This window comes from Sciurus carolinensis, chromosome 7, assembly GCF_902686445.1.
Source record: "Sciurus carolinensis chromosome 7, mSciCar1.2, whole genome shotgun sequence".
NCBI classification, from domain to species: Eukaryota; Metazoa; Chordata; class Mammalia; order Rodentia; family Sciuridae; genus Sciurus; species Sciurus carolinensis.
This window is the reverse complement of record NC_062219.1, coordinates 130,607,690-130,737,338: the sequence shown is the minus strand read 5'-3', so window position 1 is coordinate 130,737,338 and position 129,649 is coordinate 130,607,690. Positions and strand designations below refer to the sequence as shown.

The 129,649-nt window shown below is 47.1% G+C and overlaps 17 protein-coding genes, 1 long non-coding RNA gene and 5 other non-coding genes across 25 annotated transcripts; 8 read left to right on the top strand and 15 right to left on the bottom strand.

Annotated features, from left to right (window-relative positions):
- The first annotated feature begins 23,224 nt into the window (after positions 1-23,224).
- On the top strand, positions 23,225-23,296 carry Trnam-cau (transfer RNA methionine (anticodon CAU)). Its single transcript has one exon. It is a non-coding gene; the product is annotated as a tRNA-Met (tRNA).
- A 3,430-nt stretch (positions 23,297-26,726) lies between these two features.
- Positions 26,727-26,798, bottom strand: Trnaq-cug (transfer RNA glutamine (anticodon CUG)). The gene has a single exon. It is a non-coding gene; the product is annotated as a tRNA-Gln (tRNA).
- A 3,381-nt stretch (positions 26,799-30,179) lies between these two features.
- On the bottom strand, positions 30,180-30,251 carry Trnaq-uug (transfer RNA glutamine (anticodon UUG)). The gene has a single exon. It is a non-coding gene; the product is annotated as a tRNA-Gln (tRNA).
- A 5,409-nt stretch (positions 30,252-35,660) lies between these two features.
- Positions 35,661-38,608, bottom strand: LOC124988217 (histone H2B type 1-C/E/F/G/I). Its single transcript, XM_047557492.1, has one exon. It carries the CDS (start codon positions 38,606-38,608, stop codon positions 38,228-38,230), a length of 381 nt encoding a protein of 126 aa, XP_047413448.1. The 3' UTR covers positions 35,661-38,227.
- A 286-nt stretch (positions 38,609-38,894) lies between these two features.
- Positions 38,895-39,297, top strand: LOC124988214 (histone H2A type 1-J). The gene has a single exon (XM_047557489.1). It carries the CDS (start codon positions 38,910-38,912, stop codon positions 39,294-39,296), a length of 387 nt encoding a protein of 128 aa, XP_047413445.1. The 5' UTR covers positions 38,895-38,909; the 3' UTR covers position 39,297.
- A 2,865-nt stretch (positions 39,298-42,162) lies between these two features.
- Positions 42,163-43,552, bottom strand: LOC124988206 (histone H3.1). Its single transcript, XM_047557481.1, has one exon. It carries the CDS (start codon positions 43,525-43,527, stop codon positions 43,117-43,119), a length of 411 nt encoding a protein of 136 aa, XP_047413437.1. The 5' UTR covers positions 43,528-43,552; the 3' UTR covers positions 42,163-43,116.
- On the bottom strand, positions 43,548-45,046 carry LOC124988209 (histone H2A type 1-E). Its single transcript, XM_047557483.1, has one exon. The coding sequence runs from the start codon at positions 45,044-45,046 to the stop codon at positions 44,654-44,656; it is 393 nt and encodes a 130-aa protein (XP_047413439.1). The 3' UTR covers positions 43,548-44,653.
- A 301-nt stretch (positions 45,047-45,347) lies between these two features.
- On the top strand, positions 45,348-46,307 carry LOC124988216 (histone H2B type 1-C/E/F/G/I). The gene has a single exon (XM_047557491.1). It carries the CDS (start codon positions 45,348-45,350, stop codon positions 45,726-45,728), a length of 381 nt encoding a protein of 126 aa, XP_047413447.1. The 3' UTR covers positions 45,729-46,307.
- Positions 46,192-46,708, top strand: LOC124989435 (late histone H2B.L4-like). The gene is made up of 2 exons (XM_047559277.1): positions 46,192-46,269; positions 46,400-46,708. Exons 1-2 carry the CDS (start codon positions 46,192-46,194, stop codon positions 46,706-46,708), a joined length of 387 nt encoding a protein of 128 aa, XP_047415233.1.
- Positions 46,709-52,874: 6,166 nt separating this feature from the next.
- Positions 52,875-53,916, top strand: LOC124988225 (histone H4). Its single transcript, XM_047557500.1, has one exon. The coding sequence runs from the start codon at positions 52,884-52,886 to the stop codon at positions 53,193-53,195; it is 312 nt and encodes a 103-aa protein (XP_047413456.1). The 5' UTR covers positions 52,875-52,883; the 3' UTR covers positions 53,196-53,916.
- Positions 53,917-58,943: 5,027 nt separating this feature from the next.
- Positions 58,944-59,345, bottom strand: LOC124988213 (histone H2A type 1). Its single transcript, XM_047557488.1, has one exon. The coding sequence runs from the start codon at positions 59,343-59,345 to the stop codon at positions 58,953-58,955; it is 393 nt and encodes a 130-aa protein (XP_047413444.1). The 3' UTR covers positions 58,944-58,952.
- Positions 59,346-59,589: 244 nt separating this feature from the next.
- On the top strand, positions 59,590-60,203 carry LOC124988222 (histone H2B type 1-K-like). The gene has a single exon (XM_047557497.1). It carries the CDS (start codon positions 59,643-59,645, stop codon positions 60,021-60,023), a length of 381 nt encoding a protein of 126 aa, XP_047413453.1. The 5' UTR covers positions 59,590-59,642; the 3' UTR covers positions 60,024-60,203.
- Positions 60,204-60,600: 397 nt separating this feature from the next.
- Positions 60,601-71,658, top strand: LOC124988226 (uncharacterized). 2 transcript variants are annotated; one of them, XR_007109386.1, is made up of 4 exons: positions 60,601-61,037; positions 61,724-61,778; positions 67,285-67,341; positions 70,975-71,658. It is a non-coding gene; the product is annotated as an uncharacterized LOC124988226 (long non-coding RNA). The 2 variants fall into 2 exon arrangements; XR_007109385.1 differs by lacking the exon at positions 70,975-71,658 and adding an exon at positions 68,294-68,672.
- Positions 71,659-75,759: 4,101 nt separating this feature from the next.
- LOC124988221 (histone H2B type 1-K) lies at positions 75,760-76,280 on the bottom strand. The gene has a single exon (XM_047557495.1). It carries the CDS (start codon positions 76,185-76,187, stop codon positions 75,807-75,809), a length of 381 nt encoding a protein of 126 aa, XP_047413451.1. The 5' UTR covers positions 76,188-76,280; the 3' UTR covers positions 75,760-75,806.
- A 193-nt stretch (positions 76,281-76,473) lies between these two features.
- On the top strand, positions 76,474-77,051 carry LOC124988211 (histone H2A type 1-E-like). Its single transcript, XM_047557486.1, has one exon. The coding sequence runs from the start codon at positions 76,489-76,491 to the stop codon at positions 76,879-76,881; it is 393 nt and encodes a 130-aa protein (XP_047413442.1). The 5' UTR covers positions 76,474-76,488; the 3' UTR covers positions 76,882-77,051.
- A 142-nt stretch (positions 77,052-77,193) lies between these two features.
- On the bottom strand, positions 77,194-77,981 carry H1-5 (H1.5 linker histone, cluster member). The gene has a single exon (XM_047557479.1). The coding sequence runs from the start codon at positions 77,936-77,938 to the stop codon at positions 77,258-77,260; it is 681 nt and encodes a 226-aa protein (XP_047413435.1). The 5' UTR covers positions 77,939-77,981; the 3' UTR covers positions 77,194-77,257.
- A 2,305-nt stretch (positions 77,982-80,286) lies between these two features.
- On the bottom strand, positions 80,287-81,338 carry LOC124988205 (histone H3.1-like). Its single transcript, XM_047557480.1, has one exon. It carries the CDS (start codon positions 81,156-81,158, stop codon positions 80,643-80,645), a length of 516 nt encoding a protein of 171 aa, XP_047413436.1. The 5' UTR covers positions 81,159-81,338; the 3' UTR covers positions 80,287-80,642.
- Positions 81,339-81,585: 247 nt separating this feature from the next.
- On the bottom strand, positions 81,586-82,223 carry LOC124988224 (histone H4). Its single transcript, XM_047557499.1, has one exon. It carries the CDS (start codon positions 82,062-82,064, stop codon positions 81,753-81,755), a length of 312 nt encoding a protein of 103 aa, XP_047413455.1. The 5' UTR covers positions 82,065-82,223; the 3' UTR covers positions 81,586-81,752.
- Positions 82,224-95,013: 12,790 nt separating this feature from the next.
- Positions 95,014-95,434, bottom strand: LOC124988208 (histone H3.1). Its single transcript, XM_047557482.1, has one exon. The coding sequence runs from the start codon at positions 95,429-95,431 to the stop codon at positions 95,021-95,023; it is 411 nt and encodes a 136-aa protein (XP_047413438.1). The 5' UTR covers positions 95,432-95,434; the 3' UTR covers positions 95,014-95,020.
- Positions 95,435-96,363: 929 nt separating this feature from the next.
- Positions 96,364-96,763, bottom strand: LOC124988210 (histone H2A type 1-E). Its single transcript, XM_047557484.1, has one exon. The coding sequence runs from the start codon at positions 96,754-96,756 to the stop codon at positions 96,364-96,366; it is 393 nt and encodes a 130-aa protein (XP_047413440.1). The 5' UTR covers positions 96,757-96,763.
- A 7,297-nt stretch (positions 96,764-104,060) lies between these two features.
- Positions 104,061-104,132, bottom strand: Trnam-cau (transfer RNA methionine (anticodon CAU)). Its single transcript has one exon. It is a non-coding gene; the product is annotated as a tRNA-Met (tRNA).
- A 322-nt stretch (positions 104,133-104,454) lies between these two features.
- On the bottom strand, positions 104,455-104,525 carry Trnag-gcc (transfer RNA glycine (anticodon GCC)). The gene has a single exon. It is a non-coding gene; the product is annotated as a tRNA-Gly (tRNA).
- An 8,088-nt stretch (positions 104,526-112,613) lies between these two features.
- Positions 112,614-118,837, bottom strand: LOC124988203 (olfactory receptor 2B2). 2 transcript variants are annotated; one of them, XM_047557477.1, is made up of 4 exons: positions 118,523-118,837; positions 117,882-117,996; positions 116,345-116,876; positions 112,614-114,786 (listed from the first exon to the last, which is right to left on the bottom strand). In XM_047557477.1, exon 4 carries the CDS (start codon positions 114,759-114,761, stop codon positions 113,820-113,822), a length of 942 nt encoding a protein of 313 aa, XP_047413433.1. In that variant the 5' UTR covers positions 114,762-114,786; positions 116,345-116,876; positions 117,882-117,996; positions 118,523-118,837; the 3' UTR covers positions 112,614-113,819. The 2 variants fall into 2 exon arrangements, with proteins under 2 accessions (XP_047413433.1, XP_047413434.1); XM_047557478.1 differs by lacking the exons at positions 117,882-117,996; positions 118,523-118,837 and having other exon boundaries at positions 116,345-117,124.
- Positions 118,838-129,649: the final 10,812 nt, after the last annotated feature.

The following is a 129,649-nucleotide window of genomic DNA, read 5'->3' as shown; positions in this document are numbered from 1 at the left end:
TCTCGGTCCCTAACTAGAAGCGGAGCTCCAGTTCCTTCTAGAAATCCTTGCGGACCTGTGGGTCAGGGGGTGCGCCCCTCCATCTCGCTATCTGCATTATGATTCTTATCCTTCAGGGCAGGGGAGACAAGGGGCTGCTTTCTTCTGTGGACGACAGCTGAGGTCCTCCCGGAACCTTCAAGACAGAAAAGGGGGGGGCGGGGGACTGGTCATGCACCAGGGCAGGGGAAGGCATGGGACTGTCCACTCTGCAGGTGGCAGAGAGGACAGGAGGGTCCATTTTTCCTTTAAAAAGAATGGGGCTTTCCTCCCTGCTGGCTGTCAAGCCAAGGGTCCTTCCTGGGTTGGCAAGTGTGGCAACCACAAACCACAGGAACTTGCCCTTGGTCCCACACCCCTTCCGCAGCCAGAAGTAGACTTTTCCTAGGACCCCAGCCCCAAGTCTATGCCCTTGAAATTCTCCTTTTGTTTTCCTTCTTGTTGGTTTTTAAAAAAATAATAAATAGAAAGCGTATATATTTAGGGGTACCAGGGGAAGTTTCAATGCATCCGTCCCTTGTGTAATGTCTAAATCAGGGCCTGGAAACTGTCCTTTCTTCCAGGAAATTGTCACAGGGATGACGTTTCTAGCCCTCACACTTCAGTGTACTGACATTGGCCAAACTCTATTTGTACAGGTTGAAGTGTTCACCCAGGAACCCACTTTCTTTGCGTATACCAAGCAAGAAAACCTCAGATCGAAAAATAGGAAGAGGACGATTTGATTTTAAAGAAGACTCTTCCATAGCTTCCAAATCCTGTCTGTACAATTGCTCTGATCCTTACATCACTGCTGCCAGGAAATGGTCCTTCAGGAGCCAGGACCTGTAGGACTGAGCTCTCCAGATGGTTTGTGCTTCTCACAGAGCAAGGGCAGGATGTCGGGCTCCAGGGTGAGATACCTCAGGGACCAGGACGGTGCTAAGAGATTATTCTGTGTCACATAGAGTTCCATCTCCGGGACGTGCCTGTCCAGTGCTGTTTGGTTTAGAAGAGGGAGGTGAAGGGTGTGTGCACTGTTCTTTGTTCTGTCCCCACTCACCATCTCCCTTCCCTGCGCTGTCCCAGCATAGCAAGAGGCAAGGTGCTGCTCAGGTTCTGCCTCTGACCCACTCTGGAGATGCACCGCCATGGCTGTGCTGGGCAGGATGGTGCTTGACTCACGGCCAGAGCAGAGGGCATCTGTGCTCATGTCCCCACTTGAGTATCCTGTCTTGCATGGGTGCTGGGGATGGAGCCTGGTTTCTTGTCCTGAACTAATGTGACTGGTAGGATTTGGGTCATGGGCAACTGGGACCTCGTGAGTCTAAGTCAAATGACTGTTCCTCCAAATTGGCCAGCTAAGACTAGACTGGTGGCAACAACTGTCCTCAGAAATATTGTTGTGAACACATCTATTCCACATTCACTAAAGCAGATAGTTGAGCAGCACACCTCCCGCCAGACCATGTGTGGGCACTGGCGAGTGTAGAGGAGCAAAGGACAAGGTCACACGGTCCTCACTCTCTAGGAGAGAAGAAAGAGGGACACAAGCAGTAAATTATGCTAATATCCCAAAGTGGAGCAGCAGAGGTATGCATGGAGGGCACGGAGATTGTGGCTGTGCGTTCATTAATGACAAAGCTCCCTCTCCTTGAGGAAGAAAAGTTTCACTCTATAAGTGCAGAGAAGGACATTTTATCAGTTGAGGCTTGGTGTCCATGTTGTGGCTGGCTGCTGACTTTCTTTAATAAATTTAAATTTAATGTTCAGGGCTACTCTTAGACATTGCCTTTTTCTCTTTTGCTTTAGGGATTGGAAGTACCAGGTGAGAGGGTTAACACAGAACAAAAACAGGAGAACAGAAGTGTTTGAATCATGTTTAACTGACAAAATGCCTCCTTGCAGGAGCCACTGATGTGAAAACGCTGTTGTCTGGGGTTGTACTTAGTTGTCACCGTGGCAACAGGTTACAGTGAACTTGGAATATATGTCTAGGTCTCACACCATTGGGAGGGATTCTGTTTAAGCACAATAAATATAGAGAAGTGTTTGCCCTGCAGCCTTTCAAATGCATTAACTACCTGAGACATTTTAACATATTTTTCATACCCTTGTTTCCCCCCTGCCAATAATAGAAGAGGAGTTTTCTCTCCTATTATGATTTCCTTGGGCACTGATAGATTCAGGCTGATTCTAGGGAGGGACTGAAGTTAGTCTGTATGTTTTCACAAATTCCCCGTGTTCTCATTTCTCTATTTCAAAAGACAAGCATATGAGCATATTGGATACAGGATGGCTGATGTGTCTTCCCTTGGGTTCTTGAAAGGCTGGTTCTTTTGCCTCATTCACGAGCCTCTGTGAGATGCCAGGAATCCTTTAGCCTGGACTAAGCTGGGCCAGCAGACCATGCTCACAGAACCAGCACTGCGGGCAGCACTAGGATATGTTGTGGCCAATACAGATCCTTCCAGGGAGGAAAACATACCTTTTGTCTTGCCCTATGATTAGGAAAAGCTGATTTCTCGATGTTTTAACACTTAGTTTCTAACAGATATGACTCAGTTTTCTCCTGACCATCCCTTCCCCCCATCGGCCTCTCTCCAAACCCTGCTCCTCCACCTCCCCTCTCAGTGGCTCCCCCAGGCTCACCTCTAAGCACCTGAGGTGATGCTGTCCTCGTCATCTCCCACAGGTCTCTGAGCCCCTTGTCCTCTGTTGGTTCCTCTTTTGAGTGGCAGGCAGAGGAATCTGAAGCTCAGCACACACTCATCTCTTGGCTGCTGGAGGGCTGTGCATGTTCCCAATGTCCAGACTCTGCACTGGTTCCCAAGCTCGTTCATGGCCAGCCCCTCCAGTCTTTCCCCGAGAGTCCCGCACCCCCATCCTCCTCCCCAGCCTGTGCCCACTTCAGCCTTAGCTTGCATTTCCCTTCTCCTCTTGGTGCCTAGATGTTCACTTTCAGAGGACTTTGGGTTTCACTCTCAGTTGTTTCTCTGACCAGTTCCTAAGATGAAGGAGACAGTGGAGGAGAGCATTTGTCAGATTAGGCCTGGTGTGGAGTTGTGTGTGCAGGTGTGTGTGTGTGTGTGTGTGTGTGTACTGATTTTCTTTCTCAAAATTGTAAAATACATTCAGCATAAAATTTGTGTTAGCTATTTTTAGGGATACAGTTCAGTAGCATTAACATATTCAGATCATCATGCAACTAAGCCACTAGCCACCTCTGGAACTTTTTATTACCTGAAACTAAAACTCTGCAGTCATGAACAACAGATCCTCAGCCCTGGTTCTGGAAACTCATTCGCTCCATCCTCTTGTAGGGACTGAGTGCAGTTTGTGATTGTATTAAGCACAATAGAACAGGATCCTGCCTGCACTCAGTGTCAGGATCCTACAGTCTGCAGCACATCTCCTGCTGCTAACAGTGAAGACCATACGATAAGCAGGTTCTCATGATGAGGAACCCTGGGTTTCACCACCAGGCTGTCACCTGCAGACAGTTTGTCACCAGAACCTCACTGCCCAGGAAGTTGATGTAAAGACCACACTACACATCCAGGCAGCTCTTTCCCAGGACAGCCCAGGCCGCTATGGGCCCAAGTCACCATTCCTGACAGTGACAGCAACCCTGGTCTCCCAGGAGACAGGGGTATGTGAAACCTCTGACTCCAGGAAGCAGGGGTGATAAGCCACGATTGGGGTCCTGGGCTTTTTCTAGTGACTGAATTATTAGAAAATTTCCTGATTTCCCAATGTGTTGAATAATTTGTCATAAAATTCTGTGAAACAGATTTTCCTCTATTACTTCAAAATGCTCAAATGAATAGCCTTACAAAATATTATGACATTGGTGAAAATATTTCCAGGTCTTTGAAGGCACAGGAATGCTCATTATCAAGCCCCAGACTGCAGGGTGTGTGGTCTACTGCTGGAGCCTGCTGTGCTCCTTCGTTCCAAGCTCTCACGCTAGCGCCACCCTGTTCAGGTTCTGCAGCTGGGAGGCCTGAGTGAGGTCAGGAGCTCCAGCACTCCTCCTGAAGCTCGACCTGACTCCACAGTCCTTCGCAGTTCCTCGGGAGCTGGCCCTGCCAGGTTTGGGGCTTGCTCGGGACCAGGGCACCTTTCGTCCCTCTCACTTCTCCCTTTTGGAATGGGGAGGCACATCCTCTGTCTGTTCCACTGTTGTGTTTTGGAAGTACTAGTTTCCACAGTTTTACAGGCAGAGGAATTTTGTCTCCAGATGAACCGTGCTTTGAATCTGACTAGTACCACGTTTAGATGACATATGGAGGAGACTTGGGACTTTGCAGCTGATGCTGGATCAGGTTAGGAATGTGGGGACTGTTGAGATGGAATGAATGTGTTTCCCATGGAGAAGGACAAGAAGTGAGGGCAGTGGTTGGAGGCCGTGGCCTCAATGTTCATGTTTCCCCAAAATTCTGTGTTGAAACCAGGATCTAAACTGGGCACCTGTAGTCCCAGAGACTCGGCGGGAAGGCAGGAGGGTGGCAAGGTGAAGTCTAAGCCCAGCCACTGGAGAGACTTTGGTTTTGTTTTGTTTTGTTTTGTTTTGTTTTTCAAGAACAAAACAAAACAATTTTAAAAAGGACTGGGGGTGGACTCAGCAGTAAAGTGCCAGGGGTTCAATCTCCAGTACAAAAACAAAACAACACAAAAGAAACAAAACCCTAACCTGATGGGGTGGTGTTTGAGGTGGAGCTTGGGGAGGTTCCAGGTCATGATAGTGTGGTCCTCTTGAATGGGATCAGTGGCCTTGCAAGACCGAGTCACAGCTCCGGGTAGCTCCTTTTGGTCACTGCCTGTAAGGGGACAGGCAGTGCTCCCTGGAACTCCCCCGTTGGCACCTGACCTTGAACCTCGGTCTGCAGAACTCTGGAACTCCTGTCCTGAGGCTGGGAGGCTGTTAAGTACTGGTACCAGCAACCTGCTAGTTGGGTCACGGCTTCACACCTGAGGCCCAAACTGCTTTGAGAGAACTGAGTCCTGTTTCTATGCCACTTCAGATTGAAATCAAGGCCTGAGGAAAGAAATGCAAATAAAGGAGTCTGTCTTGGAGGAGGGGGTACTTCCAGGTGCGTTCTTGCACAAGAACCAAGCTTTCAAGTTAGCATACCATCATTTTGAGCCTCCTCATAAAATAAAACTGTGCTCCTTCTAAACCTTTACATAAATAAATGATTGCTGTTTAAGCCACACAGTCTAGACTTTGTTTTAGCAGCCTGAATTAGTTTATATGTCAGCTAAATAAATGACCATTTTTTTTTCCTGTTACATTTCTGGAGGTCAAGTCTGAAATCAGTTTCTGTCGACCACATCATGGTATCAAATATCAGGCCCAGAAGCTCTGTGTGAGCATCGGCCCCTTCCCTTTCGGCTTCTGTGGAGCCTCCCTCCCGTGTCAAAGCCACGGGTGCCCAACCAGATTCAGGTCATCTCGTCTTCCTGTGACCAGACCTCCTACTCAGTTCTCTGAAGACCCCGGTGGTAGGGTCTTGGCTTGCCAAGGGGACTGGAGTGGACAGTTTGCATTTGCTTTCTGCGACTCCTGGGGCCTGGGCACCAGAAGAGTGAGGTTGGGGATTGGCGCGTGGTCCTCACCGCGCCCAGGCCCTGCATGTATCAAGCCGGCGCCTTCTGCAGAGGCTCCCAGGGCCTCCTGAACCCCAGTTCCTTTGATGCGTGGGGTCAGAGCTGCTCTCGTTGTAGCCTTGACGGGGATCCTTGGGAGGCCCGGGTTCCGCAGCCGTGCGGACGTGCGGAGCGCGCAGGTCCAGGCGGAGGGCCCAGGAGGCAGGTGCGGGTGCATCTTGACTGAACGCGAGCTTCCTGCTCCAGAGGAGGAGGGGCCGTGGGACTGCGACCCTGGGACTGCGACTGGTGAGCCCGCAGAGGAGCAGCCGATGCGGTTGCTGGGCTGCGGCAACAGGACCCCAGTCGTTTACTTCTTGTGGTGTCACCTGTCGCAGCCGTCAGGCCCCTTGCCAAGAGAGGACAGGGCTGGACTCCAGGCGGAGCTGGAGGAGTTGAAGGACTTGCTCACAGACGACGTCGAATGGGCTTATTCACAAACATTCATCCGGCACCGATTCGTTTTGGTAAGTACCCGTTTCAGGACATGGTAAAAGCTATTCCTGTCTCATTTGCCGGAGAATGAGGCCCGGGGTTCGCTCTAGGCCAGGCTGACTCACCCCGCTACATTCCCAAGGCCCCGCCCCACCCCGCTTTTTCTTGGAGACTCCGTCTAAGTTGCTCAGGGCCTCCCTAGGTTGCTAAGGCTAGTCTCCAGCCTTGCATCCTGCTGCCTCCGCCTCCCGCCTCAGCCTTCTAGGTCCCTGGATCTCAGGTGTGGTACACCAGGCCCGGCCCCAGTTTACTCTTTTTGGTATTGATCTTTCCACAAATTAGATTAAACTTTAAAATACTTTTATAAATCAGTTATTTGCATTAAAATATTTGTATCTAGGTAAGAAGTCTCCTTCATCTGCATTTTTTTTGAATTCTAGAGCATTTCTGGAATAAAATTAATATTATTTCTAATTGATCATAAATAATTCTATCTTTTTGAGAATATTATTTTGAGTACTCATTGGTATAAAAAATTACATTATGTATTTGTCATTCCTTTAGGTTTTTTTTGTAATTTATTGGTATTTATTTGCAGTGTTGTTAAGCCTTTTAGTTACTTTTTAAAGAAAAATTACTCATGACACCTGCTAATCACAATCAGGCAGATTTTTTTGCACCCCGGGGGGAATCCTATGATGGAGTTTTGCCGTGTAGGAGAGAGGACTTCAACTCCTACACAGCATCGACAAGTGAGAGGATTGATCAGGGGCCAGGTGGGGATAAGCGTGGAACTTTGCCAAAGTGAAGTATCAGGAGTTTTGCAGAAGATGGGCCAGGGTGACAGGAAACTGAGAGTGAGACTGGAGGAATTAGATCAAATATCCAGGTTGACCAGACCAAGAGTCTCACCAAAGGACTGAGCAGGAATCTTGCTAAAGCTGGAACATGGGGTAAAGGTGAGATCCAAGATGAGGCGGTGAGAGCTCAGAGGAGCCTGCAAGGAAAGGGAAGGGCCTGTGGCTTGCATTTCTTTGTTCTGGTCCTGGGGATTGAACCAGGGGTGCTTTACCTTTTTTTCTATTTTGTGACAGGGTCTCCTTAAGTTGTTGAGACTGGCCTCCAACTTGGAATACTCCTGTCTGAGCCTCCCAAGTGGCTGGGATTACAGGTGGGCAGCAGTGCTCCCAGCTTGTCCCTTTTCACAAAGCAAATAATTAAATGGACTTTATTTCACATTGGCAACCCCAACATTCCCTGGGAAGATGAATCCATTTCAGAATTGTGAGTGGATTTGTGTAAATCAGATTTGGACCATAATCCCAAAAGACAATCCTGAATACCATAAAACTGTTACGATTCTGAAAGGTCAAAATCACTAAAGTTTAAAATCCTGAAAATATAATTTTGGGAAAACAGCTTAAAAATTCTTTAAAGACATTTTTATCTTTAAATAGTAATTTATTTGAGAAATATGAAAACACTAGTAAATGCCCTACATGTTAAAATAAGCAATAATTGTATATTTGCAAGCATAAATACTCAGGTATACTAAGGTCAATCACCTGAGTATAACAATTATGAGCTGATGACCCATATTCATAAAGAAATAGGTCAAAAATGTATAAAGACATCAGCATGGTTAGTGTGTGCAGGGATGGTGGTGGGGGCACACTAACTAATGAATGTTTAATACTCCAACACTTCAGTATTATATATTTTATTTAATGTATATTAAGAAACACTTGGAGATAGTTTTAAATATTCTATTTGTTCCAAGTGAGTTTTGTTTTGTTTTTTTTGGTACCAGGGTTTGAACCCAGGGGTGCTTAACCACTGAGCCACGTCCCCAGTCCTTTTATATTTTATATAAATAAACAGGGTCTCACTATTTTGTTGAGGCTGACTTTAAGCTCACCATCCTCCTGCCTCAGCTTCCTGAGACACTGGGATTACAGGAATGTGCCACTGTGCCTGGCTTCCAAATAAGTTTGAGGAAAAGGGAGTCACACATTTTTACAGTATGTTTAGTGTACAAGGCCCATAATAGAACCTCACATGCTTGCTGACCAGATGAAGAGCTCTATTTGCACTTTATGCCCCCAATAACGCAATTTTCAGTAAGCCAAACACATTGTGTGTATCTTGAATTCACATACATTTTTAAATGTTTCTTTGCATCGGCAAACATTTTTTTTTAATTCCCTTCTATGTAACAGAATATTTCATCTCCTTCCTGGATTCTGCTGGATGGTCCTTGGAGAGTTCTGGCTGACAGTTTCTTCTCCATCTTCTCCATCTCTTCTCACCTGCAGTTCTCAGCTGCTGGGAAGGCAGCATCCTGAGGCAGGGAGGACCTTCCTCACAGCCCAGGCTGGGGCCCTTCCGAGCTCTTGCAGTGGCTCCTGCTGCTCCTGAGGTGTGTAACCCAAGGCAGGCTGCCTTCTGCGGCCCTCCACTGTGGTGTATGGGGCTGGGGCCTGGCTCTTTCTTGAGCCTTCTAGATGAATTGTGGGCTCCTGTGGTCCCTCATTGCCTGTCTGTTAAGAAACAAGTTGAGAGAGTTTTAAATACTCTATTTGTTCCAAGTAAGGTTAAAGGAAGGAACTGCACATGTCAATGAACCAGCTTCACTTGGTGTGAGCTGCTGGCTCAGGTCACGCTGCAGTTAGGATGCAGGGGGGAGAGTCCTGGCCCGACTCCTGGAAGTGGGCCTGTGGGTGCTTTTGGCCCTCTTCCTCCATGTCGGAGTCCTTCCTTGGGATTTGTGATTACTGAACACAAAGTTGGTGCAGTACGCTGGGTTGGGTCTCACAAAACCACAGGTTACTTGTGAAGAGGGAGGAGCGGTGTCCTGCTGTCTGGTCCAGTTGCCATGTCAACCGGTGGTTCAGAGGATATTTATTGGGTCAGAGGCTGACCTGTGGGACACCTGCTGGCAGATGTGGATGTGTTGGCTGCCTAGACTGAGGCAGGGGAAGGGATGTGCTACAGAGGATCCCCTTTTGTTGGGTGCTTATGGGATCGCTCATTCTTGGAGGAGCCTGAAAACTGAGCAGATTAGTACTCAGACAGACCCTGAGGCAGCAGAGCGGGAATGGGCAAGGGATACTCTGCAGGTCTTGGAGGGCCTTGGCATGAGTGACCCCTGGGACCACCATGGGTACAAGCCAGGAGAGGAGCTGTCATCCTGCATTCTTGAGTAGCTGAGGAGGAGGCACAGACGTGTTGCTGCCTGAAAGGAACAGTCTGCTGGGCAGGTGGGCTCAGAGCCCAGTGCTGCAGCACAGACTGCAGGGCCAAGCTGCTGGGGTCTACCTTACTCTGCTAGCTTCTAGCGCTCCAGCCTCCTACCTGACCAGGTGACTTGCCTACACTTCCTATGTGCCCTCGGCCAACCGAGGATGAGGCTGCTGCAGCCTTGTGCAGTGCAGTGGGATCCTGGGGAACTGGTTGATACTTGGTTGTCTAGTCGCAATGTTGATGATTTCACAGAGCAGGGCACACGTCCACGGTGTGACCAATTGCTTCTGCTCTTCCCTCCTGGAATCGCCCCTAGAGAAACACTGAAAAGCTTTACTGAAGTCTGGCAGCAGACGGAGGATGGGATTCCACAGAAACTATGCCAGGGCTGGTACCAAGGGCTGCCTCCTGGGGCCCCCACCCGGCAGACATGTGGATCTGGCTGATGAAGCTGAGGGCCCCTAAGGACACAGTTGATGACCTTTCAGAGTCTGGTAGATACCATCAGTACTGGTGAGAGGGAAGCGCTTGCGGGCCAGGAATCAGCAGGTGCTGAGGGCAGTGGAGGAGGACGGGGAGACAAGCAGAGGTGGGGCAGCCCTTGATCTCTCTGGCAGCCATCTTCCTGGGGAGGGCATCAAGCACTCTGTGCCTAGGCCTCTTTAAACAGGCCTCTTTATAAGACCCCTGGAGACATGGCTAGAGTGGACATGGGCCCTGGACTTTAACGTACAGTGCCTGCTTGACACTGAGGCTCAGATCTCTCCTGCAGTTCCTGGACCTGTAGAAGGGCAAGGATGTATGTTGGTCTTTGGAGGTTTGGGGCAATTAAGGCGACACAAGGTGGGGAGAGACTTGCTGGCTTATGGGTGGGGCCATTTGGCTCTCTGGACAGGTGGGTGGTGGGGTTTCCTTTCCCTGAGTGTATTATAGGGATTTACTCGTAATATGGTGCACAGTGCTGAGGTGCTTACTGGGCTATGTCCCAACTAAAAAAATATTTTAGCCATCACAGTGGGATGAGCCTCTGGCTGAGCCACCATGGCTCCCCAAACTTCATAATTAGTACCACCAGGAATACCAGCAATACAGTATTCCTGAGGGAGAGGACGCCTCAACCCTTGTCCAGGATCTGGTTACAGCAAGAGTGTTGTGAGGAACTGTCTCCACTTTCAGCAGTCCACTTTGGTTATCTAAGAAAGCCTATGCGCCTCGCGTGTGACAGGAGAGAAAGGCACTGGTGTCCCGGGTGTCATCTTGGTGATCAGATGCACCAGGAAGGCCCCTGGACATGGACGCAGTTGTTAATCTCATCCCTTTGAGGAGTGAAGATGCAGGTCAATTTGCATTCACGCGTCAAGGTACACAGCGCACCTTGCAGTTACAGTGCTGCCGCACAGGGGCATCCGACCCCTCTGCCGTGTGGCACCGGAGGAGTTCTATCTACTACCCAGATCATGGCCCTTGAGGGGCAGACACACAAAAGGCCTTGGACTTGGCCATTTCAGAGATGCTATGAGCAAGCCGGGAAGTGAACCCAGACAAAACACAGGGACCAGATTATCAGGTGACCTTTTTAGGGGACACTTGGGTTGGAGATCAGTGCCAGATCTAGATCCTGTCTGTCAAAAACCGTAGGCATCACACTGGCCAACTGTGAAGGAGGAGGCCCCACGTTGACTGGACTTTTTGGGCATTGGAGGCAACACATACCCCAGAATAGCCTGCTCTCTTTGGAAAAGCAGCTTTGGGCCTACGATTGGGCCCTGGTGGGAACTGAAAGACTGATCCAGCATGCCGGAGTTGTGCTCCACCAGAAACACACCTGGTCCTGGGATAAGGGAAGCCTAGATGCTCGGGCCAGGTCGGCGCAGCAGAGTAGCACCATCAGGTGGTGCATAAGAAACCTGGCCAGATGAGAAGAGGGTGACACAGGCTACAGGAAAGGTGGCCAGCTACCCTGCAGCAGGGCCACGCCCACCCCACCAGGGCCACTGCCAACCCCATGGCCAAGGGGGGCCATGATTACAGGGTGCGCTCTCTGCGCCTCTGCTGGCCCACCCAGCTAGGCACGGCCGAACCTGCAGGGGTAGGGGTGAGACGGCAGCAGCAGCCACCAACCTGAGAGCAGGGTGACATCCTCCTAGTGGAACAGCCGAGGTGCCTGGGGTGGGGGCTTGGCTGCAGGGCCCACGCGCCCAGACGGAGCCATGCTGCATCTTTACCGACTCTCAGCAGCAGCAATGGCCTGGCGAGTGCTCCCCGGCTTGGCAGAGGGAGGACCGGCAACGCAAGGCGGCTCTGCCTGGGGTGCCGCAGCCTGGGGACCGGCACCTGCCGCCATCCATCGCTGCTCAGGAGGCCTGCACATCCCAGGACGTCTGTGGAGTGAGGCCACTGGCTGGCCACACTTGCTCGGAGGAACTAGCCGTGCCGGCATCAGGGAGTGTCGGGCTTCGCCTCTGTTGCTGCCGATGTGAGTCGGGCGTGTTAATGAGGCCACCATGGTCCAGTGGGCCTGGGCGTCAGGAACCGAGAACTGCGAGTTTCGTCAGCTGCAGGTTTGTGCACAAGCGAGCAGGGACACGACCCCCAGAAGCGGCCCCAACAAACTTGGCAACTGGCCATGGGGGACCTTTGCCCAGTTCCCAGGGGCCCGGTGTGTCCTCACTGCTCTGGACACATGCTGCAGACAGCCTGGCTTTCCCAGCCCCATGTCCTCCCTTGGCAAACTCGGTGGCCACACTGGAAGACAGATTGTCCGTGTCTTCCCGTACCTGATGTCATCTGAACAGGTCAAGGCCCAGCTTTGTCACTGAAGCCACCTGGTGATGGGCTCACTCAGATGGCATCTGTGTGCCCTGCCGATCACCGACAGCAAGCTCAGGGAAAGGCTTGCGTGAGCGGTTGAAGGTGGCCTTGCAGAAGGGGCACCAGGAAAGAGCTTTGCAGGATGGACTGTGCGGCTGCCCAGAACCCTCTGGACTCTGAGTACCTCCACGCAGAGCAGAGAACTGGGCTCTGGGCTGCTCCACAGAGCAGCATGCAGACAGGCGGATGGGAGACCTGAGGTTGCGGGTTCAGGCGGAAGACAGGAGGGTGCAAAAGGGAGCCCGTGCAGGTTGGGATCTGGGCATCCAGTGCTGCTGGCAGTGCCGCTTCCTGGTCTTTTCCCCCACAGAACCTTCCATGTGCTTCCCAGGATGGTGGGAGAGCCGTCTGACCCCACAGGGCTCTGTGGCCCAGTGAACCGGGCCTGCTGGTCCCATGGGCTCAGTTGTTCACCTGACTGGGTGACACGTGGCCCTGGAGTGTCCCCTTCAGCACACCCTGGCTTATCTGTGAGGAGTAGCAGTGATTTCACCCGGAAGACCCTCTGACGATGCTGGGAGAAGGCATGGGTCAGGGGGACCTCAGGGTGGAGCGGTCACACGCAGACCAGGCTCGACACTAACTTGACCCACTCCTGTCTGACAGGAAGGGAGCACCTGAGACCCGGGAGAGGCAGGAGGGGGACACTGACCTGCCAGTCTCTTCTTCCTGCAGGGGCATGGCTTCAAAGGTCTTGAAGCACAAGACCTTCCTTAGGCTTCCAAGTTGGCCACAATGGAAAACCCAATGTATGGAACATTGCTGAAGTGAACCAAACAACTTCCATTTTGCTTTCTGACCCCATTTTGTGAAACTTATAAAAAACATGTTGTTTGCTGTGATAGATCAAAACAAAATGTGTGTGTAGTGTTAAGATAAGTAAAGTGACGAGCGGTGACGCACATAGTGACTATGCAGTCACTGAGGAAAAACATTTGGCAGTTTGTTTACACCAAATTTGCATTAGTTTTAATGGTAAAACTGGTAAAAATATTTACTAGATGAATTTGCAGAATCCAGGACTTGAAAAATAAATGAGGTAATGTGTGAACTTGTTTTGATGTGACTATATAAACTGCAGACTGATCAGGAGCGAGCGGGCACTACTCCACCGACAGAGTCTGTCACTATGTCCCGCTGACAAGTGACAAGATAGTGCTCCCCAGCTCGAGGCCCCTGGTCGCTGCATGCTGTTACTCCGATGACTGATTGCTGTTTGCTGTGAACCGAGCATCAATAAAACCTCATCTGAGGACCAACAACCGGCTACGTGAGTGTTATCTTATTCCTACCCGGTTCCCGATTCAGTACAGGCCGCAAGTGTTGCGACGTGCTCGTGACAGTTGGCGTAGTCGGCAGTCGGACGCCTTCCACCCTGGCTCCCCTACATATCACTGTGCTCCTGGACTGTCTTGAATTGATTATTGACCTCCTCGACATTCTCATCGACAGCAAAACCCAGGAACTTCGTGACCTGTTGGACTCCAACTTGTAAACCTGGTAGGCTTTATATTTCTCTTTTATGCCTCGGTGCTGGTTAAAATCTAGACTCTGTACTCACCTCCTTACCAAATACAATTGCCTTTTGCATACACTTGTTTGTTCTATCAACAGTGCTAGCACTCTAAAGTGGAATTGGATTTTATTTAAATTTTATTGTACAAGCCGCTTGATAAAATGGCTCCAGGACTAGGGATAGATAAGCTCTTTAATAAGCTTACATTTGGCAAGTCTGATAAACATGAACTCAAACCACAATCTCCATGGAGGCAATGCGAACACATTGTACAAAATAAATTCCCTAAATATGATAAGGGAAACTCTGTCCAGGTCTGCCTTAGCAGTCCGGACATTGTCGAGCCTATTTTAGCCCGGGCAGGTAAACAAGAGATCCCTAGTATTTTGTGCAAAGTAATAGATGATGTTGATTCTGATAGACTTAAGGGCAAACGCTTGGTAAGGGAAGCGCTTCAGAAATCTAAAAATCCTTTCCTGCAGGACATATATGACTCCCAAGATCGATCCATCTCTGAGGCCTTAAAAGTCACCTATAGCTCTGACCCCGTCTCCACAATTAAGACCTCTACACCTTCTCGTGGTCTTTCTCTTGCCGGCACTGACCACGTAGTGGAGACTAGAGAATTATCTAGAAGTGAACTTATGCAGCTTAGACAGGACTTTTCCCAGCGTAACCTGTCTGATGCAGACTTCCTCCTCATGCTATGGCAGAAAGGTGCCCATAACATCCGCCTTTCAGCATCTGAGATGAGGACTGCGGGAATAACCATTGAGCACCCAGCAGTCTGTGAAGCCCTTATGGCTTTACTGGAATCTATGCCCACAGATGTGCATTCTTTGTTTGACTGGATAGCTATGGCTTGGAAATTGGCTTTTCCTCATTTGGATCTCAGTCAATTTGATAGCCATACTCGCTGGCATACACCAGCCGATGGCATTAATTTGCTACGGAAGCTTGGAGTCCTCTGCAAAATATATAATTCGGACCCCGAAATTATCCCACTGCGGGTCCCACTTACTCCTTCCATTCGGCGTCTTATCTTGAAAGGAGCACCAGACAACCTCAAATATATGCTCTCTAGCGCTCTCGCAGGAATGCACACCCTGTTCGAGGTTTTTGAACATTTCAAACAGTGCAGAGACCTTCAGATGGACCATAAAATGTCCTTCCCAGTACGTGCTTCCTTTCAGCAGATGCCCCCATTCACCTTAGCTGTCCAGCGAACTCCCCCGCGTCCCTTCATCCCACGCCTTGTCCCTCGCGGCAGTTTCGGAACATTGTTCCAAAAACGGTGCTCGGGCGCCCCCGTCTGGCCAACGTGGAGCAGCCCCTCCGGGGCCACTATTCCCCCGCCACCAAGGGCAACCCTTCCCCCCTCAGCAAAGGTTTCGCCCACCTTTGGGCTTCCAAGTAAGGAATCCTTTCCGGAGAAACCCCGGGATACAACAATCTTTCGGGAGAAGTACCCAGGGTCGGAATCGCGGTCGCAACCCACCTGGGGCCCCCAATACCCCCAACGGTTGGAACTGCCCTTTTCGGCACTTCCCACGTGCATTTTCCTAGATGAAAACCGTCCCTTTGTTCTTATATCTGGTGTCTGTGACAACATTCCCTTCTCTTCCCGCTTTCTTATTGACACCGGTAGCCAGATTACAATAATAGATCCTACTATCATCCCTCAGGCTCACATGGGCAAGGGAACCCCTGCACAGGTGCAGGGCATCTCTGGCACTATACTTACTGCTTTTCATTATAATGTTACCTTGTTTATTTATGACAGGCAACCCTTACGTTGCACTGTGCTTGTCCTCCCTAGCCCCCATTGTATCCTTGGTATGGACTATATCCCGTCCTTTTTTGGAAAATGGCTGCCCCTTAAAAGACTTAAATGCTGCAGTGTTACCCTTTTACCCACTGTGGCTATACAACCTATTCATTTTCCCCGGATCCCGCCATCCTTCACGAAGCAATATCCACTTAAAGGTGGCCATGAGGATATTTCTAAAACCTTGTCAGATCTCCTCGCTAAAGGCATAGTAGAATGCACCCAATCCTTTAATTATAATAGCCCCATATGGCCCGTCCGCAAGCCTAATGGGTCATGGCGGTTTACAGTGGATTATAGGAATATTAATAAGCTGTCCCCTCAAATGCCCGGCTCCTTGCCAGACATAGAAGGTATTTTTCAGGAAATTAGGGATTATGCACCTAAGTGGTTTGTAGCTATTGACCTCTCTGACATGTTTTTTGCTATTCCCTTACATGAGGACTCTAGGGAGTATACCACATTTACGTGGAATGCTCAACAGTATCAGTTCACTAGAGTCCCACAGGGGTATAAGAATAGCCCTATTATAGCACACGGTGCTATCCAACAAACTATGCCATGGAAATCACTTCCTTCTGATGTGAAGGTCTTCACCTATGTGGATGACATACTTATTTATGCACATAGCAAAGAGGCAGCAGACAAAGCTAAACTGGTGGTAATTTCTACTCTTACATCCAAAGGCTGGACCATAAATCCTGATAAAGTGCAAGGCCCACTGGAATCCGTTAAGTTTTTAGGTGTCCAGTGGTCCTCCACAGGGCCCTCCGTCCCCCACCCGGTACTGGACAAACTGCAGGCTATTCCAGCACCCAGAAATAAAACTGAAGCCCAACATCTTATTGGCCTATTTGGGTACTGGAGACTGCATATCCCTTTCTTACAGCTTATACTTCAACCTATGTATAAAGTAACTAGAAAGGCTTGTGACTTTGAGTGGGGGCCAGCACAGCAATTAGCTTTTACAACTGCCTTGGAATATATTTCCCTGTATGCACAATTATATGTCCCACAACCAGGTGAAGTCCTATTATTGGATATTTTGTTCATGAATGATTACGGTAACTGGGGGATATATACTAAAACCCCCGGTGTGTCACGACCGGTTGGCTTCTATTGCAAATGTTTCCCATATGCACCCACCAGATACTCTCTATTTGAGAAGTATATCTGGACTTTATGTCAAGCATTACAGGCAATGGGCTTTTCTCTTATCAACAAACGCCTGATTATTAGAACTCCTGTCCCACTCATAAACTGGGTTAAAATGAGTGAGGACCAACCAAAAGGCCTTCCCATTGAACCTAAAGTTTTACAATGGAAATGGTATCTTCAAAATGCTCTACAAGATTCCCTGGTTCAGTCTAACACTGCAATTGGCAGGTTGACTGAGGAAATTTGTGCCCAACTCCTGGCCAAGTTGCCCATTTCTCCAAAGGAAGAGCCCTCCTCCCCTATTGGTCATTGGGGAGCTTCAAACAGCCATGCCAATGCTTGGTTTACGGATGGCTCCTCCTCTGCGATTAATGGCAAGACCCATTGGAAAGCTGCGGCTTACCGCCCAGCTGATAAGACTATCTTGACAGACCAGGGGGGTGGATGATTCTACACAAATGGCTGAACTTGTAGCAGTGAATTTGGCTGTGAAACATTCACTTATGGAAGGCCGAAAGCACATTCATATTTTCTCTGACTCATGGTCCGTTTGTAATGGCATAGCCATATGGTCAGCTAAGTGGAAACGCACTGACTATTGTATCAATGGAAAACCCGTTTGGGGTCAGACTGTATGGAAGGAATTAGCAAACTCTGGTATTAAGATATTTGTAACACATGTAGATGCACACACAAATAGATTGGATGAAAATTCTAAAAATAATGATTTAGTAGACAAAATATCCAAAATTGCAGCTATAAGATTGACTAATGCTGCACCTTGGAAGGTTGTAAAACATGAAGACACCAAAGTAACTTTAAAAAGAAAACCACAGTGGGAGGTGCACAAACCTCCGGTAGATAACCTGGAGATTTTGGGCCCTGAACTTACAACACTCCATAAACAGATGGGACATATAGGCACCCATGGACTATACCAATGGTGTAATGACAGAAACCTAAAGACCACTTGGAGGCCACAGGTCACACTGCAGCCAGGATGCAGAGGGGGAGTTCCACCATGCTCCAGGACAATGACCCCTTCCTTCTGTCCAGCGGGCACTCTTTGATCTTCAGGTTACTCATCTTCTTGGGTTTAACCTTTTGAAACTTTCCATGGCATTGGTCTTCCTTCCTCCTAAGCTCCTATCTGTGAGGTCAACCCCGTCCTTTAAAGGATGCCACTTCTCCAGTATCAGACTTTGGCCCGAGTTTCTTCTTGAGCTCTCATGTGAGTCCTTGAAGGCCCTTGCTGGGCCTTCGTCTTATGCATGTTTTCATGTGCACGCTCCAGAACGTCTGGGTCTGCCCTGTGTCCTTACTGGAGGAGCATCTGTACTTGAATAACCATGCATCTCAGACTTAGCATATCTGACAGCCAGGGCTGAACACCCTCACCCACCACAAAAGTCTGGGAAAAAATCCTGCCCTCTCTTTATTGTTCTGTATTGTTGTATGAAAAGCCAACTAAAACCGTGACTGAATGCGGTAGCACTCATTTTGCAGGCACCTCTGCAGTTGGGGTAAGGTCAGTCTGTCCGTTCTCTACATGGGAGAGTTGAGTTGGCTCCGTTAGAGGGTCTACTTTTAAGATGGCTCACTTGTGGGGCTGGAAAACCGGAGCTGGCTGCACCATGTGGCACTGGTTCTTTTCAACACAGGCTGATGACTTGAGAGAACACAATCTTGGTTGCTTTGTTGGTTTATTTGGGTCTTTTATCAGCAAAGGGGCAGTAGGAGGCATGTGGTTCCCACAGAAGTACACACTGACTCCTGAAGAGGGTCTCTGGCCCTCAGGCTGCAGACTTTCAGCTGTGTTATTGGGGAAGCACCCACCCAGGGTGATGGGGGCTGGCTCCAGGGCACCAGGAAGTAGCAGAAACTGGGCTTTAGTCCCCACCTCACCAGGGCATATTCCTGAGGGGGGAGCCCCAGTCTGTCCTGGTGTGAGGAGGCCTGGAGTGTTTGCCACCTATGTGGGACACACGGGTGACCACAGATTTGTCACTGGTAGACAAGGTTGTAAGAAATGATACAAAAAGTAGTTGCAAGAGAAAGAAAATGAGATAGGACAAAAGCCTAGGTCTACACAGACTAAAGAGCAATAGAGAAGGAACAAATGATGGTAAAAAGATCTTTTCTTTGTCTTACTCTCAATCTAGCAGCTTATTCTGAACCCAGCAGCTAACAGTTTGTTAAGAATAATAATGGCCACAATGCACTCTGTGACCGGGTGGGTGCCTAGAAAATGAGGGCAGCCAGCAAGGGGACGGGAGCAGTTGGGCCGCTCCAGCTCTGAAGGGGCCCAGTGATCCCCGGAGCAGGGGGGGAGTCCCTTTCTTAGTCCAGTTTCTGTTGCCACAACAAGGTAACACAGACCCAGAACTCCGTCGCAGGAAGAAGCGCATTTGGCTCACAGTCCCTAAGGTCCCGGAAGTTCCTGAGCAGGGCCTGCATCTGCTGTGCAGCAGAGGGCGTCCCAGGGTGAACCCGTGAGCATGGTCGTTCAGTTCCCTCCTGTCACACAGTACAATGCATCAAGGGGCCCACCGTGACCTCTGACCCCCCTCCAAGCACCACTGAACTGGCATTAGTTTCATGAAATTAGTCAGAAAGATGAAGTGGTTTCTAACACATGAACTTTTGAGGGATACATTCAAATAATAGCACATTAGTTGTAACTGTATTGTAAACTCTGGGATGACTGCACACACACACACACACACACACACACACAAAGGAAGTATAATTGATATGCTAAGATGGGAAAAATGGGATTATATACACATTCACTTAAAACCAGAGGAGCAGAAAAAAAGACCCAACAGGAAAAAGAACAAAGGCAATGGATAGAGAAATAATGAAAATAGTAGCTGTTCATCCAACGATTGATCCTTGCTTAAACATCAGTGGTCTAAGGACACCAACTAGAATTCAGAGGCTGGACTGGGGATGTAGCTCAGGGTAGAGCATTTGCCTAGCATGTGAGGCCCTGGGCTTGATCCCCAGACCACCTCCCCCTACAAGTCAGAGACTGCCATATGGGTTAAAAAATAAAGAAGACCCAGCTCTATAGACTGTACAGATAAAGTTAAAGACATGCAAAAGCTTACACGATGCTAATGGTAGTCCTGGCCAAAGCGCAGTGGGAGTCCATATAGACTTTGAAGCAACAGAGATGATCAGGGACAAAGCATCACACAATGATGAGCATCAGCTCTCCCAGAAGACCTTTATCAGTAGTATGTGGGTCTGTGACGGGCAGTATCACAGGCTCCCAATGTAGGAGTCTGGGGGCTGAATTACCAAGGCTGAAGGTCTGGCCCCAGGACAGCAGGATGCAGCCACTGGCCACCTCCTTACAGAGGGTTGTTAGAATGAACCCCAACCCAATGATGGTGTCCTTCCAGAGAGAGTACCTGGCAAATAGAGGGAAGATGGCCATCTGCAAGTCAGGGAGACCTGAGGGAACAGAGTTGCTTCCCAGCTGCATTTGTGGTGTCCAAACAGTGTTGGCAAAATAATATTGTTGCTTCTGTGACTGCAAATAAAATCCCAAGGAACACAAAACACTATATTGCCATTGCATGTCATTTCTGTAGTCAACAGCACGACAGATATCTTAGAAGGAAATATGAATTTTGGCTCCCTCCTCTCTGAATCCATGCAAAATAAACTCCTGGGACCCAGTGCAGTGTCTTGACCTTCAGGGCATTTCTGACACCATTTCTTCTGTATCTCGACCTATTGTGGGAGGTTTTTACACTTCAGGGCAATTAATCACATTAAGATTCTGAAAGGATGAGAGGTGTAGTTTTCTTTGAAAGAATTTGAGGAAGGTGGATTTTACAAGGGAAAGTAAGAGAGGAGAACCCAGTGCCAGGGTCGCCTAAAGGTCAAACATGAGAAGGAGTGAATCTGAACATTGTTCCTCTAGAGACGAGTACTTTCAAGACACATGGGAACACTCCTGACCCACTGTGGAGACCATTGATAGAAGGGCACCAGCTACTTTGCACGAATACAAGGAGATGCGGGTAGGGTCTTAATATTTGATGCAGAGTCTCCAGCCCCAATTGACACCTGTGTTAGTTTGCTCAGGCCACAATACCAAAATACCCAACCTGAGGGATACTTGCCTTCTCCCTGTTTTGGAGATCAAGGTTTGGTTCTGTCTGGTTTACAGATGGCCACCTTTGTGCAGGGTCGTCCTAAGGACTATCCTCTTAATGTCCGCCTACCAAGTCTTCGACCCCTCCCCCCAGGTGAGGCCCCTCACAGGGACGCCTGTCTCTGTCCCTTCTTCTGAGGACACCAGTCTACTGGATGACAGCATCGCCCCTGACTTCACAAACCTTAATCACCTTAAAGGTCCTGTTTCCAAATGCAGCCACCTCCAGGTTTGGGGTTTTGACCTATGAATTTCAGAGGACATGATTCAGTGCATGAGAACACCCGTTCCAAAGTTTACTCAACCTTAAAACAGGCCAAGTGGCATAAGGCGGACAGGTCTTCTCCGTTCGTGGTCCTGCTTCTGGAAGTTCGGCAGAGGAAAGTTTGGCCAGGGCCTTCTCTGCGTCCCTGGACGCTGCGGCTACTACCCGTTCCACCTTTTGATGGCTGGGCCAGTCTCACTCCTGGCAGTTTCCTGTCATCTCCTTGCAGGCCGAAAAAACGGTCCTTAACCAACCTCCTCCGCATCCTCCGCGGCCCGCAGCCTCCGCGCGGGCTGCTCTGTTCACACCCGCAAAGCCGGGAGCGGGATACAGCGTCCGAGCCGAATCGACCGGGTGCAGTCAGCGCCCGGCTGCTTGCCCGCGTGGTCCCCAGCTCCGACGGCTGCAGGGCGGCTCCGCACACCACCCAGGCCTAACTTGAGCTTGGGCGGAGTCACCCTGCCTCCTATGAAGCCCAAACTGATGGTGGCTTTGTAATCCGCAGCTCCGCCTGTGAACGCGAGGAAGGGGCATGAGAAGCAGGGCAGGAGGGACATCCATAGGTCAATCTGGGGACACTTCCTGGGCATCTTTCCTGCGGGTGGGATGGGAATGCGGGGCCTGCTTCAATTCCAGACGCGAGAACCTGCTGATTCCCTCTACTCCCCCACCCCTCGCAGCCAGAGTCCACTCATTTCCTTGCACTGTCTTCAAGATGAGTTTCCCTCTCAGTCTTGTTCAAGCATTTGTTTCCTGTAGCTACCAGCTCTGCTGAAGTAATTTCTCTGAAATTCTCCCTTCTTCTCTTCTCGAAAGCATCGGCTCCTTTTCCTTTGGGAAATGAAGTAGAGGCGGATGAACACCACGTGCAGGGGAGGACCGCAGGAGTACGCTTCAGTGTCCTTCCTTGTGCAAAAGCAAAGCCACAGTTGACTGAGGTGTGGGTCTCAATCCCTGGTTCTCCAGGGAAGAGACGAGGCCCTGGCATCACAACCCTGAACCCTCCGGAGGAAAGAGGAAAAGTCCTGAAGGAAGTGGGGGAAGGAGGGATTCTGGTCTTGGGGGATAGAAGTTTCTCCACCCAGATCTTGTCTGAAGGAGGTTGGGCGCAGGCACACGGTGGACCACCTGAGAATCCACCCAGACCTCTGCTAGTGCAGTGAGAGGTCTCAGAAAATGAGTGAAACGTCCCCTCGAGGCGACGCACCAGCCCCATAGGGCCGTGGCAGTTCAGGGAGAGGAACGTCAGGACGGCCCTGGGCCATGCCCTGGTGGGAGCCGGTTCAGTTCTGCTCAGGATCCATCTCGTCCACATGCATCTCCCCCCGTTTCCTGCCGTTCCTGTTCTGTAACAGCTCCCTACCCCAGTGTATCTGCCTCCGTGTCTCCACCTGGGTTTGGTTTGGTTTTTGAAAAGGAAAAAGAAAATTTAAATGGAATTTCTGGACAGTATGGCCAGCCACTCCATGCCTGTCCTGGGATTGGGAAAATAAGACTTTAATGGAGATGAGGAAGTCTGAAAAGACAGAAAAGGGAAGTTGGTGGAAGGGACTGCACACTGCAGAGCACCAAGGTGCGGTTCTGGGACCCCCACGTTCACGGAGAGTGAGAGAAGCTGTCCACTGGGGACACAGGAAAGGGCATGAGCCAGGCTCGCAGGAAGCGCCAAACGCGTGTGGTCAATAAGCACAGAGGCTACTAGTTTTGCGAAAGCAATTTTCTTGTTAAGTTACTTCCTCCTTAAAGACAGTAAGTCTGACGGCATTCTGTCCTCAGTTCTAAGAAACGGCTCCTGAAGGCTTTGCTCAGCTCGCTCTGGATTCGGAGCTGCGCTGCAGGCAAAAATGTCTCCGTCTGAAGCATCTTTGGCAGATTGGGAGAGCGCGCTTTGCGGTGGGGACGCGACTGAGGCTGCTGGGGTCGTCTGGTCCTCCAGGAATCCTTCTGGGAGGGGTCAAGATAGGAGAAAGAAAAAAGAAACGGAAGTGGAAAGGCAAATGCAGTGTTTGTGACAGAATGGATGATCAACCTCATGATAAAGAAGACAAGTAGGCTCCCCAGGCCACCAGCAGAGTGGCGCAGCGGAAGCGTGCTGGGCCCATAACCCAGAGGTCGATGGATCGAAACCATCCTCTGCTAGCTTCTTTTGAGAACTGCAGCAAATTTTAGAATGCACAGGATGAAGGCCTTCAAGAAAATGTATTTGCTGTTATATAGATTGTGTCATTGTGGCTGTCCTTTAAGGAATGTGCTTGACATTTTTCTTATCCCATGTTAAAATATTTGCATAGCTCTCTTTTCACTCTTTTCAAAGAGAAGCAAGTCTTATTTGGGCAGAGAAAGTGACAAGTTAATCCTCTCTTTACCTCCTCATTCCCCTGTGCCTGAAAATGTCTAATACCCTAGGGGATGAAATCCTCTCGGGAAGTAAAATGTATTAAAAGTTAAGGTAATTAGAAGACTTTCCATTACCATATGTATGCATACAAGGAAACACATAAATTAAAATGAATACAAGGATGCATAGAAAGTTAATATTTCATTTCAGTAGGCAAAGGTGTTTTAAAGTACATTGTGATAGTACATCTAACTTTGCCTATGGAAGAAAACAAAAATGGACATTTCTCAGTCAACTTTGTGGGAAATCAGGTTCCAGATAGAGTAGTGACTTAAATACAAGATATAAAAGAGCAAAACATAGAGCCGAAATCGAGATCCTAGAAGGAAAATACTGATTTGAAAACTTGTTAAAAATATTTGAGGGATGAACACTTAATAAAAATACTTAAGCAAATTCCTATAAAATCAAAGTACAAACTATCTTAACTAAAATGCACACAATATCACAGAACAACAAAAATCCACTTGAAACATAGACATGGAGGAGTCTGCGCATGAGCCCGGGGGTGTGTGCTGTCCTCTCACTTCAGGTTTTCAGTCAGAGGCCATGTCCTCAGCTGTTCTGACCCTTGAGACTTTTTACGAATTGTCACCATATCTTTTGTGCTTTCACTCATTGTTTTCTGCTGGTCTTCTGAGATGTTTCTTCATATATTTAAATCACTTTGAGAATGGAATTGCCAGCATGTGGTGAAATTTGAACATTGGAAGAATGAGCTTTCAATGAATTTTGTCCATTGTAACCTAAAAACTAACAATTTGACATGGATTACAATTATTTTAAATTTTTTTATTTGTTTTAATTGGTTACACGTGACATTAGAATGCGTTTTGACACATTGTGCATAAATGGAGCACAACCTCTCTTGCTCTTGCTGTACATGGTGCTGAGTCACACCAGTAAGGTAGTCATACCTGTGCACAGGGTAATAATGTCTGTCCCATTCCACCTCCTTCCCATCCCCACAGCCCCACCCCTCCCCCATTCCTCTCCGCACAATCCAAATTTCCTTCATTCTTCCCTACCCATCTCCCCCAATATGGATCAGTATCCACTTATCAGAGAAAACATTCTGCCTTTGGTTTTGAGGATTGGTTTATTTCACTTAGCATGATATTCTCTAGTTCCATCCACTTACCTGCAAATGCCAGAATGTCATTCTTCTGAATAATATTCCATTGTGTATATGTACCACATTTTCTTTATCCATTCATCTGTTGAAGAGAACCTAGGTTGGTTCCACAGTTTAGCTATTGTGAATTGAGCTGCTATAAACACTGATGTGCCTATGTCACTGTAGTATGCTTTGGGTATAAACCAAGGAGTGGGATGGCTGGGTCAAATGGTGGTTCCATTCCAAGTTTTCTGAGGAATCTCCATACTGCTTTCCATAATGGTTGTACCAATCTGCAGTCCCACCTGCAATGCATAAGTGCACCTTTTTCCCCACATCCTCACCAACACTTATTGTTGCCTGTATTCTTGATAACTGCCATTCTGACTGGAGTGAGATGAAATCTTAGAGCAGTTTTGATTTGAATTTCTCTAATTGCAAGAAGCGATGAACATTTTTTCATATGGTTGTTGATCAATTGTATCTCTTCTTCTGTGAAGTGTCTGCTTAGTTCCTTAGCCCATGTATTGATTGGGTAAATTGTTTCTTTGGTGTTGATTTTTTTGAGTTCTTTATATATCCTGGAGATTAGTGTTCTATCTGAGGTGCATGTGGTAAAGATTTTCTCCCACTCTGTAGGCTGTCTCTTCACATTTTTGATTGTTTCCTTTGCTGAGAAGATTTTTTAGTTTGAATCCATCTCATTTATTGATCCTTAATTTTATTTCTTGAGTTTTAGAAGTCTTGTTAAGGAAGTCAAGTCCTAAGCCCACATGATGAAGATTTGGTCCTACTTTTTCTTCTATTAGGAGCAGGGTCCCTGCTCTAATGCCTAAGTCTTTGATTCACTTTGAGTTGATTTTTGTGCAGGGTGAGAGATAGAGGTTTAATTTCATTTTTTTTACATATGGATTTCCAGTTTTCCCAGCACCATTTGTTGAATAGGCTATTTTTTCTCCAATGTATGTTTTTGACACCTTTGTCTAGTATGAGATAACTGTATTTATATGGGTTTGTCTCTGTGTCTTCTATTCTGTACCTTTGTCTACATGTCTGTTTTGGTGCGAATGCCATGCCATTTTTATTACTATAGCTCTGTAGTATAGTTTAAGGTCTGGTATTGTGATGCCTCCTGCTTGGCTCTTCTTGCTAAGGATTGCCTTGGCTATTCTGGGTCTCTTATTTTTCCAAATGGATTTCTTGATTGTTTTTTCTAGTTCTATGAAGAATGTCATTGAGATTTTAATAGGAATTGCATTAAATCTGTGTAACGCTTTTGGTAGTATGGTCATTTTGACTATATTAATTCTGCCTATGGGAGAACTTTCCATCTTCTAAGATCTTCAATTTCTTTCTTTAATGTTCTGTAGTTTTCATTGTAGAGGTATTTCACCTCTTTTGTTAGATTGACTCTCAAGTATTTTACTTTTGGGGGCAATGGTGAATAGGATAGTTTTTAAAATTTCTCTTGCAATGGATTAATTCCTTATGTATAGAAATGTATTTGAATTGTGGGCATTGATTTTATATCCTTTTTCTTTGCTGAATTCATTTGTTATGAACTAGAAATATTCAAAAATACAGTTTTATTTAGCAGTTTAAAAATATTCATGAATCCCTTTTCTCTCTTTTGATTCTAGATCTGCCACAGAATTTTATCTCAATCTATTACATGTTTATGCTTAAAATGTATGACTGGTTACCTTTTATACCACCCTGAAACAGAAAAATATGTAAAAAGTAAGATATTATTTTTAGTTATTACCAATATTTCCTGTATTTTGAGTTTTTTCTTCTGGCTGGTCTTTAAATTTAGTAGTAGGTTGCAATCATCAAAAAGTGAATACATGATTTTTGAAAAGCACACAATATATAAAAAGTAAACTTATGTTAGAAATGCATACATATATCCCTTGTTGGAGGGATAGTTTCTTTCACCTCGTTCCCAAGTATGTCAAGTTTTCAGACAAAAGCTTCTCTGCGCTGAAATGGTATCTGCAGAAGCAGCCATACGGTTTCGTTTTAGAGAGAATCGACGTCAGAAAAGGTAGCGCAGGTCCCACCGAGATTTGAACTCGGATCGCTGGATTCAGAGTCCAGAGTGCTGACCATTACACCATGGGGCCCCTCACTAAGATCTTCCTAAACTCTTTATCCAGACTCTGCGACGCTCTCCTTGGCGTCCCGCCTCTCCCGACCTCTCCCGGCCTCTAACCCCGGCCTCTCCTTCCTGGCCCCTCCAACACGGTGTTCCGACCCGCAACGCAGCGCGGCCCTTCCAGTGCGGGACGAGCCTTGGACACCCGCGCAAGCCCGCACCGCGTCCCCCGGGATTCTGACTTGGGCGGGGCTTGCTTCGTCCCCCACGTCCCGCCGGCCACCCCTGGCCTTCCCTCCCGAGGGGCTACGGAGCTCGGCGTCCCGGCGTCCATTTCTTCCCCGGAACGAGAGCGAGGTCGTTGCACGAAAAAGCCCTGGTCGTTTGCAAGGTTCTGTGACAAGCCCGTTGCCTTGTGGCTCTGACCAAGGCCGCAGCGCCGGGAGGGTAGGGGCCGTCGTCTGTTCTGCAGGCGGCGGCCCCTGGGGACCCGAGGCCTCCACTTCGCTCACTCTCCGAGCTTACAGAGTTCACCGAGTCCCCGTTCCCTCGGTGACACCCGGTGCTTTGAGGAGGAAGATGGAAAGACTGCATCCAAGTAGCGGGCGAGGACCCTGGAGGCCGCCGCGGGCCTCCGAGGTTGCGCCCTCCTGCGGACGAGCAGGCTCCGGGCACGGCTCGCTGGCGGTCCAGGACTCGCCGGCCTGGGAGGCGAAGGGAAGCGTGGGCCAGGGGCCCGAGCGGGAGCTGCGTGGGGGGCACGGGTGGAAGGGCGTGTCCGGTGCCTGGCGCCTTCGGCTCTCCGTCCCTGCTCTGGGCGGTCAGCGGTCAGCAGCCTCCTTCTGCCTCTCTCCGTCCCTGCTCTGGGCGGCCAGCGGTCAGCAGCCTCCTTCTGCCGCTCTCCGTCCCTGCTCTGGGCGGCCAGCGGTCAGCAGCCTCCTTCTGCCGCTCTCCGTCCCTGCTCTGGGCGGCCAGCGGTCAGCAGCCTCCTTCTGCCGCTCTCCGTCCCTGCTCTGGGCGGCCAGCGGTCAGCAGCCTCCTTCTGCCGCTCTCCGTCCCTGCTCTGGGCGGCCAGCGGTCAGCAGCCTCCTTCTGCCACGCCCTCCTGTCACGATGCTCTTCAGGCCCGAGCCTCGCAGCCAGTCAACCAAGCCCAGAGAACTCTGACAGCAGGAGCCAAAACAAACCCTTTGTCCTGTTGGTTGCTTTCTCAGGTATTTGTCGTAGCCACGAGAAAGCGACTAACACACCCTACAAATAACAGGCTTCTCGCAAGCGTCCCTTGCAGAGGAATTTTCCAAGTGGCTGTCACAGGACAAAGCCTTTAAGTTAGGTCTGTTTTGAACAGCTGACTTTTCCTCAGGCCTAGAAAAGACCTAGAAAGATGAAGGACAATTCTTTGCACAGAGAGGGTAACCCTTGAGGAGAGAGTGAAACTATTCCACGGGAAGATTCCAAATGGTCAAGCCTGGTGGGAAAGCCTTGTGACACCCTCATCTTGAACTGGGCTGAGCAGCTCCGCGTGGGCTTTTTGCCCCCGAGCATACCCACCCAAATGGGGTACATCGATTTGCTCCCCTTTTCCAATGCTGAAGAGGAAAGTAGCTCTGATGGCTCTGTTCCTGTGGGGTTCTTGAATGGTTAGCAAATGCACCCAGTGCAGAGGGGTGCCTCTGCAGCAGCTCTGGGGTCAAGAGAGAGTTCATTTGGTCTCTCTGTGATTGCGGCCTGCAGCGCTGTCAGACTCTCCTGAGGGCCAGCTGGGATACAGCATCAAGGAAAGCCCCATCGACCCGGCAAGAGTCCGTGCTGGTGTCAAGGAAGGAGACGGTCGCCTTCGCCTGAATCCTTGCCGACTGTGATAAAAAATTTCAGTTGTAGTAAGTGTCTTCCAGGGTCCAGACCCAGAACAGGAGCTGGGCTTCCTATAACCAGCAGGTAACCAAAACCAGACAGAGACGTCCAGGGTCACCATCCAAAAAAATAAAAAAAAAATGAAAAAGGATTTTCCCCTGAGGTGAATTGGCTTATGAAGCGTGAAGAATACAGTGCTCCAATCACACACTTCCCTTCCTGCCTTTACATACTAAGAGAGCAGCCTCATTAAGACAGCCACAGTGGAAACTAACTCCCAAGAATCCTCTGCTGCTCTCTGTCTTGGGCAAAGACTTGTTCTTTGGGTGCAGAACTAGGATCAGTTAAAGAGAATGAGTGAAATCTGGGAAGAGGCAGAGGAGAACAGTTTGGAACCAAACAAGGGTCAGAGCTATCCTTGATTCTAGGATGATCCAACCAGATTAGATGAGTGCATATGCACCCTGGAAGTAGAACTGAATTCCTAACATGAGCCAGGAATGGTGGGACTGAGAACCGAAAAGTGGGCAAGACAACTGCTACTTTTCTGGGAGAACTGCGGTCTAGATGGAGAGTAAGTTTGCTAAACAAGAAGATGAGGTATGGGAAGGGGAGTTCAAGGTGCTGAGGAAACAGATGGGCTATTTGAACCCAGACATAGGGATCTAAGGAAAGGCCCCACTAGGAAGGTCTAGGACGTCCAAATTAGTGTGTAATGAAAAATTAGAGATCTATATCTCCTGAGGGTGAAGGGGGGGGGGATGCTTCGCAGGCAGAAAACAAGAAGAGGAGAAAGTGAGTGGATGAAGTAAGTTTACCTAAGTTCAGGCTGGTGACTAGAAGCTAACTTTGGGCTTTGTGTGTGACAGGGATGGTGGCAAATGAGGTTGCAGGCTAAGGCAACAAACATTCGTAGGCAGAGAGCAGCCTCAAGCAGGTAAAGGACCGGACTGACTCTCCAGGACTGGGCACTTCAAACTGCTAAGTGCCATTCAGTGCAAGGGAGAGGCTTCACCAAGAGCAGTTCTAAGGAAGAATCCAAGGGACTTGCAGCTATGACGATTTTCGCTCCCACCTGCGGATTTGACTCTTAGGGCTGCCTTCTAGGGAAAAGCGAAGCCTGGAGGGAGGGCAGCACAGGTCCTAGTTCATCACCCTCATGTTTTTCAATTTAGATGCCGTTTTCCGTCATGGAGCAAGTAATGTGAGCATTCTTTTAAAGACTTCTGTTTATGCACACATTCCTTTCTAGGAGTCAAGCCAAGGGGAGACTCTTGAGGGACTCGCCACTCACCGTCGCCATGAGGTCGCGTTTCAGCGCTGGAGGTGTGGTTTCTGATATGGGCTTGCTTGCACGGGTGGGCACTTCTGAGGACTGAGAATACTGCCGCTGTTGGAGCACACGGTGGGTGGGCAACATGACAGGGGGCACGTTGGTTTGAAGGGATGAGATCTGAGTTTGAGGTGACAGTGGGTTTCAAAGGGTAAACATAGGGTGGGAAGGCTGCATTGCAGGTGGCTCGTGGGTTGCAAGGAAAATTGAGAAAAAGCAACAAGGTCCCACCGAGATTTGAACTCGGATCGCTGGATTCAAAGTCCAGAGTGCTAACCATTACACCATGGGGCCAACGAGTAAGTACTTTCAACAAGGTTTTCTTGTGACGACAATTAATACCCGCACCGTAACTAACCTGAATTTTAAGGCGGCCGTTTGCAATGCGACCCCGCCGCCCCCTAGCGGAGCGCTTGGGAAGCGCGTGCTGCTCGGCGGGTCGGGCTCCCGCAGCCCTGGTGGAGTTACCGCCGGGGTGGGGATGCGGGAGGTCCTCCCGCCAGGGCGGTCCCCACACGGGACTGAGCCGGGGCGCACGACTTCGGCAGAACGAGCCTGAGTACCCCGGGCCTCTGCTGGCAGTGAGCTGCCCGCGCCCGGGCGCGTCTGGACCCCGCAGAGCCACCTCGCAGGCGCCGGGCAGCGCCGGGCAGGACTTGGTCGGGACTTGGCTTTGCGCTGAGATGGGACTGGGGCAGGTGCGGGGCCCAATCCCGCCAGCCCGGGCTGCCGGCTCCGCGCTCGCAGCCTGCGCCCCTGCGTGGCGATCTCGGCAGCAGACCCGGGAAAGTGGAGTCCTGGTCGTGCCCCCGGGTTAGGCGGCCTCGGTGGCCACAGGGCCCAGCACCGCTCCGGACAGGATCTGACCCGAGCGCTCCAGTGACGCCCAGTGGGACGGTCCCCAGCTTACCGCCACCGCGACCAGTGCTCAGTGAGCAGCAGCCTCCGGACTCCCTATGGGACGATTGAAGAACTTGTTATCCAGCCTCGGAACTGACGGTGGGTCACAGTGTGGGTGACCTGGGGGCAAGAGGGCGAGGTGTGAGAAGATAGGAGATCAGTTAGGTGGTCAGGGGTCGGAGGACGCCCCGACGACACCTGCAATGCCGGTACGATTTTAGCCCCTTCATGCGGAGCCCGTCTCGCGAGGTTCGCACACTTCCCGGCGGCTCTGGGCTGCTTTCCTTCGCCCACTCTGCAGCTGAAGGGGTGCAGTGAGCCTCTGCGTGGCTTTGATTGCACAGAATTCAGACGCCTCCTTGCGCTGGGGGCCCCTTTGTGGCCTCAGATCCTCAGGTTCTTGCTTTGTTTTTGTTTTCTCATCAAGGAATGGTCACTGGATAGGGGTCTGAAGAGGTCCCCAGAAGGGAGAAGAGACCTCAACTCAGTCCTGACAGGTTCTTGACTTCCTCAGAAAGGAAATTGTGGATGCTTGAAAAGAGCCATAAAAATTTTTTTAGGAAAGCACGGGGATTTATTCAGGAAAGCACGGGGATTTATTCAGGAAAGCGGCATCAGCGCAGGATGCTCTTTTAAGGCGCCGGGGTCTCTGGCTCTTCTTTTAAAGGAGACTGTCGACAGCAAGCCTGAGAAACGTGTGGGGTGACTACCTGGTGAACTCCATTCTCCTGACATGGAGCACGCTCCGGCTCCTCACAGTGGTCTGCTCCTTTCCGGATCTCTGGGTTGACTTCATCCAGTGGACAGATGAGGTTTGGAATAGGCCCAGGACAAATCTCTAAGGATATTTTTTTCCCTTGGCTTTATGTAGTCTAAAGAAAATAGGTTATGTAAGCTAGCAATGCATGTAGACATTAACCATCTAGACTCACAGTACTCCAAGATTTAAGGTTTTTTTTTTTTTTTTTTTTTTTTTTTTTTTTTTTTTTTTTTTTTTTTTAATGAATGCAGGCCTGGGGAGTAAAGTTGAGGGTGCAGAGTGGCTCAAGTTTAAAAAAGTTACAGTTTCTTTTCCCTTTCCTGCTGGTCATCTATGTGCCTATACTTACTTTTTTCCTTTCTGACCTCAGAATCAGGCTAGATGGTTCTAGCCCCTACTTCCATTGAATGGGGAGGACCAGGAAGATCTGTGGGCCACTGAATGGAAAGGTAGACTGCTCTGCTTGGTCAGGCCTGCAGGTCTTCATGCTCTTTTCCTTTCTTTCTGCAACACAGTTCTTATCAATGGCAAAATCATCTAAAATTCTGAGCCTATAGACTTCTGTGCACATAGATAATGAAGTTCCAGCTCAACATACTTGATAACTGAGCTATGCTAAGCTTTCCAAGATTCGAGTGCATCTGTTGAGGCTCTCACCCAGGGCTTCTGTGTTAGAGGCCTCAAATGGAGTTCTTTCCCAGAATTTGAAGACAGGATAGAACTTGGTTATAATATGAACAAAAACACAATAAAATATTCTTTCAAATCTTTTCTAAGTCTCTAGTGTTTCTCACACCTTAGGAAATCATTAAGTCAAATGCAAAAGATATAAAACGAAGTGAAATGCCAACAATTTAATGACAAACATGAGCATGAGTCTGTAGCTGGCATGCTTGAAGTCTAGAAAGAAATTCTTAGAAGAGAAGGAAAACAGAAGAGTGGTGACTGCCAGTGGGAAAGTCATAATACCACCCTGGAATGTGGAAGTGCTGCTCAGTGATCACCGACTTCTTTGACTTTGACTTTTTTTTCCCCTCACTAAAACACTTTTTGATGGATGGCTTGTGGTCAGTGCTTAGGCCAGGCACATCTACTGTAACACGCAATTTCTAAAGGTTCTTGTATGTTTTCTGTTATGCACTGCTATGTCTTCCAAGTTTTGGCATCGTCAGCGCATACATCAAGTGAAAGCATCCTGATGAGGCCCCAGCTTGTAGCAGTCAGTTACACCTTACCACACTACTGATGCAAACCTGCTGGGGGAGAGAGTCCAGTGTGTGGGACCTTGCTTACTGTGGTCTGTGTGTGTTCCCCAAAATTCGTGGGGTGGGCACTTAATCCCAATGCTGCAACACTGGGGAGTGGAACCTGTAGGGAGGTGTTAGATCATGAGGCTCTGCCCTCCGCATCAAAATGCTCCATGGAGGCAGAGGTAGGTCACTTTTTGTCCTGGGGTTGCAGTATGCAATGGGGGCACAGAAGTCAATGGGCCCCTTCCTGAGGACCCAGAGGCCAATGGACCACCTTAGAAACAGCCCAGGCCCTCACCAGATTCCAGACTTGTTGGGGCCTCGATCTTGGAACTGTGCCTCCAGAATTGTGAGAAAATAAATATCTATTCTTGATAAATGATCCAGTGCCAGACATTCTTTCATAGCAGTTCGAACTGACTGACATTGCTCAAGGTCTCCCAGCCTCGAATCCCACAGATTATTCCGCTCTAGCTTATATCTTATAAATATGTTCTGAGAGACTGAAGAGCAAATTCCCATAGGGGAATGTGAGGTTATAATATTTTAAAAAACAAGAAAAAGCTTGCATGAAAGAACATGGGGAATTGATCTACACTAAATACACAAAGACAACAAAACCCAAAGACTACTGTATGGGTCTTCGTGCTTTCTGTTCTCTTGTTATGAAATAGCATCCTCTTCAGTTTTCTCCTGTTTATTCATGCAAAATGTGCATCCAGGCCTACTCTATCTTATCATATTTATGAATACAAGTTCATGACTTAGCTTCAGAAATGAAGTTTGTAATTAACAAAATGATTGGAAGAAAATCAAAGGACATATTCCCTCTCCCTTGATGCTACAGAAGAATAATTCTTCTTACAAATGTAGTCTGCCACACATTATGGGCTTTTGTACACTTTAATCCATTCAGGCTGTTATATCAAAATACCCCAAACAGAAACTTATCTGTCTGATCCTAGAGGCAGGATTCCCAGAGCGCAGAGCCAACACATTCATTTGCTGAGGGATGGTGCTTTGCTTAACAGATGGCAGCTTGCACCTTCATGTGTTCTGATAGCACCCTCTTTTAGAAAGGCACTAATTCAGCACTCATGAGGGCACACCCTCCCCATGGTCCCACCTCCTAATACCCCTGCTCAGGAACTGGTATCAACGTGTAAGTTTTAGAGAGACATAAATATCCAGTCCGTGCCAGGGCTCAAACTGCACCAGGTCGTTTGTTCAATTTAATACAAACAGGGCGGTCATCTGACTTGTACCAGGTCTCCTTCAATGTGCTATCAGTAGACGTTGCTGCATACCCCATAGGTCTGTGTCTGTGTGGTTTGCAGTTCTGATTCATTCCCTTATTTGATCACAAGCTACAAGGTAGCAATGTTGCATATGACATCTCTCTTTCCAAGTGTTAATTATTACTTGTCAGATTTGTCTACTAGTTCCAAAAGGGACTAATGGTACTTTCTTCTACTTGCTCAGAGGAACAAAGAAAATCCTGAGATTGCTAGATTGATTGAATTCACATTGAACCATGCAATGTGAATTGGCATCTAGAATTGTGCATATTCCAGAATCCTGATGCTCTTCATGGTTCATATCTAGTTGTCTTATCCTCATGTCCTGTCGTCACTTCAAGACACCTTGAAGGAAGACTGTGGCATAACTTTCAGCTACTGATGGCTTCCCTGTGGGTGGCTCCTTGCAGACTTTAGGCCCACCACACCATTTCTGATTCCTTTGCTGGGATGTCTCCTTTCTTACTTCATCACCTAGAAGCTGTCTTGCATTCCCTCTACCCCCAGCCAGCAACATTATTTATTCTGTGCCCCTTAGACTTTTCATACATACCTCTAGAGGAACATTTATTAAATTGTCTTAAGGTGTGTTTTAGCAATATTTGAGTGAAGGGATTATTTATACTATTATATATAGGATTCAAAATCCAAGCACTATAAAAAGGTTATAATGAAAAGATCCTTCATCCATCAAACTTGCTTTCTTCAGAGGCAACCACAATTATCAGTTTAGTATTCTCTCAGAGATATTTCACACTTATATAAACATCCACACACATGCACATACCCGCCACACACACACGTACACGTGTGCACACACACATACTCTTGCACACACACTACATACATGCACACCCACCCACCACTACACACGCATGCACTTCCTCTGCACTACCCTGTGCCTTGCTTTTTGTACTTGACAATAAAGCTTGGTAATCATAACCACAAGTGCCTGGAAAAGCCGTATAGTATACAGAGGCTGCCAACGTGGACTCTGAAGCCAGAGTCTGCTTTGGAACATGTTGTCACTACTTACGAGCTATGCAAACTCAGGCAGTTTATGTGATCTCTCTGAATCTTCACTTTATGATCTGTAAAACAGTCATAGTAGTACTTAATCTTATGAGGTTGCTATGAAAAATTAAACTATATAAAGAACTTTTTAGGACATTATCTGGTACAGGGCAAGTAATGAATAATTATTAAGAAAAGAGCCTTCTTATTTGTTTCTCCACCAAATAGAATGCTGTACTTAAATTTATTACTGATCATTCAGATTGCTTCCATTTTTTGTACTTCAAACTATGTTGCTGAAAAATCTTGTACATATGTCATTTTTCACATTCTCAAAACAGTAATTTCATACAGGTAGACTTTCTGGGTGTGAAGATATCAGAACTTTTAATTTTGACAGATGTTACCAATTCTTCTTCTTCTAAGTTTCTTCTACCATTTTGCAGGATCACCAGCATTGATTAAGAATTAAGGTCTGGTAGACTTATTCAGAATTTTCTTTTCCTATCCCAGCAGACAATGACTGGATTATGGTGAATAGTAGATACAGAATAAAATATTAGTTACTGGATGGTAAATGATTGAGGAAATACAGTTGGGATTCGGTGGTATTATTAATGGAGATCAGACAATACCTGGGACAAGTTCTTAACAGAGATTGCCTTGTGTTCTCTGCTCTTGTGCCCTTGCATGAGAGAATTTTAAGCAAGATGTGAGGCTTGTGAAAGTACAGCAAAATTTATTAGAAGAGAAAGGAGAAGGGGAAAGCACCCTCAAGAGAGGGAGTGGGTTTTCTCAGGAGGAGGGTAACAACTCACTTCTTTGTGTCCCAGCAAGAAGGGAGATTGTGAGAAGGTCCTGCCCTCATATCACCTATGGGCTGTGGATTCACAGATACACTAGCTAAGAACCCCAGGGGAGCTCTTGGCCATCTTGGCCTGGTTGACAGGCCCTAATCCGAACCGGTTTTACAGAGTTTATGGTGGTGGGCTGTAGTCTCAATCATCCTGCTTCCCCACGCCTGGGGAACTCTGATCTGGGTTGATGGTGTAGTGTCTTGCTTAACGGATCTTAGCAATCAGGCCCTTATGAGCAAAATACATCCTTGTCCTCTCCTGAATTTATCTATCTATCTTTCTTCTATTCTAAGAGAAGCACTTTATAGGGTTGAGACCAGAGAAGGGTCCTGTCCTGCCAGCTACTTCACTGAGTGCTAACAAGGCAGAGCTGTTGATTAACTCATGTGCTCTGTACTAAGTATTCTTAAAGGGCAGACCCACTGCTTATGTCTAACTGCTACCTAACAGTACCAAGAAAAACATTTAAAAATACACTTTAATATCTGGTTTGCTAGTGAAGACATTAAAAGGAGTCAAGATGTTAAATTTTGCTGTTCACTTTAGGGTGGTCTACTACAAAGATTTCGCTTAGAACCAGGAAAGGGTTATTAAAAAGCATCCCTGAAGTTCTGTTAATACCATAATGTAACAGGATGGTAGGTCATTAATAAAAACTTGGCCAGAGTTTGTTGACTTACTGGCTTTCCTGTAGGAAAATGCTTTATTATTGTAATAGTGTCTTCACGTACATAATTCTTCACATACATTATTCTGATATATATGCAAAGTTTAAGAGAAAAAGGAAACAGGAGTACCAAGTGACTAACAGATGCTGCATCCACTTTAAACTTGTCATTGAAATCTTCAGCTTTCACATTTTACAGAGGAAAGACAGCTACCCAGAAATTATGTAACTTGCCAGAAGACAGAGGCAAGAACTAGCCTAAGTGGATTAAGGGTCAAGCATAGCACCTGAACATGTTAAGTATCCGACAAACTTGAATAAGTGAATAGAATGCAAAAGTTCTAGATATAAGCGAAGGCCTCCCTCAGAGCTCATTTGCAGGGGTTATGACCTAAGAGAAGCAGTACACCTGCTAAGGTTGGACTCCTGAGCTTGGCTGCCTGAGTCCTATTCACCCCACTTTCTGCTTTATGACCTTCAGCATTTGAGAAACCAAAGATAGCAGGACTTACTTCATTATGGTGCTCTTCTAATAAGTTAACACAAATCCAACCCAGTTACATGCCAAACTGTACACAGTATGCTTTCTCATAATACATTAATTCCACAGAAAAACCGATAACTGAGTCCTTAAATTTATCCGTGTTACATGGCGAATGCTGCAACTGGCGCCAGAATCCAGTTCTTTCATCCGATCCAACGTATGCTTCGAGCTTCCTTACACTAGGTTTCCACCTCTGCAAGCAGAGAGCCATCTTCACAAATCAAGCAATTTCTTGCCTAAAAAAAAAAAAAAAAATATTTCGGAGACTAGAGGCCCCTCAAGATTTCTGTAAACAGCCAGCCTGTTTCCAAGATAGCCTGGATATTCCAAGATAGCCTGGATGCCTGCCAGCAGCCGGGGTGGGTAGTCTCCTCCTCCACATCTGTTTGGAACACGGAAAGGAGGCGGAACTACAACAATGAGGTTTGCAAGGCTGTTCTTCCAGTTTTCAACTTAGTCCGAAGCCTTGAAATAAAAGCCCAGCGGTTTGGTGCGCGTAACCGATTTTGGTTTGTGTTACAGAGCACGTTCCGTCCGGGGAGGGGGATGAGGCGGGGCCAAGCGCGCCCTCAAGGTGCTAAATTACAACAACCAGTAATCACCAAGCCCTAAGTGTGCCTCCTGGTGCATCCCGGTGACATCAAGCGAATCTCGGGCTCATCTGCGAGGAGAACCGAAGAGTGCTCTAAGTCTGACCCGCACACTGTCACCCACACGTAATACGTAAAGTGCAAGACGTTCTCGGCCATGGAAGTGGTGTGTGCGCTCAAGCGCCCGAGTCTAACACTCCACGGGTTTGGCAGCCAACAGCGCATTGTGACCTTTAATTGCAGGGTAACCATAGTTTTGTCATTCATTCTTGCAAAACACGCATACGCATAAGCCAGGAATAAGTGATATAAAAGAGCTCCAGCACTTTTTAGGTGGTGGGTGGCTCTGAAAAGAGCCTTTGGGTTTAATCAACGCAGTCTCAGGACCCTTTACTTGGAGCTGGTGTACTTGGTGACGGCCTTGGTGCCCTCGGACACGGCGTGCTTGGCCAGCTCCCCGGGCAGCAGCAGGCGCACGGCCGTCTGGATCTCCCGCGACGTGATGGTCGAGCGCTTGTTGTAGTGCGCCAGGCGCGACGCCTCGCCAGCGATGCGCTCGAAGATGTCGTTGACGAACGAGTTCATGATGCCCATGGCCTTGGACGAGATGCCGGTGTCGGGGTGCACCTGCTTCAGCACCTTGTACACGTACACCGAGTAGCTCTCCTTGCGACTGCGCTTGCGCTTCTTGCCGTCCTTCTTCTGCGCCTTGGTTACCGCCTTCTTGGAGCCCTTCTTCGGGGCGGGAGCGGACTTGGCTGGCTCGGGCATGGTGCAAGCGAAGCGACGAAAGTGAGCAGGACACAGCCGGCGGCTCTTTAAGTATAGAAGGTTATGTAAATGAAGAGTTGTCTGAGGTCTCTGGTGATTGGTGTTGAACTTTGCCTGACGCCAGATGCCAGTTTTGCCCAATCAAAATCCGCGTCCTGCTGAAGCGCGTTCCATTGGTCGAAATGGAAACAAAACCCAACCAATCGTACAGCTTCGTTTTCGCGCCCAGAGGAGACTATAAACAGTGCATCCTTGGCCTTTGCTTTCAGTTTTGGTGGACCGGGGCAGTTTGTGTGTGAGCATGTCCGGACGCGGCAAGCAGGGCGGCAAGGCGCGCGCCAAGGCCAAGACGCGCTCGTCTCGCGCCGGGCTGCAGTTCCCGGTGGGCCGGGTGCACCGCCTGCTGCGCAAGGGCAACTATGCCGAGCGGGTCGGGGCCGGCGCGCCGGTCTACCTGGCGGCGGTGCTGGAGTACCTGACGGCCGAGATCCTGGAGCTGGCGGGCAACGCGGCCCGCGACAACAAGAAGACGCGCATCATCCCGCGCCACCTGCAGCTGGCCATCCGCAACGACGAGGAGCTCAACAAGCTGCTGGGCCGCGTGACCATCGCGCAGGGCGGTGTCCTGCCCAACATCCAGGCCGTGCTGCTGCCCAAGAAGACCGAGAGCCACCACAAGACTAAATGACCACCACACCTTTTAAGTGTCTAAAAAAGGCTCTTTTCAGAGCCACTTACATAGTCAAAAAAAAAGGTGACACTATGTGCATTACACATCCCTTAAATTCAGTTAATGCTGAGTGAGGCTTCCATCATCCTTCGCATCCACGTTGCTAGAGGTAAATTTACTATTTCAGTTGGAAGTTGGGCTGGTACTTGTTGGCTTGTATATTGCACTTTTGTAGAAGAACACTTAACTGGAAGTAAGGGAATCCTCACTTTTTTATCCGGAGGCATCTTCTATGCACCAGAGCAATGGTTACCACTGATGCTCAAGATATTTTTAAAGGCTTAAGTAGAGCAGCTGTTGAGATTTGCTTTCTTTGTGGATTTGTATGAGTGTGTGTGTGTGTGTGTGTGTGTGTGTGTGTGTGTGCTGGGGATTGAACCCAGAGTCACTTAGCCACTGAGTCACATTTCCATCCCCCTTTTTCCCCCCAAGTTGCTTCTGGCATCGTTAAGTTGCAGGGACTGGCCTTGAACTTGCCATCCTGGCTCAGGCTCCTGAACTTTTAGGATATTTTTAATGTTATAGTACTAAGGTATAATTTTATATTAGCTAACATTGTTTACCCCCAACTCTCAAAATTGCAAAAAATAATTTAAAACTAGTCACGTGGGTGTGTTGGTGTGCCAGTGAAATAAAATTTCACAAAATACTTTTTAGAGTTGTGTAATATGCATTGTAATATTTTCCTGTTTTGTATATTTGTAGTTTACCTTTTTGTAACTGTTTTCTCATGTTACAGACCTCTTGTAAACATTGTTATGGTAAAATGAGTTAAATATTTGCTCAGTACACTAAGGTGAAATAGCAGGTTAGCATAGTTGTCTAAACTTGGTTATGATAATAATTATGCTACCGAATGCTGTTAAGCAGATTCCAGAAACACTAATGGGTGAACAACAATTGGAAAAAAGAAACAACAAAACAACAATTATATATATAAAGTGTACATCTATATACATATATATATCCCTATATATTTAATGTATGTGTGTATATATTTATATATTGAAATATATAAAATTCAGAATAAAACTTCTTTATTCTGAAGTCTTAAAAAATTATTAGAATGTTTATGGCCCTTACCAATTTTTCCATCTCAGGAAACTCAGGTGCAAGGACTATTTTTCCTCTCTTATTAAATTCTAATTTGGCTATTCTTTAAAAAAAAAAAAAATCCACACTTAGATGTCATGCATTAAACATACAGTGTCAATACACGCAGAACCTCTCTTAAAGAAACAATCTACTGGGAAAAGCACAATCAAATAATTAAGACATCACAGCAAAACTAACCAAAGCAGAGGTAATTAGGGGAACACAGAGGAGTAGTATCTGTGGAATGTAACGTCTGATATTGAAGGCAGAATTGGGGACAGGCAGTTAGTGTAGAAATAGGGGATCGGGTCAAATCGAGGAAATAAACCCATGAAGCCATCTGCCTCTGGAAGTTGGAGAATGCCCCGAAGAATGGAATGTCAAGGATCTCCGGAGTCCGTTTGATTACCAAATTTACATGCCTTTATCAAGGACTGCAAGCATGGAGCTGCTAATTAATGCCCCCTGGGCCCTTGCCTGCCTGAATCACCTTGGCCCTCCCGCTGCCCATCACTTCTCACTTAATGCAAAACCAGGCCTAGTCACGTAGGCAGGAAGGGAGATAAGGGGGGAAAGAACTGGAGAACAAAAGAGACTTTAACCTATAAAAGATGTAGTGTGTGCTCACTTCTTGGGACTTTAGAACATCAGCCATGGCCCCCTTCTTCCTGCCAGGAGAAGTCTATATTACTACCTTTAAATAAAACCTAATTAATATGTTTGCCTTGGTGTGCTTCTCTACTCTTCAATCTTCAACATTAGAAGGAGCAGAACTCGTCACCAGTATATGGCGGTATCAATATGAGGACTAAAGGAAATTGGAAATTAGAGGGATCCAGCAGAAAATGCCCAACACCAAAGACGGTTTTGTTAGGAGGAAGGTATATAACAAGTTCTATACTGACAGTAAGACAAAGGTTATAAGACACAGGTCAATAGGAATTTTGTAGATCACTCCTTTAGTTTTAAATCCTTTTTATATACTAATGAATCCCAAATCTTTATGTCCATCCCAGACTTTTTTCCTGAATTCTGTACATGCATATTCACCTAGTTTCTAGATTTCTCAGCCAGGAAAGTGAAAAGACATACCCCTGGGTTGAGCCCTGTTTTAGTGAATAGGATAGCTATCTACCTATTAACATGAACCAAAATAATCTGGCATTATTGAGTATTCATTTTCATATGCCATTACTATAGCAAAAGTGAATTCATATGTGGGAAGTTGAAAGCAAGCATGCTCAAAGTTCAGAAAATTTAGCTCTATTACCAGACTACTGTAGTTCCGCACATGGAGTATCTTCATAGCATATTCACAGACTCCTAACTGTAACTATTCACTGCCCCCTGAATAAATGCTTCACCTAGTCAGAACTAAGCATTGTGCTGCAAATCCCCAGAAAGTGCCCAATTCAGCCAGCAAGAGTAATGTTTAGCGAAAACCTGGAAAACATCTCCGTGGAATCTTCCTGAGTATTAATAACTCTTAGTTTCTCAGCCCAGAAGGAAGGAATGCACTTCTTACACACTTAACAATACCATTCTGTTTAGCAATTGGCCTTAGCTCTGACAATATCTACCAGAGATCCTGCGGTCCATTGCTGCCTTCCTAAACAGTGTTTTCCTTCCCTGAGGAAGGTTAATTCCTAAGAGAGAGTGTTATTAAAAGCTTGGTCCTTGTCCTTGATGCCAATCCATTAATCAGGCTATGGTTTGGAGGAAAAGAAGTTTTATTGCTTTTCTAGCAAAGCACAGGGGACTCCTGTCCCAGAGGCTGCTATTGTGCCCATCAGGGAGAACAGGGGGTTTTTACAGAGACGATTCAAAGGTTACATTCCACATGTTCTCTGTTGGAGTTGTAATTCACTTGTTGATTTGGGAGGTAAGTTATTTCTGAGATCTTCCGATGCCATCCCCAAAGTCTGGATTTCTTCATTCTTGGTGGATGAGTGCTTAATTACAGATAACTGCCTAGAATGGGGAAGAAAGGTAATTCATTCCCCTGAGATCAGGAAGATTAGGGAGGAGCTGGGAGGGAAAAAAATGTTTTTAAAATAAGTCACAGTGGCAGGGGAGCAAGGGCTATATACACAAAGCATAAGGTGTACCACTGCTACAAGAGGTTTTCATCTTGCTTAAGGTGTTGATTACAGGAAAGTAAATTCGCAAAAGTAATTTTGTAAAACATTGTATCACAACTCCATGTATGTAGAAACCATGCAGGTTTTATCTTCCTTGCAACTATGGGAAAGCAATGAACATGAGCAAATTCTAATGGTTGCAAGTGATGATCTTATCTAGTTTCAAAAACAAAGCATTGAGAATGTAATTCTGATAAATGAATAGCATACGTTCATTACCAAGTGAAAATTAAAATTCATTTTAAAATTCGACGCAAAGACTTTTCCCGCAGATGTTTCACAAGCTGATAAGCTGAGGAGGGACAAAGGGCCAATTTACCAGAAGCCTAAATGCTTGTAAGGTGAAATCACAAGTTTGAGGATCCAAATGCTATGGAATTAACAGTGCAGGTACAACAGAAGTTTCAATTCTTAGAAAATGAGCTGTAAGAAGCGCAGAAATGGGACCTAAGGAGCACAAGCAAAAAGCAATGATTAGAGAACAGTTCTTTTAAGGGTGTATGTGGGTGGCTCTGAAAAGAGCCTTGGGGAGGCCTTGGAGCTCAGGCCCTCTCCCCGCGGATGCGGCGCGCCAGCTGGATGTCCTTGGGCATGATGGTGACGCGCTTGGCGTGGATGGCGCACAGGTTGGTGTCCTCGAACAGCCCCACCAGGTAGGCCTCGCAGGCCTCCTGCAGCGCCATGACCGCCGAGCTCTGGAAGCGCAGGTCGGTCTTGAAGTCCTGCGCTATCTCGCGCACCAGGCGCTGGAACGGCAGCTTGCGGATCAGCAGCTCGGTGGACTTCTGGTAGCGGCGGATCTCGCGCAGCGCCACGGTGCCGGGCCGGTAGCGGTGGGGCTTCTTGACGCCGCCGGTGGCCGGCGCGCTCTTGCGGGCAGCCTTGGTGGCCAGCTGCTTGCGCGGTGCCTTGCCGCCTGTGGACTTGCGCGCAGTCTGCTTGGTGCGAGCCATTGCTTTGGTCCTGGGTTCACGTAGAGAGAAAACCGGCCTCTCACTTATAGTCGGAGTCTGAAGCTGATTGGACAAAAGGAAGCCAGACACCCAACGATGACCCGATTGGTCAGGCCTAGAGAAGTTCTCTATTCTCTAAACACTTTGATATGATCTATTTTTTTTTCCTATTTTTATTGTTTGCTTCATACCAGCTATTTCCAGTGGAAATAAATGCAAGTGATGTAATTTAGACGTTTCTAGGAGTCAAATTACAACAAATTAAAACCAGGAGAAATTTCAATACTTTTATAACCCAATATGTCCGCATTATTTCAGTATATCATTAGCATAAAAATTATCATGTTTTACTTTTGGGCACTAATCCTTGAAATTCAGTGTGTATTGTATAGATAAAGCAGTTCTTCGGACTTCCAACTTCGAATTTTCCAGTGACAATCAGCATTTTGGCTACCATTGTTAACCACTGAAGTTCTATACCCGTCTCAATATACAAGCCTTCAATTTTTAAAAAATGAAACGTCTTGTATATTAAGATTTTAAGGCCCAATAATTTCAGATAAACATTGCTTCACGAGCCCATTTTCACTTTCAGACAATTCCACTGCAGTATAATTCTATTTTAAAAATGTAATTCCCTTACATTAGTAAAACATCTATTACTTTATATAAAACATTTGAGACCTAGTTCAAGGGATTTTTTAAAAAGACCATCTCAACTTGTATAGGTTAAGACCCACAACTTAACAAGGGGACTGCACAAGCAAGTAACTGTCCAAATTCGTCCTTACGTTTGCAATGTCAAACAGTAAATGTTTAAGACGTATTTGCGAGAATGCAGTAAGCAAGTACTTAAAACCGTTACGTTTAGCCCTGAAATTACCACTTCACTCCAGTCCTCTTCCAGAGGGTGAGACATGTGGGTCAAGGGTGTCGGAACCAAGAAACTAATCATGATAACACCGGGCAGACTCACGAGATTCAAATGCGAAATGCAAAGTAATATATACATATGTATACATTTACATATATACATGGTTGACTCAGCATTCAGTTCTTTACGGAAAGTTGTAGGTGGCTCTGAAAAGAGCCTTTGGTTTTAGGAAGGCTAGCGGGAAGCTGGGCTTCACTTTCCCTTGGCCTTGTGGTGGCTCTCGGTCTTCTTGGGCAGCAGCACGGCCTGGATGTTGGGCAGGACACCGCCCTGCGCGATGGTCACGCGGCCCAGCAGCTTGTTGAGCTCCTCGTCGTTGCGGATGGCCAGCTGCAGGTGGCGCGGGATGATGCGCGTCTTCTTGTTGTCGCGGGCCGCGTTGCCCGCCAGCTCCAGGATCTCGGCCGTCAGGTACTCCAGCACCGCCGCCAGGTAGACCGGCGCGCCGGCCCCGACCCGCTCGGCGTAGTTGCCCTTGCGCAGCAGGCGGTGCACCCGGCCCACCGGGAACTGCAGCCCGGCGCGAGACGAGCGCGTCTTGGCCTTGGCGCGCGCCTTGCCGCCCTGCTTGCCGCGTCCGGACATGCTCACACACAAACTGCCCCGGTCCACCAAAGCTGAAAGCAAAGGCCAAGGATGCACTGTTTATAGTCTCCTCTGGGCGCGAAAACGAAGCTGTACGATTGGTTGGGTTTCGTTTCCATTTCGACCAATGGAACGCGCTTCAGCAGGACGCGGATTTTGATTGGGCAAAACTGGCATCGGGCGTCAGGCAAAGTTCAACACCAATCACCAGAGACCTCAGACAACTCTTCATTTACATAACCTTCTATACTTAAAGAGCCGCCGGCTGTGTCCTGCTCACTTTCGTCGCTTCGCTTGCACCATGCCCGAGCCAGCCAAGTCCGCTCCCGCCCCGAAGAAGGGCTCCAAGAAGGCGGTAACCAAGGCGCAGAAGAAGGACGGCAAGAAGCGCAAGCGCAGTCGCAAGGAGAGCTACTCGGTGTACGTGTACAAGGTGCTGAAGCAGGTGCACCCCGACACCGGCATCTCGTCCAAGGCCATGGGCATCATGAACTCGTTCGTCAACGACATCTTCGAGCGCATCGCTGGCGAGGCGTCGCGCCTGGCGCACTACAACAAGCGCTCGACCATCACGTCGCGGGAGATCCAGACGGCCGTGCGCCTGCTGCTGCCCGGGGAGCTGGCCAAGCACGCCGTGTCCGAAGGCACCAAGGCCGTCACCAAGTACACCAGCTCCAAGTAAAGGGTCCTGAGACTGTGTTGATTAAACCCAAAGGCTCTTTTCAGAGCCACCCACGTTTTCTGCAAAAGAGCCAGTTTGCTGTTCCGTGTTACCTTAAGGTACAAATGCCTGATTAGTTTCTACTTTGCTGTGGAATTCGCCTCGTGTATATTTACATGTTTTGTAGTTGTATATGCAGCTCACTACTTTTATTTCAAGGAAGTATTGCTGAGTTGTAAAGGCTTAGTTAGTACTTAAGAGTACTCATTCCCCAAGTCTCCATTGTCTCTGCTTTAGTCGTGTCCACCACCGTGCTCTACCAAGACTTCGTGTTTTATTCACGAGCTACCATAGCTCCACTCGTTCACACGTTCTCACCCGGTTGCCCTTGCAATTTACCCTCACCCTCCTCTCCACTCTGAAATCACCATCTACATATTAGCATTGTTAAAGGAGTAAATAGTTCTGGGGTGGCTGGGGATAAATGCGGCAGGATCTGCCAGAGGGGCCTTTGGGGTCCTCAGGAGTTCTGTTCACCTTGAAAACAGATACGAAGTGTATCGTACCATGGGAAGGCAGATTCTATGCAAAATATTAAAATCTTGTGAAATGTGATTCAGATTCATTTTTGTAGTGACTCAACTGGTAGTAGATTAGAAGGTAGTGATTAGAAGGCGGTAACCAAGGCGCAGAAGGACGGCAAGAAGCGCAAGCGCAGTCGCAAGGAGAGCTACTCGGTGTACGTGTACAAGGTGCTGAAGCAGGTGCACCCCGACACCGGCATCTCGTCCAAGGCCATGGGCATCATGAACTCGTTCGTCAACGACATCTTCGAGCGCATCGCTGGCGAGGCGTCGCGCCTGGCGCACTACAATAAGCGCTCGACCATCACGTCGCGGGAGATCCAGACGGCCGTGCGCCTGCTGCTGCCCGGGGAGCTGGCCAAGCACGCCGTGTCCGAGGGCACCAAGGCCGTCACCAAGTACACCAGCGCCAAGTAAAGGGTCCTGAGACTGTGTTGATTAAACCCAGAGGTTGGAAAGCCAGTCAGCAGCAAGAGTGGAAATAAGGCAGTCAGAAAGAGGAGGAGGAGGGAGGATTTAAGGGAATAGAGTCAGCTGAACTGAGGGGTGGATGGAGGACAAACCTGAATGACTTGCTGGTTTCAATTTCTGCTGAAATGCAGGGTTTCACCAGTTTGGACCCTCTCAGTCCCTGGAACCTTCCTTATCACATCAAAAGTAGTCAAGTAAAAGCATCAAGAAGGTGGGTTGGGGGGGGGGGGAGAATTTGCCTTGTTCATTCATACAACAAATATTTATTACTCATCTATGAGCCAGGCACTGTTTGAAGTCCTATCAATATGGCAGTGAGAGAATGTTAAATTGAGCCACACAATCTCGACCTGCAGAGAAGGCAGCCTCGTGTTTCACTCTATCAATAAAGTCCCTGAATCCAGTGAATACTACAAGCAAGTGGAAGAGAAAATGAAAGAGGTTTGCCTCAGACCTCAGGCTTCAAGAGTATGCAGCTTCAGACTGCTGTACATCCCTTGGTTGATAGAGCGAGTCCAGAGTCTGGGTCCACTGTGCTGACCCCCACATGCTTTCTTTTAAAAAGCAGTTTGCCTGGGGCCCTGTCCTGTCTTAAGTAAATAGGCTATGGTACATTCTCAGCAAAAATCTGTTATTTGCAGGAGAAATGCATGACCATTATGTCGACCAAAGATCCCGGGGCTCAAAAATGCAGGATCCTACCGGTTGACCTCTTAAGCCTGGTAACATTCCTTATCACCTTAAAAGGGGGCGAGGCTCTAGGGCCGACATTTGCGTCTTCCGGATTTAAGAGGCGGTAGGTTTTCCAAATTCAGCCAGTGTCAAACTCCTTAACAATTCCCGGCTCTGTGGAATGGACGCCTTCCTTTCCGGAAGCGGTTCAGCCCCCGCCACTTCTCGACCGGTACTCTTCTCTTATTTTCGTTTTCCCAAATAAATTACTCTGCTACTATGTGCGACCTATTCGCGATTCTTCCTTGCTATATTGCAAAGGACGAGTGGTCTTTAGGACCCTACGCCCGCTTTGTCTTGGCAATCAGTCCCCAGCTGTCGCTTTCTGCTCCGCTCCGGCCCCGAGCCGAGGTGAGCTCGCTACAGCGCTTGGGTGAAATGAGCGAGGACCTCTCCAGCCGCTTCGGCTCGGCGGGACTGCAGGCGTCTGGCCCCGCGAAATAAGCACCATGCAAAATGCCAAGGCGAAGAACAAACCTTCGAGGAAAGAACGTTGCATAGCATAGGAAATCAAGGACAGGATCGGAAATCAAGACGTGCACTGCCCCTGCTTTTTAACAAGGGATCTCTCCGGTGAGCCCTGCGTACAGCAAGGACAGGGCTCAGGGGAAGACTTGAGCTCACGTGAGTGATGCTGGGACGCTGCACTCTCAGCAGAGTGGGGCTTGACCGAGTAGGACAGTCACTGAACTCTCATTCAGATAACATGACATTCAATAACATCGCAGTGCTAAACTAGTTTATTCCATTGTCTCCACTTTAAAATTCCCTTTGCATCTTTATCGGTGGAAATAATGAGTCAGTTTCTGAGATGTATATGTGTTCTAATGAACCAGAGTGTTTGCATTAGTGCTAGAGATATTATACCAATTCTTTTATTAATTGCATAGTTCCTATGCTTCAAGAAACCACTGTTCCCACTGTTTAACACTCTGGTCAAAGTCCTCCTGAGTTTCTTGAACTTTTTTCCTTGAAGAAGGAAGGAGGAGAGAGGTAGGAAAGAGAATTCACCTTTGGAAAAGGGTCCAATGTAACAATTTAGAAAATTTGCACAATTAATCAATTTTAACATGTAGATTTATTGAGTTATAATGGTTGGATTTCATTATGATGAAAATGTGAAACAGTGATGTAAAATGAAAGGGCAAAAAGAAGCTTGAGAAATGGGCTGAAGCAGCTTGCAGGACATTGGAGGCTGTCCAGTGCCACTGGGGCCCTTGGCCAGGCCAACCAGAGCCGGTCGACTCCTGTGTTTGTTAGCCTTGCATTTAAAGTCAAACGTCACAGCTGACTTCTCTGAGGCATGATCCTTTTCCTTGGTCTTGCCACTTTTCTAAAAACATATTGTTCTTTGTTGAAGATGCTGTATAAACTGGAGCTCTATCTCATCTTTCTGAACTAAGACTTTTTTGGGGGGACGTATGCTGTTCATACTAACAGGTCAATAACCTGTTGGCTCTTGCTCTCCTCTCCCTCCCTGTCTTTGCATTTGCTCTTCTCTTTTCAGCTCCAACTAAGAACTCAAAAGGGCAAAGAGAAATAATGCTTTTTCTTTTCCATGGGGCGTCCAGACAAACCAGGTGTTTCTAACAAAGGTAATGACAGACTTGGGGAAGCACCTCCTTCTTAGGTGGCTTCTTGGTTTCCTGACTCTTCTCTCATGTCTTTCATCTGCTTTCCTGGACTGGACTTTAACCTTATGTATGTGCATATTCTCTTTGATGGTGGTAATTGAAGGTGGAAAATAGAGGAGAGGAAGCCTCAAGGAGGATCTTAATATGATTTTATCCTATTTTAGCTTGAGGATACTATTTAGAACTTGTTTCAAAACATAAAATTCGGGCTGGGGATATAGCTCAGTTGGCAGAGTGCCTGCCCCACAAGCACAAGGCCCTGGGTTCAATCCCCAGCACCGAAAAAAAAAAAAAAAAAAAAAAAAAAACAACCCAAAACATAAAATTCTAGGTAAAGATGTGTTCAAATGTAGTAGGAATTTAAAGAAAATGGAAATTATGATTATAAGTACTTTATTTTGACTAATAAATATAAATGTTAAAATGTGCATCTAAAAAGTCAACATATAATTGAATATCAAAAATAGTAGGCAGATGTTAAAATAATTTTAGCTATTGTATGATCAGTAAGATCTTATGAGCTAGTCTAATCATTTCACTCAGTTATCTCCATTAATTTTAGCATCCTGTGGAGCAATTGCTGTTCTTTTCATACAGAGATGAGGGAATCCAGGCAAAATGAACCTGGGTTTGTCTAGGCCTGTCAGATGGCAGAGTGAACTCTTCACTGCTCCCTAGTCATAGCCACACCAAATCCCTGAAGAAGTTACATCTTACATCGTGTCATGATTTATTTAGAGTTATAAGTTATAAGTTACAATTTCTTTAGAGTTATAAGAACTGCACAGCAGATCTGTGAGGGAAGGAGTCCTTTCCACGTCCCAAGCGTGGACGAATCTCCAGGGGAGGCCTGTACCTTTATTACATACATGAGGCACCATGTGAAGAACAGATGGACACCTGTGACCCCTTAGTCCAGAACCTTATGCCCTCCTCATGCGGGAAGGGAGGAGTAAACTGTTTGGAGAACAGGGGAGGTCCTGTGGCAAAGCCTGCCTGCATGCTGGGGATCTGAGTCTCTTCTGGGATACAGCTCATCTCTACTTGATGAGATTCCTGGGAGGGGATTCCTGACAATTTCTTTATTTTTTAGATAAGGGGAATTCGGAGAAAGCCCCTCCCTGCATTTGCTGTTCCTCATATGCCCTCAATTTGAAGTACGAAGGAGCATATTTTGGGATCATATTCACCAACACCTGTGTCCCCATAGATGTTGAAAAATAGCAAATATACGAAGAGACAAATATTTCCATACGTACATATCAGTTCTAGGGTGATCTTTAGATTGTGATTTTTAGTTTTTTTTTTTTTTTTTTTTTTTTTTTTTCAGTGTGTCTAATCCGTATCTTCCAAGGTTTTAATCATGTTCATGAATTGCTTGGTAGTTAGTCCTACCAACTGCTGTACTGCAATTCAGTTCTGGCTCTAAGTGCCTGAAGACCACCAATCAAAGGGCACAGGTCAAAAAGCATATTTCCAATAAGACTGTCTTTGCTTTCAGATACCAGCTGCAGGTAGGGCTCCTAGGTCCCTTGTCCTTCCAAGTTACTGTCATTAAATTTAGGGTCTCCCACGTCCCCCTCAGTTTCCATAGTTTGCAAGAATTACACAGAACACAGTAAAAGTCTGCACTTCTTATTATACTTTATCACAAAAGGATTCAAATTGAGGTCAGTCAAATAAGACACAAAGGGCAAGAACTGAAAATTCCCTGAAAGCAGCACTTCTTTGCCCTTTCCATGCAGATTCTGGAAGTCACGTCCTGTGGGTCCAGCGGGTCACCTTCCCTGATTGGATCAGGAAGACTCCTGTGGGTTCGGGAGGTCACCTTCCCAGCACATCTATGTACTCACCAACTAGTAAGCTCACTGCCTTGATGTCCAGGGGTTTATGGGCTTCATTACGTAGACATGATTGATTGAAGCATCCTACGATTGGACTCAGTCCCTAGACCCCCTTAAGGGTGGAGCTGACTTTAAGGCCTGACTCTTTAATCCTGTGACTGGTTTTGCTGGTGACCAGGTCCCATCCTCCGTTATCTCATTTCTTAATAAGAATTCAAGGGTTTTGAAACGACACATATAAAACCTAGAAATATTACTTAACCTCCTCCTGCTCTTCTGTAAGTGCTGGCCGTGAAGAAATTCCCTGACCTGCCTTACCTGACGGTGGACAAAACCTTCTTTCTGGAGGGTCCTGCCTATACCTGGGAGGAAGGAATGCTACACAGAGGTCGAGAAGGCTGGACAGGCCTTGCTGGGCTTCTCAGCCTGTTGTCAACAGGTCATGCACTTTAGTAGATTACACTCTATACAACTATTGTTCATCAAATCGAAGTATAAAAAGTTTTCCCTTGGCTTTTGTTTCTGAAGGATACTGTGTCATGTAAAATTTTGATTACATAAATAATTTATGGTTTCCTTTTGCTAATCTGTATTTTGGTATAGGAGTCTGAGGAACGGGATCACACCTTTCCCTTCCTACAGTCACTCTTTCTGCTTCAATTTATTAATAAATGCCATGAAATTATGATTAAAATGCTAAAGGAATTTCATCTAGTTTTATTTAAACTTGCAGTTAGTTACAATGTTTAAGACACTTTTCAATGGACATAAAATAGAAAGTACATCAATTGTTCCTAGTGCATATAGTAAATATATTAAGGATAATAATTTATCACCTGGAAATAAATTAATAAATCAGGCTGAGTGACCAGTTGATTAACCCGACTCAATCATCTATATCAAAAGTAAATTCTGAGTATAACAAATAGATCGAAAAATCATACTAGAGCTGGAGGTGTAGCCCAGTGATACAGCCCTCATGCACAGGGTCACCTAAAAAGTCACAATAACCAGTGAGGGTGCACTTACAAACAGTTACTGTTGACACAAGTGAGAATGAAAAGCTTTATGAGGAAAATGTAGCAATATTAATCAAATGCCTTAAAAACTGAACCCTTGGTGACAGAACATTTCAATAGAAGTCATCTCCAGAAAGTAAAATATCTAGATTTTCTTTGTAGGAGAAAATTGAGAAAGCATATTATGGTTAATTACTAGAGATTTGTTAAAGTGTAACATAGAAATTTTTTATGATGGACTATTAAGCAGACTTAATAACTTTTAACATTTTTCCTGAGGCTACTTTTCAAAATTTTAAATTGTAAACTGAATACCTTTGGTAAGGAAGACTGGCTAAATTATGAAATAGGTAAGAATCTGAATAACAGTTGCACTTGGTAACAGCGGTACTTCTGTGGGGGAAAGATGAATTATTTTAAAAAATCTGATTGCTAGGGAATCGGTGAGATCGTCTTATGAACTCATAAGGTCTGGCACGAAAATCCCTTTCTGAACACTCTAAAGGAGGGAGATTAAAATGCAATCCGGGTAGAGAAGTGCCGGCGTCCTAGACACGCGTCGCAGGCCTCTCCCTAGCGTGGGCATTTACCTCCCAGCCGAGGCCTGCGGGCGGCGGGCTGGGTCCTGCGGGCGGACACCGCGGGGCGCCCCGACGGCGCGTGGCCTTTTCCGCAGAGTTTTCTTTTGCATTCAAACAGCAGCGCCTTAGAGCCCGAGGCGCGGCGGAAACGGCTCGGCGGTGAAGCGCCCGGGGAGGCGGGCACTCGCGGGGCTGCTTTCCCTCCACTACCTGCCGCCTCCCTCCTGCGGTTCTCACTTTGGTCCGCCGGCGGCGTATAAAGGCCGCCTCCAGGGTCGGCGCCCTGAGAGCTTTTCCGGTCTTCTTGCAGAATGTCAGGTCGCGGAAAAGGAGGCAAAGGCCTGGGCAAGGGTGGCGCCAAGCGCCACCGCAAGGTGCTGCGCGACAACATCCAGGGCATCACCAAGCCCGCCATCCGCCGCCTGGCCCGCCGCGGCGGCGTCAAGCGCATCTCCGGCCTCATCTACGAGGAGACGCGCGGGGTGCTCAAGGTCTTCCTGGAGAACGTCATCCGCGACGCGGTCACCTACACGGAGCACGCCAAGCGCAAGACGGTCACGGCCATGGACGTGGTCTACGCGCTCAAGCGCCAGGGCCGCACGCTCTACGGCTTCGGCGGCTGAGCGTCCAGGTTTTCACCTTCGCTTACGAATCTCAACCAAAGGCCCTTTTCAGGGCCGCCCACGCCCGCTGAGGGGCCGCAGCACTGACCGGTCGCTGTCGCTTGGGAGCCCGCGGCCCGGCCTGGGGCGCGCGTTCTCGGGTTTGGTTCCAGCTGGGCCGAAGCAGGTCCTTCCTGGACATTTTGGTTCAGATGTGGGTGATGGACGTACGAGGAGCCCCAGGCCTGGGCCTTATCTTGGACGTAGTCCCCACGGAGCAGCAAGTCAGTAATTGCGTCGCTATTGGGATCTCGGGGATCTTTCTTTTAGGTCCCTTGGGGATAGGCAGTAGGGACGTAGGGAAAGTAGTGGGTCCATGGAAGCTATCAAAGCATTGCACGAGGTGGGGTTTCAGAGCTCATGTAAGGTGAGGAAGCTCAACGCCGTCGCCAGCCCAGAAGGATTATTAAAGTTGTCCTTACAAGACAGAAAACCTCCCAACGGAGGGTACGTGCTTAGGAACCCGAAGCCATCCACTGGGGGGCTCTGTCCCCCAGCTCCCTGGGACAAGGGGCCCGCCTCGGCCATCTCGCGACTCCGAGCTGGGAAACCTATCTAGTACTCACCATGTTTTGTCTATCGTACACCCTGTAAGTTATACCTAAACATTACTTTAACCCCTTTACCTGGTTGCCTGTGATGGTCTTCACGTTCTGGTTTAATGTTTAATAATAAAACTTTATATCAAGAGCTTTTCTGGACTGAGATATTGTTTTTAATTTTATAGTGTTTTCCCAACATAGTCGAAGGTTTTTTTTGTTTTGTGTTTAAATCTATTAGTGACAATTTCTATTGATTTGTTGAAAAATTTTGAGTTTCTCAGTGCTGAAGGAAAGCTAAGTATATTGTGCATACTTTAAGTGGTCTTTTTATATCTAAGAGTTTTTTAATCTGGTTTAAAAATCTGACTTGTGCTTACATCCTGATGTACTGAAGCATCATGTAACACATGTAACAACACTTTGCCTTTTCCAAATCAAGGACAGCTTTTGAAATGCAACCACTACATTATTTATATCTAAACTATTAGGAGATGCCCCAGGGACCACAGATCACATATATTTGTTTTCTAATATTGTAAGAGTTTGTAATTATATGCAATTGTAAGAACTGTTGTTACATACTGCATGATATAAGGGGGCAAATCAAAAAAGGAAACTTTTTCTCAACCAGATAAAATGTTAGTAATACATAAATGTTTACCAATTATACATTTTAAAACGGACAGAACGTCTTACATTCATAAGCAAGACCAGCCAGGCTCTCTGGCCCACGCCTGTAATCCCAGCGACTGGGGAAGTTGAAGCAGGAGGTTGAAGAGTTCAAAGTCAGCCTCAGCAATATAGAGTCCCTAAGCAACTCAGTGAGCTCCTGTCTCTAAGTAAAATACAAAGTAGGCCTGGGGATGTGGCTCAGTGGTCCAGTGCCCCCGAGTTCAATCCGTTATAACCACGCTCCCCCCCCCCCCAAAAAAAAAAGACTAGTGCAGGATTGGCAATACATTGGCCTTGAATCAATTGGTTTTGTTCCTAGGTATACTCTTGCTGTTATATAATAGGAAATATTTTATGGGATGAATCAGAAGGCCTGGAAAGTCTGTGCTTCATTATTTACAGTATGATACCTGAAGGATTTCATCCTTTTGCCTACTGTTGTGGAATGATATAAGGAACAAGACCATCTCCATCATCTACAGATGGTTCTTGCTTTTCCAAATTCTTATCTAAAGCTCCCTGCTACAAATTACAGATCCGGGATTGAGTTTTCAAGAAGTATCAAAAGAAAAGACTACAGATACCTGTCAGACTCAAGCAGAGGACTGATTTAAGATTTCCAGGTCATAATCGAAGCTGAATGCTTCACCCAAGATCAGCAAGGCTAGAATTATTTAGTTAGAAGCAAAATAACTGATTTTATTGTGGCTAAAATTCCTTTACTAATTTCTTCCTAATGTACTTTCAGTTGATATTTTTTTCGAACTCCCAAGTTTCAGGAAAATATTGAATATCTTCTAATATATTATTAGGAATACTTAGGAATATTTTTAGAAAATATACAACATGTATGGATTAGCCTTGTTTACAACACAACAGAGAGATTGGATGTTATACAAAATGCATTTACTATGCCTCACTACTTCTACATAGGAATGTAGTTATTGACATAGGACTCACTGTTACTTAAAGCGAGCAGTCTTTTATCTCTTCACAACTCAATTCTATCATTAAAACAGACCAAGTAGGACAAATGATTAGATTCAAAATACCATGTTATGAAAATGTGCAAGGGTTGGATCATAAGTAATAGGATTCGTGGTCGTGGTTTCCCAGCATTTCAAAAGACACATCTGCTGTACTATTTGAGACTATTTAGTTGTGATGATGAAACTCCCAGTTGTGTTAAGAGTAGATTATTAGTAAGTAGAGCATGTGTTCAAATGTATTTAAAAAAAATGGGTGGGGAGGGTAGCTGAGGAACTGCGAGATGTTCAGGAGGCACTGTGTCCCCAGGATGCACCTGGATGTTAAACACACTGGACACTCCGAGTGCCTCCCTTCAGCCGCCCCCTGGCAAAGCCCAGTCTGGTCCCTGTGACCTGTGCCCAGGAAACATGCACAGTGCAGGCTTCTCCATCTCCTGTGGAGCTCCAGCTGCGACCAGGCATACTGTGTCTCTCTTCTTCAATACAGTCAGTCCCTGTCATGGTCCAGGGTGCCTTGCATCAAACACAGGTACCTTCCACCTTGCCGGAACCTGGACTCCTGGTCTTAATAGCCCATCCGTGAGAGAGATGTATCTTGGAGCACCGTCCATCCTCTGAGTAACTGTGTGGCCCACCTGCTCCACCTTCGGCTTGGGTGTTGACTTTCTCTAGATGCAGGATGTTTAGAGTGACTTCACATGCCATGTATCCCCAGCTTCTTAATTTGGTTGGAGTCTTTTTGATACAAGGGGAGAGTTTATCTGGTAATGTACTTGGAGGTCACCCTGTCCTCAAGGTCACTTCCCACAGGGTAAGAGGGGAAGCAAGAAACGTTAAGGAGGCTGAGGGCAGTGAGTACAGAGGAGCGTCCCCCCAAGATGGAGGTCTTGAGAGGTGGTCATCTGTGTATATTGTGAAGGCAAAACGAGGGAGTTCCTTAAAGAGTTCAATGGAAGTGTAAAAGCAGACAGGGGTGAAATTATTATCAACCAAATGGGCGATTTCTAAATATAAGACTTGGGCAGGCTGAGGTTGTGGCTTAGTCTTAGAGCGCTTGTCTAGCACCTGTGAGGCACTGGGTTCAATCCCCAGCACCACATAAAAATAAAGAAAATAAAGGTATTATATCCATCTACATCGAAAAATATGTTTTTAGAAAAGACTTGGCAGGGGAATATGAGGTGTTCCATTTTACATAAACCAGTCTTAGTCTATGAAGTATGTATGTGAGGAAAGAAAGCAGAGTTGGATGTATGTCTGAAGTCTTGGAGGGAAACCTGGGCTGGAGATGTAGAAGTGGAAATCATTGCTATGCAGATGGAGTTTAAAGTCCTAGCAGATGAGATCTCCAAGGGAGTGAGCATGGACAGGGAAGTAGTAAAATCAGCCCCGTGTGGCCCTGTGTTAAGGGATGGGGGAGCAGATGTGGACTAGCAGTAGTGCAGAGCCACTGCTTAGGTGGGGTGGGGTCCAAGTGCAGGAAGTACAGAAGAGAGATCTCAGGCCAGCTCTGTCAGTGTTCTCAGTAGCCAAGTCGAATGAGGACTGAGGGCTATACTTGGCCACCTCTTTACAGCAAAGTGAAGATCTTAAAAATTTGTGTTAGTTAGTCTTCTAGCAAAAATAATATCATGGGGGCAGCAGGATTTCTTTTCATTTCTTTCTTTTCTTTTTTCCTCCTAGTATCACTGTACCACTCCTCACTGTAAACTCATGGACCTCCACACAATTTCATGCTTGTTTAATTTCCAACTCCTTTGCTTTTATTTTATACCACTGGTTTCTTACTTTCCTCCCAAGAATCATGATTATAAAATTAACACAATTTATTGACTATTTAAAAATATGATATTGTCATTTTAACTACAGTTAGGAGGTTGCAAATGAGACTAAAATTGTGTCCACCCTGAGGGACTTTATAAGCTAGTAGATAGAATGCATAATAAATCTAACACGTAAAGACATGGATGCTTTATCGTCACCAAACTATTTTAGAAAGCAATTGATGGAAGAAAAACCCTAGAAAGAAAAAGAAAAATCATGTTTTCATAAGTTGGCCTCTCAAATTGAACTTTATCTGTTATGACAATAACTTACTGTATGAAGTGACAGTATTTAGTTCTAAAGAGTTTTTCAAATTCTAATTGTGAATATAAATATGTAAATTATTTTATCATGGTATTTGGGAAGTTTTAGCTTCATTTTTAAAAACAAGTTTTAATTATCTTTCTGATAATATAGATGGTTCAACTTCATCTATCAATCAAACAGTATGTATTTTATCTAATGAAAATGAAGCAATAGTAAATTTAAAAACCCATGGAATTATTAACACTAACATATCTCATGTGTACTTTTTATTTTACTTTAGATTTTATACCACTGGGGATTGAATTTAGGACCTGGTGCATGCTAGGCAAGCACTCTACCACTGAACTACATTTCCAGCTCCTTGTTTTACTTTAAAACATAAAAATTACATTCACTTGTTAATTATTTAATTAGAGTTTGTTGATTTAAATCTTTACATGGACCTTACCAGTAATGATAATGGCATGATTTCAACAATATGGTGGATCTTATGGGGAATAGAAATAGTGGAATAATTGACTAACTATATTTCCTGAATTCAGGATTAGGTTATCCAACATCAAGTAATCATAACAATGTAATATTTACCCTGTATTTGGCTGTGGTCAGTTTAATTCCAAGGGATATTATGTGCATGTGATTGCAACTGAGCCATATAGATAATACGAATGCTTCAAAAGACTCAGAAAATAAATAGATTCCAATGGACTAGAAATTCATAGAAATTCATTTTAGTTAATATCCTCGTGAGGAAAAGGATACCAGCTGATGATGTGTGCTGGAGTGCTGAGGCCTAGAAGGCTCTATAGCTAACTTGCTCTGCGATCTGAACATACCCTTATGGTGAAGGAGGCAGGGACAGGATGGTAGGGTCCTCACGTGGTCAAGAATCTGGCTTATGGTGTCCACCATGAACATCTGGCGGCAACAAACCTTCCTCCTGGAATCCCACACCACCTAACTGCACCACTTATCCAGTGCATTTGCTCCACGTATCCTGCCCAAGACCAGGACTGCATTTCCGCATTGAACACCGGACACAAAGGTGTGCGAAGGGCAGAGAGACCTCTCACAGGGTCTTTAACTTGCCCCGGATGAGTTCTGCCCAGCAGGACTGCGGCCACCAACCTAGTTCTTGTTGGCTACCGAGTAAGTACTCGTGGATTCCTTAATGTAGCTTTTCTTATAAGAAAGTAAAGTAGGGCGACTAGCTTCTGGAATCCAGGGACTCTGAAAATCTACGTCTTAGCTATAGAACAAACTCGACTTCGGCTTCATTTCCTTACACTCTAAGTGCCAGACTTTAGAAACTGTGCAGGTTATTAACTACTGGAACAATTGTGCAGCACGGCTCTTCTCTGTGATCTAGTGGGTGGCTCTGAAAAGAGCCTTTGGTTTTAGGAAGTTTAGTGGGAATTCGGACTTCACTTGCCCTTGGCCTTGTGGTGGCTCTCTGTCTTCTTGGGCAGCAGCACGGCCTGGATGTTGGGCAGGACACCACCCTGCGCGATGGTGACTTTGCCCAGCAGTTTGTTGAGCTCCTCGTCGTTGCGGATGGCCAGCTGCAGGTGGCGCGGGATGATGCGCGTCTTCTTGTTGTCGCGGGCCGCGTTGCCCGCCAGCTCCAGGATCTCGGCCGTCAGGTACTCCAGCACCGCCGCCAGGTAGACCGGCGCGCCGGCCCCGACCCGCTCGGCATAGTTACCCTTGCGCAGCAGGCGGTGCACCCGGCCCACCGGGAACTGCAGCCCAGCGCGGGATGAGCGCGTCTTGGCCTTGGCGCGCGCCTTGCCGCCCTGCTTGCCGCGTCCAGACATGGCGAACTACTAACGTCGCTCCTCTCTAGGGTGAAGCAGCCAGAGCTGGCTACTTATAGTCATTACCCGGCGCGAAAATGATGCTCCGCCATTGGCTGCGATTACACTTTCATTTTCACCAATGGCACCGAAGTTTTGAAATATGCTTACTTTGATTGGATAAAATTAGTAGCTGACGTTTCTAGAGTTACCACTAATCAGGCACTCAACTTTGTCCAGAACCTGCACAAGGAGAGTAGGCAGTAAGGTCTCACACTCTTGCTTCCAGTTGTCGAAGTTTTCGGCAGTTACTCCATCATGCCGGAGCCCTCTAAGTCCGCCCCGGCCCCGAAGAAGGGCTCCAAGAAGGCGGTGACCAAGGCGCAGAAGAAGGACGGCAAGAAGCGCAAGCGCAGCCGCAAGGAGAGCTACTCGGTGTATGTGTACAAGGTGCTGAAGCAGGTGCACCCCGACACCGGCATCTCGTCCAAGGCCATGGGCATCATGAACTCGTTCGTCAACGACATCTTCGAGCGCATCGCTGGCGAGGCGTCGCGCCTGGCGCACTACAACAAGCGCTCGACCATCACGTCGCGGGAGATCCAGACGGCCGTGCGCCTGCTGCTGCCCGGGGAGCTGGCCAAGCACGCCGTGTCCGAGGGCACCAAGGCGGTCACCAAGTACACCAGCGCCAAGTGAGTCCGCCCACCCAGAAAGGTAGCCTCAGCCTGTACCACAAAGGCTCTTTTAAGAGCCACTCACTTCTCCAAAGAGAACTGGCACTCACAGCTCTTGTCGTGCACACTTATTTGCTACATGAAATAGTTTCCAAGTTCCATTGATCTTGTTAGAAAGTGCTTTGCAATGCAACTGTCACATAAACCTAATAAAGAAGAAGAGTACCTTTTCCCTCCCAGTCGCCCATTTGTAATTGTGTGAACCTGGCAAAATTCTGCTGGACATTGCATATATGGAAAAACCCTCGTTTAAGTTTGCTTTTGGAAGTGATGCCGTTTCTCCCCTCTTCTGATTTGGATTTGCCAAATATTAAGGTAGGAAATAAAAAGCGAAAGCCAGAACCCAATTCGAGTATCTTACGCGTCAATCAGGGTTGAGTTGGTTCAATAGCCAATCCAGACGCTGCGCGGGCAATTTGAAAGTTAGCTGCGGGTTTCTCCGACTAGTGGGAGGCTGCGGCTGGGCGGTAGCTGGGCGGAGCTCTGCCATTTTCGCCTTTCTCCCCCTCATTTACTTCTCTTGAACGGGGCAAGTTTGCTTCCTCTCCACACCTTTCTTGGTGTGGTCCACACGATGCTTTCTTTCTGTCATTTTCACTTAATATTTCTCTACTAAGTGGAATAAATTTGAAAAGGGAAGGAAAAAGTAGAGCTGTTCCGCTACCTCTCAACTCGGACTGCCGGGCCAGTTTTATTTGCGTAAAGTTTAATGATACCTTTCACTCAGTGTACTGCAGTGACTCGATCAACTGATTTTGGGGTGTTTATATGAGAGTATTCTGCACACGTGCAACAGGAGACATACAAGAAGGGGGCACCAGTATTAACATCGACCTCATGTTTACGGTGAAAAGAAGGAACGCGTATGTTCAGGTGTGTTGCCAGGATGCATATCACACAGCGGAGACAATGAACTACAGTGGGTAGTTGGATTTCAGAAGCTTCAATCTTAGGTTTATGACACCATTTTATAAAGGTAAGTAAACACCCAAATTATACAGTGTTCAAGTGTATTTAGAAGCATGTATGAGATTATAATCTTTTCAGAAGAGATATTCATACACATTTTTGAAAACATCAGGCAGTGGCCTCTGGCGATGAAGGCAGGGAAATGGAATGGAGGAAGCCACAGAGGCAAGGACAAATAGCTGTCAGCTTCTATTTTGGAAGTTACAAGTTTGTCCTTGCGTGTTTGATATAATTTGCTTTATACTTTGCATGTGTATCACCTAGATTCCCTCCGTGTATCACACATTGTATTGCAAATAGTGAAAGGAAACAAAGAAACAAGTTCCAAACATCATCTAATTTGCGTTCAGAAAGACGTCTAAATGAGAACCTGCACCTAGGAGTGTTTCTTCAGATTCCATTGCTTTCTTTTAGTGAGGAGGAAGGGAAAAAAGAAGACTGACAGATCATTAAAAAGCCATGGCCTCAGAAAATCCAAAGTTTTGGTTAGAATTCAGTGATCCAGAAAACTTTGCTCCTGATTCTGCAGACTGGGTCCCTGACTTATGGGTAGTAATTGGGGGATCCTGGCTGGACTTCAGTTGGTTTCTTCACATTATTTTTTGTATTAAGTGTGCCTGTAAGCACAAAATTGATAGAATTCATGCTTCACAAAATTCGGCTGATGAAATGCTCTTTCCCCTGCTTCTCCAGATCTCTAAATCCTGTCAACCTCCAAAGCTGGCTACAGTTCCAGAACGAAGTTTGGGTAAGCCTGGACTTGCTTTAGTTCCTCCAGCTCTTGTGAGCCTCACATCTGCTAAGCTTCTCACTGAATCTTGTGCTGTCTCTGTGGCATCTCTGTGTGTGCGTTTCATATATGTTATATGTGTACCTATGTGTGTGCACTCCCTCCATCTATTCTGTTAGAACAAACATTGTGCTTTTTTTCATTTCTATATCTTCTCCCACTTCTCACTACCAACATATTTGAGGAGAGTTAATTCTTTCTTTATTTATTTTAATGATTCTTTAAATGGCACAGGTGAATTTGAACCTCTGTCAATATAGTCAGCAACAAATTATGGTATTGGTTTAACCACTTTTCCAGAATGAGGAAAGCAGTGGGTACAATCCAGGGGATGAATGATTTAGAGGGATTAAGTTTTTTGAGTACATTCTCTAGCCAGGATGGAAATGACAGAGGCTACTGCTTATTAAAATCACACAGAGAAGACATATGTACCTGATAAGTTCTGGCTATCAGGACCTGTACAAGAGACTTGGAATTGTCAGAAGGGAAGATATCTAGAAGAGTACAGGGTAGGGTGGATAAAATCTATGTGCAGAATGGAGAAACACATTCAGAAGGCATTTGTGGTCACTCTAAAGATTTATATATCAGCAGCATTGGTCTCCATTATTTAGAAAGTCAAAATTCTGGAAACACACAGGGAAAGGAACAAACAAACAAAACCAAAATCAAACAAACTCAAAGGTATATTTTGTGTTATTTGCATGGTGGTGACCCAAGGGCCTAACCTTCTGTTGCTGAATAGGCTTGATGAACTGATGCCATTCGTTACCACTCAGCTTGGGAAACTGATTTCTGCTAATCTAAAATAGGATGCTGCTTCACTCTTTTATTCTGGAGTTCATACCTGGTATCTTCAAGAATTTATCTAATTTGACCCAAATATTTCTTTGCCAATCATTTTTGCCAGTCTCATATAAATAAATAAATAAAAAGGGCCAGTGTTGTAACTTAGTGGTAGAAGGCCCTGGGTTTAGCCCAGTACTGGGGAGAAAAAAAGAAAAAGATTTTTCCTGAAGAAGAATTCACAGAGCAGAAAAGAGCACTCTGCACCATTGAGGGAGAAGAGGGACTATGAACCTGATGGACTTTGCCATCACTAGAATGGGGGTCCTTATCCAGCCTAGAGGAACTTTGTTGGAAAGACTGCTCTTCCTCCCAGGGAGCTGGTAAGAAATGTGGACAGAGCTCAACTTATTCAGTCATTCCCGATCCAGGCATGCCAATCTGCTTTAGCTTTGACCTTGTATGGGACAAACTTTATCCGAGATAAATTCCAGAGTGCTAGCACCTCTTCCTCTATAAACTCCTCAACCACTCAAACACACTACTTCTGCAGGTGGCCACTTTATCCATTGCCTAAGGCTTCCTAACTTCAACCTCAGGGTCTCTGCTTTTCTGATACCACCATCACGTCATAAGATGGTACCTGTTGAGAGAGTTTGTTTGGTACAGCAAAGGTGTGGTACCAAAGCCCAAATGAATCAAAACACAATACAAGAGTATTTTCCCAGACTTGGAAAGGCTTAAGAAATTTCTTGCACAGGAATATTCCTAGGACTTGATGCATGTGAGTGAGGACAGCCTGCTGAGGACCTGAGGTTGAAGGAGCCATGCTGGAAGTTGGGTGCTGATAGATTACAAGGACAAGGGGGTCGTCCCCGCAGGTGCCCCGGAACTCCCACTGTTCAAGGAAGAATAAACCGAGGACCTGAACAGAAGTTCTGGGGTCCTGCTAGAGAGGTGCTTTTCTCTTTTTAAATTTAGAAATGAGGAAAAGTGAGAAGGGAACACTGAAGCTTTAAAGTGACTAATTTGAGGAGAACCTTTAGATCTCAAGGCACAAAGGCAGACCCCCAAGCCAGGGAATGCTGCAGCCAGGTCGCAGTGCAGGTCTAGAGCAGCAGAGCTTCTGACCTTTCACTGATCCTGTGAGGGCAGAGCTCCTGGATGGCTGGATGGGTTCCAGAGGAAAGCACGTGAGAAGCCGTGTTCTCACACCTGTCAGCCCCAAGTCTTCCGGCTTATATCTAATTTTTTAGATCCCCTTTCCAGCCTGATATCAAATTCTTAGGTAGTAAAATTTCCCTTAATGTTTTGGAAAAAAAAATCACTAAAACAAATTACTGTGGTATAAGAGCTAAATAAGAAATAGTTATTTTAATAATAAAGGACATGTTCTCAACATGTAAACGCTAGAAAATTATAAAGTCATTGGCTGTTTTTATCTCTGTTGGAATTACCCTGAATATAGACAGAGCTGACCTGTTCAGGTGACTTGGATGCCATCAGGAGTTGCTCTCAAATGCTGCTTTTCTTTATTGAAAAGGTTAATAACTCTTTGGTGACACTGAAAAGAACAAAATATGATCTTAGTTAATAAAGTGATTACATTCTTGGAAAATTCAGTGCATATTAAACTACACACAAAAGCTACACACCTCTTGTGCCTATGTGTAGAGGAATTAGGTTCTAGGCTCAGAGAGACTTTTCACCTTCAGGCTGGCGTTGAGACACTTGCAAGTCAGGCGTGACATAAGACAACTCTTCACAGGAAGCCTAGTCCTTCCCCAGGAGTGTGTCTCTTTCCAATCACTGGGACAACAAAAAGCTGATTTACCTAATTTCTACAGTATTCCCTAACGGTCAGCACTGTTCTTTGAGAACACTGACATTAACTATTGTATTGTAGAAGCCATGCAGCAGACCTGTCAAAGCTGGTGGGGGCTAGAAAAATGCAAGAATGTCCCCAGAAACGGCCTGCAAAGCCGACCTGTGATCGGGACTCTAGAGCACCTTCCCCAGACGGGCCAGGTGGTCTACGGGCCTGGTCTGGTTGGTCTGAGTGCCTTTTCTTCCCAGCAGCCTATCTGTGGAAATGTGAATGAGCAGAAGGTCTTAATGCCCAAGAGGTGGATAGCCTGTGAGGGCGAAGGGTCAGGAGTCAGAGTCCTCTTCAGCTGCTCTTGTTCAGGCCACCTCGTCATTTATGGGAGCTTTTTCATCTGCAGGATCCACCCCCTTGGCTTTCAAGGAAAGCAGCAGCGTGAGATTCCCATGCAGCTGGAGCCTGAGGAACAGAAGCAGGGAGGACACTGAAGTGCAAGTGGTTTGAACTCTGGGGTCCCCCGAGATCCTGGAGCTCCTACACACACCGGAGACCTTGAGAACACAGGGAACCCCACTCTGCTAGGGCCATCACGCAGGGCCACGCCAACCCAGGCAAGGCGTGGCCTCACCCAGTGGCCCCCTGGGCAGGCTGTGCAGCACTGCAGAGCCTCAGGGCCTCCTCTGGCCACCAGGTCACCTGATGCCTACATTTCTCCCTGCTAAATCAGTCAGATGTTGAAGAATTGCCCTGCGTGAAGCTTCATGGCTAGACAGGGAACAAAGACATATTTGGGGACAGAGAGGAACATGGCAGCTGCTCAACCTGGGGCTGCCATCCCAAAATATCCCCCCAACGTACTTTCAGTCTTCACATCCTTTTTGCTGACATGTAGTACCAAGCTAAAAGAGAGAGAGGGAAGCTCCAGGGACAAAATGTTAACCCCAAAGGCATGCCTCCAGTGACCCAGTTAACCCTAAAGTGGAGCTTTCACCGATTAACTTACAGCTTTTATAATCTATCCTTCCACCTCTGAACTTCCTTACAGTGTCTCACAGGAGCTTTTGGGACACATCTCAGATCTTAACCACAGCATGTCTTTTAAGCATGTTATTTAGAATTGACAATCCTAAATATGTCAAAATAACCTTGGTAAGGGGACATTTTATATGACCAGGAAGAATGAAATTTAGATCAGGAAGAAAAGTAGAAGAGGGTCTCCAGTGGTAAAAGACCTCCAGTGGTAGAGGACCTCCAGTGGGAGAGGGCCTCCAGTGGTAGAGGGCCTCCAGTGGTAAAAGACCTCCAGTGGTAGAGGACCTCCAGTGGGAGAGGGCCTCCAGTGGTAGAGGGCCTCCAGTAGTAAAAGACCTCCAGTGGTAGAGGACCTCCAGTGGGAGAGGGCCTCCAGTGGTAGAGGGCCTCCAGTGGTAAAAGACCTCCAGTGGTAGAGGACCTCCAGTGGGAGAGGGCCTCCAGTGGTAGAGGGCCTCCAGTGGTAAAAGACCTCCAGTGGTAGAGGACCTCCAGTGGGAGAGGGCCTCCAGTGGTAGAGGGCCTCCAGTGGTAAAAGACCTCCAGTGGTAGAGGACCTCCAGTGGAAGAGGACCTCTAGTGGTAGAGGGCCTCCAGTGGTAGAGGGCCTCCAGTGGAAGAGGACCTCCAGTGGTAGAAGGCCTCCAGTGGTAAAAGACTTCCAGTGGAAGAGGGGCCCCAGTGGTAGAGGGCCTCCAGTGGTAAAAGGCCCCCAGTGGTAGAGGGCCTCCAGTGGTAGAGGGCCTCCAGTGGTAAGGGCCTCCAGTGGAAGAGGATCTCCAGTGGTAGAGGGCCTCCAGTGGTAGAGGGCCTCCAATGGTAAAAGACCTCCAGTGGTAGAGGACCTCCAGTGGAAGAGGGCCTCCAGTGGTAGAGGACCACTGAAACAATTGCAGGAATCCAGCAGTCTTCTATTAAGTGAAACTTCAGAGAGATTTGAAAGATGTAAAGCATTGCCATCATCTTACTTTTTTCTTAAAATATATCTATTTTTCATAAAATAAGCTATGTATGGTAACATAAAATGGGTTTGTCACTATTATCTTAAAATGAGTTAGCAACATAAGTATGTTTTAAGTTTTCATGTAGAAGATGGAGAAGGTCAATATTCAGGACCTACAAAGCACCAACTCTTTGGGCTCTCAGTGTTTTCTAAGAGTGTAAATGGGCCCTGTGGTCAAGGTTTGAGAGCAACTGCTGTGCTGTCTGTCACAAAGGGAAAGTTAGGATCCCATGCCCCAGCTGTCTGGAAGATTCCCCTCCGTGTGTCCACGCCCGCTGGGTGCTCAGGCCCTGGTCTGTTCGAGCCCGTTGGGTACACAGGTCCATTGACGTCATTGCATGTTGACGTTTAGGGATTAGAACATTTTAATATTTGGTTTTATCATTGCATGAAACATTGTTACATAGCTCCAAGGTCAAGTGAAAGTGTATTCAAAGAGCCTATGTGGTTTAGACAGGAGGTGTTCCTCAAAAGCTCAGGTGTGAGGCAGTGCAAGAAGGTTCAGAGGCGCACTGGTTGGGTACGGGAGCCTCATCTCACCCGTGCATTAATCCCTGGGTGGGGGGGGGGGTTACTGTGACTGCAGGCAGGGAGGGTGTGGCGGTGCGTGGCTGGGAAGGACCCCTGCGGTTCGCGTTTTGTCCTAGAGAGGTCAGGCCTTTCTCTGGTCCTGGTTTTCCTCTCCTCTGCCACGCCTTCTGCCCTGGCTTCTGTCTCACCTGCAGCACAGAGAGTGGGGTCGGCCATCTACCGACTAAGATTTCTGAAACCATGACCCCCAAATAAACTCTTCTTCCTCTGATTGTTGTTGTCAGGTCTTTTGGTCACAGCAGCAAAAAGCTGACTAGAGCAGAGCCTCTATCAACTGAGAGGTAACGGTTTTTAATTTTTTATTTTTCATTCTATTGTTTGTTAATGATAAGCATTCATGCATGTATTCTTAACACTCCCTATTAGATTAACAGTAACATGCTACACAGTTTTCTGGGTCTAGCTTATTTTACTTAAATATGTATATATCCTGAAGATGATTTCATAATAGTATGTAGGGATTTCCTCTTATTTCCAGCAGCAAAACACTCTGTTTTTTTTTTTTTTTTTTTTTTTTTTTTCTGATTGTTTGTTTTGTAATTCTGCCTTGTCTTGGTAGCTGCCTGATACTTTCCAAGGAGTTTTGAAAATTCCTCCCAAAATATGCTGATTGGACTTCAAACTGAAGATCTGTCCAAAGCGATCCTTGGGGGGACTCAGTGGTGACAAACACACTCCCTGGGAATGTGCCCACCAGGGAAGGCTGGCCTCACAGCAGAGGAGGCTGGGGGTCCACAGGGGCCCAGACAGACTTTGCTCACACAGTCCCCTGATCTCCTGAGGGCCCACTTGACTTCCCCAAATCCTACACTCCCCCACTCTCCCACGTCCCCCTCCCCTGTGCCCCGTGGGGAGCGTGTAAGTGTCTACGTCTGTTTTCCCCTTTCCCTTGCGATGCACATAAAAAATCTGTACCAGTTTTCCTATTGGCCTGCCTGCTATTTATTTCCTAGACTTAATTATTGAGACTGCAGAGAGCAAAGAGAGACTTCATCACCTACAGTATCATCAGATGGTTTCCTAGCTGTTCTAAGCATCAGGGTTGATCTGAATCGTTAATCTACCATTACTAAAAATATAGCCCACAGTACAGTAAAATATAAAATGTTTTATAAATGCCAAGATCTAAATTATTTTAGGACTTCTAGTCTTTAAAATGTAGTTGTACAAAGTTGATCTTACGGGTCCACGGCTAATACATGTGAGAACATTGTTACTGTTTTCTCTTTGCAGTGATTATGTTCACGATTCTCCAGTCATTATCAGACATACTCCATTTATTTGAAAAGAAAATAAATATTCATTTTTCTAACACCCTTACTCCAAGAGAACACCAAAACTCACAAAGGCATTGATTGTCGAGTTTTGATCATTCCATCACTCCAGTACATCCGCCATTAGGTAACATAGCAACAGCACATTCAGTGTTTAGCGTCTCTTGGCTAGGGGAGTGTGCAGCTACAGCCTCCAGGCTCTGCCTCCACTGTGTTCTCTGCCTCACTTGCTGCTCCACACTGTGAGTACAAGAAAAGCCGACAGTCATCTACAGCCTAGGGGAGAGACTCAGTGGAAACCAGGCCTCCAGTTTCAGATCTGTAAAGAAAGGCAGAGAATAGACCCTTTTTCAGTTGCTCGGTGGTACTTTGTTACAACAGCCCTTGTACCACATACAAGAGTGGACACATTCAGGTGCTGACTTCTCATTCACATGTCTGGTCCTCTCTCCTCGCCTACGGGTCAGCGGCAGCACTAGTGCCAACCTCAAAGGACTGGGAAGCAAACTAGACAATGTATCTGGGAGACAGCACACCCTCCAGAAGGGCAGCCGCCGATGCCATCAGTATGTTCTGCAACGTGCCGGAAACAAGCTTTAAGGGCCGTATTATTCACTGTTTGAGGGAAGCTTCTGAAGTGCAAAGTCGTCAAGTGAACTCTGACAGTTAGCATATCAGAACCTCAGGAGAGCAAACCAAATCAAGAGCTTTCAGATGTGCAGGGAGGCAAGTAACAAATACATGGATGAGAATAAAATTCAGCAAATGGAAACCTGGGTATCCCACAGCAACAAAGCTGCCCGGGTGGGAGGCCCAGAGGCCCTGGGGCCCTTGGGACCAGAGCGCTGCTCCTTGCTGGAGTTGACTGGCCTGGAAACTGCCAGGTGGCTGTGAGCCCCTGAGTGGGCTGCAAAAGGGAGGTGGGAGTAAGGCCTGCTGCCCTGCGGGGACGTCGGAGGACCTGCACTCCTTCCAAGCGCTTTCTTGGAACCTGGTGACATACACAGATGAAAGCTACTGTGACATTGCCTCAGAACAGAATTTCTTTTTTCTTTCAACAAAATAAGTTTGAGAAATAAAAATAAGTTTAATTTTATAAATGTTCCACCAAAATATGAGCCTCTTTAGGTCACATGTCATGCTACTTGCTGAGTTAGGTGTATTATAATAGCTCAACTAAATATCACACTAAGTAAACTAATGTTTTACTAGATCGGTATCAAGCACTACTGGGGGACCAGAAAATTGTGCTAGTTTATAAACTCTGGCTGTTAAAATGTCGATCAGACAGTGGGAATATCAGTTTCTTTTCTCCTTTCTGTGAATATTTCAGATTCAGTGTCTGGGGGTGACAGTTGGCACTGGTGGGTCTTTAGGGCCTTAACAAAACTTTATTGGCTTTTTTTTTTCCCCAAAAGTATATGATAAAGAACAGTTCTTAGACCTGTCATACATGAAGAGTATGTTTGAAGAAAAATATTAAATAAATAGTAATAGATTGTACCCAGAAACATCAAAATACAAAATAAGTAAAAGTGATACTCAGATGACTGAGGTTTAAACAATACCCAAAACGAAATGATATAAGCAATGTTATAAAATCATAAATGGCAAAATAAGGCTGTAGTTTATATTATCGTTACAAATTATGAATCCATGTAAGTTGTGTAACATGTAAATTGTTCTTTATGTAGTAAGAACTGTAGCTGCTGTAGGGATGTGGAGGGGTAGCTGTTCTGGAAGATGACCATTTAGGAAATTTCTTGAAGAGTATGACTAGGTCAACCCGTGAAGCAAGGGCTGCTGAGGCTTGGTTGGTGCGTGGTGTTACGGACTGCTGTGTGAAGGCTGCCCCAAGTTTAGCAGCTTTGCCGGAGTTCCGAAGGTCAGGTTCTGGGAGCAGTGGGACTGGGTGCTCAGCTCGGGGTCTGATCCTCAGGGGCTGCAGCATCTACAGGCTGCGGGGGTGGGAGCTGCAGGGTTTCTGGAGGCTGCTCCTGACCATGGCTGGCTCCCTTCCTCTGGGGGGAGTGCTCTAAGAGAGACTGGGACGCCAAGCCAGAGGTCTCGTCGTTATCACAGGAGGAACACACCTCTACCTCCTGTGACCGGCCCAGGCACAGTGTGGGAAAGGCACACGGGAACAGTATCAGAGGCGGGTGTGGGGTCCCTCAGTGACACCTCGGAGGCTGCTTCCCACGGTGGGCACAGAAATGCGTGTGTCTGCACCCTCACAGCCTCTGCCTGGCCCCTGCCTTGACGCACCAAGGCAGAGCCTCTGGGGAGGAGGCTAGCCAAGAAGTCCTGCTGGTGGTTCTGATGCACGGCTGAAGCTGAGAACCCACAGGATGGAAGAATGGAAAGCTGAGAATGTGAGATGGATGGTCAGCTGAAAGGTCCTTTTCACTATTGCTCAGTCGAATAGATAACGTACCACGGAGGGAAGTTCGAGAGATTTCACTTTCTGGAGATAAGGGTGGGAAAAGGTAACCTTACAAAGTGGCAGGAAACTTCAGGCCCAGGACACATGCATCAAGTGGTGGCTTTAGTGTGTCAAGGATGATCTTTGTTAGAGGCCCATTATGTATGAACCTGGTGTCCCCTGCAAGGAGCAAACTCTAACCTGTGCTTCTCCCACAGGCTTTGCTGAGTTGAGGACTTATGGGAAGTGAATCTACTCTGGAACCAAAGGCAAATACTGGGAATGCAAAGCCTGGAGTCTCCACATCTTTGGGACAGGTGTGATGCTTCTCTGGAATTCTGATGGCCCTCCGCCTGGCAGTTCTCCATCCTGCAGGGTATTTAAGTAAAAGGAGATGACACTTGGGCAGAGAACCTGTGTGAGAGCCCTTCACATCCAGTATCGGGATGAGAGGCTGCAGAACCGGCAGCTTTTAACAGCACTGGAGATGTAGGCACGAGGTGATCCAATCCAGAGCCTTGAGAGTCACACAAGGGCTCCCCCACCAAGCCCTGTGCCTCCTGCCCGCTCCCTCTGCCCTCTCCCAGCCTCCACCCGGGCCCCAGAGTCCCTCACTCATTCTTCCACTCCATAGTCCTCCCTGAACACCCACTCCACCACCCCAGTTTTGCTTAAATTTGGAGGGAGGCCTTGCTCAGCTGCCTGGGCTGACTTCCAACCTGTGAGCCTCCCGCCTGCAGGGCTCAGCTAGATTTTACCTTATTGACGAACATTCTGTGACCACATTGTTTAACTGGAACATACAGATCCACTCCCTTCCTGTTCTGTTTTCCTTTTCTCCCACTTATCTGGAAGGCCATTTTAAGGTATCTGTTTGCTCTCTAATAGAAAAGGAACTCTCAGAGTGCCTGACTTGTAATCTGCTCAGTTCTGCTACCTCGAGTGTTCCTGTCACATAACAGGTGCTCAAAAATATATACTGAAAGAGAAGATCTAACCAGAAAACCAGTGTAATCCCACTGTATGGTCTGAAATTTGAGGTTCTTGTGTGAGTGTCAAGGATGTCTGAAGTCTTTCAAATGCCAGATACACACGGGAGAGGGAGAGTTGGGAAAAGTCTGGCCAGTGGCTCTTAAGTAACCACTAAGCAAGGGTAAGAAATTCTGGTGTGTTGTTGCACAGTACGGTGACTATAGATAGCAATTATGTGCTGTATAGTCCAAGAAGCTAGAAGAAAGGATTTTGAATGCTTTTACCATAAAGAAATGATAAATGTTGGAGGAGATAGGTATCTTTAACCTGATTGAAACATTACAAAATGCATACATGTATGAAAGCATTACATGACACCCCATTAATATGTGTAATTTTCTTTTTAAATAGCAATTGAATTTAACATAGAAATGTTAGAATTAAAAAAAAAATTCTAAAATAAATGCATGTGCTGCACACATAGGGATGGAGAGAGAGAAGAAAGAGAAAGAGAAGGAGGTAGAAGACCAAGGGGAGGGAGAATTAAAGATACATGAAAAGGCACCAGAAAAGAAAATGTATAGAAGATCCACGGTGCACAAAGCATTCTCAGCCTCAACAGTCATATAACTCCTGTCTCTAGTTTATAAGTATAGGAACAAGTGTCTGGGAGTCAAAATCTGAAGTGGCCCTATGTTTCTAGGTGAATCTCCTAATTTTCAAGCTGGGAACTAGTGGAGGTTCCATAGACCAGCCATAATAGAGGGAATAGGCAATGTTGGCTAAGCATGTATTACAAAACAAAATATTAACTCAAAGAAGACTTTAGAAACAAATGACACTTCTGAGGTCATTAGGTCTAGAGTAGCTGGAAATACAGGAAGAGCCCTGCCCACACAGAGGCAGGGTGTGTGGTGTGTGTGTGTGTGTGTGTGTGTGTGTGTGTGTGTGTGTGACAGAGAGACAGAGAGAGAGACAGAGAGAAAGGCTGAAAGGGGAAGTAAACTTCAGTATCAGGAAAGGCCTTGCAGGAAGTAAGCCTTGGGTGACTTCACAGGGCAAGATTTGATAGGTGAATAGAGAAGGTGTATGTCAGGAAATAAGCATTTTGTGAGCCCAATAATCCATTTCTTCTTTGCAACAGCATCGATACTAACTTCAGATTCAATAAGGCTGGTGAGTCTAGTAGCCAAATGGACTAATACTAAGCTTCTAAAGATTCTGTAGGTGTTTGCAGCCACCTCCTGGAGACCCAGGAGAACAGGCACTGGCTCTGTTGCAGACATGACTTTCTTTACTCTTGGCCCTTTGCTTCCTGAGCTTAAAAAGTCAGCACAAATTTTGTGCATTTTATTCCTCAGGGTCCATTGAAGGCCTTCTGCCTTTTAATGGAAAAGATTGAATAATATCTAGAAAAACATTAAAGGTGTTTGGGTTTTAAGATTTTAATGTCTGAGGTTCTGTGCAATGATTGGGACTCGTATTTCCATACTGATTCCTGGACAAGGGTGATAGGACTCTGCCAGCCTAAACATGGGGAGACGGCACTTCTCTTGGATTAAGAAAAAAAAAAAAAAAAAAAAAGCCTCTTTTCTATCCTTCCTTCATATTTCAGTAAGATTGTTTTGTTTACAACTTTCCCTTATTAAAAAAAAATATATATACCTGACAGAAATAGTGGAATGAAATGTGCAGCTGATTCAGAAAAGAAACTGACCTACATTCTAAACCCTTGTAATTTTTTTTATGGGTGCATTAGAGTTGTACATAATGGTGGGATTCCTTGTGACATATTTGTACATGCACACGATATAACAATGTAATTTGCTCAATATCGCCCCCCAGGATTTCCTCTTCCCTCTGCTCCTCCCACCCCCAGTCCCTTTCCTCTACTCTTTTGGATCTCCCTTTGAACTTCATGGGATTCCCTCCATCACCACCACCTTTCTTTCCTTTCTACTCCCTAGCTTTTGCATATGAGAAAACATACAACCCTTGACTTTCTGTAAACTCTTGTGATTGTATCTGGGGATTCTAATACTCACCAGACGAAAAGGTTGCTCTTAAAATATTCTAAGTCAAATTGGTAAAAAATTAGATTTTACTCAGAGTCAGGTTTGAAGTGCCAGGGGGAACATGAGGTTAATTCCATAAACCCACTGTGCTGACCCCCATAGGCTTTCACTTGTAAAAAGAAATTTACCTACAGCACTGCCTGGCTTAAGTGGGCAGGATATATCCTGTTCTTCAGCAAATCACCTGTTACCTGCAGGAGAAATGCAGGCCTGTGAGTGTGTGTGTGTGTGTGTGTGTGTGTGTGTGTGGTGGGGTGGGGGTGGGGGTGGACTTTTGTGACCTTACACAGACCAGATCCCAGAACTCAGGGAGAAAAAGATAATCCCTCCAACCATAAAAATCTGTAAGAATAGGGTCCAATTAGAAATGGTCAGCATAGGCCAAAGAGACCCAGAGTTGTCTTGGCAGCAGGAACTTGAAAGCCTGATGTCATCTGGCTGTCAAAAACCAAGAGTGGACGCGGGTGGGACTCTCTGGAAACGTCCCTGGGAACCACCATGAAACTGGAGGGCAGGACGGGCATGTCCTTCTGAGAGAACCCACTCTCTCCCTTGAGAGTGTCCCCATTTCCCCCTTTCCCATTCCGCCAAGAAACTCATGCTGTTATTCTGAGTAACCTGGAGTGGTGTGTGTGGGGCTGACCTCAAGCATGGGAGGAAGCAGGGCGTGTCTTCATGCTGTCGCAGCTTCAGGGAAGGTCCGTGCCCTGTTACAGAGGGAAGGTAGAAGAAAATTATTTCAAAGCTTCTATCTCCAATATCCATGAAGATGAGCACTTCTAAAGGAGAGGAGGTAGGGAACTGAAGGCAGGAAATGGATGTAATATGGACTGAGCCTGTGAGACAGGCTTGAGTGAGCTGCCTTGGTCTCTGCTTCCTCTGTGCCTGTCAGGGTGGGGTTCCTGCCACCCCCAGTCCACTGGGTGAAGAAGTCATTCCTGACTTCATGTGGGGGTGTGCACACAAATTCACAGTTTCATAATGAAGGAAAAATTTGACCACGTGAAAACAATAGTAAACAGAAATGCTGTCCCTTAAAGGGGAAGAGCATTAAAAGGTGAGTGGAGAACAAGAAGCGGAATTGAGCTGTACTGGGGGTTAAGGAACTTCACAGAACAGGTGTGGAGGTAGGGAGGGGTGTGGAGAACCCTCTAACAGGTTAAAAAAAAAAAAAAAGTTCCAGCACAGCATCTGACTGGGAGTGAGGATCCAACCCTTGCTAGGGACAGAAGCCAAGCTAGATTCCAGTACAGGTATGAGAAACCCTACCTTCTTTCCTCTTCAGTTCCATCCCAACACCCTTAAATCTATCTAGACGGGCCGAGAAAGTAGCAAGGAAGCATATTCCTAGCACTTATTACAACAGAAAATAGAACCTACAAAACAATTTCCTTAATCCAATGTACCTGATATGCATTGAGCCTCTCTCTGAGGCCTGCTAGTCATTAACAGCGCTGATCACTTCAAAAGGCATCTGAAACAGCTAAATTTACACAACAGGCTAACCTCGCCCGACGCTGTGGGACACTCCTGTGACCCCAAGGAAAAGGTAGGAGGATCTCGCTCAAAGTTAGCCTCAGGAACTTAGGAGACCCTAAGCAGCCCCGTGAGACCCAGTCTCAAAATAAAACAAAACGGGCTGAAATGCGGCTCAGCGGTTGAGTTCCCCTGGGTTCAATCACGGTATCATCTCAGCCCCGCTTCCCCACAGGACAACAAAAACACAACCAAACAAAATGACCCAGTTATTCCTGCTGGTGTAACTACAGCCTTACGTTAAATAACACGAACAGAAAATACACGAGGTTCCTGCCTTGAGTGTAACAACACCAAAAAAAGGTTTGAGAGCAAACTTTTTATGTGCCTTTTGTATTAACGAAAAGATTTGGATTAAGGTGCTTTTTGGCCTGCTACTCAAGAAGGAATAAAGTTGTGCCCGTCTTTTTAGAGACCGTAATTGGCTCTGAAAAGAGCCTTTTAGAGTAGTGGGCAGTCCGACAAATTCACTTGGCGCTGGTGTACTTGGTGACGGCCTTGGTGCCCTCGGACACGGCGTGCTTGGCCAGCTCCCCGGGCAGCAGCAGGCGCACGGCCGTCTGGATCTCCCGCGACGTGATGGTCGAGCGCTTGTTGTAGTGCGCCAGGCGCGACGCCTCGCCAGCGATGCGCTCGAAGATGTCGTTGACGAACGAGTTCATGATGCCCATGGCCTTGGACGAGATGCCGGTGTCGGGGTGCACCTGCTTCAGCACCTTGTACACGTACACCGAGTAGCTCTCCTTGCGGCTGCGCTTGCGCTTCTTGCCGTCCTTCTTCTGCGCCTTGGTCACCGCCTTCTTGGAGCCCTTCTTCGGGGCGGGAGCGGACTTGGCTGGCTCGGGCATGGTGCAAGCGAAGCGACGAAAGTGAGCAGGGCACAGCCGGCGGCTCTTTAAGTATAGAAGGTTATGTAAATGAAGAGTTGTCCGAGGTCTCTGGTGATTGGTGTTGAACTTTGCCTGACGCCCGATGCCAGTTTTGCCCAATCAAAGTCCGCGTCCTGCTGAAGCGCGTTCCATTGGTCGAAATGGAAACGAAACCCAACCAATCGTACAGCTTCGTTTTCGCGCCCAGAGGAGACTATAAACAGTGCATCCTTGGCCTTTGCTTTCAGTTTTGGTGGACCGGGGCAGTTTGTGTGTGAGCATGTCCGGACGCGGCAAGCAGGGCGGCAAGGCGCGCGCCAAGGCCAAGACGCGCTCTTCCCGCGCCGGGCTGCAGTTCCCGGTGGGCCGGGTGCACCGCCTGCTGCGCAAGGGCAACTACGCCGAGCGGGTCGGGGCCGGCGCGCCGGTCTACCTGGCGGCGGTGCTGGAGTACCTGACGGCCGAGATCCTGGAGCTGGCGGGCAACGCGGCCCGCGACAACAAGAAGACGCGCATCATCCCGCGCCACCTGCAGCTGGCCATCCGCAACGACGAGGAGCTCAACAAGCTGCTGGGCCGCGTGACCATCGCGCAGGGTGGTGTTCTGCCCAACATCCAGGCCGTACTGCTGCCCAAGAAGACCGAGAGCCACCACAAGGTCAAGGGAAAGTAGACTTGAGTATTGCAAATCTTGAGACCAAAGGCTCTTTTCAGAGCCACTTACTCTTTCTGTAGAAGGGCTGGTTCGCTAGGTTCACTTTCGGCAACGGTTTCACTAGGGAAGTGAGAAAACCCAAATTCCCTGACCAATCACACAAACGCTGCGAAGGAACGTCGTCCCCTCCCCCCCTTTCATTTATCCGTTAAGTGAACTTTGAAAAATATTGAATGACTAAATCTCACATGAAGCGGGAATTTAAAATTCCCATGTAATTAACCTTAAGAAAACGGTCGGGGGGAAGGGGTCTAGTGTACAGCTAGTTTCAGAGATCTCTGGGTGGCTCTGAAAAGAGCCTTTGGGGCTTCGGTTGCTGGCACACGCCTGCTGCCTACTTCTTTTTGGAAGCCGCTTTCTTGGCCTTGGCCGCCTTTGGCTTTGCTGCCTTGGGCTTGGAGGCCTTGGGTTTGGCCGCCTTGGGCTTGACCGCTTTGGGCTTGGCCGGACTCTTGGCTGCTTTTTTAGGCTTGGCAGCAGCCTTGGCCTTCTTAGGGCTTTTGGCCACTTTCTTCACACCAGCCGCCGCAGGCTTCTTCGCTTTCTTGGGGGTCTTCTTGACTGACTTCTTGGCTCCCGCGGCCTTCTTGGGCTTCTTCGGGGTGGCGCCTGCTGGCTTCTTAGCCTTGGCAGCACCCGCCTTTTTGGCTTTGGGCTTGGCCTCCCCGGAGGCCGCCTTCTTGTTGAGCTTGAAGGAGCCCGAGGCGCCGGTGCCCTTGGTCTGCACCAGGGTGCCCTTACTCACCAGGCTCTTGAGGCCCAGTTTGATGCGGCTGTTGTTCTTCTCCACGTCGTACCCACCAGCCGCCAGCGCCTTCTTAAGCGCTGCCAAGGAGAGGCCATTCCGCTCTTTGGAGGCGGCTACGGCCTTAGTGATCAGCTCTGAGACAGGGGGTCCTGTCGCCTTGCGCTTGGCTGCGCCTGCACCGGCCGCCTTCTTAGTGGTTTTCTTCTTGGCAGGGGACTTCTCCACTGGCGCTGGGGCAGCAGTCTCAGCAGGAGCGGTTTCCGACATGGCGAGAGGAGGAACTGCTAGAGAAGAGATTCGAAATCTAAAGAGCAAGTTTTGCAACGCTCCTTAGCTCCGGCCTGGGGCTTATATAAGCCGGCGCTGGCCTGTGATTGGTGGAGCGTCCAATCCACCGCCCTCATGCAGCCGTGGTTCATGGTTGGGCTCCCAAATTGTGTTTGTTAGTCCCCAAAATTTGATTAAATATTGAAAACAACAGCACAGAATTCGGTGCTTCGAAGCGCCAAATGGAAGAAAACACCCCCTAGTTCCACACGATTGTCTGTCTTTTGAGGAATCACACCCAGTGGATGAAAGATGTTTTCAAAACTTCCTTCAGTTTTTCATAAGAATCCACCAGACTGAGGGAATCGTGCTAGTTACTTTAATGTTGCAAAAACTTCTAGTAAGTGTCCAATGAACATTATGTGAAAGGATTTGTCAGTAGTTCCCACCTTTGGTTTTTGCAAGAAGGAAGACAATAGTTTCCTTGATTGAGGCATAAACTTTGTTTCTAACTGTAGCAAGTAACACAGATGCAGGGTGTCTGGTGGCCTAGCCTGAAATTAACACAGACCTTTCTTTAAAAACCAGTTCTGACTCCTACTAGTTTCTAACTGTGGATGTGTTTTATAAAGAATGAATTTTGCAGTTTGGCAAGAGTGATTTCTTCCATTGTAGCAGTCAGAGTTTGAAATCACTGGGGCTTCAGAAACCAGCCCCCTGAATTCAAATTTAAACTTAAATTTGGTACATCTTCTGGTCAAAATGCTTTCTCTATTTCTTGGGCAAATTCAATATATGGGGGAAAGATAATTAATATAGATTTAATGTAGAAAGTTTGCTTTAGAAAAAATTCTAAAACCTGACAAAAATTGACAACTCCTTGTAACCCTAACTTCAGAGGTCTGGGACCTTGTAAAGTTTCAAAGTGTTCACACTGTAACCTCCATCAGCATTTAATAAGCTGCACTAACAGAAATACTTTTCTGTACATTGCCAGCATACATGGACATGGGTATTTTTGTGTGTTAGGTGCAGACAGACCAATATTGTGAAAGAATAACTGGATATGGACTGTGAGACTGCATTGAGTATTAGTGACAGTTATAGAGACAATGACCATGAAGTTAGAAAGTGGGTGAAGTTCATTGTTTTGGGTAGGAAAGGGAAACGGACAGGATTTTGTTTAGACAGCTTTATTTGGATCTAAAATGAAATCAACTGTTTTTTTTTTTTTAAGGTTCTTTTTATGCAAAAAATATAAGATTTCTTTTAAAAAACAACAAAAATCAAGTCGCTTTAGTACTTGCCAGTGTAAAACTTGCAGGGAAGTTTAAAGTCACTAACATATTTCTCTCTGCAGGGGTTGGCAAAGTGGCATTTTCTGGACAGCAGTCTGTTTTTATATAACTCTCAAATTAAGAACTTGCTGTGCATTTTGGATGGTAAAAATAAAAAATAACATGACACAGACCATGTGGCTCTTAAAGCCTAAAAGTATTTGCTACCTGGCCCTTTGCTCTTTTGAACTCCAGATGATGCCTCTTTCAGAACAGAGCAAATTAAAACTGAAGAACAGATCTTACCAATACAATATTCCAACCAAGCACTTCCCACTCTTTCAACCACAAAACTTTAAGACTTGGGGAAAGACTCCAAAACTCCATTACTTATAGGAGAAAGTGCATAAAAATATGGGTTACCTTTCACTTAGCATTTAACAAGTAACAGGAAGTGATCCCAAATATGCTTTGCAGGTTTTTATTTATTTGCCACATTTTGTACAAAATGAAGCCCAGAGAGAGAACGAACGAACGAACGACTTGCCAAGTTATTATACAGCTAGTAACTGGCAGTTGTGTGATTTAACCTAGACAACTGGCCTCACCTGTACTGAGACTGGAAGATGATTGAGGAACAGGGAAAGGACGATGTCTGAAATTTCAAGAGGCAGCATAGAGCTGTCCCTACACCTGGCAGGAAATTGAGGTTAATTTATAGGTCGCTTCTGGTATTATAGTTCAGAACTCTTTTCCTAAATCAATTACCAATTTCCAGAAAGCTTTAGAGCCAGTTGCTGTAATATCAGCCTGTTTGGAAGAGTGAATTCAAGAATAGGATTAGGAGGGAAAGGCCCAGACTGTTGACATAAGCACACTCTAGGAAATATTGCCTTCACAGAACTATCCCAGTGAACACACTCCAAAAGGCAAAGTGAGTTACATAGAAAGAGCGCGTAAGGAAACGGCTAAGAATGTGTTTGCCCGTTTTGTGGAAACCGTTTAACACCTTTAAAACCTGTAAGGTTTAGTTCCCGACCTATAGAAAAAACTGAAATCCAATACCAGGCTACCATGTGCACATGGTGAAATAAGCAGCCAATGTTCATTGTGGTCTAGGACAAAGACTGCAATAACAACCCACAGTAGACACCAACTACCCAAAATCTTAGGCCACCTGTGCCACCACCGCCTCAAAACCGTTAAGCCCGAGTATGGGCAATTTCCCACAGGAACTACTTTCCCAGTGTAAGGCTGGAAAATCATCCAGTTAGTTGGCAAGTGTTTGGTTAAAACACCTCCCTGTGGTCTTTCCAGAACCGGGTTCCAACCGTAGGATTGTACGTGGAACAGCTCCGTTTCAGTGATAAACTGAGGGGCTCTGAAAAGAGCCTTTTGGGTAGTGCAGGCTTTGGGCCAGTAGACATTTATGCCCTCTCCCCGCGAATGCGGCGCGCCAGCTGGATGTCCTTGGGCATGATGGTGACGCGCTTGGCGTGGATGGCGCACAGGTTGGTGTCCTCGAACAGCCCCACCAGGTAGGCCTCGCAGGCCTCCTGCAGCGCCATGACCGCCGAGCTCTGGAAGCGCAGGTCGGTCTTGAAGTCCTGCGCGATCTCGCGCACCAGGCGCTGGAACGGCAGCTTGCGGATCAGCAGCTCGGTGGACTTCTGGTAGCGGCGGATCTCGCGCAGCGCCACGGTGCCGGGCCGGTAGCGGTGCGGCTTCTTGACTCCGCCGGTGGCCGGCGCGCTCTTGCGGGCGGCCTTGGTGGCCAGCTGCTTGCGCGGCGCCTTGCCGCCTGTGGACTTGCGCGCAGTCTGCTTGGTACGAGCCATAGCTGGGAGTCCACTACTCCACAAATGAGCTAAGGCGCAAGAAATCCCAGTATTTATAGCAAGCCCCGCGTTCTGATTGGACAGTAGGGTTGCCGCTCTCCTCATTCCACCCACGGAATTGGTTCCTGGTTCAATCCTGTCTTTAAAAGAAGCTTTTCCGCCTTGATATTGATCTTTTAATAAATGTACGAAGAAATTCTTACTGACTTAAAAAGGGCTTCTAGAATTTACATGCAATAAGAACCTAGAAAATGTTGTAGGGAACCCAAAGTATCTTGCATTATTTCAAACAGAAGCAAAGTATGCTGAAATGGTGTAAGGGAGTTGTGACTAAATTGCGAATGAAATAATTTTAGTAACTTTGTCACGCGCCTTGCCAGCTCGTTTTTGTGGCTTGTGGGTTGACGTGTACTCGGTCCTTGCCACTCTAAGGAGAAAGGCAATGCGGAAGGAGCCCTATTGGTTTCTTAAAACCAGGAGTGAGGATTGCGCTCAAAGCCGGATACCTAGGGATTTTTGACTACATGCAACCGCAGAAACCCTGAAAAGGACAACCAACTTAACTTGGTACGCAAACTTAGGCCGCCGAGGATTATCTTGCGAAAACTTTTAAAATGTCTACAGCCCTTAGCAGATTTTGTGGGCGGCCCTGAAAAGGGCCTTTGACGGAAGCTTATTCTGGACAGTGGGTAATGAAGCTCAGCCGCCGAAGCCGTAGAGCGTGCGGCCCTGGCGCTTGAGCGCGTAGACCACGTCCATGGCCGTGACCGTCTTGCGCTTGGCGTGCTCCGTGTAGGTGACCGCGTCGCGGATGACGTTCTCCAGGAAGACCTTGAGCACCCCGCGCGTCTCCTCGTAGATGAGGCCGGAGATGCGCTTGACGCCGCCGCGGCGGGCCAGGCGGCGGATGGCGGGCTTGGTGATGCCCTGGATGTTGTCGCGCAGCACCTTGCGGTGGCGCTTGGCGCCGCCCTTGCCCAGGCCTTTGCCTCCTTTTCCGCGACCAGACATGATGCCAAACTGAATAGGTTTTGACAGTTTGGCCTCTGAAGCAGTGGTTTATATAGCACCGTGTCGGACCTGATTGGAAACCGCTCACGCCAGAGGTACAAGCTCGCTGAAAGCCCAGAGGGAGCCCTTCCCACGTTTTCAGGAAAAATTCAAGGGCGGTGCTTAGACTGCCGGAAGAGGCCTGTGTGAAGTTTCTCCGTCCGTCTTCATGATACTTCGCACAACCCAGCGCTGCCTTCCGCTCCTTTCCCGCAGCCCTCACGGAGTTTTGTCTCCGGTTTTGCACTGTCGCATTAGTTTCTTCTGGCTTCTGAGGCCAGGTTGGCAGTTCCAGGAGAGGTCGGCGCCGTCACTCGGGAATTTGGAAAGCTAGGTATGCACAGTGCGTTCTCACGGCCTGGGTGCGGGCTGTCGGCCGAGGGACCCCCTGCAGTTACGCGCCCTTTCCGCTCCAGTTCTCGCCGTTCTCAAGTGTGGTCGTCTGCCTCTCTCACGGTTCACTTTTCTCTTCCCTCATTCGCTGTCACATTTCTGGGGATTTGTGACTAACATTGTCTTTATTCTTCTTGGGAAAAGCTTGTGGAAGCTGTTTGAGGAAGGACGCCTTCACCCTCCTTTCCTCTGGAGAGTGGAGCGAGTGGGATGCAGCTCGGATCGTCCAGTCCCCTCCTCTCCTCTACTGAGAATCACCTGGAAGTCCACTCCTCTAAATCTGCACATAATGCGCAATATGGAGACCAGGGATGTCTTTTTTCCAGGGAAAAGAAAATGCTTCAAAGGCAGAGGGCTGGGCTGTTTCCAGTCTCCTGTAGTCTGGATTGACTTCCCCCCACCCGCTCTCATCTTCTAAGGGTGAACTGCCTTTATTTGTTTACCTTTTGTTTCAGGCAAGTTTGGTTGGTAATTTACTCCTTCTACAAATGTCTTACTTTAGAAGTCAGTGTCTCCAACTGCACTGTAAACTATGATTATTATACACGCAAAATATTCGTTACATGATCCTATTATAGTCTGCTTCTCATTGAGCTGGTCTCTGTTCTCGCTAATAATGGAACCCCATGTTTAATATTGAAGGTGCGAACCCTGCATTTCTGCTGGAATGATCACCATGATCTGCTTCCCTTGCAACTTGAAAATCCAAGGGCCTTAAATAACCGCTTTAAATAGCAACTATTCTTGAATGTGTCCTTTTAAATTGAAACTTTATAAGATGAAATCTTGAAACAATGAGAATCCTTAGGAGTGCTACTTTATTTAGTGAAGGAAATGCGCGGAGAAGGAGAGAATTTTCCTCCACTTCAGGGTTGTAGCTGGGCCTTATGAATTAAATTGACCTATTAACGGGGGGGGGGGGGGGCATTAAATATGCATATGGAGATTTTACAGAAAAGGAATGAAAGTCCAAAAGGTAAACAGACCCCAGGGGGTTTATAGGCCATCTTAAAGGGGGAAGGTAAATCCATGGGGCAAACTACTGGAAGAAAAGTGTTTTGAAAATAAAGGGTCTATAGTAAAATCTGCAGATTCTAGTTATCTCAGGGGATAAGAATGTTCTCTGGTATGACCCAGGAAGGCACCTTTACCCCAGAAAGTTTCCTTTATAAATGTAAGGTTTCTTTTTCAAATGTGAACTTTTACCCTGTTTTTGCACTTTTCTTGTGTCTGCTGTTTCTCAAAGTAATCTGCTCAGCATAATCATTACACCCAAGTAGCTTGGTTTGCAGTTGAATATTTTGGTCCCCTGGGAACATAACTCAGGAAGGGCTGCGGTTTGAATGGCTTAGCAATGGCTTGCCTTGAGCATATTGATTTGCTGCTTGGGTCTCAGAATGCAGTGTTCCCAAGTGTGGCACTTCTCACTCGTGCTTCAGGTTGCAGAACCTCTGAAGCAAGTCTCTCCCTGACCTTCTCCTGCCCGTCTTTCTTTCTTTCTTTTTCTTTCTCTCTCTCTCTCTCTCTCTCTCTCTCTCTCTCTCTCTCTCTCTTTCCTTCCTTCCTTCCTTCCTTCCTTCCTTCCTTCCTTTCTTTCTTTCTTTTTTTTTGCCAGGAATTGAACTCAGGGACACTCGGCCACTGGGCCACATCCCCAGCCCTATTTTGTATTTTATTTAGAGACAGGGTCTCACACTGAGTTGCTTATCACCTTGTGGTTGCTGAGACCGGCTTTGAACTCGCCATTCTTCTGTCTCAGCCTCCCAAGTTGTTCAGATTACAGGTGTGCGCCACCATGCCCAGTGCCCTCTTTCTTTTCTAAAGCAAGTCATAGAAACCAGAATTCCTCTTCCCCAGGGGGACAGTAGAAACTAGAAATCCTCTCTTCCCAAGCCAAGAGGCTTGAAACCTTGGAGAGGTCACTTTCTGCTATTTCTCTTCGGACTCATTCTGGATGGGTCCTGCCCATACCCAGGAGGAAGGCATGCCACAGAAGGGCCAGGAAGAACTGGACAGATAGGACTTGCTGGGCTCCCCTTCAGTCCTTGACCACTAGATCCCAACTTTCTATCAGTCACATTTCTCCACAGCTGCCCATTCCTCTCCACGTCTAACCATAAAGATTGGCAGTCTGCCCTGAGCTGTTGGGTTTTCATTTCCAAAGTCTCCCTGTCATGGAAAACTGATGAGGCACATCGATGGTGGTTTTATTTCCCTAGCCTGTCTTTTATCATGGGAGCACAAGCCAGGACCCTCAGGATGGTGATGAGGAAAGGGGTCACCTCTCCACCCCTACAGCATGGACATGTATGCTTTTCAGACATGTGAATGCTTGTAAATTTTCTTTGTTAAATCGTAGTTTTTAAATTATTTTCTTGCACCTGTGTGGACAAAACAAATTGATTCTGGAGATTTCTTAATTTTAAAAGTTTGAGAATCTAGTTTCATTTAAGGTAAGCACATTCAAAAAGTTTTTTTTTTTTTTTTTTTTAATTTTCCTTAGGAAATAGTAATGCTAGTTAGCATGAGTTGCCCAAAAAATTCTTGTTGATTAATTGTGATAAATGGTTGTATATTTTTCTCACATTAGGAGAGAGGTACTTTTTCAAGAGAAATGTTGGCCATTTCAGGTTTCATATAATTCCCATTCCTCCTGATCAGATGAATAAATGAGGCTGTTAGGTTTGCTTCTGATGGATCTATACTTGTCTTTTTTTTTTTTTTTTTTTTCTTTTTCTTTTTGTGATGCTGGGGTTAAACCAAGCAACCAAGTTGGTAGAGGCAAGCACTGAGCTATCTCTCCAGCCCCATACTTGTCTTATCAACAATTTCTTAATAGTTTTGCACTCAATCCTTTTTAATATGACTACATTTTCAGTTTGGTATACTGCCTACTTATCTCCTCAGCACTTGATTTCGTCCTGCTTATTTTGCTTTCCGCTTTGGAATTAGCTAATAGGTCATGGTTTTCTTTTCTTTCTCTTCTTTCACAAATAGTTTATCAGTGCCTCTCCTAATTCTCATTTTCCTATCCCCCAAACACACGCAAATACATGAACATATGCACTAATGAAAAGCACTTTTAGCTGTTTGGTCTTTTCCTTCCCATAAACTTACTCTCTCAACTCCTCCCTCCATACATTTTACCCACGATAAAACCTGATTATAAGACCTGGACACACGGCACTTCCTCTCTTCCTTGGTCACAGCTCAGCACAACACCATTCGTACCCCCTTTAAGATCCTTAAGTTTGCATCGCCCCTGTGTGTGCTTGAGACTGTAGGAGCAGAACCCTCTTTCCCTCCAAAGGTTTGGTATGCAGGTCTGAGAAGTGAACTGGCAGTAGACAGGTCAGCAGGAGAAAAGGCATGTGAATCTATTATGTGCACCTTGTCGCAGAGTCCAGCACCTTACAAACTGTCTTCTCAGGAGAGAGGGAAGTGAGGGATGCTGGCAACTGTAGAGGAATAATGCATGAATTTTAGGAAAGATGAATGGGCCCAAAGGACAGGCAGTCACCTGAGACAAAGTCTATCTGGGCTGTATTGTGGGGTCAACTCTAATTTTTCTGCCAGTCTTTGTATACCAGTCTCCTGCAAATGATGAGAGATCTGTGGAAGGGATTCCCAACATTAAATATCTTCTGGAGGATCAGGCCTTTAGACAGGAACTTCACAGAAAGCTCCTCCCTGCATCTGTTGTTCCTCATGTGCTCTTGGTTTGAAGGGGAAAAACAGGGGCATATTTTGGGCTATTGCTTTCTAAGCTCCTGCAACAACAATCAAAAAATGTTGCAGATACAGATTCTGCTGCCTGTTATGGTTTGGATGTGAGGTACCCACCAGAACCTCATGTGTGAGATAGTATGAGGTTTTAGAGAGAAATGATTGGGTTGTGAGAGCCTTAATCCCATCAATGAGCTAATCTGCCTGGAATAACTGAGTGGTAACTGAAGGAGGGTAGGGTGTGGCTGGAGGAGGTGGGTCATTGGGGTCTGCCTTTGGGGTATATATTTTGTATCTGGTTGGTGAACTCTGTCTCTCTGCTTCTTGATCATGGTGTGAGCTGCTTCCCTTCATCACAGTCTTCCACCATTACGTTCTGCCTTACCTCAAGCCCCAAGGAATTGAGCCAGCTACCTATGGACAGAGACCTCTGAACCATGAACCCTCAAATTCACTTTCCTCCCCTACACAGCAGTGAGAAAGCTGCCTAAAACACTGCCCTTCCAGATTTTTCTTCTCTTGATCTTATTTCAACATCTCTCCTAAGGCTCACTATTCCATAGCCTTTGGAATCTGATTGCAAAGCCACTTGGTCAGAGAAACCCCTTACTTGCTCCTGGAATTCTCTCAAGACCCAAGTATGGTTCCATAGTAATACCAATGACTCAGGAGGCTGAGGTAGGAGGATTGTGAGTTTGAGCCCAGTCTCAGCAATTTAGGGAAGACCCTGTCTCAAAATAAAAAATAAAATTAAAAAAAGGCCTGGGAATGTAGCTCAGTGACAAAGTACCCCTGGACTCAATCTCCATTACTGAAAAAAGAAAAGAGAAAAAGAAAAAGGAGCTAAATATGTCCTCCAATATACAAAGCCTTTCAGTACCTGATGCTGTCTCCTTGTTCACCTAGTGCTTTTCCTGCCCTGGCTATTTTTGGAGTATTCTACTATCATGCATGTACAGGGAAGAAAAAAATCATTTTTCCTCTACTTTCTGAGTTCTTAGAAGGAGCACCCTGCAGCAGGAAACAGATAAACAAAAGAAAAATAAAAACATACAGAACTTCATTAGGATGTATATATATAGTGTATGTTTACAAAAGATACCAAGGAAAAAGAGTAAACCTCACAAAAGAGGCAGGGACGGGTGTGGGAGGCCAGTTACGGGGACTTGGAGAAACATGGCAACAAGATAAGGACTGAGAGTCCATTTTGAGTAAGCCTTCCTTTCCTTCCTGGCAGAGAGGGAGACAGCTTTACAAAGGGAGACTTCTAGCTTAGATGCAAACTCCCCTGACAAAAGGATGCTTCCTCTGCACAGAACTTCTGTGTCTACTTTCTCAAAACCATCTGCTCAAATAATCCTATGCCATGAGACGTAGTTTGGGTGACACATTATGGAGTCCGTAAGCTCGTAATCAGTGGTGGCCTTTATCCTCCCCTAGGTTCCCGCGATTTTGCTGGTTTTTATGCCTTTCAGGCCAACAGGAACCTCTTGCTCTCTCCTCACCTCTCGCTAACATCTCCCAAACTGGACGTCCAGAGAACAGAGTTTGAGGTGACGATGACTTGCCCTGGAGGACCATGCCGACTCTGGCTTCAGGCTAGGGACAGGCATTTTCAAAACAGGCTCCACAGGGTTCTCTGAACTCATTCCAGTTGGCATCTTTGGGGGTCCTCGGCCTACTTGGGAGTAGAGCTAGGCCATCCCACCTAGACCCCAGCGTGTGCACTGGGGCCGCAGCAAGGGCGGCTGAGTCTTGAGCTCGGCTTCTGCTTTTCCCATTTACTTCTAACCTTACCGTAGACAAAAGAGGGCACTTTTGAGGATTCCTCCACTCTATTTTACTTATTCCCTTAAATTTTCCCTGCCTTCCTATTATCACAAATATGTCCTCATGGGTCTGTGGTCTTCCTTGGGGCACAGGCCTGGCATGGGAGAGATGGCTTTGTGGTTCTCCAACACATCTCGTCCAAAGTCACCTGAGCACACGGGTCTCTCCGCTTCCTGCCAGGACACAGTACACTTCGTGTTAGGGACAGAATGTTCCTGTCACCCCCAAATTCCTGTGTTGAAGTCCAGTCCACAAGGTGATGGTGCGGGGAGTCAGGGCCTCAGGAGGCGATCAGGTCAGAGTTCAGGGCTTGTGCCATGGGATCAGGGCTTTAAAAGTGGAGGTCTTCCCAGAGCTCTGCCTTGCCCCTTTCCCTGCCTGAAGACACAGCTCAAGGCTCACTGGTGAGTGAACGAGGAAATGGGCCCTAACTGGATCTCAGCCTAGAACTTAGGGTGGTGTCTTGTTTGTAAGTCACCAAACAGGAGACCCTAGCACCTCGTGCCGTAGCTTTCTTATTTTAGCAGTCTGAGGGGTGTTACCCAGTTCTTCACTGCTGGTTTGATTCGCATACCTCTGAATACAAGTGAAGTTGAAAACTTTTGTCTACGTTAAAAATCTGAAGTTTTTTCTTCAATTTAAATTAAAACACCCAAGACATATTTACTTATGTAGAACTATTACTCATAACCCCTTTCAGGCTACATTTGTAAATGAGCACAGCTCATACAGCTTCTCCCAGTTTCCATTTCAGAAAGCACGGCATTTAAATGTGGTCAAGATCAGTTTCTTTCTTTCTTTCTTTTTATGATCAGCAGGGTTGCCTACATAAATTCAGTTTTTCACATCTTAGAACCTCTTTCATAACAGGAGCTATGTCAGTGGGGAGGGTTCTCAGCAGCTCCCTGTGAGAAGTGGGAACCTCCCTGAGCTTGGATTAGCGTGAGGGTTGGTAACTGCTTGCTCCTCTGTCGTCTGCCTGTCAGGACATCAGCGCTGCTGCGGAGCATCCACAGCCCTGCCAGCATTTGTTCTCAGCTAGTGCTTCCCACATCTTTTCTGCCTCTTAATCAGATGTTTCCTGCACACCAGGTAGCATACGGAATTGGAAGAGAAGTGTGGGAGAGTCTGCCTTGTGGAAAACGGAAGCTAACAGATGGTCAGAGAAATAAGATTAGCCATTTGCCATTTAGATCAGCCATGAAAGTGACTTGTTTATGTTTAAGTCATTGAATTGGATAGTTTCCCAGGTTTTAACCAGTGACAAGAGTTAATCCCCAGTTCAATCTCATCCAAGGAATAAGGTGTGTTTCTCCAGTTCTCCAAACCAAAACCCAGAGATGAAAATAAGTTGTTTATATTAGTGAGCATCTAATATGTTCTCTGGGGCATTTATGAAGGCACTGTCCCCTAGTACCTCATTTAACCTCTGAAGCATCTCTTGACAAAAGGGACATACCCATTTTGTAGTTCAGGAAATCTTAAATAACCACAATGAAATCAACTCTTAATGATTCAGAGCATGCTGTCCCAGGATGTGGGATATTTTAAGTTGCAGGAACTTGAGAAACAGCACATGCAAGAAGAATTTCTGACCTTCCCTTAAAGTCCTAAGTCCAGAGTGCGGCGAGCCAGCCCCAGCAACTTGCAGGTTCCCTGAAGGATATGTGGAGTCTGCACAGAGGGAAGACAGGAGCAAACTGAAGCAAGTGCTGCTCAGATTTATTTTAGCTCTTCTTTTATAGTATTAAGTAAACCAGGATTAAACAAGATACAAGTTATAGAGGAATTACCACAAGATTTGTCATTAACCCCACTCTCCAGCAGGTGTCTAACACATAGCGGGTACATTAAGGCCAACTTTCTATGTTTACTTAAAGTTACTCATATAAGCATATGACAGTGAAATGTATTTTCCTCTTTTCATCCTACTGTCCTTTGTTTACCCTTTGGTGTTGGACCTATCGTCAGCATAATGACTCTATTTTGTTTTAAGTTAATTTTACTGAAGTGCTAAGCAAAACATGCACTTAATCTTTAGCTCATAGTATTATGTTTTTGATTTAACCTTAAAGGCCAACTGTCACCTAAACAAGCTCAGTTAAAACTAAGTTAGGTTATTTAGTGCCAAACAGTGTGAGTGCTTAATTTTTATCCTAATATTCTTTGTTATTGATTTATCCTCTTCCTATTGTAATACACATGTGAGACCTAAGCCAGCATAAACTACTCATAACCAGTTAACATGCAATGAGGGCATTTGATCTTAAGATAATATTTTTTTTAGTTGTTTGCATATGCTGTTTCTTTGTTCTTTAGTCCTACATTTCCAGGGTGGCCCTTGACGTCCAAGCCTTTGAAGGAAAGACAAACATTGGGCATTTGTCCATTTACCATTAATATTAATTATTCATTCATTTTCATTGTACACTCCTGTTTGGGGAAGAGGTGGATCTGTGGGGGGCGGGGGGGGGGTCTTTATACTTATTTGCTTGTTTCCCTCTAGGGGGATACCATAAATGTTTCCCAATCTTTTAAGCTAAGTAGCACAGTCCTAGTACTGTGGGGACAACAAATCTCCTGTTCTGTTTGTCAGGCTATTTTACTGGGGCAGGTGTGGTCAGTATAGGAGCAAGCAATTCCTGTAACCATAGTTTTCTGAAGAACTCCTCAAACTCTGTACCTCAGACTTATTATGTGTGATATGGGTACATTTTTTAAAGCATTCCTCATCCTCCCCCAAGCTCTGCAGACTCACTGAAGTTACGTTCTTATCACAACAATCCAGGGAATATGATTTGCAGTTGCATAGTTATAAGTATGATATTTACAAGAAAACACCCAGTTCCTAGGAGAAACGACAGTCAATTTCCTGGAACGGTGGCCTTGCCAAACCTTCCCCATGCTTGGACCTTGTCAAGTAGCATCGCAGAAACAGTCCCACCACCAGAGAAAAGGAGAACTCTTATGTGCAATGCCAGAGAGCCTCAGGACTCTGGTGAGCAGGTCTTGGTAACTGCCCCCACCTCCAGCAGGAGGCATTCCAGTCTAACTGCTTTGGGTCCAAGTGTAACAGGTCCACTTCATGCATTGAACGTAACCCCTGCTGCTGTGCCATGGACACTTATTTTAAAAATGAAATTGCCTTCCCCACCCCATCTCTTTTCCCTCTCTCCCTTCTTAACCTTGGGGAATCAAGATAAAGCTTCTCTCTGTCCTAGGCCAGGTTGCCTGTCCTTGAGCTCATGCACCACAGGAATGAAGTGTTCAGACTTCAGGGATGCTACTAGAAGGTCTAAGAGAGGGCTCTCTCCCAATGCTACGAGTGAATCGTGGCCCCTGACAAAGAACAGCCTGGACTTCAGTCCTTGAATCATCTCTTTAAAAGTCCTCTGTTCCCCTGACAGGCAGTATCTTCTTCCTTTTCCTTAAAATTATGTCATCATTATTGGATTGGCATGGGGACAAGGAGTGATTTTTTTTGGTGGTGCTCATTGCCTTAATAAGGCTGGCCATACAAAATTTACATTCAATACGTGTGCATGCTTTTCTCTCATTAATCTTTTGTTACAGAAACCCTGGTCTATGCATTTAAGTAGAAAGAAGATATTTTTCCTCCCCTGCATTGGTATACATTGGTGTGGGGTGTAGAAACAAGAGAAAAATGATTCATAATAGCTTATTTAACAAGAAATAGGACCAATGCAGATGGTATCTCTGACAGGTAGAAATTCTTCAAAAAGTTGAAAGGGCCACTGAAGGAGCAAGGAGGGGCAGCCACTATCCCTGGTCCAACCTGCACCAAGAACACTTTCTGTGCCAAGAACTGCTCTCTGTGAGAGAGCTAGACCCTCACTGTGCTGCTCTCACAATCTTCCTTTACTAGTAGGATGTGATAGTAAATGTGGGAAGGCTTAAAAGGGAAGGGCCTTAAACAATTGTTAGCACTAACAGGACCAGGTCAGAGAGGCTTCCTTCCCACATGCTCTCTTAACTGTGTTAATTCCCAGCCAGGCTGCTGGGAAATAGCAAATGAAAACAAAATAGAATACTGGTCAGTATTTGTTCACAGGGACATTGACTTCTTAGAGTTTTACTCATTTCTAAATGAACTGAAAAAAAAAAAAAAATTGAGATTTTTTTTTTTCTCCTCCAAATCTGCTAGTCAGAGGTACTTTCCTGCACAACTTCTCTGCCTGAGAAGCCAACAGCATTCCTCTTCTTTCTAAATTCTTAGTGTACTGGGCTGATTTTCAGCCTTGGGATAGCAACACAAAAAAATCCTGCAGACTCCTGGGCAAGGAAAGGCAAGGTCCTGTGAACCCAACTTTCCTGTGGCCAGGGACCGAGTGGTGGGCGCTAATACCACTTGGGCTACTTGAGTCTCTAGGATGACCCCTGACTCTCCTGTCTCCTGTTGCATCAGTTATTTGTCGTGAAACAAATTACTCAAAAATGGATTAGATTAAAACAGCAAGTTCATCATCTCTCACCTTCTGAAGATGAGGCACACAGAGTGGTTTCACTGGGTGGATCTGGCTCAGGGTATTTCAGGAAGAGCAGACTCCACTTGTTGCAGAGGCTGCAGTCATCTGAGGCTTGACTGGGGTCAGAACTGGTTCTCTTCCTGGCTAGGATTCCTTCCTGACTGTTGGACGCCTGTTTCCTACCAGGCAGGCCTCTCTGAGGAGCTGCTGGAAGGTTCTTCCACACTGGTAGCTGGGGTCCAGAGCACCTACACTGAGCCAGTAGGAGGCACAGTGCCTGTCATGACCTAGTCTCTAAGTGACTGGATTTTTATTTTATTTTATTCCCTAGAAACTTGTCTCTAAATTCAGGATACATGCACAGGGACTGAAATTAGGTTCCAGTTTTTGAAGGAGGGAGCATCAAATGAAACCCCCATTTCCAAGTCCACACTTGAGTGTGCTCACAGTGAATAGTCCATTTGAAACACCAGACCTCAGAAGACTCCAAAATTCCAGCCAGTGTCCTAGAAATGAAGCAGGAAGACCTTTGCATGGTCTTGCATGTCTACCGTTTCCATGGAAGGAAATCAGGCCTTCTGCCCTGGCTTAATGCCATTTTCCAAAATGGAATCTTCTGTGTTTTCATAAAGCCTTTGGAGGGCTGAGTTGGAGCTATCTGTCCTATAGCAAATTATCAATCTGTCCTAGGAATAAAACAGCGTGCAGAACAACAAATCTTTGGTTTTATGACTTGTATCTTCTACGAGGGGAGAAGTTAGCAAAACCTAACTGTGAAACAGCTTCACAGATGTTAGGCAGCACCTTTTCTCAACAGTCATGCAAGGGTCCAAGTCTTTAGAAACTTTCAGGTGCCCCAGGTGGGACACATCTGCAGCAGGTGTTCTCCACTCTGGCTTCTGCCTGGGTAAATCATTGGTGTAGTATCAGGTGATTGGCCTACAGGTTTCAGCAACCAGTTAGATGGCCTGATGCCCATCAACTGGCCCTCAGGCACATGGTTACACTACTAGGCTCCTGCAAGCAAGCAAATAAGACCATGGTACAAACTACAATATCAAAATCTTGGAATGGGGATGGAGACTAAACATTTCAGAGCTTTATCTTATGAAGTTATCAGGTGAGTTACAGCCAGACAAAACCTCAATTCTCATGGGAACCAGAATGCTCATCTGAACACTACCATGTCCTCCTGGTAAGTCATTCAGCTGGTTTGACCAAATTCAGGTTTTGTTCTTTCAGGAGTAACACTTTAAAAATCAAAGTATTGGGTAAGAGAATTTGAGGCCCACTTGTTAGGTAGCTACTCAGCCATGAATGGAAGAGCAGAAAACAATTGGAGGGCAACTGAAAACCACAGGGAGGCTTATCTGACAGATACGCACCTGGAAGATAGTCTATGTAAGGCAGGAGGATGGCAAGTTCAAGGCCAGTCTCAGCAAATTATTAGTGATACCTGTCTCAAAATAAAAAATGAAAAGTGCTGGAATGTAGCTCAGTGCTAAAGTGCCCCAGGGTTCAATCCCAGTACCAAATGAACGAAGAAACAAAACAAGCTATTGTTCCAAGATCAAGTCACCCTCCCAGGTGGCCTGGCCCCTCCCTTAGCACAGAAACTCACAACCCCCATCACCCTGGCAGGAAAAACATCAGAACCCTCAGTTTGAAGGGTAATAAACTGATTAAGAGGGGCAGGAAACTGAGGCAAAAACAGGAGGTCTCAATTTTCTTAAAAACTTCAACTCGGCACCAAACCATTCTATCTCCCCCAGGCTGTCAGTCCAAAGTAAAGAGGGGACTTGGGTGGGATTCTAGAAACCTCTCCAGATTCCCAATAAACCTAGAGGGCACCCTGGCCCTCTTCTCTGAGAGAACCACTCTTCTATTCTTTTCTCCTTTCCCATTCTTTAATAAATCCATACCTGTTACTCTAAAATTTTCTCACTTGATCTCATGAATCAGGGTGGAATGGATGGGACATTTTCAGGTGCCTGTTTCCTGGAAGACCCATCTCTTAACACACCACCCAGGCAGGCTTCCTGGGAAAACGACCCTGTTAAACGTTTTCGGCCTTGGCAAACTCTCCTTTGGTGGAGGAAAAAAAAAATCACCCCTTTGAAATGACTCCTTCTCAGCTGGGCATGCTGGTGCACGCCAGCAATTCCAAGATTCTGAAAGCCTAGGATACCCTCAGATAAATTAATGAAAGGAGGGGGAAATGTGACTCAGCGAACCTGGGATCAATTTCTAGCATTCCTCCGCAAAATCCCCACTTCTTCACTTGCCTAACACAAGGTCCAGTTCAATGCGAAACGAGCTCTTGAGTGTTCCATAACTTCATGCCTTTCCAACCAAGTGAGAATGTAATCGACTTGATGGAAAAAAAAACCAAGTATAGGTCACCGTGGAACAGCACTCTTAATGAGAACTTAGGTGGCTCTTAAAAGAGCCTTTGGGGAGGTGGCTAGGGAGTCTTGGAGCTCAGGCCCTCTCCCCGCGGATACGGCGCGCCAGCTGGATGTCCTTGGGCATGATGGTGACGCGCTTGGCGTGGATAGCGCACAGGTTGGTGTCCTCGAACAGCCCCACCAGGTAGGCCTCGCAGGCCTCCTGCAGCGCCATGACCGCCGAGCTCTGGAAGCGCAGGTCGGTCTTGAAGTCCTGCGCGATCTCGCGCACCAGGCGCTGGAACGGCAGCTTGCGGATCAGCAGCTCGGTGGACTTCTGGTAGCGGCGGATCTCGCGCAGCGCCACGGTACCGGGCCGGTAGCGGTGCGGCTTCTTGACGCCGCCGGTGGCCGGCGCGCTCTTGCGGGCGGCCTTGGTGGCCAGCTGCTTGCGCGGCGCCTTGCCGCCGGTGGACTTGCGCGCGGTCTGCTTGGTGCGAGCCATGGAGACAGACTAGAGCCCTGTAAAAAAAAGGAACTGAAGCGCTGTTGCGATGACCCGAATTTATACTGACGATCTCATCCTGATTGGCCAGAACCGTTGCAACTGTAACTTGATTGGCTTCTAATTCAATCCGTGTCCCCCTTTTAAGCCGTTTTCTCTTTCGTGATTTTTACGACTTCAAGCATTACGATTCCTCTCATGAAAAGAGAATCTGAATTGGAATTCGTGGGAGTCAATCTAAACTGCTCTTAAAGCACTTTTTGAGCCTTTGTTTCCCATTTCAGGTAATTTGGAAAAGTTACGAGAATAATGTACTCGTTAGTATGTAAAAGCAGTTGTTTCATAACTGCTTTTAACGATTGTACCATCCCCCCCCCAAAAAAAAAAAAAAAAAAAAAGGAAAAGTGTAACAACAGACTGGCAAATTGGCTGCTGGAACAGAACTTGTGTACTGCCTGGTGTGGGGAGTGGAGCGGGGCGGAGGGTTAGAAATGCGATTGACCAAAATGTTACCAATAGCATGTGACAAAATTGATTTTGATGCGATCAGTTGGCTGCTTCACTTTGTTCGGCGTGCACTTACTCGCGGAGTGATATTTTAACATTGGTCAATACTAGGGTCTTTTCCATTTTTTTAGTTTATCTGGTCTCCTATGAAAGACCGAGATAAATAAGTTGTTTCAGCGTTTATCATACTCACTGCAGCAAATCTCCAACATGTTTAAAGAAGCAGGAATGCTTAGAGGAAGGGGACGATATAGAAGGGGTTGTCTATTCAAATTTAATCTTTAAATGCTTGGTCAAACTTTCAATGTGCTTAAAACCCAGCCGGACATTTCCGACCGGCTTAGAGTGCTCAGTCCTTCCTCAGAAAGGGTGGGTGGCTCTGAAAAGAGCCTTTGGTTTTAGGAAGGCTAGCGGGAAGTTGGACTTCACTTTCCCTTGGCCTTGTGGTGGCTCTCGGTCTTCTTGGGCAGCAGCACGGCCTGGATGTTGGGCAGGACACCGCCCTGCGCGATGGTCACGCGGCCCAGCAGCTTGTTGAGCTCCTCGTCGTTGCGGATGGCCAGCTGCAGGTGGCGCGGGATGATGCGCGTCTTCTTGTTGTCGCGGGCCGCGTTGCCCGCCAGCTCCAGGATCTCGGCCGTCAGGTACTCCAGCACCGCCGCCAGGTAGACCGGCGCGCCGGCCCCGACCCGCTCGGCGTAGTTGCCCTTGCGCAGCAGGCGGTGCACCCGGCCCACCGGGAACTGTAGCCCGGCGCGCGACGAGCGCGTCTTGGCCTTGGCGCGCGCCTTGCCGCCCTGCTTGCCGCGTCCGGACATGACGAGAATCCCCTACTGCACTGAAAAGGACTATGTGAAAAGAATAAGAAACTCGCACACTTTATAGCCACTTTGGGCGCGAAAAAGAAGCTGAGCCATTGGCTGAAGTTGTAAGTTCATTTTAAATATTGTAACGGCAATTTTTAAGAGCAGGCATTTTGATTGGACAACACTGAGCTGAGCGCTCCATGCGTCCTCCAATCACATGTTAGACTTCACTCATTTGCATGTTGAGTTCTAAATAGACCTGAGTGTAGTCACCAGTCTTTCTCTGTTGGGTGCTTGTGGTTCTCGCTGTGCCTGAGCCAGGGAAGCCCTCCTGGCCCTGCACAAGGGCTCCAAGAGGGCGCTGACCGAGGCACAGAAGAAGAAAGGACCGAAGCGCGCATCACGTCACATCCGGGGAATGGACCCCCATGCGCCTGCTGCTGCCCAAGGAGCTGGTCGCGTGCGCGGTGTCCGAGGGCGCCGGGGCTGCTACCAAGTGTCCCAGCGCCTCGTGAGCTCACCCACGGCTGCCCACAGCACGAAAGTTCTCTTCAGCCAACCAGTTTCAGGGAAAGTAGCTGAAGGGTTTGGCCTGTAGTCCGGTTTCTCCCAGGAAGCTGGGGGCAAGTTTGGGTTTGGGATAATCCCCAAACACAGAATTTTAAACTCTCCGCAAACACAGCACCTAGAGGTCGTGTTAGGTTAATTTGTGTTCCTTAACGCTTTGGGGAAAGCACTGTAGTTTTCTCTGCTACAATAGCCAAAATTCGCTTTTGGTTATGCTATCAACGCAACTAACTCACTCAACTCCCGAAAGTAGCCATATTTGAAAACCCCCACCAGGGGTTGCAAATTGTCAGTTACCGGGTTTTGCTTTTTAAAAAGGTTCTCTTTGGAAGGTAAAGTTGCGAATTTTGTTACCTGCGGTACTGCAATTCACTCTGAAGCCAAAAGTTGTAAAGTAATCACTGTATTTTCTGCGGCCGGATTGGGGCTGAGGTTAACTTCTCGGTGCCCATTCCGCATATGCTCTGTACCAACAGCCCTGCAGTGCTGCAAACAGGCGAGTTGAAGTGATTTGCATCCAACCGCAACAGGCCAGGGAAACTCCTTAAGGATAGTGTTTTGCAAGGAACCCAGCAGCGTGGGAAAGCCGCTTTCTTAGAATCTGTAATCAGGAGGTGTGCATTCGCTGGCGCAGGGAGGTAGCTATCAGGCTGGGTTTTGAAATCCATGATCTGAAACACTGCAAATTGGAGAACCCAGCGCTTCCGGAGAAGCGACCCCAACAAAGGCCAGAGGTAGGAGGTGAACCAGAAGCGATGGCTCCCTAGGAGAGCTTCCACGCTTGATGGCAAGTCCTTCGTTTTCTCCCTCCCTGGTTTCCCAGTGGTACCCAAGAATTTCCTTTCTGGCCCTTCATAGCATTAACGCCCTCTGTCACCGAGTTATCCGCTCTTTGTAAACCCATGTTCTAGTAGCAGGATAAGCCCGCCCAGAGTCCCACCACGGACTCCAAAGCCGCCATTTAAGGTTTTCCTTCCTGTCGCTCTGTCATCTCTCTAAGCTACGGGTTGCACTCTGTCTCGGATGAAGTGTGTCAGCCACAGGCAACAAAGTCATACATCAGGCCAGCGGGTCCGAACAGACGGATCTATGGTTTGCTTTTCTCCCCGTGCTGCGCTGTCCTTCGGGTGGGCGCCTTGGGACTGGCGGCAGAGCCCTGGCCGGGCTGCCTTGCTGGCGTTCTGAACTCGCAGGCCTCGCGAGGCCCCACTCGTTCGGGGCGCTCCTGCAACAGTTGCGCGTCTTGTGGAGGCAAACGGCCCGGCCTGCGGGAAGGCTCGCTGCCCTCTGCTGCCATCGCGTGGCAAAAGAAAAGCGCGCGCCGGAGGCGCCTTCTGCCGGGGGAGTGGCAAAAAAAAAAAAAAAAAAAAAAAAAAAAAATGCAAGGTGGCTAAAACACCTAGGGACAGGATGATTTTGTGACCAAACTGTAGTTTTTCCATGGTGACCTGGCCATTGTAAACTGGGAAATCTCAATCACTTACACATTTCCCCCCCTTTTTCTTGGACCTCCTTTGACAGCTTTGACAGATTTGCCATGTCCAAACATCCTGTTGTGATGGGCTGACAGATCTGGCTCCATGAGAATGTGCTAGGCCAGACTCTAAGGGAAATGACTAAACAGACTCCATTTTGCTCTGAGACTCCATGTTATGTAGGAAATAAGCTTCTCCCATGGGAACACCCGGCCTCTGTGCACATCATCAGTTACTTGGTGTGACATGTTTAACAATGCAGAATGACAATTCCTATGTAAAGAAAAATTGCTCTTTTTTGATTCCTGTTGCTCCTGAACAATGTACCATGTGAACGGTGATTGTGTGGATGTTAGCAACCGCTTTAGTTTGTACCTAGGTAAGGGTCATTTTGACCCACTTCCCCCTCTGTTGATGATCTCATGATGTTAGTTTGTAATTTTGAATCATAGCAACAGACACTTATGATTGATGTGATTTTTGGTATAAGAACCCCTACAACCCTGTGGTTGGGGCTGTTCTCCCAGTAGCCATTTTTGGGGCATTGAGTGAGACAGTCAGCCGGCCGGCTTAATAAAGACTCTCAGATTTGGACTTCTCAGTGGTGATCGGTCTGTTCTTAAATTGCGCCCCACAACATTATTAAAACTCTGGTGCTTTGTCAATGGGGTTGACAACACTGTGCTACAATCTGGGTGGCTTAACAACAGTTGTTCTCTTGCAGTTCTGGAGGTTGGAGGTTCAAGACCCGGGTGTGGGTAGACCCAGTTTTCTCTGGGCCGCTCCCTGGCTTGCAGAGGCTGCCTCTGGCTGTGCTCACTTGTCTTTTCTTTTTTACACTTACCTACATCTCCTGGGTCCTGTTAGGTTAGACCCCCCCTTATGACATCATTTAACCTTGATTACCTCTGTAGTGTGGGCAGGTTATGTGCTGGGGAATTGAACCCAAGGCCTCAGGCATGCTAGGCAAATGCTCTGCCCATGAGCTGCACCTGTAGCCCATTAGATGAGATAGCTCTTTAAAGATTCCCATGTCCAGATATAATCACATTGGACTTAACCATACCGGCTTTGGGGGGAAAAAATTCCAGACCATTTATAAGATCATTTTCAATGCTTTTGAAACAGGCTCCGCTTCATGCTTGTGTTAGGGTAGCTGGTGCAAATATCCACGAGAGACACAGTTCTGAGTTCAAGCAAAGGTTGATTGACAGAGTCTGCCAGGCTGCCCTTCTGCAAGACGCAGAAGCCTGTAGGAAAAACACTTCTTAATTATATAGTCATGTGCAATGGAGTGGTTAAAAATAAACTGTCTGGCCCCGTGACTGTTTTTTGACATCTTTGTGTGATTTCCGGTAGTTAAGGACTCTTTGGGGTGGGTCTACCAGGAAAGTCATGCCTGGGTGGTCAGGTGCTGATTTTTAAAATGGAGTTAATTTGGCCTAAGGACCTAACAACTTGAAGATAGCCCTTGCTGACCTGCCTCTGTGACTTATTTGTAAGAACAGACTTTTTATTCTCTTTTCCCTAATCTCCTGTCTAATCTCAGGACTTAACAGGATTACTTTTCTTCCCCATCCTAGGTAAAGTTATCTGTCTCTGAGTACACACCCACCACAAGAATGAAGTATTTCAGACTTTGGGCTGGTGCCAGAAGATCTCAGAAATGACTGTCTTGAAAATTAGCAAGTGAATTACAACTCTGGACAGAGAACACATGGAATGTAGCTTTTGAATCATCTCTTAAAAAACCCCCTGTTCCCCCTAATGTGCAGAATAATAACCTCTGGGACAGGAGTCCCCTGTGTTTCTCCTTTGCTAGCAAAACAATGAAACTTCTTTTGCATTTTTCTCAAAACTATGTCCTCATTAATGGATTGGCATCAGGGACAAGGACCAAGTTTTCAGCAACACTTTGATTCCAACGTCCTATTCCAAATTCTCTTTCATAAAGAGAGTCTATGCTTAGTTGAAACTTCAGCTAACATGACAGTTGTGAGACCCCTATAGCAAAATTTGTAACAACTGCTAACAAAGGCCCAGAGGTTGGGACAAACTTGGTTGGATATTAGAAACCATGTCCCATCTTCACAGAGAAATGGCCCTTTTCTCTTTTTGTGAAAATCCACCACATTCTGATGCTGGATTTCATGCTTCCTGCTTTGATGGAAACATGGACTAAAGATGCATTTCACTGCTCTTTTCCTTCTGGAACCTTAGCAGGAACACCTGGTCAATTCTGGCTACAGTGGAGATTGACGGCTGGGGAACCTTGGAGAACAGAACACACAGTCATGGTGCTGCCTGGTCTTGCGGCCAGGCAGGCACAGGGACAGCGGGCCTTACAGTCCTTCAAGAGGGCATGCGTTTAAGTTCTTAATGCTTGCAGCTGTTCAAACAGTATGCTTCATCAGGTCCTCCTATCCTGACTCCTGTGTCCACCACCAAGCTGTGCAGTCTGCTCTCTCCACCACCCAGGCCCAGATCAGGACCCAGGTCTCCCAAGGCATCTAAGGCCTACACCGAGAAGAACCCATTCCTCCCTTGGCTCCTCTGAGCAGTGCAGGGTCACACACAGCAGGCAGGCAGAGCCATTTCTGCAGTGGATACAAAACTGAACAAAAATAAAAATGAAACTCTCAGCCACTGACAGCAAGAGGTGGAGGTAGTGGAGGGTGTGGACTGCTTATTGCATTTGTCTTTTATTTTTAGTTGAGAAATCAGAGTTGTACATGTTAATGGGCACAATGTTCAGAATGGGATGTTCTGATATATGTGCACAATGTGGAGTGATTAGCAAACCTGTCACCTCTTACCTCTGTCTCACTGTGATGTAGTCTCCTCTGCCTGATTTCCTTTGGTCCTGTCTCTGGAACTCCCTGCCATTTCTGTTGTGATTGATGTCTTCTCTTCTGTCTCACTGAGACACAGGCTCTCAGCTTAGGCTTAAAACAGCTATCTAATGAATCACTGATTTCGTCTTTTTGTTGTTATTTCACTTTATGTCCACTCACATGACCAGTTGTCTTCCTCTAACTTAAAGGAATATTTTGAGAGGGAAAAGATGTCAATTTGCATCTTATATGGCAACACTTTTTTTTTTTTTTTTTTTTTTTTTTAGATGCAAGACTGTCAATGACAGACTTTTAACTTGTTTTATTTGTTGATTGCTTTTTTGAGACAGGGTCTCACTATGTTGCCCGGGCCTTCCTCAAAGTCTTGGGCTCAAACCATCCTCCTGCCTCAGCCTCTTGAGTAGCTGGGACCACAGGCAGGACTTTCATAGATCATAGTAACAACCTCAGAAGTCTGTGGCCTTTGACTATCCTTCACCTAAAATATTAGCAAAATATTAGTTGGGTTCATTTTCTGATGCCCCTGGTGATGTTTGCCCCTCTGTAGCTGTGAGGAAGTCTCTCTAGCACTAGGAGACCTGTGTTTTCAAAGTGAAATGCTCAAGAGTCAGCTGAGTGCTTAGATAAAAGCAGACTTGAGACTGAAGACTTGGAGAAGTAACAGGGAAGAAGGGGACTACTAACAAAAGGATCTGAGTCATCACTTAGAAGTGGACAGAGGAGATTCCAGGTAGGTACTCTGATGACATGGGCAGAACCTCCAGAATGAGCTGACCCCTGGGGATTTGCATCTTTGATTGTCCTTGATTTATTAGACTATTTTACAACTCAAGAGAGGGAGAGTTTAAGCTGTAAAAACAATTGATAAAATACCAAATTATTCCAGGTGAAAAGTGTGGAAGAAAGCAAGGCAGATGTGGAGTCTCAGTCCTCTCCAAACCTCACAGACAGACATGCAGTTCTCAGCTGGGAGAGTATTAGGCTGCCCTAGGCAACCCTGGAAATCTCCACAGTTGGCATCCACAGTACAAAGTGGGCAACTGAAGACTAACACTTTGAGGAGCCAGAGGCTTGGGTTCTGCCCTCCACCCTGCTGCTTGGCCAGGGTGAGATTTCCTGGATTGTCTAATCTTCCTGGTCCCCTTTACCTCAATTAAGAGTCTCTTCCAGCATGAGTCTCCTCCCTGTGGGTCAGCGAAGCTATCACAACAGATGCAGCTAAGATGAGATTTGTTTCAGTCTTAGGAAGAGTGTTACACACAGAGGATGTGCTCTGAGGCCTGCGGGCTGGCTCTTTTCAAAATGGCACCTTTATACAACTGTTCCCTTTTCATTTCCAGGCTTGCTAACAGGAAACTGTATAGAGCCAAACTACTTCTTGTAGGAATCAGGAGGTAACTGAGTTCCCTACATTAAAATAATGTTCTTTATGTGGTCACAATATCTAAGAAGAAACTAAAAATCCTTTCTTGAATAGGGGCCGGGAGTAATGGGAAATAATGGTTTATCTTGCTTGGCAATTATTGCAGGAAAATTTCATGTGTCCTTGGTGATCTGTGAGATTAAAAAGCTTGTTACTGAGAAGTGTTTAAAATTCAACAGAGATGGAAGTTATATTGCCATCAGCCCACATTTAGGTCAGAGTGAAAATGAAACCGAACTGTTGATCGTCAAATGCATGATACAGTTGCCCTAAAAACGTGGGTACAGGTTTGGGGATGGAGTTGAACAGTACTTACATATTATAAATGGTCGCTTTTCTTTCTTTCTTTTTTTTTTTTTTCATTAAAGTATAAAAGAGATCTGCAGTCAATATGTCATGATATTAAATAATAGATCAATTCTATGTGGTCCTTTTTGTATTCTGTAGTTTTTAAAAAGGTAAAAGGAAGTGAAGGATAACGGTGAATACTGGCGTTCAGTGAAATAGATATTGTGGTTTTTAACTAATATTAACCAAAAAAGAACCTAAGACGTGCCAGGTGGCACCAGGCCTGCTCTAAGCACCATGGAAAACTAGTGCTAAGACACAGAGATCTCTCTCCTAGTGCATTTGCCAAAATGGGGAAGAAAATGCTAAACGAGTAAATAAAATGCACCGTATTAATAATGTGAGGAGGAGCAGCAGGGGAAGAGACTGTAGGGAGAGCCGTTTTACACGACCTATTTCCCTTCCACTGAAAGTGAAAGTAAGGTTCTTCTGGACTCTGATTCACTTCTGGCTCACGGTGTGAGAGGCGCAGGGATGGAAACAGTCCCTCTGGTGGTTTGATATGAATTCGGCGCCTCGCATTTCTTAACCGAGGTCTGCTTTCTGACATGTGCATCATCCGTCTTAGAGGGATCTCTGGGTGAAAACACATTTAGACTCCCAAGCTGCTTAACAAGGCAAGAAGAGAAAAAAAAAAAAAAAAAAGCTTAGCAGAGGATGGTTTCGATCCATCGACCTCTGGGTTATGGGCCCAGCACGCTTCCGCTGCGCCACTCTGCTGCACGACGAAGTACTGGGAGAGTGGAACTTTTATCAGTTCCCTAGAGGGCGGCCCCAGCTTTCCAAGTGCAAGGTTTTGTCTGGTTCATGCCCGAACAAGAGTCCAGAGGACGCCGGCCGGGAGCATCACAAAGGCGGGCAGTTCCAAGACGCCGGAGGGAAATGGCCCGTCAGGAGCCTGCTTGCCCCGGTCAGCCAGCTCGCGGTGGGGGAGTCCGCGCAGCCAAGAGTCACCGGGAAAAGGGTATGGCTGCCGCAGTGGGTCTGCCGCAGTGGGTCTCCTCTGACGTGGGGCGGGCCTAAAAGCAACAAAAGGCTTACGTGCATTGGCCGGGAATCGAACCCGGGCCTCCCGCGTGGCAGGCGAGAATTCTACCACTGAACCACCAATGCGCTGGCGGCGCCCGGCTCTCCGGGTCTTAAGAATGCGTGCTTTGCCCGCCTCTCTAAGTCAAGGTCGACGTGTCCTCTTCAAAAGTAAGTACGTCTGCGGGACCTCGCGTTCACGGGGCTGCTTCTTTACACTTCTTCCTGTCTTCTCAGGAAAACCCCGTTCACTGAATGGGAAGCCTCAGGCAGCGAGGGAGGCCGGCCTCTCCGTGCCGGGCTGGGTGGTGGAGGCCGCGCGGGACGGGGTCGTGAGGTGCAGTGGAGGCCGCGCGGGGTGGGGTCGTGGGGTGCAGTGGAGGCCGCGCGGGGTGGGGTCGTGGGGTCCGCGCGGCGTGGGGTCGTGGGGTCCATTCCGGGTGGGGTCGTGGGGTCCGCGCGGCGTGGGGTCGTGGGGTCCGCGCGGCCTGGGGTCGTGGGGTCCATTCTGGGTTGGGTCGTGGGGTCCATTCCGGGTGGGGTCGTAGGGTCCGCGCGGCCTGGGGTCGTGGGGTTCATTCCGGGTGGGGTCGTGAGGTCCGCGCGGCGTGGGGTCGTGGGGTTCATTCCGGGTGGGGTCGTGGGGTTCATTCCGGGTGGGGTCGTGGGGTCCGCGCGGCCTGGGGTCGTGGGGTTCATTCCGGGTGGGGTCGTGAGGTCCGCGCGGCGTGGGGTCGTGGGGTTCATTCCGGGGTGGGGTCGTGGGGTCCGCGCGGCGTGGGGTCGTGGGGTTCATTCCGGGTGGGGTCGTGGGGTCCGCGCGGCGTGGGGTCGTGGGGTCCGTGCGGCGTGGGGTCGTGGGGTCCATTCCGGGTGGGGTCGTGGGGTCCGCGCGGCCTGGGGTCGTGGGGTTCATTCGGGTGGGGTCGTGAGGTCCGCGCGGCGTGGGGTCGTGGGGTTCATTCCGGGTGGGGTCGTGGGGTCCGCGCGGCCTGGGGTCGTGGGGTCCATTCCGGGTTGGGTCGTGGGGTCCATTCCGGGTGGTGTCAGGCGGCGTAGGGTCGTGGGGTCCATTCCGGGGTGGGGTCGTCGGGTACGCGCGGCGTGGGGTCGTGGGGTCCATTCCGGGGTGGGGTCGTCGGGTCCGCGCGGCGTGGGGTCGTGGGGTTCATTCCGGGTGGGGTCGTGGGGTCCGCGCGGCGTGGGGTCGTGGGGTTCATTCCGGGTGTGGTCGTGGAGTCCGTGCGGGGCGGGGTGCTGGGGTCCGCGCGGCGTGGGGTCGTGGGGTTCATTCCGGGTGGGGTCGTGGGGTCCGCGCGGCGTAGGGTCGTGGGGTCCATTCCGGGGTGGGGTCGTCGGGTCCGCGCGGCGTGGGGTCGTGGGGTCCATTCCGGGGTGGGGTCGTGGGGGCCGTTCCGGGTGGGGTCGTGGGGTCCGCGCGGCGTGGGGTCGTGGGGTCCGCGCGGCCTGGGGTCGTGGGGTCCATTCGGGGTGGGGTCGTGGGGTCTGCGCGGCGTAGGGTCGTGGGGTTCATTCCGGGTGGGGTAGTGGGGGCCGTTCCGGGTGGGGTCGTGGGGTCCGCGCGGCGTGGGGTCGTGGGGTCCATTCCGGGGTGGGGTCGTGGGGTCCGCGCGGCGTAGGGTCGTGGGGTCCATTCCGGGGTGGGGTCGTGGGGTCCGCGCGGCGTGGGGTCGTGGGGTCCATTCCGGGGTGGGGTCGTGGGGGCCGTTCCGGGTGGGGTCGTGGGGTCCGCGCGGCGTGGGGTCGTGGGGGCTGTTCCGCTGGCTCGGGACCTTGGGGACCGGTGGAGAGGCTCGCGGGGCGGGAGCCCTGCGCCGCTCCCGTAAGTGGGGAGCCGGGCTCGAAGGCGGCTCCCCGGGGCTGCGGTCGGAGCGCGGCGGACGTGCGGGTGCGCAGCCGAGGCGGCGCGAGCGCGGACCCGCGTGGGGGCTGCGCTGCAGGAGGCGGTTCTGAATCAGGTCCGCGCCGCGTGGACGGAGGCACTGCAGAGGCAGGGCGGCAGGCCCGGTCCCTCCAGCCGCCGGCGAGGGTCTGCGGCCAGGCACAGACTCCTCTCAAGGCACAGGGGCGGGAAATTCCCCAGAACGCTTAGAATTTCAGAAACATATTGGGAGGAAACGGAAAATTACATCTCGACCTCTCTTATGAAAATAACCACAAAAATCCTAAACTAAAAGGGAGAAAACCCTAGCAGTTTCAGAATTAAAACGTGCCTAGTGAAAAGCATTGTTCAGAGAAGGTAAAGACAGGCACAAAGTGTGAACAGCATACCTGACAAGGACTTTTATCAAAAACATATTGCTAAAAAATCACCTCGGGTTGGGAAGAGAGGCCACGTCAAAGGATCCTCGTGACGGGAGAGAAGGACGGTTGCGTGGGAACGCCCCGGCTTGCAAGCGTCGGATAAAAAGCCTCAGCTAGGAAGCGGGTCGGTGCACGACTCCTGCTCAAGGGAGAAGGGGCTCTCCGCAGCAAGCGGGGCTAGGGCAGCAAGGGGATCTGCGATCCTGAGCGCCCAGGGAGTCTCCGTAACAGAAGGGGTGGAAGTACTGGCTCGGAAGACGACTCCGAAGCAGTCCTCAGGAGCCAAGGCTCCCTCTGTCCGGTCCTGCGGCCCTCATCCTCCCGACTGGGCCACAGGTGCCACTTTACCTGTGGAAAAGCCAGACAGGCACCCTCGCGTTCTTGTGACTGGCTGAACTGCTCCCCCTACTGGTCAGTCGGAACAAAGTACTTCTTCCTGCACTTCGGATCTTTCCTCCAGGGTCCTAGGCGCTGGCCCCTCTTGTCCTGAGCCATTCATTATACAATCCTCTGAGGCTTGCTGGCCCTGGGCAAAACAGCCTCTGATCTGAGTCCATCACGTCACCCTTTCACTTAAGTTCCTAACACCTGGTTTTTTTTTTTAGCGGGGACAATAAGGGAGATGATCCATCATAAAGCGTAAAGGCTGACATGCCCTTAAGAAAAGGCAGATTTATAAGAGAAAAGAATAATAAATTTATTTGATGTAAGTTTTACTTGGCATGGGAACCTTCAGAACTATTCTGAAAGTCCCAGGGAGGGTGAACTATTTTTGAATGAAGTGTGGAGGGTCACGTGGAAAGGTGACTGTACCAAGCACAGGTATGAGCTGATGGGAGCAGACTGAAGGGCAAGCCCAGGGAGGCCTATGTGTGGCGTCCTTCCTCCCTGACATGGGGCATGACCGCCTCTGGAATGAGTGTGCTGAGATCTAGGACAGGTGAGGTAGCTCGGAGAATTTCTCTGTGGCCAGCTCCTACACAGAGGGCAGTGGAAGGCTGGAGTGAGAGTGTTTGGTTTTATGACTATCTTTGGGGGAAGGAGGCTGGCTGGTTTCCATGACCCACTTTGGAGAGGAGAAAAGCTCCTTTCTGTGGCCTGCCTTGGGGGAGAAGGGAGGACTGGAGACATCAACAAGCCTGCTTCTGTGGCCCTTCAGAAGCCCTTCAGTTTAAAGCTCTCAGGAGGCCAAGGCACCATACTTTAGGGAATCGTGTTCAGAGTCCCAGCCATAAACACAGAGGAGGTCTGCAGGCCTGGGCCACTTTATGTGCATGTTTCCTGATTTGCTCTTGGAGAGGGCCTGTGGCAGAAGCAGTGAGCACACCTCACACCCAGACCTTGGTTCCTAAGTAACATTTTCCAGTAGAAGTGCTGCATTCTAGGGACAAGGCAGGGAGAATACAAGATGAGCCTAGAACGTCTTGACATGACAGGAAAAAAGAAGTAGGGAAAGTTAAAAGGGTTGGCTGTGCAAAAATAATATCAAAGCCAACTGAAAGAGCTGTTAATGATCAAACTGGATTAGCATGATCAGCAAAATAAATCATAAATCATTTGCTTATAGCCCAACAAATAAAATATCTTTGCATCCACACTAACATAAACATATGATTGGATAAATAAGTCTTCCTCATAGAAGAACTGCAGTTAATGAACATAGAAGGAATAAGAGAAATAGTCTTCATTAGAACATTGTGATCATTGCTATGGGCAAGAGCTACTGGACACCAAACCTGGTCTGAAAAACTTCAAGGAGAAACTGAATGCTTGTGCAGTCTCAAAATAGCCTCCCCTAAACTTTCTAGTCACTGTGATGATATGACAGCAGGTACCTGGATCCCCACCCTGTGGAAGACGGGGCATAATCCCACTGTGGGCTGACTATAGGCTGGGCCTAGAGACCCCCTTCTAGAAAACGGAACAGGAGAGGAAGGTGGCAACCTGGGTCAAGGTTAACATCACGATAGTTCAGCCAGGTGTTGGACTGAGCTGCAAATTAAACCGATGTAGGGCAGCAATGGAAACCAGAGAGGTTAACTGCACACACAGAGGAGACTGCAGAGACAGAAGCCTGCTGGGACCACAGGGTACGCCTGGAAATCCCGCTGGCTTCTCTTGCTCTTAGTCTTTTGCTCATATCTCCAGGGGTTGCGCAGTTGAGCAGTGTGCACAGTAGTCTTGCCGACACATCTAACAGGGCTGGGGGTGTCAGGATAGTAGTAGTTGCTATTTTTGTTTTCAAGAAAATTTGGAGGCCACTTCTGTCCATCAGTCCTCTACCTGGGCCTTCACAAGTGTCTGACCCTCTGACAACAGAGGGTCTAAAGCACCCTCGGAGCATGCTGAGGCCCCCCACCACCTGAACGTGTGGCTTAGGGAGGTCTGGGTTTGATTCTGCATGTGCAACCCAGTTACTTCACTTTCCCTGCCTCCAGTCTGTCCCCACGCCTCAAACCACTGGCTTCTTTGTCCTATGAATGCCACTAAACCTTATCCTCAGGGAGGCAGGTTTGATTTGGGGCTCCTGCATTTCCACCTGGTGAATAATCCCTTTCTCTTCCGCAGCACCTATTGGTTCAATGGTTGGTACCCTGCATTGCCTGTGAAGCCCACCTGTTGGGTAACAAAGACCCATGATTGACACTCGTCTGGCATCCAGAGCTGCAGATAGGAAAGGGGCATCAGGGGGGTGGTGGAGACCAACTGGAGGAGGATGAGGGAAGAAATGCACCGTGAGTCAGGGTTGCCTTACGCAGGAGACTCTCCCAGGTAGCAAAAGCGACTGGAGCAGCCCGTCTCCTGACAGGTATGTTTGCTAATGTAAGTTTCCTCTGCAAAGGGGATTTTCAGAGCTCCTCCTGCATCTGAAGTCCCTCAGCACGTGCCAAAGGAGAGTATTCTGGAATAGCACACCAGTCTTCTGCAGTCATGTTTTGGGGTCCTGTGTCCTCAGCATCCACATTGGCAGACTATCCAGCTTTGGAAAAGAATGAGCACCCATCTGTTGGAAACCCTTTGTCAGGTGTGCCGAGTCAGGCACAGAAGGACCAGCACTGCCCATCTCACAGCGGAGCAGGAACAGTCCATCTCACGGGAGATGAGAGCAGAGCGGGAGAACCAGAGCACAGGGAGAAGGGAGGAGCCCATCAGGGGTCCCGGTCAGACGGGCCAGAGGCTCTGTGGTGATGTTGCACGGTGGGGTGAGTGTGGATGACAGTTGGGCACATCACAGAGGGCAGGACAGGCCTTGGAGTGTCTTCACCATGAAGTGACGAATGCTTGAAGAGGTTGCTTAACCTGATTTAACACTGCACCACATATGCATGCATCAAAACACCACAGGGTAGATCATTAATACGTACATTTAATATTTTATGTAATCAGTCGAAATAAATTTAATAGAAATTAAAGAATGAAGTCTGTATCTTATAGACAGCCTATTCTGGCTTTTTTTTTTTATAAAATCTAGCAATCTGTGTCTATTTATTGCATACTACACAGGGAAAATTTCTGTACTGAAAGTGGGAGTAAAAAAGCACTATGGTATGTTTCATGAATGTAATTGTTAATGTAAATAATGTAGGTAAGTGAAAAATGGCATGATGGTGTTTAGTGTCCATATTTAATTATGCACAAATACACAAATTCTGCCATCTTTCTACTATCCCTATGGTGCTAATGATAGTGCAACACTTATAAACCATATTGACTTGTGTATAGGGAGGGAAGGGGTGGATAAAGGAGGGCTAGATTTGATCTGTGCATGCCATCTATGTGTATTAGAGTATCACACTGATAATACGTACAATTAATATGTGCTAATCAAAAGGTTTTTTTGTGTGTTGTTGTTTTTTTCTTTGTTTGTTTTTGTTTTTGGTACTGGGTTTTGAACCCAGGGGCACTTATCCACTGAGCCACAGGCTCAGCCCTTTTTAATTTTTTTTGAGACAGGGTCTCCCTAAGTTGCTGAGGCTGATTTTGAACTTGCAATCCTCCTACCTCAGCCTCCCAAGTCTCTGGGATTACAGGTGCGTGCCACCATTCCTGGTTGCTAAGCAAAAAATTTAAATACCATATTGATTTATCATATCTTCCCAAAATATTATTTTTCTGCCAACTTTTGCCCAATGGTCCATTCAAAGAAGGTACTGACAAATGATACAATCTATCTTTCTATTTTCTCACACAGGAAAGTGTATATAGTCTAAAAATTCTAATGATAATGAGATGGTGATGATGCTAGAGGTAGAAATTAACTTGAATTCTTGCTAATTTAATTAACGATATATTAAAAAAAAAACACTTGATCCTTAAAAAGTTAATTTTATGATGGGCTACACAGTCCTCAACAATACGATGGTATAGTATGTTGAGAGATACCCCCAACCCCAAAACAGACATGTCTACGTGGTAATGCCTGTAACCTGTGAAAGTACCTACAAGAGATGTGGTAAGGAAATTCAAGGGGAGGCATTCATTTAATTATCTGGGTGGATTCCGGAGTCTATCATGAATCCTTAGGTTCCAGGCAGATATCTGATGGAGGTGCCCAAGGAAGAGACGGATGTGAAGCTCCCCACCCCACAGGTGGGTCACGTGACTCCAGTGCACAAGCCCCTTTCCAAGGCCCCTCACTTTCTCCTGACCCTGGATTTTAGACTGTGGCCTCTGGAAGTTTGAAAAGCTAAGTTCTGTTGTTTTAAGCCAACATAATGTGGCAGTTTGCTTTAGCAGGAAACTAACACCATCCCTTACTTCACTTTATCCCAAATTTCATTTTCTGGAAGTTACTTTTATATCTACCTGAATTCTTCCTATATTGTATCGGTAAAGCCAGGGACTTCTTGGTTGGAAGGGATCCCACAAGCCAGGTAGTCCAGTTTCCTCCAGTGCTGAACATCCCATCTCCACAGAGCCATCTACCCTGGGGTCATTCTGAGTGTCCCAGGCCGACTCCACATGCAAAGTCAGAAGAGCTCCCCAGCCCTTCTCTTGCAGGCCACAGAAGCCGACTCCACTGACATCTCCCCAGGTTTGATGGCAGCTGTTCCGTTCCCTGCCTGCCTTGGTTCCTTTGATCCTTAACAGGTTGGATGATCATGACAACCTGGATTTCACTTAAGGAAGTTCCTGAAACAGGATTTAAAGAAGGAATGCATCATCTCAGTTTCTTAACTCAATCTCTATTTTGTTTGGATTTCCATTTTCCTGTATGCCAGAACGGGCAACTGGTTCATCACAGTGTGAGTCCTTTCTTATGTCATGCCAAAACGACCTGTTAATTGTACCTGTTTGTTGGAAATCTGACCTTTGTGCTCTTGGTCACCCCTGACCCCAGAACCAGCCCCTGTTCATTCCTGGACGGAGCATTGCCAGCCCCATGTGGACACACCCTACGCTGTGGAGCTCTTGAGGAGGCCGCTCTCCCAGTGTCATTTTAGCTTGTGGAGCCCGTCCTCATGCAGCTGGTGCCATGTTTCACTAGACGCCCATTATAGCAGGGCAGAGACCCGTGTGTGGCAGCATGCTTCTTTCCAGGCCGTGGTGATATGTGGTCACTTCGAGTGGGTTTCACAAGCAGATAGGAACAAATAATTTCCCCGCCATCTTGGTTATCGTTGCTACATATTATGCGACAGCATGATGAGAAGCGTCTCAGCTCTACTCAGAAGTTAAGCCATGTGACACGCACACGATGTTCCTCACTGCAGTCTGCAGCCTCTGAAGCTCATGAAATTAGTTTAGTTTTTTGTTGTTGTTCTGAATGAATCTAAAATGGATTTCCGTGATTACATACATTTATTTACAAATTATTTTATTGTATATATTTATAAATAATAGCAAAATATTTGTGGAATTTTGTTATGAATCCCTTTAAAATTTACCCCAGTACACAATATATTAAATCAATTAATTATTCGTTTTAAGAGACATAAAATGAACAACCTGAATTTTAAAAGTCTTCCGAGGCACTCAAATGTATGTTACAGTTTTAAGATATACTATGTCCTGCTAGAATTACAATGAGGCAAAATATAAGTTGTTACTATAAGGTATCAAGGAAAAATGTCCTAACGGTGTTTCTTGTTGCATTATCTGTTTTGATATATTTGGTGGAAGAAAACATTGGAAAAAGAAGGAGAACGAATAAGCAGTTAATTGCAGTGCAACAAATCATACCATTAACCAGGTAGTGCTTGCAATGTGCAGACACGTCTTTACACTTTGATGAGCTCTGAAGGCCTTGAATCAGTCTGTGCTCCCTGAGGGGCCAAGTACTGAGCTGATGGCTTTCCTCCTGCAAGAAGGGCACTCAACAAGCAGTGGACATGGTTGTGTGTCGAGCTACCTGTACTTCCAGCCTAAAAGGAGAGAGAATGTACACTGTAGGGGAATTCACAAAGAACGTCAGGAGGCAGTGATTCGATTCAGATCTGAGCTGCGACTGCAGTTTTATGTGGTAGAGAGAATGGAAAGAAATTTCAATGGAGGAGACGTGGAAAATGCAGAAACCAGACTGGAAGACCAAATTTAAGTTGTGGAAAAAAATTATCATGGGTTTTAGAGTTGTTTGGATAGGAAATGTTAGAATTGAGGCTAGGGCTATTCATCTTGTGTTTATAATCAAGAAGAAGAGGCTCTGGGTAGTTTTACAGGCTTCTGTTAAGTATGAAAATGAGAGGTCAGTGTGTGTGCATGTGAGAGAGAGTGTGTGTGTGTCTGTGCATAAAAGCATTTTGTTTCTGGGAAAGAATTCCTAAACTTTTATTTCAGTCTCAAAGAAGTTCAAAACTCTTCCCCAAATATACTAACCAGGGGTAAAAAGCCTGAGAATGTAAGACTTTAAAGTCACATAATTTTGGGAAATCATAAAAGACCAGTTCCCAGGACTATGTAATAAACACATGTAGGCAGTAGGAAACAAAGGCAGTTCTCCATGGAAGATCTTGCATTTGCAGATTGCAGTGATCTTCTCCAACATGAGCAACGGAAAGGACTATATGAAGCCACACGAATCCCAGGCTTTTTTCAAGGCCTACCATCTGGAATCCCTTACTTTTTTATTAAGTAGGCCCTTGAAATCAGCCTTTTAAAAGCTCCCTTTACTTCCTTGTTCCTAAGGGTATAGATGAGGGGGTTCAGCATGGGTGTGATGATTCCATAGAAGAGAGACACCATCTTCCCGCGGTCCTTAGAGGAGGGGGATGGTGGCTGCAGGTACATATAGATGGCAGTGCCATAGAAAAGTGTCACCACAATTAGGTGCGAGCCACACGTCCCAAATGCTTTTCTGCGGCCTTCTGCTGACCGCATTCTCAGCACCGCTTGGACGATGAATGCGTAGGATATGAGGATGAGCGTCACAGGTATTAAGAGAAACAGCACACTGATAAAGAACAGCTCAGCCTCGTTGGCTGTTGTGTCAGCACAGGACAGCTTGAGCAGTGCAGGCACCTCGCAGAAGAAATGGTCCACTTCTCTGTGGCCACACAGTGGCATCTGGAGGGTCCAGGTGGACTGTAGCACGGAGTTGCTGAAGCCACTAACCCAGGAGGCCGTTGCCAACTGCAGGCAGAGCCCATGGTGCATGATAACTGAGTACCGGAGTGGCCGGCAGATAGCCACAAACCTGTCGAAGGACATGACGGCCAACAGAAGGCACTCAGTGGAACCCAGGGCCAGGAAGATGAAGAGCTGGGCCACGCAGCCGCCATAGCTGATCACCTTCCTGGTGCTGCAGATGTTCACCAGCATCTGTGGAACAGTGCTGGTGGTGTAGCACAGGTCCAGGAGTGAGAGGTTGGTGAGGAAGAAGTACATGGGGGTGTGCAGCTTAGGATCCAGATGTGACACAAGAATTATTGTCATGTTGCCCAAGATGGTCAAGATGTAGGAAACCAGGAACACCACAAAGAGTGGAAGTTCTAGCCACGGTCGATCCGAGAAACCCAGCAGAACGAACTCCTGTGGAACACTCTCGTTAACCCAGCTCATGATAAATGACTTGACTTTTGGTTCCCTGAAAGACAGAATGTCAGTAAGTTAATAAATATGTTCTTAATGACTATGTCAGCTATATTCATTTGACTGGTGACTTGCACAAATTTATAGATTAGGCCCATTAAGAATGTGAAAAATAATTGATAAAAATAAAACTATCTACCTGTCCAGGTATTTCAAAAGTTGATAAGTTCGTAACAGTTTCTTAGCAAAGTGATTTTTGAAAGTTTAAAGCATGTCATCGATGTCCACATTCACAGGATTTCCCCTGGGTATTTTATGGTTTGTAAGTGCTCAGTTCTCACTACTCTCTAGTAGCAGATGTAGAGGCTCTTCCTGCTCTTGGTCTTGGTTCCAGTGTCTCCTCAATACTAATGAGATTCCTTGGTTTGGGGATTAAAATTGCTTAAATCCCCCACTATTCCCACCCACCTCCCAAATGCATGCAGATAGGCTCTTTCTAGACAGTTATCAGACATAGTTTAAGTAGGCACAACCTTCTACTTTCAGAAGTTTGTTGAATTTGTACAGGACAATTCAATAACATGACATTTAAACTTGGCAGGTCTTGGGTCAGACAGTTCCCTTTCCAGCTAGTTACAGTGCTCTGGGAATGTTTTGGTCCTCTGATCTTCGGGCCCCTCATTTGTAAATAAAAGTAATTGTTTTCCTGTATGACACACTGCTTAATCTAGACTCTGCCCTCTAGAACAGGGGTATATGGATGAAAGAAAGTACAGTGATCCAAAGAAGGAGGTACTCATAGAGGGATTATGAATTATGATGTTTAGAACTTCAGATTTCCTGGGTTGCCAATGGAAACAGCGCTGCTGATGAAACTCACTCTCCATTCCTCTTGTGGCATCAATTGTTATCCTAGAAGGCAGGGACACAGGGACCAGCCCCAATCACCAGCCCCAGGAATAGGGACACAGGGACCAGCCCCAGCCATCAGCCTCAGCCACAGACACAGGGACCATCGGCAGTGAAGTATGAATGTCACCTGTGCAGAGTGCCCGCACAGACAAGTGGCATGGCGTGTGCAGGCACAATGCTCTGTGAGAACTGTGGCACTCCGACAGAGGCTGCTCAGAGCCTAAACTCGAAGGTCTCAGATGCCAACTCTACCCACTGGAAATGCATCTATCCCAAAGGAGTCCGGGTGGTAATTAAATCATTTTATCAATATCAGAGTAAGTATTATTCAGCTTTATTCATGTTCATCAAAAGGTCACCGGTATGTGTTTGAATTTCCCCTACTTATTCTAGAACTGTCAATCTCCTGAAAAATGACCCTTGCCCTCATCTGATAAGAAATCTGAGATGCACAGACAGATACAGATGTCAAGTGATGCCCAGTGTATCTGTAAGGGAGAAGGAGCTACTGAACATAAGAAGAAACACAGTATCAGCTGTAGGTCAATGTTAACAGAAGGCTACCTTGAGCAGTGTGAAGAAAGTCTTACCCTGGGAACTGAGGTGGGAGTGTAAAGTCTACTTTCAAATTTGCCCATTTCCCCCCCACTTTTTAACAAGCGTGTGTTACTTTAGAAATGTTTAAAGATTGCCTTACTCACCAGTTTATTCTCCGAATTCTTTTTTCAGACTGTCCTTGCTTTAGGGAAGACTTTGGTTTCCATGCAGGTGCAAATCTTCATAAGAAATTCAAGTTGTTTTTTTTTTATTTAGAGACAGGGTCTCACTGAGTTGCTTAGCACCTCATCATTGCCGAGGCTGGCTTTGAACTTGCAATCCTCCTCTCTCAGCCTCCCAAGCTGCTGGGATTACAGGCCTGCTCCACTGTGCCCCACTTCAAGTTTCTAAAACTCTTGATACTTCCTTAAAATTCAGGCAGAGCCTAAGATCTAAAGTACGGGCTGTGAGAGCATTTTGTCTTCCCTTGGTCAAGATATATTTTGCCAGGGAAGCTAGGAATCCTGAAAATCAGGTAAGCGGTCAGTGATGGACGTCCCCCACCTCACGGACTCCTTGTGCTGCATGGTGTTGAGCAGATTCCCTCCAGCCCACGTTGTCGGGTGGCCATGAGCCTCGGGTGCACACCTGCCGTCCTGGTACAGCTGCAGATGAAGTCACTTCTGCCCTGGGTTCCTGTGTGGTGTGGATGGTTACACTGTCCCTGCCTGCAGCACTGAAGAGAGGAGTGATATTCCCCTTACTGTTGGGAGGTCTCTGGTCACCAGGGACCATGGCTTGACTCTCTCTAATCTGGGCTTCAGCCCTTCCTGACCTGGCCCTGGATTTGGAGATTCTCTTTAGAACTCAGCAAGGCTGCCTCTGCAGGGAGTCTCTGCTGAGACTACAGGAGAGAATCCTGAGTTTCCTGTTTGTCAACTGAGCTCCTCATTCCTCAGTTTATTACAAAGTAACGCAGCTGCCTTGTCTGCTAAGTGCTCCATAGTTGGGTCTCCAGGAGGAGGGAGAATATTGACCACTAGTAGGAAGACCTGATCAGAATAACAAGGATGGAGCTGGAAGGCAGGGGAGGTCTCAGGCACCTTGTGCTCACACTGGGCTCTACCTGTCGTCCAGTGACCTCAGAGGCCATTCACTCTTAGCAGCACATCTTTAGATAAAACACTTGTGTTATCATTTTGTTTTAGAAGTTTTAAGTTATTTGAATTCTGTTCATATCACTGATTTTAGGGGTGAAATATTTGTTAATAAATAAATAGAAAAATAAAACTAGGATGCCTGGTAAAAAGCTAGGATGCCTCGTCTGCCTCTCTGACATCATGTCCAACAGGTTACCGACTGCCTGCCTGCAAACACCTGCTCCGGTTGCTTGCAACTGGTGCTGATATCCTAGGGCCATAAGGTAGATTTCTCCAATTTAGGAAAAGCTGCATCGCCAGCATATCAAGATAAAATCATTCTCCCTTTAAATAGAAAGTATGCAATCGGGCAGCAAAAGACTCCATTGAATTACATGAGTTGCCAAGCAGACACGAAAGAGCTGCCAGCTGGGGCAAGGCGGGGGTTAGAGGAAGCGGATGTCAGAGGCTGCTCAGGGGCTTTCACAGTGGTGGTCTGTGATCACTGCAGGATGCATTAAGCCGGTTCAGAGCAGGTGCCGACTTTTTTTTTTTTTTTTACCTGTGTATTGGTTGACCTTTTCTGTCATCTCCCTCTTGAATTTTCTCATTCCATTTCTGAACTTGAGTTTTCAAAAAGCTGAGGTCCAGCTGAGTCTTGAGAGTGTCTTTTTAAACTTCATCATGCAAAGAACATCAAGACAAGGAAGGTAACAAGAGCTTTAGTCCCAAATCTGCCTGGAGGCCATTGCTTAATTGGGCAAGGAAATTAATAGTTTGGATGTCAGTTTTACCTTTTATAACATGATGAAATTATGTTTTCTTTTAAATAACTGGTTTACATTTTCTCAAATTATCTCGCACCCCCACGAGATAGTCTCTCAAGCACCTTCTTTTAGCTAGAGTATAAGGATAAGTGACAGGAGTCATTTTTATCCCCACTCAGCTAATACACTGTAGATTGGTTTAGCAGGATAAGGAAGTTTGTCACAAAAATTTTCCAGTTCATAAAAGATGAATTTTGTAGGCAGAAACCTGAATTTTTAAGCTCCGAGAAATTAAACTGATTTCACAAGTACCTAGAGCAAATTAAGTAGCAAATTGAAGATCAGAATTGAAGACCGTCCTGTTCTATATGCTAAAAGTAACATTTAAACTTCAATGTAATTTTATTTAGTAACTTAAAAAGTGAACCTCGCTTACCTGTGATGTTAGCATTAGCGACAGACGAGCTAATCTTTAAGTCCAGGAGGTCTTGCTTTCAACAGGACCAGTGTAAAGCGCACAGATGGCTGACTGCGCCTCTCAGCTCTGCAGCGACTCGGGAAACGCGCCGACCGCCTTGGCCCCGGGCGCGGCTGGCGGGTCCAGGGCAGCCGCAGTGCCCGAGGGCGCGGAGCCGGCGTCCCTCACTCGGAGCTCGGGCACGTAGCGCCGAGCTTACACACCTGTCCCGCTCGGTGCTGCATCACCGGACAAGCACTCTCCCGGTCAGTGCTGGCCTCCGGCCCTGGCGGAACCCCTGGCCCTGCACGGCGGAGGCCGGGCCCGCCGCTTATAGGGCTGGGCGCGCCCTGGGCGGGGCCGCCCGGTCGCCCCCTCCTGGCGTCGCGGATCTGCACCAGGGAAGCCCTTCTCTCGGGACTGAACCCCGAACTTCTGATCAAAAGAGACGACAACTGAATACCTGATGGAACAGACCCTTCAGTGGTTCTCCAAAGCCTCTTACTCCACCATGAAGGACCCGTTTCCCAGGTGCCATCAGAGCTCAGGCTGTCTTATGAAAACTGCTTATTAACTTGGTTTGGAACACATTTTACATAAACAACCTAAAAAATAAGAAGTGCTCAGTATATCCAGCACGTATTTTCCTTCATGGATTCTGAATCTCTAGGCTTAATTTCTTCCTCAGCTCAAGATTGTATATAGCCGCTGAAACTGTCTGACTTAACATGTATTTATAATATTTAATGAAACCAGAATGCAATATATTTTATACTCTATAATATGCAGGTTCATTTAAATTTCTTTTCTGGATAGATATATTTGGAAGACATTTAATTCTGAAGATAGGAAAAACATGCTTTTAACAAATTTGGAGAAAAGAAAAAAAAAACTCAGAAGTATTCAGAAAAATGGCAACTTATATAAATAAGCAAACTACAGAATGCAAATCCAAATAACCAATAGATATGAGAGGATATGATCGAGTTATCAAATGAAAGTAAAGACATGTAATGATGGCAAAGCTCCAGACTCAGCAGTTTTCAAGATGAGAGTTGAATTCTTTGCCCTTCCCACGTGACTGGCAGGATTTGGAAGTGTTACAGGCTTTCTGGAGAGACATAGGACAATATTTTCTAAAAAATGATACACACTTTCAGCCTCTACTGTCATTCCTAGAAATCAACCCCATGGGGAAGGACAAAGGGAAAGTGATGATTATGGCACAAGTATCTTCATGGCCAGGGATGGTCCGATGGTAGGGAATTTAGTAAATAATTAGGATACTCAGTGAAGTAGTTCACATCTGTCTAAAATAAGGATTGTTGCTCTAACAGGCTTGCAGGTATTTTCCTGAGATGATGCTGAATGAGCAAAATTGTTTCTAATGCAGAAAAATATATGTACCGTGGTCCCAATTTTATAAAATAAGAAGGTAAAGCACCTTAAATATGATTTTCTGTATGTGTCTGTATGAGGATATATGAGAAAATACAAGTGTTTTTCTCCATAATAATAAAAATAATAATAAAAAAAACAGTACTTAGATAATTAAGGAGAATGACCTGGAGAGAGGCAGAGGCAACGTCTTCAGGATAAGAAGAGAAAGAAGAGGAGGAGGAGGGAGGCAAATGGACACGAAGCAGAACTGGAGGAGAAAGCAAAAGCTTTGGGTACATGTAAAGTTTCAAAACATGTAATATCAGTGGTGTCTCCTGGAGAGGAGAGTAGGAATAAGAGCAGGAATGGTGAGGAGAAAAATCATATCCTTGTGTGACAAAGTTTCAACCATATTTTTAAACAGGTTGCAATTTCAATGGACAAAACCATAATTTAAAAAGACAGTAAACCAAATTCAAGCAAAAAATATGACAAAGATGGTTCTTTGTTCTGTAGAGTGACAAAGTATGCATAAGTGGAAATTAATTCAGATTCTTACACTTAGAAATTACCAAGTGTGCCCACTTTCTCAGGTCCTGGAAATAGAGAAAGACCTCAGCTTCCTGCCATTAGCAGGTGCTGAGTCCTATGAGAGGATCATCCTCAGTTCTTCCAGGTGCCCTGAAAAACGGTGATTCACTCACTGTCTCCATCCCATGGAAGTAGAAACTGAGATACAGAGAGTTTAAAACATAATGCTTTAGGAAATTGGGCATTATGTGGAAATTCCTCTCTATTTTTATTTTTCCTTTTGCACAGTCACCCAAAGAACCCTGTGCCTCCCTTCTTACTGCTAGAATTCATTTTTCAGAAATCTACTTGTTAGTATAGCTCTTCTTTTACTTGACAAGAACTTCTGGAATAGACTATTTCAAATGCTATTTTCTGACCATCTTATTTTTTTAGAATGGAAAAATGTCTTGACCCTTAGAACCAAATTCTACAGTAGCAAAGTCAACAGACAGTCGTGTTTTCTGTAAGATAAACATTGTCATAGCTTGAGAGGATGGAGACATGGTTTCTCGGGCCAGGGTGGAGGTGGGGAAGGACATACCCAACTCTGGCTTATGGTTGACAGTGAACTCTTAGCACCCAGTGCAGGCGAGAGGGCTTGTTCTAAAGGGGCAAAGGGAGTGTGGGGCTTCCTCACTGAATCCCACTCCTGTGGCTGAAAATAACCCCAAACAAAACCTTCAGCACAGAGCACCATATCCTGTGCTCTGTGTATGTGTGTGTGTGTGTGTGTGTGTGTGTGTGCATGCCTGCACATACATGTTCATGTGTGCATTTTTGCAGCATTTGTAAGTTGTAGACATGATGTCCACTGCCACCAAATTCTTCAAACTGTATAACCTGATGAGAAGAATGTTTTCAGTTCATTTCTGTTGGAAAGTAACCTTGATACAATACTAGCATCTCAGCTACACAATGTACTGAATTCTGTCAATGTCCCTGACAGTGCCCTTGAGAATCCCTTTCCATCACGTCCTGGTCCAGCCCAGAGCTGCGCTGCCTGGTCTCCCTGTGTCTCAGCAGACCTTCAGTTTTACTTGAGTTCCATGACATGGCCTTCTTCCAGAACACAGGCCCATCACTTAGTGGATGGTCTCTCAATCTGGACTTTGGGACTTTTTAAAAAAAAAATCATTATTCATTTTGGGCTGTATAATGGTTAATTTGAATTGTCAATGGGATTGGATCAAAATATGCCAAAGATTAAGAGGCTTCTGGGTGTGTCAGTGAGTGTGCGTGGAATAGTGAACTGAAGTGGAGCCCCTCCTTAAGCATAGGCAGCATTGTCCAATAAGATGGAATAACAGTTGGAAGAACAAGGAAGCAGCAGCAGATGCAACTTGAACAGTTCTTGATTGCTGCTGGGATTTCCTGAGGATATCACACTCCCGATCCTTCACTCTTCCAAAGTGGACTCTGCCTGGATTCTCCAGGGAGTTTCCAGAAGTCCTCCGTCTCGGACTGGGGTAGCATCACTGATCCTTCTTGTTCTTGTTCTTCTTCTTGGACGGTGCAGCTACTGGTTCCTCCAACTCTCTAGCCTGCAGGCAGCCATTGTGGACTAACCAGCTTCCTCTGGTGGCCAATGTAATAAACCCCCTTTTAGTAATCATACCTTCTGCTGTTCTGTTCCTCTAGAGAACCCTGACTAATTCAGGCAGGAATGCCATAGGAATGCTGTTATGTTTTCTTTTATTATATTTAGAAGTAACTGGTGTTAATGTGTCTCATTTTTGGAGATTCTGACTTTTATGACATGGTTATAAAGAGTCTGATAAATTTGTCCACTGTAAACTTAACTAACAAGTATTTTTCATTTATTAACCAAGAAAAGTATGTGTAGAGTTACTTTAAAATTATGTAGACCTCTTTTATCTTGTTCAATCTTTACCCTATTGCAGCCTTCATTGACTCTTACCTGGGCCAGTTATTACAATGATGGCTTTAAATGGTGATTTTCTAATGTTACCATCCTCTGTATTTACTAGTTGTTATTTACCAAATGCCAGCTTATTCACGAATTTAAGGCAGTGTGGACTCAGGATTCCCGTTTCCTTCTTCTATTTGTAACTGATTACTGTCTTTGACACTTGTTTCCCCAGGATGCCAACGAAGTCCCTTCAAGCTGGCTCTTGTAAACTTTTGTCCTCTCCCTTGGTTCTATAAATGTTTCCTTAATCTCAGCACAGTTAGATGTGCCTGAAATTGCTATTTCTCCAAAAAGTCCCAGTTTCTTTCAACAGAGAATGGAAATTAGAAACTAAGACTTAGGACTAATGTGTGCATCATGTTCCCGCACACATGCACCCAGGGAGCACTGGTCACCATCCCCTCCCGGCATGCGCACGTCTAGGGAACGCTGTGAGCTCATCCCACACCCATGTGTACACACGGATAAACCCTTCATTCTGCCATTTCATCTGCAGTTATGGTTGGATCTGGGAAGCTTCCCAGGGCTCAGGTGTTGCAGGTTGGTGCCCTGCGCAGTGACAGCTGGGTGGGGTTTTAGGAAGTGCCTGGACCTTGAGGTTCTGATCACGTCAGTGGCCTAACTCCCTGACGGGTCATAGCTGAAGGGTCTACTAGGTGGTGGCCGAATCTGTAGGAGGTGGACATAGCAGGAGGGAGTGTGTCCCTGGGCAGTGCCCTGGAACGGAACATCTTGTCCCTGGCTCTTTTCCTGCCCTCTCTCTCTCTCTGCTTCCTCCTCCTCATGAGCTGAGCAGCTCTGCTCCACCAGGCCCTCCCATCACAGGCCCAGAGCAAGAGGGCCAAATGGCCTGGACTGAAACTTTAGAAACTGAACCCACGTAAGTCCTTCCCCCTTGAAGTCGTTTTCCTCAGGTATTTTCTCACAGCAATGGAAGTAAGGCTAATTAACATATCTATGCAGTAAATACAGGGGTTCAAAATGATGCCTTCAGTTCTAGTCCAATCCATAGGGTTATGCAGTCTACCGCCTTTCCTTATTTATACTTTATATGTGTGTGTATTATATATTTATCTATACCTTTTACTTATATATGTATATATGTATATTTATTTACTTATACACATGGGAAGAAAAGTATAAATAAGGAAAGGTGGAAGAAACCTGGTTCATGGATATTTTATTATGCACTCCTCTGTAGTCAATCTCCCTACCACACAGGCCACCTCACTTGAGCCCTGACACCCTCACATATTCCAGGTACTTGGGGCAAGCCATGCAGAGTCTTTCATTACCCTGAAACTGCTTATGTGTAAAATCAGATACGTTGTAACTTTTCACCTGCACTTTCTACAGAGCATAATACTTTTGAAATTCTTCCGCATTATTGGGAGAATTGGTATCTTTTCCCTATATTGCTAAGTGGGAGTCCACGGCATCAGTGCTGTGTCAATACCGTTCCGCTGCCCCACCAATGTGTCTTGTGCTTGCTTCCTGCCTGTGTAACCACCTTAACACGGACAGTCCCCATACAGACGTATTTTTCTTCAACTTGGATGTTGCGCTGAAGTTGCTTTTTCCCTTTGGGGATTTGCTGATTCTGCATGCAAGAAGGAAGCTGATCACTCTTGTCAGCAGTTGGTAAAAAACCACTAAAACAAAAAAACAAACTGAAATGTGTTATTTTTTTTTTTTTTTGAACAAAAATGAATTGAGGGCCTAACACAAGGCAGTTTTCCCCCTTGGTATGTGACGAGACTTTAAATAAAATAGGGAAGGAAATCTAAAAGCTATGTCCAAAGCCTCTGAGAATTATAGCAGATTTTCCACATTCTTATGGTATGAGGAGTCAAAGTCCCAGAGGAGGGACCCCGAGAAACACACAGCATCTCAGTGGGAAGACCTCAAGGACACAGGGGGCTACAAGAGAGGGAAGCCTCTCCCGTAGGGTGGTCTGCATGTCCATGCAGCTTAGGCTCTACCTGTGGGAAGATGCTCGGCAAAGGGAAAGGAGAGTGTCAGGACCTGGGAAAGTGCCACAACCGGAATGAGGGTCCCCCTGGGGCCACAGAGAATGAACACAAATGAAAACCCCACACCATCTGACAGCCACAGATCTGCACTCTCAGTGGTTACGGGCTCGGGGAGAACTTCAGAGAGTAACCCTTCCGTGAAAGACTGGACAGAGGCATTAGCTCTCAGTTGCATTATCATTTTGGCCTGTGCATAAGACAAGTGAATCTGTTGAATGAAATGGATACTCACGCACTTCATCAGAAGTCATTTAAATTGCAACTGACCTCAGAGTTGTAGTCCTCCTACATTTTAAGGGTTCATCTAATCTCTGGCTCCAGGAATGTACCTATTGATGTGGCTATTCCTTTTAAAATTCATTTCAACAAGCAATACACCAAAAGGGGAGGAATGATACACATGGTTTCCTCAGGGCTGTCAGTTCACAAGCTCCATGCTCTGACTTAGACTGCAGTGCCCTGGACCATCTTGTTGTGTGCCAGGATCTCAGCCTGACTCTGTGTACTAGTGACGCTAAACTGAAGAGACCTATTGAGCTGGAAATAGCAAACTGCTTAGAGGACTGGGTTAGAACATATGGTCTTACCCATGGAGGAAGGTCATTAGTACAAAAATCAGAACACTTCTCGAAGTACTGCCCTCCAAAGTATGTTAGGTATCTCCTTCAAAACCCAAATCAGGGTAGGAGTGTGGCAGGCAGAACAGTCCCCAGAGACATCCACTCCCCAATTTACAGAGCCCAGGACTATGCCATTGCCCATGGTGAAAGGACTTTGTAGTTAGGACTAAGTAGACCTTGAGATGGGGAGGTCTTGCTGGGTGGTGTGCGCAGGTCCAATGTCATCAGGAGGCTTTTCTGAGGGGAGTAGAGGGTCAGCTTCAGGGACACATACCAAGAAATGCAGGACCCTAGAGGCCAGACCCAGCCCAGAGACAAGCTCTCCAGAGCCTCCAGGAAGAGTCCAGATGACTAAGAGGAGGTCCTGGCCACAGTCCTTTGTGACCTTCCTGACCGTCTTGGTCAGCTATTTCCCTGCGGAGACTCAATGACCTGACCAGCACAACTGTAGAGGAGGAAGAGTTTATTCAAAGGCTCACTGTTTCAGAGGTCTTAGTTCATAGAAGGTTGGCTCATTTCTAGGGACTCAAGGTCATGGCGGAAGAGTGTGGCAGAGGGAAGCAGCTCTCATCATCGGGAAGCAGAGACTCCACTCTCCAGATACAAAATATATACCCAAAGCCACGCCCCGATTCCCACCTCCTCCAGCCACACCCACCACCTCAGTTACCACTCAGTTAATCCCTACCAGGGATTAACTCACTGACCGGGTAAGACTCTCACAACCCAACCATCTCTCCTTCAAACCTTCCTGCATTGTCTCACGTGTGAGTTTTGGGGACACCACATCTAAACCATAACACTGACCACGGGCCTTTGCTGTCCTCGCCATACCAAACCCACTGCAGCTGTACAGTGTGTACCTGGAGCAAGTGGAGCCAGGGGCTCAGCCCTGCCTGCCTGTCCCCTGCACAGTCCTGGGTCCCCTGAGAAGGGACACTCAGCCATGTGTTGTGTGCAGATCATAAAGACACAGGCGGCTGTGCCTGCGCAGCATGGCCTGGTGCTCTGTAGGGACAGCACAGGCCTCTGCTTCACGAGCGAGGGAGTGTGAGGCAGTAAGGCGCACGCCAGAGCCTGGGCAGAACTCGGCACACACGCTGCACACCTGTCCGCTGCACTTTACCCAACAGCCGCAGCTTCACCTACCCCAGCACCACCTCAACACAGGAGCTGTGCCTGGTGCGTGACGGCAGCCACAGCCGCGCTGGACAGCAGGAACTTCCCAGCCCAGTTTCCTCTTACAGGGCCACCGTCAGGTCTGCAGTGCCACCGATTAACCCTCTTGCCCAGGGCCCGAACACACTTGCGTTCCTGGCTCTCTGGGGCCTGCCCTGGGGGGTGGGCAGCCCTGGCGAAGGACTTTTTGAGTCTCCCTGCTTTGAGTCTCCACTGGTTTGCTCCTGGCCCTTCCTTCCCGTCTCCCCTGGGGGAATCTCTGACCCATGAAAGGGCAGGATTCTTGCAATCGGGACTCCCTCCCTCCAAACCTACCCACCTGAGCTTTGCCCCATGCTACTCCTCAGGGAGGATGGAATGTTGGGAAGCAGGCGGTCTTCCTCTGCTGACACCACCTCAGGAGGAAAGCCTGTCAGCATTGCCGTGGCCCGGCAGCTCATCACTGACATCTTGATTTTAGCCCACTGAAATGGATTTTGGATTTCTGATCTTTAGAACTGTGAACGTACATTGTTTTAAGTCACCAAGTTTATGGCAATTTGTTAAAGCTGCCTCCGGGACCCATAGGCTGAGCTAACTTCTATTTTGGAGGAGAAGCAAACTCCACCTGAGCACACTGCTCCTGTCTGTTGCAGATCAACTCATAGGAAATGTGGGCTCGCCGTGTAGCCTAAGGCAAGACCGACTCTGGAGCCCATCCATCTCTAAGCAAGTGCTTCTGGCTCTTGGCCTTCACCCCCGAGAGAACCGGAGATGCTCCATCTGTCTGAGGCAGACTGGGGGGGTCCACGGCGGCAGTGCAAGCCCGATAGAGGGATTTTAACACAGGCTCTCAGAGCTGTGCAGCAAGGTCATTCTTTTAGTCTTTAAATTTTTGAAATTTATTCTGATTAGTTATATATGACAGTGGACTGCATTTTGACACATCTCACATAACTGGAGTAAAAGCAGCAAGGTTACCTTTTTCAGCAAGGAGCAATCAACTGAGGAAAACAGTGAGGTCAAGCATGTTGAGTTAGTGCTTTAAAAAGACACCATACATTCTTAATTTTCCTAAGAGATATGGATTATGGATGTAGGTATAGGCATAAACATGTATATTTGCTTTGCATTCAACTTAAATGTTCTTTAAAGGAGTTGTTCTGAAAGAAATTTGATGATTTTGGCCTTTGATTACGGAATGATTTTAAGCTTACACGGGGGTGCAAAAATAGCTGATGGAGCTCCTGAATGCCCCTCGACTTGTTTCCCTAAGCTGACACCGTAAGTGGTCAGCACCAGTGTCCAGGCACAGGAGGTCGACAAAGCTGACACGGTAAGTGGTCAGCACCACTGCCAGGCACAGGAGGTCGACAAAGCTGACGCCGTAGGTGGTCAGCACCAGTGTCCAGGCACAGGAGGTTGACAAAGCTGACACGGTAAGTGGTCAGCACCAGTGTCCAGGCACAGGAGGTTGACAAAGCTGACACTATAGGTGGTCAGCACCAGTGTCCAGGCACAGGAGGTTGACAAAGCTGACACGGTAAGTGGTCAGCACCAGTGTCCAGGCACAGGAGGTTGACAAAACTGACACGGTAAGTGGTCAGCACCAGTGTCCAGGCACAGGAGGTTGACAAAGCTGACACTATAGGTGGTCAGCACCAGTGTCCAGGCACAAGAGGTTGACAAAGCTGACACGGTAAGTGGTCAGCACCAGTGTCCAGGCACAGGAGGTTGACAAAGCTGACACCATAAGTGGTCAGCACCAGTGTCCAGGCACAGGAGGTTGACAAAGCTGACGCCGTAGGTGGTCAGCACCAGTGTCCAGGCACAGGAGGTTGACAAAGCTGACGCCGTAGGTGGTCAGCACCAGTGTCCAGGCACAGGCGGTTGACAAAGCTGACACGGTAAGTGGTCAGCACCAGTGTCCAGGCACAGGAGGTTGACAAAGCTGACGCCGTAGGTGGTCAGCACCAGTGTCCAGGCACAGGAGGTTGACAAAGCTGACGCCGTAGGTGGTCAGCACCAGTGTCCAGGCACAGGAGGTTGACAAAGCTGACGCCGTAGGTGGTCAGCACCAGTGTCCAGGCACAGGAGGTTGACAAAGCTGACACGGTAAGTGGTCAGCACCAGTGTCCAGGCACAGGAGGTTGACAAAGCTGACGCTGTAGGTGGTCAGCACCAGTGTCCAGGCACAGGAGGTTGACAAAGCTGACACCGTAGGTGGTCAGCACCAGTGTCCAGGCACAGGAAGTCCATATCAGGAGAACATCATTAGGGTTTCTGTCCCCTGGTGCCCTCCTCTCCTCCTCCGCTGCGGCTGGGACAGTTCCCCACATGCCTTTGTCTTTCATGACCCTGACATTTTAACCTGCTGTTCTGTGGAGAAGCCCTCAGGCTCCTGCCTCAGGCTCTGAGTCCTTCAGGTGCAGATCCGGGGTGTGTCTGGCAGAACCCTTGCAGAGGTGAGGGCGCCCTCGACCTGCTTCGGGGAGCGTGTGGATGTGCCATCAGCAGTGCGACCCGTCACCTGGACAGGAGGCTCTCACTGCCTCCCTTTGGTAGTAGTGAGTACCTGTGGAGGAGTGCTTTAGGAGTGTGAAAGGGAACCTTCTTTTCCTACCCTCGCCACTTGGATTCATCAATGACTCTTGCCTGCAACAATGTTTTCTGACTTCTATTTCTGGTTTCATTATTTATTCTACATTTGTTATTTGAAATTCTACTGGAAGAACAGCTGCTCTGGGCTTGGTGGAACACACCTATAATTCCAGTAGCTTGGGAGCCTGAGGCAGTAGGTTCGCAAGTTCAAAGCCAGCCTCAGCAACTTAGTAAGTGCCTAAGTAATTTAGCAAGACTTAGTAAAATAAATTAAAAAAAAAAAATAAAAGACTGGGGATGTGGCCTGGTGGTTAAGAGTCCCTGGGTTCAATCTCTGGTATGAAACAAAGAGGGAAAGAAGCAGCTGCTGCTTCTCCCTGGTTCACACTTTGTTTAATCATTTATTTAACTCAGTATGGACTTGTGGATGTTCGTCTTATTTTATTGGTTGTAGTCCATTTTTTAACTTGCTTCCCAAATTGTCCTAGATTTCTCCCTTGGCAGTCCCTTTGAGTTGGCCCTTCATCTTCGCCATGTCCTTTATGAGTCCTTGATGCACGTTTTGAACACTTCCTTGGGAGGAGCGGGCCTCCTGGGTCTGAGCTGTGCTGCGTCCTATGGGTCATGATCAGTTAGTGTCATTATTAGTGCTGCTACTTCGGTTGTCTCCACTTTGGCCTTTGGGAGCTGCTTCACGTTGGCAGATGTGCCCTTAACATGTCCCCATCAGTGTTGAGTTCTTCCATACTCCGTGCCCTCCCAGCTGCTCGGGGCCATCTTGAGCCCAGGTCCTGGAAGCAGCCATTTCTCT

Coding starts and splice junctions, on each gene's coding strand:
- LOC124988217 (XM_047557492.1), bottom strand. CDS start 38,608: ATGCCCGAGCCAGCCAAGTCCGCTCCCGCCCCGAAGAAGGGCTCCAAG.
- LOC124988214 (XM_047557489.1), top strand. CDS start 38,910: ATGTCCGGACGCGGCAAGCAGGGCGGCAAGGCGCGCGCCAAGGCCAAG.
- LOC124988206 (XM_047557481.1), bottom strand. CDS start 43,527: ATGGCTCGCACCAAGCAGACTGCGCGCAAGTCCACAGGCGGCAAGGCA.
- LOC124988209 (XM_047557483.1), bottom strand. CDS start 45,046: ATGTCCGGACGCGGCAAGCAGGGCGGCAAGGCGCGCGCCAAGGCCAAG.
- LOC124988216 (XM_047557491.1), top strand. CDS start 45,348: ATGCCCGAGCCAGCCAAGTCCGCTCCCGCCCCGAAGAAGGGCTCCAAG.
- LOC124989435 (XM_047559277.1), top strand. CDS start 46,192: ATGCGGCAGGATCTGCCAGAGGGGCCTTTGGGGTCCTCAGGAGTTCTG. Junction 46,270..46,399: donor AAACAGATACGAAGTGTATC/GTACCATGGGAA, acceptor ACCAAGGCGCAG/AAGGACGGCAAGAAGCGCAA.
- LOC124988225 (XM_047557500.1), top strand. CDS start 52,884: ATGTCAGGTCGCGGAAAAGGAGGCAAAGGCCTGGGCAAGGGTGGCGCC.
- LOC124988213 (XM_047557488.1), bottom strand. CDS start 59,345: ATGTCTGGACGCGGCAAGCAGGGCGGCAAGGCGCGCGCCAAGGCCAAG.
- LOC124988222 (XM_047557497.1), top strand. CDS start 59,643: ATGCCGGAGCCCTCTAAGTCCGCCCCGGCCCCGAAGAAGGGCTCCAAG.
- LOC124988221 (XM_047557495.1), bottom strand. CDS start 76,187: ATGCCCGAGCCAGCCAAGTCCGCTCCCGCCCCGAAGAAGGGCTCCAAG.
- LOC124988211 (XM_047557486.1), top strand. CDS start 76,489: ATGTCCGGACGCGGCAAGCAGGGCGGCAAGGCGCGCGCCAAGGCCAAG.
- H1-5 (XM_047557479.1), bottom strand. CDS start 77,938: ATGTCGGAAACCGCTCCTGCTGAGACTGCTGCCCCAGCGCCAGTGGAG.
- LOC124988205 (XM_047557480.1), bottom strand. CDS start 81,158: ATGAGGAGAGCGGCAACCCTACTGTCCAATCAGAACGCGGGGCTTGCT.
- LOC124988224 (XM_047557499.1), bottom strand. CDS start 82,064: ATGTCTGGTCGCGGAAAAGGAGGCAAAGGCCTGGGCAAGGGCGGCGCC.
- LOC124988208 (XM_047557482.1), bottom strand. CDS start 95,431: ATGGCTCGCACCAAGCAGACCGCGCGCAAGTCCACCGGCGGCAAGGCG.
- LOC124988210 (XM_047557484.1), bottom strand. CDS start 96,756: ATGTCCGGACGCGGCAAGCAGGGCGGCAAGGCGCGCGCCAAGGCCAAG.
- LOC124988203 (XM_047557477.1), bottom strand. CDS start 114,761: ATGAGCTGGGTTAACGAGAGTGTTCCACAGGAGTTCGTTCTGCTGGGT.